This window comes from Bos indicus, chromosome 8, assembly GCF_029378745.1.
Source record: "Bos indicus isolate NIAB-ARS_2022 breed Sahiwal x Tharparkar chromosome 8, NIAB-ARS_B.indTharparkar_mat_pri_1.0, whole genome shotgun sequence".
In the NCBI taxonomy this organism is placed as follows: domain Eukaryota; kingdom Metazoa; phylum Chordata; class Mammalia; order Artiodactyla; family Bovidae; genus Bos; species Bos indicus.
This window is the reverse complement of record NC_091767.1, coordinates 86,925,203-87,069,381: the sequence shown is the minus strand read 5'-3', so window position 1 is coordinate 87,069,381 and position 144,179 is coordinate 86,925,203. Positions and strand designations below refer to the sequence as shown.

General features: G+C 42.7%; 1 protein-coding gene across 6 annotated transcripts; it reads left to right on the top strand.

Moving 5' to 3' along the window:
• Nucleotides 1-28,564: 28,564 nt before the first annotated feature.
• On the top strand, nucleotides 28,565-138,024 carry SYK (spleen associated tyrosine kinase). 6 transcript variants are annotated; one of them, XM_070795177.1, is made up of 15 exons: nucleotides 28,565-28,812; nucleotides 73,192-73,231; nucleotides 80,137-80,565; nucleotides 82,858-83,018; nucleotides 99,627-99,762; nucleotides 103,011-103,092; nucleotides 103,475-103,518; nucleotides 105,187-105,255; nucleotides 114,296-114,383; nucleotides 116,092-116,269; nucleotides 120,001-120,210; nucleotides 121,069-121,258; nucleotides 130,760-130,900; nucleotides 132,045-132,157; nucleotides 135,402-138,024. In XM_070795177.1, the coding sequence occupies exons 3-15, from the start codon at nucleotides 80,164-80,166 to the stop codon at nucleotides 135,472-135,474; spliced, it is 1,887 nt and encodes a 628-aa protein (XP_070651278.1). In that variant the 5' UTR covers nucleotides 28,565-28,812; nucleotides 73,192-73,231; nucleotides 80,137-80,163; the 3' UTR covers nucleotides 135,475-138,024. The 6 variants fall into 6 exon arrangements, with proteins under 6 accessions (XP_070651278.1, XP_019822182.1, XP_019822183.1 ...); XM_019966623.2 differs by lacking the exon at nucleotides 73,192-73,231 and having other exon boundaries at nucleotides 28,576-28,812; XM_070795179.1 differs by lacking the exons at nucleotides 28,565-28,812; nucleotides 73,192-73,231 and adding an exon at nucleotides 28,937-28,957.
• Nucleotides 138,025-144,179: the final 6,155 nt, after the last annotated feature.

Sequence of the window (144,179 nt, the reverse complement as noted above, 5' to 3'; positions counted from 1 at the left end):
AAATTGAAGCCACAATGAGATATCACCTCACACTTGTCAGAATGGCTGTTATCAAAAAGAACACAAATAACAAATGTTGTAAAGGATTTGGAGAATAAGGAACACTCATTCACTATTGGTGAGAATGTAAATTGGTGCATCCATTGTGGAAAACAGTATGCAAGTTTCTCAAAAACCCAAAGATCGAACTATCATATGATCGAGCAATTCTACTCCAGAGTATGTATCTGAAAAAAATGAAAACACTAATTAGAAAAGATATATTCACCCCTCAATGTTCCTAGCAGCATTATTTACAATTTCCAAGATATGGAAGCAACCTTAATGTTTATCAACAGACGAATGGATAAAGAAGATTTGGCATATATATATGTATATACACAATGGAATATTATTCCACCATAAAAAAGAATTAAATTTTGCCATTTTCAACAATATGGATGGATCTGGAGAGTATTAGGCTTAGTGAAATGTCAGACAGAGAAAGAAAAATACATGTTTTCACTCATATGTGGAATCTAAAAAATAAAACAAATGAATTTAAATAACAAAACAGAAAGAGGCTTTCAAATATAGATAAAATTTGTGGTTACCAGCAGGAAGAGGGATGGGGGAGTGGGGGAAGGGACAAGACACAGACAGTAGATTAAGAGGTACAAACTAGATAAATATAAGATACAAGATAGAAGGATGCAATGTACATCACAGGAATGTAGCCAACATTTTATAACTTTAAATAAACTTTAATCTATAAAAATATTGAATCGCTCTATTGTATACCTTAGAGATTCCCTGGATGAGGGTATGGCAACCCAACCCAGTATTGTTGCCTGGAGAATTCCATAGACAGAGGAATCTGGCAGGCTGCAGTCCATGGGGTTGCAGAATCAGACATGACTGAAGCAACTTAGCATGCATTGTATACCTTAAACTAACATAAAATTATAAATCAATTATGTATGTGTACATTAATTTTGAAAATAATAACAGAAGTGCCGTTATGCATATAAAATATGTTTAACAACCATTGGTTGTCAGAGTAACTAAAATCACAGTGAGATATCACTATACCCCTACAAGAATAGTTCAAGGATAGTCACGTGACATTAAGCATTGGCAAAGATGCAAAGCAACTGGAATTCTTTGCACAAATCTTTTACATAAAATGGTACAATCACTCTGGAAGTATTTGGCAGCTTCCCTTAACTAAACAAAATCCATGATTCACCAATCCCATTCTTGATTCTCTGAATTTTCTCAAGAAGAATAAAAACATAAATCCACAAAAAAAGAGACTCATACAAGAATTTTCATAACAGCTTTATGTAGAACAACCAAAAACTGGAATCAGCTCAAATATTCACTAATAGGACAATGGACAAATAAATATATACCCAATAAAAATAAATGAACAAATGATATGGATTCATCTTCAGAAAATGACAATGAGGAAATGAAGCCAGACACACAAGAATACATTAAGCATATGATTTCTTTTAAATAAAGTTCAAGAACAGGGAAAACTAAGGTGACAGAAATGAGAATTTTTGACTCTGGGGGAACAGAGACTTGCTGCAATGGGGAAACTTCTTGAGAATGGGAAGTTCACTATGTCATCCTTGTGGTGGTGGTTACTTAAGTGTGTACATTTACACACACTTGTCAAAACTAATCAAAACATGCCTATGAGATTTGTATATTTATCATATGTGAATGATGCCTTAATTTTACAAATAGATGAGGGTCAACTCAGTGAAATTAAAGTTTTGCAATGCAATAGTTTCCTATGTCCATTAATTTAAAAATAACCCAACAAAGTCCCTCTTGTCATCAAAATTTTCCTATGGCCTCTTTTGTCTTTTCACAAAATCAAAGCGATTTCTATGATTTACAAGATGGACCTGATGTGGCCTCTGTCTTGTCCACAACTCAGCTATCACGCACCCTAATGCTCACTTCGTCCCGAACACCCTGGCTTAAACAGTCCAGGTCCTCTGCACTTCCCTTGTCTTCTCTTTAGAACACTCTTGCTCTACATCTTCCCATAGAGTATTAACTCATGAACCCCTTCATTTATTCATACCCCAGATGTCTTTGCTTCAGAGATACCTTCACTAGCACAGCATTTATTCCTTCCCATTTTTTATAATTCTTCATAGCACTAATTTTACCTGGGATATAACTGCTTATGTATCAGTTAGCTTATTGGTCACTTATCTTCTCCTGGACTGTCAGCTTCTGGAGACAGAGACCTTGCCCGTCTTGTGTCTCAGGACTTAGAACTGCCTGGTGCACATTAGATGTGACGTATATACATACACACATGTCCAATAAGAAGAGTGGGCAGAGTCATGTAAGACAACTTCTCATGATTTGTACTTACAAGGTACTTATTTCCACTAGAAAGACAAGATCATATAAAGCTCAACTATCTGGCTTGGGTCATTTTTCTTGAAAAGTAAGAATATTGTTTCAATTATATCTCAAATTTAAATAGGTAAATAAAAGGGTAAAACAAACTTCAATTTTAAAAGAAAGAAAGAGGAAGAGAAGGGGCAATGGATAGATAAATAAATAAATTTGTAAGAATTAAACTAGGAAAGTTAGATAGTAAATTGTAAAGATATTGAATGTCATGCTAATTTGTCTTGCTGGCTAAATGCATGAATCCAATCAGTAGCAGTCTAATCAGCTACACATTAATAATAGCATTCCTTTGTCAGCAGTACTCAGGACCTTTCTAAGGCCAAAGTTGCTGAATTTCACACAGAAATAGCCTGCTTTCAATAATGCTCCCAAATCTTGACAAATCTAGAAAATTTATTCCCCAGGCACATCTCTGAATTAGCTATGTGAAAATGGCAGTAATGTGACATGTAAATATGACTGTCATTCTAATTTGGGAGTTTCTTTGAACCCATAAGAAGAATGATAATAACCTCTCTCCCCTCAGCTCTTCTTTTACTATCCCAACCTGCACCCTGGACCTCAGGGGCCATTTCTGGTTCCTACATCAGATGAAGGAAGATCACAATCCCTGGTGGCTGCTGTGCTCTGGACCTGTGTGTTTCTCCCAAGTTGAGTGGCAGCCTGCATGAATGATCACATGAAGGACTCAAGGAGTCACCATTGGTGACACTTGTCTTTTCTCATTTTGCTGGGATCCCCAAAACATCCTTAAAATTTGGTGGACTAATACAATGTCATTAGTCTGTGTTTTGAACTGTGAAAATGCATTACAGAGGTTTTGAAATAATTGTACCCTTACTCCAGAAAACTATTCTCTGGGTTGGAATGTATACTCTCTGGTCCCTGGAACATTAAAGATGAAATTAGGAACAGGGGTCCAGAAACAGAGAGATCTGGGTTCAAATTTTGGTTCTAAAACTTCCTGCCTATGTGACCATGGCACATTACTTCACCTCCTCTTCCTCAGCATCTCCATCTATAAAACAGAAGTAATAATAATCTCTAATTCACAGGCTATGGTAAAGAAAAATATATAGATAATATGTGTAAAGAATATATTATTAAGAAGCCTAGAGCTTTTTAAACATTTATTTAGAGATGGCCAATAAACACATGAAAAGATGCTCAATGTTGCTCATTATTAGAGAAATGCAAACCAAAACTACAATCAGGTATCATTTCATTTTATACTAGTCAGAATGGCCATCGTCAAAATGTTCATGAATAATAAATGTCAGAGAGAATTTGGAGAAAAGGGAACCCTACTGCACTATTGGTGGGAACGTAAATTGATACAGCCACTGTTGTGAACAGTATCAGTCAGTTCAGTCCAGTTGCTCAGTCATGTCCGACTATTTGCGACCCCATGGACTTCAGCCTGCCAGGCCTCCCTATCTATCACCAACTCCCAGAGTTTACTCAAACTCATGTCCATTGAGTCGGTGATGCCATTCAACCATCTCATCCTCTATTGTCCCCTTCTTCCCCGCCTTCAATCTTTCCCAGCATCGGGGTCTTTTTAAATGAGTCAGCTCTTCGCATCAAGTGGCCAAAGTATTGGAGTTTCAGCTTCAACATCAGTCCATTCAATGAATATTCAGGACTGATTTCCTTTAGGATGGACTACTTGGATATCCTTGCAGTCCAAGAGACTCTCAAGAGTCTTCTCCAACACCACAGTTCAAAAGCATCAATTCTTTGGTGCTCAGCTTTCTTTATAGTCCAACTCTCACATCCATACATGACTACTGGAAAAACCATAGCCTTAACTAGACAGACCTTTGTTGGCAAAGTAATGTCTCTGCTTTTTAATATGCTGTCTAGGTTGGTCGTAGCTTTTCTTCCAAGGAGCAAGTGTCTTTAAATTTCATAGCTGCAGTCACCATCTGCAGTGATTTTGGAGCCCCCCAAAGTAAAGTCTGTCACTGTTTCCACTGTTTCCCCATCTATTTGCCATGAAGTGATGGGACCGGATGCCATGATCTTTGTTTTCTGAATGGTTGAGCTTTAAACCAACTTTTTCACTCTCCTCTTTCACTTTCATCAAGAGGCTCATTAGTTCTTCTTCACTTTCTGCCATAGGGTGGTGTCATCTGCATACCTGAAGTTATTGATATTTCTCCTGGCAACCTTGATTTCACCTTGAGCTTCATCCAGCCTAGCGTTTCTCATGATGTACTCTGCATATAAGTTAAATAAGCAGGGTGACAATATACAGCCTTGACATACTCCTTTTCCTATTTGTAACCAGTCTGTTGTTCCATATCCAGTTCTAACTCTTACTTCTTGACCTTCATACAGATTTCTCAGGAGGCAAGTCAGGTGGTCTGGTATTCCCATCTCTTTCAGAATTTTCCACAGTTTATTGTGATCCACAATAAACTGTGGATCCCAAAGTCAAAGGCTTTGGCATAGTCAATAAAGCAGAAATAGGTGTTTTTCTGGAACTCTCTTGCTTTTTCGATGATCCAGCAGATGTTGGTAATTTGATCTCTGGTTCCTCTGCCTTTTCTAAAACCAGCTTGAAAATCTGGAAATTCACGGTTCATGTATTGTTGAAACCTGGCTTGGAGAATTTTGAGCATTACTTTGCTAGCATTGAGATGAATGCATTCTGTGGTAGTTTGAGCATTCTTTGGCATTGACTTTCTTAGGGATTTTAATGAAAACTGACCTTTTCCTGTCCTGTGGATACTGCTGAGTTTTCCAAATTTTCTGGCATATTGAGTGCAACACTTTCACAGTATCATCTTTTAGGATTTGAAATAGCTCAACTGGAATTCCATCACCTCCACTAGCTTTGTTCGTAGTGATGCTTCCTAAGGCCTACTTGACTTTCCATTGCAGGATGTCTGGTTCTAGGTGAATGATCACACCATCGTGATTATCTTGGTCATGAAGATCTTTTTTGTATAGTTCTTCTATGTATTCTTGCCACCTCTTCTTAATATTTTCTGCTTCTGTTAGGTCCATACCATTTATGTCCTTTATTGAGCCTATCTTTTCATGAAATGTTCCCTTGGTATCTCTAATTTTCTTGAAGAGATCTCTAGTCTTTCCCATTCTGTTGTTTTCCTCTATTTCTTTGCACTGATCGCTGAGGAAGGTTTTCTTATCTCTCCTTGATATTCTTTGGAACTCTGCGTTCAAATGGGTATATCTTTCCTTTTCTCCTTTGCTTTTCACTTCTCTTCTTTTCACAGCCATTTGTAAGGCCTCTTCAGACAGCCATTTTGCTTTATTATATTCCTTTTTCTTGGGGATGCTCTTGCTCCTTGTCTCCTGTACAATGTCATGAACCTCCATCCATAGTTCATCAGGCACTCTGTCTATCAGACCTAGTCCCTTAAATCTATTTGTCACTTCCACTGTATAATCATAAGGGATTTGATTTAGGTCATACCTGAATGGTCTAGTGGTTTTCCCTACTTTCTTCAATTTAAGTCTGAATTTGGCAATAAGGAGTTCATGATCTGAGCCACAGTCAGCTCCTGGTCTTGTTTTTCCAGGTTCCTATGCCATTTGCTCTTTACAGCATTGGACCTTGCTTCCATTGTGAACAGTATGGAGATTCTTTAAAAGACTAGTAATAAAACTGCCATATGACCAAATTATCCAACTACTGGGCATATACCCTGAGAAAGCCATAACTCAAAAAGACACAGGTACTCCAATGTTTGTTGCATCACTATTGCCAGGACATGGAAGCAACCTAGATGCCCAATGACAGATGAATGGATAAAGAAGTTATGGTACCTACAAATAATGAGCAAAGAGATTGAATCAGTAATTAAAAACCTCCCAGTAAAGAAAAGCCCAAGGCCAGATGCCTTCACTGGTGAATTTTACCAAACTTTCAAAAATTTAATGCTGTTCTTTCTTAAACTCTTCCAAAAACCCGAAGAGGATGAAACACTTTATAATTCATTTTATGAAGCCAGTATTACCTGTTATTAAAACTAGGAAAACATACCACAAGAAAACAAAACTATAGACCAATATCCCTGATGACTATAGATGGAAAAATCCTCAATAAAATACTAGCAGACTGAATTCAACAGCACACAAGAAGGATATACACCATGATCAAGTGGGATTTACCTCTGAGATGCAAGGATGGTTCAGTATAGGCAAATCAATAGATGTGATACATTACATTAACAAAATGAAGAATAAAAAATTCACATGATCATCTTAACAAATGAAGAAAAAGTAATTGACAAGATTAAGCATCCTCTCATGATAAAAACTCTTGGCACACTACGAACAGAAGGAAATGATCTCAACAAAGACCTTGTATGAAAAGCCCATGGCCAACATAATAATCAGCAGTAAAAAAAACCTGAATATTTTCCCCCTCATACCAGGAAGACACTCTTACCACTTCTATTCAGCACAGTACTAGAAGTCCAAGCCAGAGAAGCCCAGAGTCTATGCACTTGGCTCCACTGATGACATCTCCAAACTAGACTTTCGTGACAATAAAAGATTAAGTCTTAGTTCCTGAAGGCATCCTTATCACCAAGAGGTGTTAGGAAGAAAAAGTATTGAACAATGTGAGAAAGAACTTCATACAAATTGGGTTCTCCAAAGATGGAAGAGACTCTGGGACTGCTCTGATCCTACATGCAGGAACCAAGAACAAAATGGCGGCCTTTATGGATGTATCAAACAGGCCCCAGAGCAGAGTCAAGTTTCTAATGGGCACCACTGTAGGCACACATGCTCAGGTGCAGAGTTCCTGCCACTGGACGGAGTTCAGAGGTGATCACATAGTAAGCAGAAGCACAAATCTCCTAAGACAAGCCTGCTCCTGGTGGGCTGGGCTCTCTGAGTTCCCCCAGGGAAGGGGTGTCTCCAGCACAGCTAAGCCTGGCCCTGGGAGAATCATTTGGAGGCAGAAATGGAGCTGCCTTTCCCTGTCTTCACCTGGCACACTGGCGATTTTCCTGGAAGCAGAACCAACATCTTGATGGAATACAAGTGAATTCAACTGTCTCTCCCCAAGGTCATCAACAGAATGGTGTTTTCTGGAAACACAAGAGCATGTGGTTTCTTCAAACCAAAAAAAAATGGAAACAATCTTAAATACAAAAGCACATGTTCAGTGTGAAGCCTCAGCTGGCAGGAGGAAGCTGATATGCTCCCTGTGGTGTAACTGCCACTTTTTCTGACAGGTTTTCGGGGGGGGTTTGGCAAGGTTTTAGGTGTTTTGCTCCTGACTTTGATTTCTAGTCATCGGAAACTAAATAAACCCTGATGCAAATATTCACTCAGCCGAGACTCTTGTAAGGTAGAAATGCTGACAGCTATGACAAGAGACTCAGTGAAGCCAGGGTGGCTGGGGGCACACCAGCCTCTGGGGTCTTACCCCACACTCAGTTGGTGAAAAGAAGGGGTGTCCTGGCAAAGCCAGCAGCCCTGTCAGAGGGAGCTCTTCCGTCTCTCCTGCCACAGCAATGAAACTGTTCTGTGGTTCTTGACTTACTTTTTCTCTGATGGCCCCCAAACTTCCCACCAGGACCCTGATTCTCATGATGAGTTAAACCAAACAACCATTGATTCTACTTTTAATGATGACAATGATAAACTCTTTGTTGTTTCTGCTGAATTAGATTCCCACAGAAAGAATTTAATTTGGAATTTAGGAAGAATTTTCTATCAATAATTATGAGAGTTTTGAATTTCTAAGAAAAATTACTAAGGGTTTCTTTCTGTCAATATGGTGTCTGTCCAAAAATCTTTGTTATTTAAAAGCACTTGAAGGTAGAGGAGTTTTTTATCTCTTTCTCTCGTTGGTTCTTACATTACAGAATGAAGGAAAATCATATCTTAAAGGAATCTTCAAAAGGAGAAAGTCCAGCCTTTTCATTAAACACCTAAGTCTGAATGTGATATTGTCTTAGGGGAGTTTAAACCCAAAAGGGCACCGACCACAGCCTTGAACCTTGGTATGAATCCTGAAACAGGAAAGCTAGTAAAGTAGGATAAAATCTTCAGTTTAGCTAACAACATTGCACCAATATTGCAGCAGTGGTAATCCTTCTGTTTTGATGAATGCGTCATGGCTATATAAGATGTTAATGCTGGGGAAGTTGGGAGAAGGGTACATGGCCACTCTCTGTAGCTTTTTTGCAACTTCTCTGTAATCTAAAATTATTCCAAAATTGAAAGTCTTTTTCTTTAAAAAAAATAAATAAAGGACAGATTTCCATTTATTAGTATGTTTCTCTGAGTCAAATTTATTTTCTGAATTGAGTAATAACACATTTTTAATATTTTAATGTGTGATTAAATCAGGATCTTTATTAAAGATTCCCTGTTAAACAAATGAACACTGCTTTCTCATTGCCATCCATAAAGTAAAATGAAGATATTCAGAAAGTTAAAATCTTTATAAATTTTAAAAAGAACTTAGAGTGAGCACCACAAATAGATACAAAAACGTTTGAACCTGATACTTTTATGTAAATCAGTTTGCATCCTAATTTTTCGAACAGAATCATTCTTTTAAAAGTTTGCATAAAACTTCAATGAAAGGTAACAGAACTTTCTTTTTTCCTTTCATATTTTTATGCTTTCTTCCTTTCATTACTGGGCTTCCCTAGTGGCTCAGTGGTAAAGAATCCACCTGCAATACAGGAGGCGCGGGTTCAATCCCTGGGTCAGGAAGATCCCCAGGAGAAGGAAATGGCAACCCACTCCAGTATTCTTGCCTGGGAAATCCCATGGGCAGAGAAGCCTGGCAGGATTCTCCCATCGGGGTGAAAGAGTCGGACACAACTTAGTAACTAAACCACTATCATCACATTTCATTATTATATGTAAAAGAGCAAGAGTGGGAAAGCTTAAGATAAATATTTCATATTTATTACAAGATTTATTATAAGCTTAGACATAACCTCTGGCTTCTGGAGGGCTGTGGGGGGTGGGGTAGTGTAGGGGGTGATCAGGTCCTTGCAAAGGTCACACGGAAGAAGAAGGCAGGAGTCGGCAGACTTGTGATTAGAGGCAGCCTCGGTGTGCTCTGTGGGTGATGAGACCCTTTTTTTCTTTTTCCTGACTATGACCAGGGTAAACCAGCTCAGAACAGCTGGCTATTCAATCCCAATGACTTGAATGTGCTTTTCCCAGTAAAACCTAACTTCCGGTTAAATAGTCTCCATCTCTTAGATCTACTTAGGGCTTCCCAGGTGACTCAGTGCTAAAGAACCCACCTGCCAATGCAGAAGATGCAGTACACACAGGTTTGATTCCTACGTTGGGAAAATCTCCTGGAGGAGGAAATGGCAGCTTGATCAGGTACTCTTGCCTGAGAAATCCCATGGACAGTGGAGCCTGGCAGGCTACAGTTCACGAGGTCACAGAGTCAGATGTAATTGAATATGTGAGCACATAGTACCCAAACTTAACGTGTTCTCTCCGAAAATGCACTAAGCCGCCCATCTCTGACTTAGTGTAAGGAATCCATGCAATGTACAGAAGGACCATAATACTCTTACTTAATAAATTCCTTGAATAATTTAGATTATCTATGTCACGGGGGAGAAGGAAATGGCAACCCACTCCAGTACTCTTGCCTGGAAAATCCCATGGACAGAGGAGCCTGGGAGGCTACAGTCCATGGCATCAATAAGGGTCAGACACGACTTCACTTTCACTTTCACTTTTCACTTTCCACTTTCATGCATTGGAGAAGGAAATGGCAACCCATTCCAGTGTTCTTGCCTGGAGAATCCCGGGGACTGGGGAGCCTGGTGGGCTACCATCTATGCGGTCACACAGAGTCAGACACGACTGAAGCGACTTAGCAGCAGCAGCAGCATGTCACAGGTCCACACACTTATTACAGACAGCCAGAGAGTAAAAATGTTAGGTTTTAATGTTAGCAAAAATGCCCAGGTCACAAGGAATCTCTGAGGCATAGTCAACACTGTTTAGTTGTACTTTTTATTTTTATAAAGATAAAGTTTATTCTCATCAGGAGAAGCACACAGACTATATATAATACACTCCAACAGAAGGAAAAACAAAAGTACATTATGCATCTTTTTCTGAAAAATTAAAGTACAAAAGATACTGCCTTTTAAGTATACAATATGAAAAAAACAACAACAATATAATTTTTAAAATCATTGATATCATAACACAACACACTGGAACCCACTGGCAGCTTCTGAAAACCAAAAGGCAGCACATCTCAGGGACTCCTGACCGGAGGAGTAGTTTGTACCTGTATTTTCTTGCAAAAGAGAGGAAAACGGGATGGGCTAGGGGCAATAAAAACTCTACCAAACAGGAGAACAATTGTGTGATGGGGAGATAGGGGAGGGACTGGGCTGCAGTCCAGTGTTTAATTCTTGTATGAGTTTTTAAACACCCTTTAAACAGTCCGTTAAAATTGTAAAAATCATCCTTGGTGTGGGAGGGCATATACAAAAGAGGCCACTGGACAAATCTGGTCAGCTGTTGCAGTTTACCGATCTCCGACCGCTGTTCACAGCATCTTTAATTTTTACTTTTTATAAAGTGCCTCAAAAACAAAAAACAAATGAAAAGAGCTGTCAAAATAAAAGTAAAAAAATTTTCCCCGTGATGACAAACATTCCTAAATTTACAGCGCTGTTCCCTGAGTCAGGGTTTGTTCAGACAGCACCCTCTGCAGGTTCCAGGCAGGAGGTTGTGGATTGAGCCAATAAGCAGAAGCTCACACAACCGCTGGTTAAGGATATTCCTCCCAGGTGCAGAAGGTCCTGGAGGGCTCACCAGGGCCTGAGAGTCCAGTCCCTGGAGGATCAGCTGGCAGCCTCTGATTTCAGGTGTGTATATGAGTCTACCTGATGACTGCTCACCTGATGTCCGCTCACCAAAGTTCAGTAGCTAGCTGCCTTCCCAACTTCCTCTCCCCTGCATTTCATACCCACTTCCCTCCACAACCTGCTCAGACAGCACTCCCAGGAAGCTCTAGTCCTGCTTCTCCTCTGAGATGTCCCTGTTCTACAAGGACACTAAGACCAGGTGGACAGCAGAGGACGGTCCAGTCCTGATGGAGCCATCATTAGCTTCTCACCAATCATGAGTTTTTTTAATGCTCTGGTTGCTCAAGATGTTTTCAGTTCTCAGCGTAGCCTCTGACAAGGAGAATGCAGGACCTATTTTGGGTCACTCCAACCCACACCTTCCGTGTTACTGAAGTTGATGCCCTCCGTGGCTGAGACCTCCACATGGCTGCAATGACAGCTCCCCTGCTCCCTGAGACACTAACAGCTCCCCTGAGACACTGACAGCTCCCCTGCTCCCTGCTGTCTCTAGATGCCCATCCTCTGATTGTGACCACAGACACAATTCCTTCCAAATCCTCAATGGCCCCAGCCATGTTCTAACATTTACCTTCTTTAATACAGAAAGATAGAGTAGGGAATGTGTCTACATATCGCCTTACAAACTATAGTCCTCTTAACTATAGAAGAAATAAATAGCAGAAAATTTTAAGTTCTTAGGTTCTATGTAAGTTTGTGTGTCTGTTTTATGTAACAGAAAGGGTGTCCAATGTATACTTTCTGTTAAGGATTCTCTCCATAACATCAAACATATACTGAAAGGGGGACTGTCTAGTTATACCAGTCATAAAAGAAACTGTTGTCAACAACCATCAGCCTCTAAATTATAAATTAACATAAACATATCCTATAGCATAAATTATAGTTTAATAAATTTATATTAAATACAAATATGTCCAGCTGCATGTGTGGAAAGACAACAAAGTGTAGAGTGACCTACACTTGTTTTTTTAGCAGTTCACTCTGCTGCAAGTCACCAGATATATCAGAAAAAAACAGTGTAGACCACTGTTAGAGAAATGTGCTGTATCATTATACCAAACTTGCTTTTCCATTTAATAACCATGAATTGGAGAACAGCTTCCCTCTGTTTTCCTCCTTTGGTGCCTCAAAACTGAATCAGAGAATCTGTGATCTAAGAATGTACACGCATATGTGTTTTCTCAGCCTACTGATAATAAAAGTAAACATCCTATCATGTTGGGGGAAGGGCTATTCCTAGCAAAGAAGACATTTTCAAATCTTGAAAAAGAATCAGAATGAAGCAAAATTACAAAACATCAAAATTACACAGGTAAAGCAATTAAAGAAGTACTGTCCTAGCATATTAGACAGATAAATGAAATAGAACAGAAAGAACAGAAATAGGTCCAAGTATTTAGCAATTTAGTATTTCATAAAACTTAATTACTAATCTTTGAAAAGATGGACTGTTGAATGAACTGACTAACCGTTTGGGAAAAGAGATTGAATATCTATTTCACTCCTTATGGCTAAATAAATTTCACATGGATTATAATGGATTCTAAAGATTTAAATGCAAAAACATGTGAATATTTTTATATATTTTAAGATAACAAAGGCATTAAAGCTAGAAACAATAGGTAATTCTTCTATATAAGATACTGAAATATTATTTTGGTATAGATACATAAACAAATGAAATATAGAAAGCTGAAAGACAAAGTATAAATGGGAGGAAATATTTACAACATAACTGGTGAACATAGATAGAAGTAAGGTTTTCAGAAGGGAAAGAGACACGTGTACCCCAATGTTAATCGCAGCACTGTTTATAATAGCCAGGACATGGAAGCAACCTAGATGCCCATCAGCAGATGAATGGATAAGAAAGCTGTGGTACATATACACAATGGAGTATTACTCAGCCATTAAAAAGAATACATTTGAATCAGTTCTAATGAGGTGGATGAAACTGGAGCCTATTATACAGAGTGAAGTAAGCCAGAAGGAAAAACACCAATACAGTATACTAATGCATATATATGGAATTTAGAAAGATGGTAACAAAAAAAAAAAAAAAAAAAAAGAAGTAAGGTTTTTAACCTACAAAACTTTTTATAAATCAACACAAAAATTAGCACCTGGTGAAAATACTGTGAAATGTAATGAATAGGCACTTCCCCAAAGAAGTAAATATTAATAATCAATGAACCTATAAAATTACATTCAATCTCTTTAGTTAAAATGATATAAATTAGAAATTAAAATGAGAGAGCTTTCACCTTTCACATTACCTGGTATAAAGGTATCATTAAGCAGAGTGCATGCTAGACTTTGGCTCCACCCAATCCTATTCTGAGTACCACCTGTACAAGGTGGAAGTATAATATTATCAGAATCACATCTCAGTTCAGTTCAGTTCAGTCGCTCAGTCATGTCCAACTCTTTGGGACCCCATGAACCACAAGCAAAAAGCATCATAGACAAAACTACACCTCTTCTGACTAAGTCAGTTTGTAGGAATTTATCCCAGAAAGATCCATTAAGGATCAAAGATGTACAAACAGGGATCTTTATGGCAAGGCAGTTCATAATAGCAAATCTCTGGAAATAATTAATGGTATATCATCAGGGATTGGTTATCACTCATGGTCCATGCATTACAGAGTCAATAGGAAGATAAAAAAACATTTCCTGACATGCTATCTAATCCTACAATCAAGTAATAAAAAACATAAATAATTACACATTTATATGTATGCAAACAAATGACTAAAACCACAACAAGAAAAGTTTTAGTTACTTCTAAATTGCAGCCATGAAATTAAAAGACGCTTACTCCTTGGAAGAAAAGTTATGTCCAACCTAGATAGCATATTCAAAAGCAGAGACATTACTTTGCCAACAAAGATCCGTCTAGTCGAGGCTATGGTTTTTCCAGTGGTCTTGTATGGATGTGAGAATTGGACTGTGAAGAAAGCTGAGCGCCAAAGAACTGATGCTTTTGAACTGTGGTGTTGGAGAAGACTCTTGAGAGTCCCTTGGACTGCAAGGAGATCCAACCAGTCCATTCTGAAGGAGATGAGCCCTGAGATTTCTTTGGAAGGACTGATGCTAAAGCTGAAACTCCAGTACTTTGGCCACCTCATGCAAAAAGTTGACTCATTGGAAAAGACTCTGATGCTGGGAGGGGTTAGGGGCAGGAGGAGAAGGGGACGACAGAGGATGAGAAGGCTGGATGGCATCACTGACCCGATGGACATGAGTCTGAGTGAACTCTGGGATTTGGTGATGGACAGGGAGGCCTGGCGTGCTGCGATTCATGGGGTCACAAAGAGTCGGACACGACTGAGCAACTGAACTGAACTGAACTGAAATTGTAACTATATTTTACCCCTTTTATTAAAGCTTCTATGGCGCAGTGGGTAAAGAATCTGCCTGCAATGCAGGAGATACAGGAGATGCAGATTCAATTCCTGGGTTGAGAAGATACTCTGGAAAAGGGCGTGGCAACCATTCCAGAATTCTTGCCTGAAGAACTCCATGGATAAAGGAGCCTGGCAGGCTACTTTCAAAGGGCCACAGAGGATAGGGCAGAACTGAGCGATTACACACACACACATTAGATATATATGTGTGTGTGTGTAATCAGAGTTACACACTGAAAACTTTGGAAAATCAGAGTTCTTTCTTGAGCCATTTCTATTTATTAATTCTGTCTTCATTTAACCCCGCCTGTCTAGTGGCCCCCTGTCATTCTTAGCCATCTATTTTGTCTTTGTCTCAAATCAAAGAGCCACCATTTAGAACACAGGGAGACTTGAGGACCCACAGACTCACAAGCAAAGAATGTAGATAATTTCAATCAGTCATTCCTTTCTTCAGTTTCTATATGGCAACAAATTTTACAACAAACTGTATTAATAGTTGCAAAAGATACATTAATTTGAAAACTTTTCATTTTTAACTTTAAAAATAAAGTTTATTTAAACAACAAAAAAAGACGGAAACAGCTAATTCATTTCTCTTACCTTCCCACTTCCTACCTCAGAGACCACCACTCTGTTCTCTGCATGCCTATATATATATGTGTGTGTATAAATCTAATATATATATTAGATTCCACATTTAAGTGAGATCATATGGTATTTGTATTTCTCTGTCTGCCTTATTTCACTTAGCATTATGTTCTTGAGGTCTGCCTATGTTTTCACAAGTGGAAGGTTTTAATTCATTTATATGGCTAAATAATGTCCCACTGTGTATATATGCCACATATTCTTTATCTGTTCATTAATCAATCAACACTTAGGTTATTTCTTTATCTTGGCTATTGTAAATAATGCTGCAAAGAACATGAGGGTGCAGATATCTTTCAAGTTTATGCTTTTATTTTCTTTAGACGGATACTGAGAAGTGAAATTCCTGGATGATATGGTAGTTCTATTTTCAATGTTTGGAGAAATCTCTTTACTCTTTTCCATAGTTGTACCAATTTAGTGCCCACTAACAGCAAAGAAATGTTCCCTTTTCACTACATTTTCACCAACACTTGTTATTTCTAGCCTTTTTGATAATAACCATTCTAACAGGTGTAGGGTAGTAGTATCTCATTATGGTTGGATTTGCATTTCTCTGATGATCAGTGGTGTAGAACATCTTTTCATGTGCCTACTGGCCATCTGTATGTCTTCACGGACCTATTTGCCATTTGTATGAATGAAAAGAATCACAATTTTTCATTCTTAACTGAGTTTCAAAGTGACAGCTTCAACACCAGATCAAAACTGAAAATTCAAATCAGTCAAGATTTTCAAACATCAGTGGAAGAGTTGTATGGCCAAGAAGGAAGTGCCCATTCATGGAAGTGAAACATATTTTGGATCAGAAAAAAATAGTTTCTATTCTTTGTTTCTAAGAATGTTTTTTCTAGGTAAAATTGAAACAGATTATGATTCTCAGGGGGAATGCAGGCTAAGTCGCTCCACTTGTGTCTGACTCTTTGTGAGCCTATGGACCATAGCCCACCAGACTCCTCTGTCCATGGAGTTCTCTAAGCTAGAATACTGGAGTGATTCTCATGCCCTCCTCCAGGTGATCTTTCTGACCCAGGGATAGAACCTGCATTTCTTATGTCTCCTGCATTGGTAGGCAGGTTCTTCATCACTAGCACACTGGGAAGGGTAATAATATTTAATAGGATTTCATACCAATATGCTTAATACTTTATATTAGAATATTTTTTAAATACTATATTTTTCAAGTTATTTACTTTTATATTTAACTTAATTTCCTCCACAAATCACTCACCATCTCCCTAAGACCACATATAGACTTAAAGAAACAAAATTCACTTAAGTACTGCTTAACTAAAAGAAAAATACCAGTGATATTTTAGAAAGTGTCAATTTTATAAGTTTAATTTTCTACTGTCTGATATGTATATATATATAATCTCTAGCAGAAATGTTGAAGAGGGTTCAACAATTATTTGTCTGGGTCAGGGGTGAGTAGGTTCATAAGGACCAATGTTAGTTAATGAAAGTAGAACATAAGGAAGTTCACATCATGTTCTTCTATGAAAACCAATCAAGTGATACACTATATTAACAAATTGAAACATAAAAACCATATGATAAACTCAATAGATGCAGAAAAAGCTTTTGACAAAATTCAGCATCCATTTATAATTAAAAAAAAAAAAAACTCTTCAAAATATGGGCATAGAAGGAACCTACCTCAACATGATAAAGGCCATATACTACAAACCTACAGCAAACATTATTTTCAATGGTGAAAAACTGAAAGCATTTCCTCAAAGATCAGGGTCAAGACAAGGGTGCCCATTCTCACCACTATTACTGAACAAAGTTTTGGAAGTCCTAGCCATGGCAATCAGAGAAGAAAAAGAAATAAAAGGACTCTAGATTGGAAAAGAAGTAAAACCCTCACTGTTTGCAGATTACATGATACTATACTTAGAAAATCCTGAAGATACTATCAGAAAATTACTAGAGCTAATAAGTGAATTTAGTAAAGTCATAGGATATAAAACCAATATACAGAAATCACTTGCATTCCTATACACTAGCAATGAAAAAATTAGAAAGAGAAATTAGGAATCAATGCCATTTATCATAGCAACAAAAAGAATAAAATATCTAGGAATAAACCTACCTAAAGAGACAAAAGAGGTGTATACAGAAAATTATAAGACACTGGTGAAAGAAATGAAAGATGACATAACCAGATAGAGAGATATTCCATGTTCCTGAATTTGGAAGAATCAATATTGTGAAAATGACTATACTACCAAAGCAACCTACAGATTCAAGGCAATCCTTACCAAATTACCAGTGGCATTTTTCACAGAACTAGAACAAAAAATCTCACAATTCGCATGGAAACACAAAAGACCCCAAATAGCCAAAGCAATCTTAAGAAAGAAGAATGGAGCTGGAGGAATCAACTTCCAGATTTTAGACTATACTACAAAGCTACAGTCATCAAGGCGTATGGTACTGGCACATAACCGAAAATATAGACCAATGGAACAAGATAGAAAGGTCCAATATAAACCCATGCACTAATGGGCAACTTATCTTTGACAAAGGAGGCAATAATATACAATGGAGAAAAAAAAAATCTTTTCAATAAGCAATCCTAGGAAAACTGGACAGCTGTACATAAAAGAATGAGATTAGAACACTTCCTGACACCATACACAGAGATAAACTCAAACTGTATTAAAGAACTAAATGTAAGACCAACAAATATAAAATTCTTAGAGGAAAACAGAGGTAGAACACTCTATAACATAAATCACAGCAAGATCCTCAATGACCCACCTCCTGGAATAAAGGAAATAAAAAAACAAACAAAAAAAAAGTGGGACATAATTAAACTTAAAAGCTTTTGCACAGCAAAGGAAGCTATAAACAAGGTGAAATGACAAACCTCAGAATGAGAAAAAATAATAGCAAATGAAACAACTGACAAAGGATTAATTTCAAAAATATACAAGTAGCTCATGCAACTCAATACCAGAAAAACAAACAACCCAATGTGGGAAAAAGACATTTCTAAATAGACATTTCACCAAAGAAGACATTAGGATGGTTAATAAACACATGAAAAGATGCTCAACATTGCTCATTAGAGAAAATAAAATCAAAACTACAATGAGATATCACATCAGTCACAATAGCCATCATCAAAACATCTACAAACAATAAATGCTGGAAAGGGAGCAAAGGGAACCTTCTTGCACTGTTGGTGGGAATATGAATTGATACAATGACCATGGAGGACAGTAGGGTGATTCCTTAAAAAACTAAGAATATAACTACCATATAATCAAACAATCCCACTACTGGGCATATACCCAGAGAAAACTACAAAGGAAAAAGATACATGTATTCCAACATTCATCACAGCACTATTTACAATAGCTAGGACATGAAAGCAAAATGTTATACACAGTGAGGTAAGTCAGAAAGAATAAAACAAATAGCATATGTTAATGCATAAATATGGAATCATGCACTATATGAAGAGCAGCAGTAGAGATGCAGACATAAAGAACAGACTTGTGGGATGAATTAAGAGACTATCATTGAAACATACACGTTACTTACTATATGTAGAACAGATAGCCAGTGGAAAGTGGCTATTTAAAACAGGGGACACAACCTGGTACTCTGTGACAACCTAGAGTGGTGGGATGGGGTCAGGAGTGGGAAGGAGGTTCAGGGGGGTGGAGACATGTGGAGACATATGTATACTTATGACTGATTCACACTGTTGTATGGCAGAAACCAAAACAACATTGTAGAGCAATTTTTCTCCAAATTAAAAAAAAAAAACTTAATATTGTTAAGATGGAAATGTTCCCAAATTGATCTACAAAGTCAACAAAATTCCTTTCAAAACTCTAGCTTACGTTTTTGCATAAATTGATATTAGTCCTAAAATTCATATAATAAAAATGCAAAAGGAACTATTACAGCCAGAACAATCTTGAGTTAGAACAGAGCTGAACGCAAACTTCCCCATTTCCAAGTTTACCACAAAATGATAGTAATTAAGATTGTCTGCTGCTGTGCTGCTAAGTCGCTTCAGTCATATCCGACTCTGTGCAACCCCATAGACGGCAGCCCACCGGCTCCCCCGTCCCTGGGATTCTCCAGGCAAGAACACTGGAGTGGGTTGCCATTTCCTTCTCCAATGCATGAAAGTGAAAAGTGAAAGTGAAGTCGCTCAGTTGTATCCGACTCCTAGCAACCCCATGGACTGCAGCCTACCAGGCCCCTCCGTCCATGGGATTTTCCAGGCAAGAATATTGGAGTGGGTTGCCATCGCTTTCTCCGTAAGATTCTCTAGTGCTGGTTTAAGGACAGATACATAGATCAATGAGATGGAAGGGAGAGTCCAGAACAAACCTTTACATTGATCTTCAACAGGGTGTTGAGATGACTGTGGATGGAATAGCTGTTTCAACAACTAACGTGTAACAACTGGATATGCCCCTGCCAAAGGCTGAAGTTGGACCTCAGCCTTATTATTATATGTAAAAATTATATGCTGAAATTTATATGTAAAATAAATTTATATGCTCAAAGGTATATGTAAAAATTAACTCAAACTGGAACTGAAACATAAATGTATGACCTAAAGCTATAAAACTCCAGAAACAGAATGAAAACAAAAGAAAACAGAAGAGTAAAATTTTAAGATCTTGAGTAAGACAATGGTTTCTTAGATACAACACAAAACTATAGGCAAAAAAATAGAAAAACTGGAAAAATTGAACTTCTTCAAAATTAAAACTTATGTTTGGCATATGATATAATTAAAAAGTGACATACAGATGCTCATAGCAGGTTTATTCATAATAGTCAAAGAATATCCAATGTGTGGATAAATAAAAGTGTGTAGGTATATCCATACAAAGTGATATCACTTGGCAATAAAGAGGAATGAGATACAAATATATGCTATGAGAACATAACTTAAAAACATAATAAAGAAGTCAGTTACAATGAGCACATATTGTATAATTCTATTTGTATGAAATGCCCAGAATAGGCATAACTATAGAGACAGAAATAAAGATTGGTGCTTTCCTAGGGTGTATGTGAAGGGGTGGAATGTGTGAGGTGGGGAGAATGGAGAGGGACTACTGATGGGTATAGCATTTCTTTTCGTGGTTAAAAAAAAAGTCTTAATATTGAATTTGGTGATGGTTACACAACTTTGTGAATATACGTAAAATAATTGAATTATACATTTTAATTTGTTAAACTATGTAAATATCAATTATATAAAAAATAAGTTTAAAACTGAATTGCATTTTTATAAAATAAGAATGGAAAGATCTTCCTATGAGAAAATCCATTTGATTGAAGTGATTTTGATTAAGTCAAAAATAGTTTGAACTTCCTTTCAATTAAGTAATTATATTTTTTAATTAATTCATTTATTTTAATTGGAGGCTAATTACTTCACAATATTGTAATGGTTTTTGCCATACACTTACATGAATCATCATGGCCATACATGTGTCCCCCATCCTGAACCCTTCTCCCACCTTCCTCCCCATCCCATCCCTCAGTGTTGTCTCAGGGCACCAGCTTTGAGTGCCCTGTTTCATGCATCAAACTTGGACTGGTGATCTATTTCACATATGGTAATATACATGTTTCAATGCTATTCTCTCAAATCATTCCATCTTGCCTTCTCCCACAGAGTCCAAAAGTCTGTTCTGTACATCTGTGTCTCTTTTGCTGTCTCACATATAGGTCATTGTTATCATCTTTTTAAATTCCATATATATGCATTAATATACTGTATTGGTGTTTTTCTTTCTGACTTACTTCACTCTGTATAATAGGCTCCAGTTTCATCCTCCTCATCAGAACTGATTCAAACATGTTCTTTTTAATAGCTGAATAATATTCCATTGTGTATATGTACTACAGCTTTCTTATCCATTCATCTGCCGATGGAAATCTAGGTTGCTTCCATGTCCTAGCTATTGTAAACAGTGCTGTGATGAACATTGGGGTACATGTGTCTCTTTCAATTCTGGTTACCTCAGTGTGTATGCCCAGCAGTGGGATTGCTGGGTCATATGGCAGTTCTATTTCCAGTTTTTTAAGGAATCTCCACACTATTCTCCATAGTCGCCATATTAGTTTGCATTCCCACCAACAGTGTAAGAGGGTTCCCTTTTCTCCGTACCCTCTCTAGCATTAATTGTTTGTAGACTTTTTGATAGTAGCATTCTAACTGGCGTGAGATGGTATTTCATTATGGTTTTGATTTGCATTTCTCTGACAATGAGTGATGTTGAGCATCTTTTCATGTGTTTGTTAGCCATCTGTATGTCTTCTTTGGAGAAATGTCTATTTAGTTCTTTGGCCCATTCTTTGATCTGGTCGTTTATTTTTCTGGTATTGAGCTGCATGAGCTGCTTATATATTTTTGAGATTAATTCTTTGTCAGTTGCTTCATTTGCTATTATTTTCTTCCATTCTGAAGGTTGTTTTTTCACCTTGCTTATAGTTTCCTTCACTGTGCAAAAGCTTTTAAGTTTAATTAGGTCCCATTTGTTTATTTTTGCTTAGTAATTATATTTTTAAAGAATAGCCTTCTAAGCAAATGCATGCCTACCTGTTCAGACTTGTGAAGAGAGGACTTATTTTTGAGCATAAATTTTCCCATCCTTTTAAATCTTCAGTGCTTAGGATTATGTCTGACAATAAATGACACACAATACCTGCTTGCTGACTTAAACTTCATGGAAAACAAGCAACCAGAAATTCTCACAGAAGACTTGATTTTCTCAGAGCCACAAGAAAGGGGGAGCACTGGGATGACAGCCCAGGCTTAGCAGCCTCTGCTCAGTGTTATCACTAGCTTAGATGCTGGCATCCAAGTTCCAATGCTTTACTTGGTTCTTAAGTAATTTTTCTCTTTCTCTGTCTGTTCAAAACCTCACTAACTATAAAAAAAGAAGGAAGTCTGTAATTTGTAGGTGAAAAGTCACACTGAGATCATGGTTGAATTGGCAGGGGATCCTAGCAGCAGAAAGAGGCTCTTCCTCCTGCCATGTTCAGTGGCATTTTAGAAGAGAGATGGATGTGGCCAGGTTGGGGAAATCACTGAGATAAAGGAATTCATCTCATTACTCTGCCAGTGATTCTGGCTATTTAACCAAAATTGACTTGTCTTCATAAGATAAGAAAGGGCTGAGCTATAACATTTTTAAAAGTTTCACCTACATTTTAAAATTATTACAATGGTAAATTTTGTGTCATGTGACTTTTATCTCAACTTAAAATAATTTGTATAAAAGTACACCTGATAGTGTCCTAATTCCGGGATTTTTCTCCTTTATATGTCAGCAAAATTTTACTCTTCAATCTTCTTATTTCATTTTTAAGTATTTATTTATTTGGTTGTGCTGGGTCTTATCTGTGGCACATGGGATCTTTGGTCTTTGCTGTCACATGTGGGATCTTTAATTGAGGCATGTGGGATCTAGTTCCCTGACCAGGGATCGAACCTGGGCCCCTTGCATTGGGACCTCAGAGTCTCAGTCACTGGACCCCCATAAATTGAATTACAGTTGATCTACAATGCTGTGCTAGTTTCAGATATATAGCAATGTGATTCAGTTTATATATATATATATATATATATATATATAGTTATAAATAAATGTTCTTTTTCAGATTATTTTGCCTTATAGGTTATTACAAGATATTAAGAATAGTTCCCTGTGCTGTATAGTAGGTCCTTGTTGGCTATCTATTTTATATATAGTTAGTATGTATATGTTAATCCCGAACTCCTAATTTATCCTTCTCCTTTGGTAAGTATAAGTTTGTTTTTTATATCTATGAGTCTATTTCTGCTTTGTAAATAAGTTCATTTGTATCATTTTTTTGGATCTCACATATAAGTGATATCATATGATATTTGTATTTCTCTGTCTGGCTTATTTCATTTAGTATGATAATCTCTAGGTTCATCTATGTTGCTGCAAATGATATCATTTCCTTCTTTTTTATGGCTGAGAAATACTCCATTGTATATGTATGCCAAATCTTCTTTATCCATTCAGGATGTGGAGAAAAAGGAACCCTCCTACTCTGTTAGTATGTATTAATCTAACATCAGTGTTAGAATGTATTAATAAATTGGTACAGCCACTATGGAGAACAATATGGAGATCCCTTAAAAAAATACAAATTGAGCTAACATATAATTCAGGAATCCCATTCCTGAGCATATATCTGAAAAAAACTAGAACTCCAATCTATGCATGCACTCCAGTGTTCATAGAAGCACTATTTACAATAGCCAAGACATGGAAGCAATCAAAATGTCTGACCGCAGATGAATCAATTTTACTGTTTAAGCAGTTGTAGTTAAATATTATTTTATTTGCAAACTAAAGTGTCATGTGTAACTGTGTATTTTTTATCTGAAAGAGAAGAAAAATGAGGACCTTGCATTCTAAATTTTAAAATATATGATCTATACTCTATAAGAAAAAAAAATGTGTGGCATTAAATTTTGGATAAAAGTGGTGAGATATTCAGGGATTATCAAGCTTATACCATCTAGAAAAAAGATAAAGAACCCTTCCTTCCCTTTCAACCCTACCTCTCTTCTACCTCACCCAATAAAAAAAGGAAGGGGGAGAAATAAAAATGTAAAAGTTACCAACAGTAACCAAATGAGAAAAGGAGAAAAGGAGAAGCCCTTAATGGCATGAACTTAGAAAAGTGCTGGCTCATCCACAAAACAGAACTTTGAGAGTGTCACGATGAGGCCATGTCCCCACCTCCCAGAAACCTCATCTTGTGAGTCTACAAAATCCTACCAATTCTCGCTGAAATCTTGAGAGAAGTAAAAAGGACTGTTTGTTCTTTTTCCCAATTTTGACCAAGAAGTAGTGAAAATAGTTGCTGTGGAGATGAGGGTAAAAAGAAAAACGTCAGCAATCTGGCATGACTCTGTCATTCATGTAAAGAGTTGGGGAACTGAGCGAATGCCCCAAAGTGCTCCCCAAATAGTTAACTTTCCCTTCTTCCTCTGCCAAGGAGGATTGCACACGCTCACTCAGTCATGTCTGACTCTTTGTGACCCCAAGGACTGTAGCCCGCCAGGCTCATCTGTCCATGGCATTCTCCAGGCAATAATACTGGAGTGGGTTGCCTCCTCCAGGGGATCTTCCCTTGTCTCCTGAATTGGCAGGTGGATTCTTTACCACTAATGCCACCTAGGAAGTCCCAAGGAGGAGTGAACTCTCATATATTTATTATGTGGGATATGGGAGAGAGGAGCCCAGTTAGTACAACACGACTCCAGCTAAACATCCCCACCTTCCCTGTGCAAAGCCTATAGTAAAACAGGCATTAAGTGAATAAATATTAATATTTTATTATTCATATCAATAATAGTATTTTATTATTAATATAAAACTACCAATATTACCCAGACAGAGGAAAGAAAAAGATTCTGATACAAGATTCAAGGAGCTATCTCTCACAGGTGTGCTAAGTCACTTCAGTCAGGTCTGACTCTTTACAACCCCATGGACTGTAGCCCTCCAGGCTCCTCTGTCCATGGAATTCCCCATGCAAGAATACTGGAGTGGGTTGCCGTGTCCTCCTTCATGAGATCTTCCCGACCCAGGGACTGAACTCAGGTCTCTTACGTCTCCTGCATTGGCAGACTGGTTCTTTACCTCTAGCGTCATCTGGGAAGCCAGTCTGGCACAAAGAAGCAGAACACAATGAAGGGTTGCTAGCGTGGGCAAAACAATAAACTAGTAACAATGCCAAGAAGATAAAGAATCAGAATAAAAGTTGAAGGATGCAAGATGAAGAATCAGAATGGTTTGGAATTCTCAACAGCAACACTAGAAGCAAAAACGCAATAGAATAATAACTTTAAAATGTGAGGAGAAGTCATTTTTGAACTACTATTTTCTATACAGTCTAAACCATCAATCAAATTTGACAGTAAAAGCATTTTGGATGTGGAAGGTCTTTAAAATACCTATTTCCACTTCCTTATCTGGGATTCACATCCCCGTTGGCAGTCAGCTAGAGCTCTAACCGCTTTGGAGGCCACCACTACACGGCTTATCTTATCATTGTTAAGATACCCACCACAGGTATTGATAATTACCATGAGAGATATTAAATATAGAAATATATGACTGCCTAAAGTATTTTAGAGACATGCATCGCCCTTGAAGATGAATTGTGCTGTATTTTCTTGTTATTATGTTTCTTTTTTAAAATAAATATCTATGTAGAAGATTGTGTTCTACCAAAATGATCAAGTGAATTAAAGGAGAAAAAAACATGGAATACAAAAAATATGGACTCAAAGATAGAAGAAATGTGAAAAGAAGCACAAAGCAGAATCAGAGCAAATGAATCCTTGAGAAACTGCAGCCACAAGTTGACCATAGAAAGAAAGAAAGTGAAGTCGCTCAGTCGTGACCGACTCTTTGCAACCCCATGGACTGTAAGCTACCAGGCTCCACTGTCCATGGGATTTTCCAGGCAAGAGTACTCAAAAGTGGGTTGCCTTTTCCTTCTGCAGAGGATCTTCCCAACCCAGGGATCAAGCCCACATCTCCCTCACTGTAGCCAGATGATTTACCATCTGAGCCATCAGGGAAGTCCAAGTTGACCATAATAGTGCCCAAATTTCCAGTCCAGATTCATGTTCCCTAGTTGGTCCCTAAAGACATAAGCTGAGAATTTACCTTAAATTGTTGACATACTAGTTGCACTCCAGATTGCTGACAGAAGCAAAGGCAAACTCTCTCTGAAATAACAGACAAACAAACAAACATACTTTCACCCTGCTGCTGCTGCTGCTAAGTCACTTCAGTCGTGTCCGACTCTGTGCAACCCCATAGATGGCAGCCCACCAGGCTCCCCCGTCCCTGGGATTCTCCAGGCAAGAACACTGGAGTGGGTTGCCATTTCCTTCTCCAGTGCATGAAAGTGAAAAGTGAAAGTGAAGTCACTCAGTCGTGTCCGACTCTAGCGACCCCATGGACTGCAGCCTACCAGGCTCCTCTGTCCATGGGATTTTCCAGGCAAGAGTACTGGAGTGGGGTGCCATTGCCTTCTCCTGGGCCTCAACTAATTTCCATAAATAACTTTTCAAGGACAAGGACTGGCTCACAGTCCAGTGTAACTAAGTACAACTAAAAAAGCCAGGCACTGTAACACTCAGACAATATAAGTATATATTCAAGACTTTATAAGGTGGAATTAACACAGTAAAACCATATATATATATATATATATATATATATTTAGTTTTTGAAGAAATAAAAAATAAAGAATCTATAAGGAACAGGAGATTTTTTAAAAGTAACTGTGTCTGGAGTCTGTAGGACCCTTTGGGTACAAGGCTTTGTTAGGAAAGATTCCATAATCATAGCTAAGATTTATCTCAATGAAAGCTAAAACAGCAGAGTCAGCAAAGGGAAATGACACATTGCAATGAAGGAAGAAAGATTGGAAGAAACATGTTGACTTTTAGGAAGATTTTTTTTCCCCTAGGTATTTCCGTGATGATTTTTTTTTTTTTTTTTTCATCTATTTATTTTTGGCTGCACTGGGTCTTTGTTGCTACCTGAAAGCTTTCTCCAGTTGCTACAAGCTGAGGCTGCTCTCTAGTTGAGGTCCACTGGCTTCTCATATCAGCACTGGCTCTAGCTCACACAAGCTGGTAATTGTGGTGCATGGGTTTAGTTGTCCTTCCTCCCCCTCCCCAGGTGGAATCTTCCCAGACTAAGGATCAAACTCATGTCCCCTGCACTGGCAGATGGATTCTTAACCACTGGAAAACCAGGGATGTTCATAATTTTAACATTTTTTTTAAAAAATCATGAAAAGCAGGCTAGTTAACTTTAAGATGACTCAAAGGTGGGAAGGACTGTAGCAGTGCTAAAAGGTGGCTTAGAGATGGATGGAAAAACCTCATCTTATCTCCCATAATCATTATCTAAGGAAACATTGTAATCTTAGTAAAAAGCAAAACAGATTCTGTAGCCTCTGTTTAGACAACAGTGGCTATTTCCTTGGCTATTTGCAGTAAAATTAAGTCCTGTGGTTAACAAATAAAGTGAAAGTCGCTCAGTCCTGTCCGACTCTTTGCAACCCCATGGACTGTACAGTCCGTGGAATTCTCCAGGCCAGAGTACTGGAGTGGGGAGCCTTTCCCTTCTCCAGGGGATCTTCCCAACCCAGGGATAGAACCCAGGTCTCCCGCATAGCAGGCAGATTCTTTACCAGCTGAGTCACAAGGGAAGCCCTAACAAATAAAACCATAATAAAAATCCTTCACTTGAGTTAAAAATTTAGTGGTAAAAATAAATGGAAGAGAATGTTTCAGTGGAAAAGTCTGAGGGGTCCCACTGGAGTCTAAATGCCTCTTATTAACGTTTTTTTCTCCATGGCAACTTTAATCTAACACCCTATATATTTTATTTTATTGATTATATTTTGGTTCAGCAATGGTAGGCAGAGTTACCAGGGCAGCCAGGGTTTGGAAGCTGTTTTACGGGAAGATTCTAAAGAGGGCTAACAGGAAAAAAAAAGGGGGTGGGGGGGGGAGGAGAGAGAACCAGGTAGGAGTTTTTAAACCATTTTAAAGACTACAGAGAAAGATGAAACTTTATTTAATTAAACGTCAGAACCGCTTGTGGTTAAGAGGGAAGCAAGTTTAACTCATTGTCAAGAACCTTGTAATAATTAAAGCCATCAGACAACGGATCGGTTGGACAGGCTGGGCTCACCCAAAGGTGAGCTGTGAAATCTGATGTTCGCTTATGTCAGGAGACCACCTGGGACGACGACGTGGGCCTTCTGACCACCAGTCAGCAGGAGCGTCTTGGGCTGGTGATTAGAAATAGACCACACTGTGACGAAGATTCTCTTCTCAAAAACTGCACCGCAAATGGGCGTGACCCTGAGTGCCTGTTGGTCCTTGGAAGAATCACGCAGCAGGCAGGACAGGTGGCCAGAGGGTCCAGTTGTTGGCCATGCCCCCTTTTTGCATATGAAGCCCCCTCGTCTGGGCTTTCTGCGCCCGGGGAGTTGGGACCGAGCGCCCACCTGGCTCCCTTCCCTGCTCCCCTCCGGCCTCCTGCCTCTCAGGCCGACCCCGCGAGCCTGGTTCCGGAGAGCTCTGGCCGCCGATCCCCTGCGCTGGGCGCTGGGGGCGCACCGGGCACACGGGGCGCACGGGCGGCAGGGCGGGCCTGGGGCAGCGGGGCGCGGCAGCTGGGAGGAAGTTCAGGGCCTGCCAGGGCGCGTTAAGGAAGTTGCCCAAAATAAGGAAGCGTCGTGCACTGGGCGACTGAGGTGACTCCGGCGATTGGAGCAGCGAGGAGGAGCGGGTGGCCCGGCACTGTGCCCGAATTGCCCCCGCGATCTCGCCCGTCCGGTTCTCGGAGCCCCGCGCCCCGCCCTCGCCTCACCTGGCACAGGTAGGTGGGGCCGCGCGATCCCTCCGCTTTGGCTGCCGGGCATGGGAAGGCGGCATGGGAGGGGAGAAGGCGCCGAGAGAGGGAAAGATGCGGCCCTTCCTCCTTGGCCCGCACAAGACCTGTGCCCCCAAGCACACCCGGGCAGGTACGCTCAGGGCCTTCCTGCTTTGAAAATCGGAGGGAACGTTTGATAAAATATTTCGATTGAGAGTTAGTCGGTTGTGCCAGCTTTTCTCCTAAACCTAGTTAGTGTCTCCTGGGCTCCGGTTTCTGTACGGGAAGCCAGGGGCTGGGCCTGGGGGCCTGGGGGCCTGGGGGCTGTGCGATGGGGCCCCCAAACTCCAAGTGCTGCCGCGTGCGCAGCAAGTGCGGCAGCTGCTGGGTCCTGGAAGACTAGCTGGAATCCTCAGGCACAAGAAACTCGGTGTCGGGTCTCGGAAAGAACATATTTTCGTTTGGCCATTTACAGAAGTCACTGGAAAATTCCACTGAATTTATGGAAGTGACTCAATGTAGAGATGTTCGTACGCATGCAAAGGTTTTATTTATACTTTTACTACAGAAAGAGCAGTTGCATAAAAACATGACAGTTTCTGAACCTTTACTAAAATGTAGCATGATTGCCTTTTTTTTTCTTCCTTCACATTCTCGTGGTAAAATAACTTAATTAGCCAGTGAATGACTTGAAGAGCAGGAAAGTTTGGTGTAGTAAAATGCGTTGATTTTGAGTTAAAGATTTTTTTGCACTATGGCAGTATGGCTTTAAAGGGCTTCCCCTGTGGCTCAGCAGTAAAGAATCTGCCTGCAATGCAGGAATCTCGGATTGGATCCCTGTATCAGGAAGATCCCCTGGAGTAGCAAATGGGGTCTTCAGTATTCTTGCCTGAAGACTCCCCATGGACAGAGTCAGACACGACTGAAGCGACTTCACGCATGCATGCACGGCTTCAAAACTTTAAACCTAACCTACGTAATGATACAAAGGCGATTCATTTTTTGGTTTGTTTGGATATCAAGAACTAAAAAGACAACCACTGGAGAAGTTAGAGTTTGAATCTTTGGCCGTTTGCAATGCAGTTGCTTGGCAAATAGACTCCTTCATTGTGCAGTATATTCACAGGAACCAACCCAAGACACTCCTGTTGACTGGTGACCAGCTGGCCCTTACCATCTTGCCAGGTGGCCTTTGGAAACTGGATTGCAGATTATTTTAATGAGTTTGCCTGACTCCATCAAAGATTCCCATTGACCCAAATAAAACTGTTGGCTGGAGTTGTTCTTTTTCTTAAACCCTAGAGGTAGTTCTGCTGCTGCTAAGTCACTTCAGTCGTGTTCGACTCTGTGCCATCCCATAGACGTCAGCCCACCAGGCTCTCCCGCCCCTGGGATTCTCCAGGCAAGAACACCCAAGTGGGTTGCCATTTCCTTAGAGGTAGTTCAGTATGTAGTTAAAAGACTTGGAGATATCTCACATCTGAATCTTTGTGTTTAAAAAAAAAGGGGGGGGGGGATGATAGAGAATTCCTGAAAGAAATGGAATTGATTCTAGTATGTGTTTTCTTTGTTGTAGTAAGAACAAATTCATTGCTGTTACTCAGGCAATATTTTCATTAGATGCAACTAAATTCCTTGATGTGCACACCTCTCTCCTGTCCCCGGATAACCAAAACAATGAATTTCACCTTTTTCTCAAGAGCACACGGAACCTTCTCCAGGATAGATCACATCCTGGGCCATAAATCTAGCCTTGGTAAATTCAAAAAAATTGAAATCATTCCAAGCATCTTTTCTGACCACAATGCAGTAAGATTAGATCCCAATTACAGGAGAAAAACTATTAAAAATTCCAACATATGAAGGCTGAACAACAAATGCTGAATAACCAACAAATCACAGAAGAAATCAAAAAAGAAATCAAAATATGCATAGAAACGAATGAAAATGAAAACACAACAACCCAAAACCTGTGGGATACTGTAAAAGCAGTGCTAAGGGCCAAGATCATAGCAATACAGGCATACCTCAAGAAACAAGAAACAAGTCAAATAAATAACCTTACTCTACACCTAAAGCAACTAGAAAAGGAAGAAATGAAGAACCCCAGGGTTAGTAGAAGGAAAGAAATCTTAAAAATTAGGGCAGAAATAGATGCAAAAGAAAAGAGACCATAGCAAAAATCAACAAAGCCAAAAGCTGGTTCTTTGAAAGGATAAATAAAATTGACAAACCATTAGCCAGACTCATCAAGAAACAAAGGGAGAAAAATCAAATCAATAAAATTAGAAATGAAAATGGAGAGATCACAACAGACAACACAGAAATACAAAGGATCATAAGAGACTACTATCAGCAATTATATGTCTTTGAACTAAAAGATTTAAATACGTGTGAAGTATTAGATGTTTTAAGTGAAAAATCTTGTCTACTAAAATTATTTTATCAAATTGTTTTTTTTTATCTACACTGAACTTTTGCTTTGAGCTGTTTAGAGAAATGTTGCAGATAGAAACTTTATATTTCTTTATTTTACTTTTATATAAATAAAAAATTTATTCTTTGTATTTAGAGTGCTTCAATATGTAGGATTTTAGGAATCATCTAAATAACTATAATGTTTTTAATGTTTTAATCCAGAAATAAAAATAAGGTGTTTATTTTATTTTATTTTATTTTTACAAGATATTTTTGTTGTTTATTAGACTTGTTTGTATTTGTGTGATTTTGGTGAGTTAATCAACAATTTTCATTATCTTTTTTTAAATATAAATTTATTTATTAGCTCTTTACCTTTCCTGAGGGCTAAAATTGTCAGAAAGTTCATTTTATCGCTAGATTTGCGTTTCAGAAACCATTCACCTTAGCCTTTTTTAGGTTTGTATTTATTGTTCTAAGTGCAGGTTTGATTTCTCTGTTTTTAAATCAAAGACTTCTTAATAGAATGTAACTTATGCAGCACATAGCACATCCATAATCATTATCCAAAACCCTGTGCCAAGATGATGTTTTGGAATTCAAGATTTCTCAGAATTTAGAATTCAAATTTAGAATATGAGTTTCAGCCTTGAGAAATCCATTTCTCAGAATTTAGAAAGGTGTGCAATGCAAACTGACGCCATATACGGCACACCACTCCAACACAGCCTGGGCAGCCTCCTGTAATCCCACGTGTTAATATTTCTGCACCAATAGTGTGAAAAGTCTCACTAAGTGGAATAAAGAGAGGCTACAAATACTGTGTGCCAGTTCAGGGCAAATGTTGTCACTTATGAGGTTCCCTACAAAACTCACCCCAAACCTTGTTTTTCAGAGCTTTGTAGAATTAGGGCTAAGGAACTGAGACGGTGTTAGACTTCATGGAGCTACTGTTTGGTTTTGAAAGCAACTTGCATTTCTGTTGCCCAACAAGTCATACTTTCCAGTAATTAGACAAATAGTTCCCCCGCCTTTACAGAAAGTTTGAAATAGCAAGACTTCCCTGAATTTTCAATGATAATTAAAATACAGATCTTCTGAGTGAGAATAGGATGTTTCATCCTTTCTTAGAGACTTTTCAACAGCAAAGTTTCTGCCACTCTGATTCTAAAAAAAGAATGCAAGAGTTACTTAAAGAGGAGGTATTATCACCCTTCACAACTACAGCCTGTCTTTGGAAGAAATATTGCTTCCTGTTCACTTTGTTCTATCTGTCTCCGTTATCTGTGCCTAAGGAATGGTCCAGTATTTTGTACAATCTAAGCTACTGTTTGCTTTCTCAGCCTTCCACCATATAGATTTTTTTCTGATTCCCTAAGTCACCCCCTGCCCCGCCCCACAATTTCTTCCACTTCTGGACTAATTTAGCAGCAGCAGAGTGGAGAGAAAATTAGGAACTTAGGCCAGTGAGTGAAATTTTTAAAAAAACATATATACGCTGAACATTGCTTTTCTTTTAAAGCAACTGAAATCAAAAGACAGAGTCTTAAAGAGAGACTGGAATTAAATTGCTTGACTTAATTATGTCTCACCATCTTACCTTTTACTTTGGAACTGAACAAGTTGGGTTTGCTTTTTTTCATTCAGGAAAAAAAAGAGACTTTTTTTTCCCTTCTCTTTAAAAGTGGGTGAAAAAGAGAGGAATTGTGGGAAGATTAAAAAAAAAAAAAACTCAGCTGATTGGATTTTAAAGGGACAGTTTTATTCATTCATTGTGGCTTTGCATCAGCAGGAATATTTTCTATTAGCTTAGAATTTTTTCTGGCAAAATGTTAGCTTGTATCAATTTGATTTTTTTCTTTTAAGAATTAATTATGTAAGTTTTGCCCTATGAATCCTGAAAGGTGGTTAAATTGAAATCTTAAATATAGTCAAATTTAGCCACTGCCAAAGACACCAATAGAAGGAAGAATATTTAGTTTCTATTACAGTAGGTTTAACAAATCAAAAAGGACTCTGTCTTGATTCTTTTGTTTCTGGGAAATTATGTATCTATTTGTGGTGGCTGCTAAAGGCTGAAGATAGGAAGAGAAAGGTGAGGATGATGTAACACCTCAGTTACCAAGGGAAGTGTACTGAAAACTTATGATGGACAGTTTCTGGTAAGTAGCTTTCTCTGTCCTGAGGGTACCTGGCTCTGACACTGGAATTCTAGCTTCTGTTGCTGGAGAAGGCAGTACCTCTCAGTGCTGTGCTAGAGCCCTGGAGGGGAGCACAGATTTGAGAGGACATTGGGCTTCCAGATTGGCACACTGTGTGTGAGGTATTTGATCTGAGCAGAGGCTGGGCAGACTGCAGGATTGACAAGGAGAGTGTAGGGCTGATGTCACGTAAGTGAGGCTTAGGCCTGGATACAGTCAGTGGGGCAGTGTGAAAGGATGGAAGAGGGCTGAGCACCAAATTTTAGAAAAAGTCACAATTTAAACATTGGTTTCTTTAGTTATACTCAGTGAGGCTACAAAGAGCATTTGAATATGCAACAATTAACCTTCTCCTTTCCCACTCCGTCTTCTGTCTTAAATGCTAAATCTTCATGCTGTGCTGGTCAGTCTGACAATTTATTAAATCTATCCATTTCTGTTCAGTTGTCATGGAAATGTTTTGGTGCAACCAGAGTTAATCTTTTTATTTAATTTCAATATATAACAATACCTTCCCATCCTCTAGTACTATTCCCCAAAAGCAATCTTTTAATATTTTTAGCTATTTCTTCTAGAATTTTCCTTCTTATTTCCTGACGCTGTGTTCACTTGCTTTTTATATATATATCAGTTTAGACAATGCTGACTTCCTATTCTGAGAAGTAAGGACATGGCAGTCCTAGGATAATTATTATTATTACCCAAGATAATCTTTCTGTGTGCTTCCCCAGTCGATGGCTCAAGGGGTAAAGAATCCGCCTGCAATGCAGGAGACACAGGAGACATGGGTTCAAACCCTGGGTCGGGAAGATCCCCTGGAGGGGGAAATGGCAACCCACTTCAGTATTCTTGCCTGGAAAATTCCATAAATAAAGGAGCCTGGCAGGCTACAGTCCGAGGGGTCACCAAGACTCAGACCCTGCTGAACACATGATGAATGGATGGCTGGAACCTTAGCTGATATTTACCTTCAGATTTTGTTTACTAATAGAGCATGTTGTATAGTATAGTTCTATTTTCTTTCTTGTACCTCAAACTGTTTTTCATGGGGTAAATTCTTGTTTCATTTTTGTGTCTTCTCAGTTGGTCCTGTGCCTGCGGTGGTTCGCTCCCCAATTCTCTGACATGAAGCTAAACTGCATCCCCCCCTCCCAACTCGGACTCAATTTCCTACTGAGGCAAATATATCAAGCACTCTATGAGTTCCATTTCTTTCTTTTTCTGGAAACCCCTGCCTCTTTGCATCAGTCTGACAGTTTCTTTTCAGTCTTGCTACTCACCTATTAATAACTGAAGCATATTTGGGGGTGTTGGTTAGCTAAATATATTTCTGCAAGTTGCTGTCCTGTACACATTTTGGAGTCTTAACTCTTATCAACATTCATGTACTTTTTAAATCCATTGTCATAATTGTTGAAAACATTTCCCCCAAACTTTTGATTTCTATGGTTATTTGCTTATTTGTGTAATTTATTACTTTTTGTAGTTTTTGGAATTTTTATACTTTCTCAGCTCGGGGCATATTCTGAATCATGCTTAGTGAAAGATTATTCTTAGCTCCAATTTAGCAGTTAGCATCTATATTTTAAATCAGTCTCAGTGTCACCTCTGTATTGCTCTGACCCTGATGTTTTATTATTTGATTAATGGGAATATGTACTTTCCTGGGAATGGGGACTCCACAGATTTTAAAAATCAGATGACTGGCCTCAATTCTCTTGATTTCTGAAGTGGGTGCTATGCAGTTTTAAATGGTATTTCCTAGGAAGCTTTCCTTGCTTAACGTTTCCTTGTTTCCTTATTCTTAGACAGAATAAAGCTGAGTAAGCAGGATCATTGTCCTGGGCTTGCTCATGGCGTTTGTACAGGTGGTGTGCATGGTCAGGGCACATGTCACTAAACTCTCACACCCGTGTGATCATGGGATACACTGGTTCTTGGAGCATCTTGTATACCGGGGCTCCCCAGGTCTACTTTGGGGAAAAGCGGGTAACCTGCTGCCCCTTTACAAGATCCTCAGGCTTTGCTTAGACGGAGGCAGAATGCTAAGTTTATTTTCATCTCAAACACTAAGAGTATTGGAATCACTTGATTGCCCTAATGCTTCAGTCACTGAATATTTTTTATCAACAGTGGTTGAGAGTACGGGGCCTGAAGTCTCATCGGGTTCAAATCCCACTGTTTTCAAGCTACTCTTTCAGTCTTTGTAGATGGAAGGATTACAGGGGATTTCCTTGTGGTGCATGGTGGAGACAACATATGCAGTAATCGTACCTGGCCTGTGGTTAGAACTGGCATAACGGTCACAGTCTTTCCCAGGTGGGTAGCTCTGGGAGTCTGCCCTGTAGTCTTGGCTGGAGACTAATAATAGCAGTCCCAAATAGGTCACAGATGAGTAAGTACTGTCTCTGAAGCTTTTTTATCTGACCTCCAAGATGGGAGAACTTTCTATCATTTTCTTTTTGAAAGGTGTTGATTTGCATAACTGATGTCTGAGTACATACCCATTGGCGAAGAATTCAGATATGACAGGTGACACTGGAACCCTCATTGACCACCACCCTTCGCCCCAGCCCACCCCAACTCAGGGAGGGCAGCTTGATGTACAGTGTTCTAATCTAGCATCCTGTGCATTCATGTGTGTATATATATGTGTGTATTTTTAGAAGATATAGTGTGTGTGTGTGTGTCTTCTTAATACCAGTGTCATCCTGCAACTAACTTTTTTAATCAACAGGCTTGAGGGAGCTCTTCTTATCAGTGATCCTTGTGTCTTATTCCAGAGCAGAAAATATGATTACTTATTGACAGACATTTAGGATTTTTCTCTAATTTTTGATATTATATACAAAGCTGCAGGGGATGCACTTTTTCTTTCATTTATTCCCTCTCTTTTACCTTTTTCATTGCACTTCATGGAACTGACAAGTTGATCATTTGCTCAAGAAAGATCTTCAGCCCTGTCCATCCTGTTTTTCAGTCCAACTATTAAGTCATTTGTATTTTAGCAAATAGGCGGGCAAGCAAGGAAGGAAGGTAGTTAATTCTTTTATTTTTTAAGTGATACTTTAGGCTCTTCCAGATACTTGTTTTTGTTACTGCTTCCAGCATGGACATTCTCTTCATGCTTCGTGAGCTCTATCTCCTTTGACACCTACTCATTTGTTTGCCCATTTGGTTCCTTACCTTTGTGGGGTTAGCTTTCTTGTTGTGCTAGGATGTGTGCTGGTCTTATTTCAGAGATGCCTTTGGAGTTAGTTTTTAAGGCTGTGTATGTTGCATGGCCCTCTTTTTACCTGTCACCCATGAGGTGGGTCTGGAGAAGGGAATGGCAATCCACTCCAATATTCTTGCCTGGAGAATCCCAAAGACAGAGGAGCCTGGCGGGCTACAGTTGGTGGCAAAGCAAAGAGTCGGACACGACTGAGCGATTAACGCACACACACACATGAGATGGGAGGAGCGTGAGATGTGAACAGGACAGGATGAGCCAGTAACCACGGTGTGGGGTGCAGGCACTCTCTGTTCTTTGCAGATGTGGCCATACTCTGCCTCTCCAAATGCACGTCTTTCCTGCGGAGGGCCTTCTGCTGCTCTTAGGGGTACCAGCAGCTGAGGAGGTGTGGAGAGGGTTTGGCTGCCTGCCTGCTTCCCACTCTGCTTCTCCCACGCCTCACCCACCCCATCCCACCCAGGCTTTGTCCTCACCCACCCCATCCCACCCAGGCTTTGTCCTCACCCACCCCATTCCACCCAGGCTATGTCATTTCCAAGGCACCACGCCCTTGACTCTTTGCAGCCATCCCCAACTGCCTGCACTTAGGCTGTGGTTTCCTAAGTTTGAGCCCATCTTTCTTTGAGTCCTTCAAGGGTAGTGAGAGTTTCCATTCCACTAGCAATCTGCTTCCTTTGCTCCAGCATGGTTATGGATTTATATTCTATATTCTTGTTTTTAGTGCTGTTTCTTTTCTTTCTCTGCATTTTTAACTGCTGTTTATACTTGAAGGGGAAGTCCAACACTTCCTTTTTTTCAGCCACACCAATCAGCTGATGGTCATAGCTGTGAAGGAAGTAACAGGAAGGAGGAGGAAGGGGAGCTCCCTAGAGCAGCCGTGAAAGGCAGACTTGGGGGTTCTTTCATCTTCCCTATTGCCCTGGGAGCTGAGCTAGCCCTTCTACAGCTTAGGCAGGAACTGTTTCTAGAGAAAGGGCTGCATTGTCAAGTCTCTACTGATCATTATGCAATTGCTAGTCCTGAATCATGTTTCTTAGAAGTGTGTATAAGGATGCCTGGTATGTTAGAGGGGGGAGGGATCTTAGGGACCATCTAATTCAACCCCCTGAGAAGCAGTGAGGCCCAGAAAGATGATGTCACTTGGACTTGTCCAGCCGCTAAGCAATGCTGCTGCAAGTTGAAACCTAAGACCCAGGTGTTTCTAATCCAGAATTAGACTCTGTATCCAATTCTCTAATGAGGAGCCTAAAGGGACCTGCTGTCATGCCTGGTGCTAAGATTTAAAGTCCTATCAGTGGAGGCAGCCAGAGGACAGAAGCCCAGTTTGACATGTCGATTTCACTCTTTTACCAGCAGTTTTAGAAAACTTGTTATCTTCACAAGTTTGCGTTGAGAAATTAAGCAAATTCAGTAGGAATAGGATGCAAAATTCCTGAATCCATGAGAGGTTAACGTGGGAATGTCTGATGCTTTTGCACATGCTGCTATCCAACTGAGATTGAGCTGACTTTCAAATCTACCACCCAGAGTGAACTAAAGTAACGTGAGAAGATTTAAGTAAGGTGTAAAAGGATACTTTGAGCCTTTGTCTGCTCAGATATCAGGCTGATATCTCTGCCACTGTCCCCACACAGGATAGAATCACTGCTCTCTGCACATGTTATTGTTGAGAGGGTTGGGAGGGGGCATACATGGTGTCCTGAAGATCAGAATGAAGCAGGAGATAAAGGAAAATTTCAAGGGAAGTTCTGTTCCATGGTGGAAATATTTGTGATGCAGGTGGGATTTCAATGGTTAGAGTCAAAGGAAGGCAGGTTGAAAACTGCAGGGGAAGGATGCCTTCTAGAAAGAAGATAGAAAAGTCATGCATGTTTCCCCAAGAAGCCAATACCTGCAAAAATATGTGCAAGATATTCCTTCTAGCTTATCCATTTTCCACAGAAAACTCTGGAAACTATCCACATTCATTAATAGAGGAATGGTGTATTAGTTTTCTAGGGTCCCTGGAGCACAGTACCACAGATATTTATCACATCACAGTCCTGAAGGCTGGAAGTCTGAGATTAAGGTGTGGGCAGAGATGGTTTCTTCTGAGGCCTTTTTCTTTGGCTTATGGATGGCGTCTTCTCTCTGTATCTTTACATCTTCTTCTCTCTGTGCATGTATCTGTAATTTCCTCTTTTTATAAGGATATCAGTCATAGGGAATTAGGTCCCATGCTAATGACCTCATTTTAACTTACCTCTGTAAAGGCCTGATTTCCAACATCCCATTCTGAGGTACTGGGGGTCTGGACTTCAACATATGTATTTGCAAAGGGAAGTAGTTCCTCCTACAACAAGTAGTTAAGTGGAGCCTGCCACCTCACCCCCCACCCCGCCCCCCCCCCCCCACACCGTGGACTTGCTATGTAGCCAGAAGAGCATGAAGGAGCTCTCCATTATCACGATGGAGAGATTTCTTAAGCCAGCCAAAGTGAGCTCTGTGCACAGAAGGTTATGAAACAAGATGTACATCACACATAAAACTAAGCAAGTTAAAATGTTCACAATACACTCTTCCTTCCACCTTAGACTGGCAATTTTATTTTTTAAAAAAATGAAACCTATGAGACCCAAAGGAAAAAAAAAGAAAAGTAAGAATGATGAAGAGAGACAAATTCCACAAGATCTTAAGGGAAAACTGCAAAGGAACGTGGGGCAACAGACGCAAACTCCACATGGAATTTGGTGCAAAGCAAGGGTGGCCTTTCCCATCAGTCAGGAAAGGGAGCGTAGGTTATTAATTATTGGTCGTGAGAAAGTTGACTGATGATTTGGGAAAAATAAAGCTTTGCTCTGTGTACAAAAATAAGTTCTGGATTGAACAAAGAATAAAAATATAAAGTGCTAGAAGAAAAAAATTGAGTTATAAAATAACTGGAGTGAAGGCCTCTCTAAATATGGTAGAAAATATGAAACCATAATAGAAAAAGGTTGATGAGTATGATTTTCTAAAATTGCAAACAAGTCCTTATACAAAGGGAAAATATAAATAAGTGAGGGAAGAAAAACACAAAAGATACATTTATTTTCAAGGTCTGTGGTAAAGGATTAGTAGCTTTCATAGGCAGTGCTGTGCTGTGCTTAGTTGCTCAGTCATGTCCGACTCTTCAAGCCCGTGAACTGTAGCCTGCCAGGCTCCTCTGTCCATGGGATTCTCCAGGCAAGAATACTGAAGTGGGGTGCCATACCCTTCTCTAAGAGATCTTCCCAACCCAGGGATTGAACCCTGGTCTCCCACATTGCGGGCAGATTCTTTACCATCTGAGTTACCAGGGAAGCCCTCATATGTAGTGAGTTCTTATCAATGAGAAAAATAAACACATTCCAGTAGAAAGATCAGTCAAGGACACAAACAAGCAGCCCAAAATGCAAATGAGCCAAAAGCATGAGAATATGCTTTGCCTCTCCGTAAGCTCACGTTGCTTTAAGGGTTTACTGTATGGTGAGACGTGGGGAGGGACACTCCCACAGGTCAGCACCTGCAAGGCGGCTGGGTAATGTCTTTGGAAATATAAAACACACATGTGTTTTGACTCAACAATTTCACTTTTAGGAACTTATTACATGCATAAATTGATAAAACTGGGGAAATATATATATGCATACTGTAACTCATTGCAACATTTTATTTTGCAATAGGAAAGAAAGAAGGAAGAAAGAAATTTGTATCAGGCTTGATTAAATGAACTGTAGTCTCTCCATATACTGGAATCATATGTGGTCTTTTTCTTAAATGTGGAATCTTATAAAGTAAAATATAAAAATGTTCAAGTTAAAAGCAAGATGTAGTATGTCACTATATTTTTAAAAATGCATGCACATAGCAATGTAGGCTACATTGGAATGTTATTTGCTATAAAAAGATGCAGGTCTGCTTATACCTGTGTGTGTGTGTGTGTGTGTGTGTGTGTGTAAATATGTAGAGAGATTCTAAAGCAAAGGCACCAAACTGTGAGCAGCAGTTATCTAGTGAGGGCAGCAGGGGAATTGGTTTGGAGAAAAAAACGTGAAATGTGCATTTTTACTTTGCATACAGATGTTTTAGTGATTGTAATGAAATGATGAGGTTTGTTTATGGGGCTGGAGGATAAGTAGGAAAGGACTGGAAAAAGAATTAATTCAAAAACAAAGTATCAGTTATGGCTGTTGGGACCGTACTGTCTCCGAGGTGTTAAGTTTGGAGAGGTTGGGCAGTTTGCCCAGAGATGTACAGCCAAGGTTTGCAACATGCCTGTACACATCCATCATCTGAGCTTGTCTCACTCACTGATGCCCAGGCTGCCTCCAAGGTTTCTGACGTGGTCTGGCATGTGACCTGCCTTGGATATTTATTGTTAAGGTCTCCTCACCCCTCTGGCACCAAGTGCAGCAGCCAAGGTTGAGAACCACTGGTTTAGAATTAGTTTGTGGGATTGTATAGCACACAAGCATAGCCTGACACAGTTCCACCAAATGTGATTTTACTGGTACACTGGGTATTGTGGCAGCTATGTGTGCCTCTGATTGAAGAGACTCTGAGCATATTAGGTGGTACATCCCCACTTTGTGTGTGTGAGAGAGAGAGAAGGGGGAAAGGGAGAGAGAGATTGATTGAGAGAAGAATGATTGAGATAGAGAGAACTCACATATTTTTATGCTTCAAGCACTCTACTCTTTGGAAACTTGCACTCATAACATCTGGAGGCCTGTGGAAGTTTGGGAAGCATGAGTGAGAATGTGAATGTGCTCTCAGCACCCTGCTGTGAGACTTGTAGGAGGTGAGAGCACCTGAAATGATTGTCCAAGAAAGAATGTGTGCACTGGTCCAATTAGACAAACCACTCATCACATTTTTTACCCAAGATAATGTGAACAATTATCTTTCAGACCAGTTTTTCGTTACTCCAAGTCCACTGGCCTTATTTACTCTCAGACAGTGTTTTGTCTGCCTGTTTCATGTGAGATGGTTTTTTTCTCATGAGAAGGATGTAAATAGTCTTGCTCTGGGTGAAGAGCTGGGGCCTGGGTTTCCTGGTGGCTGTGGCTGCTGGGCTTTGAAGGCTGCAGCAGATGTTGACGGAGGGGCCACTCTCTGTGTGGACCATTTAGGGACTTCCCAGGGGCTGGCTTCCCAGGTTCTGGGCTTCCTGGTACTGACTCTGTCCATCCAGGCATACACGTGGGAGCACTGAGCAGCACCCACATGGGAAGCCCCAGGGGCTCATACGTGCACTCACATTTATATTGTGTAATGAAACTTCTAGGACCATGACTGTGACCTATAAATGTCCAGCTCTGAAAGTCTGTCTGGGAGGCAGTGTGGGTGATGGGAGCAAGCCAAGCCCATAGCTCTGATTCTGTTACCGACCAGGGTTTGTGGCCTCCTTAATCAATGGAAAGTGGTCAGAGCCCAGACAAGAAATTCAAACGAAGCTTTATTGGGGCACCCACAGCAGTGGGGAGTAAAAACAAGGAACAGTTTTCCTTGCTTGCTGCCCTAGTGAAAGTGCTTTACTTCCTTATATGAAGTGAGGGTAGGGGTGGGTCCAGGGGTCAGACTGGAGGGGTGGCTTAGGTGCGCTGCCCATTCCTTTAGTGGTGTTGAGTGCAGGGCGCATGCACAGTACCCTACTTTTGCTTTCAACCCACAGCTTTTGTTCCTGGCACTTCAAAAGTGATGGTTGAGGCTTGTAGGTCTTTTTTGTATCTCATCCATAATTTGCCCCAACTGCACATGCACACAGTTATTTTAGTCCCTTACAGCTTCTCTGTAATTTTTTGCTTAAGGAGAGGTTTGTCCAGGTACAAACACTGCAGCAAAGGGTCCCAGGACCCAACCTGGGCTAGGTGTCCTCACCTGAGCTAGATGTCCTCACCTGGGCTAGGTGTCAGAGGCGAGCAGCAGGCAGTGCCCAATTCCATCATTCCTTGAAACTGCTTCAGCCCTGGCCACCTCATCACCAAAACAAGGCTGGAAAGACCTCCCCCAGAGTGACTGTGGCTCCAGAGACACTCTGTGCAGAGCTCTCAGCAGACTGGCTTGCAGACAGGTAGGTGCTCTGCAGAGCAGTCATGGTTGGGTAAAGATAGTCAAGGAGCTATGTAGCCTCTGGTTGCCTGGGGATTGAAAAGGAGGGTCTGTCAGGGGCAAAATGATATTAAAAGACTTTATGGGAAGGTCACAGAAAGAGTCAAACCTGGGAAACGTAGTAAAAAGTGGAGACATCACTTTGCCAACAAAGGCCTGTATAGTCAAAGCTATGGTTTTCCAGTAGTCATATACGGATGTGACAGTTGAACCATAAAGAAGGCTGAACACCAAAGAATTGATCCTTTTGAACTATGGTGCTGGAGAAGACTCTTGAGAGTCCCTAGGACTGAAAGGAGATCAAACCAGTCAGTCCTAAAGGAAATCAACCCTGAATATTCATTGGAAGGACTGATGCTGAGGCTGAAGCTTCAGTCTTTTGGTCACCACCTGATGTGAAGGGCCTACTCAGTGGAAAAGACCCTGATGCTGGGAAAGATTGAGGGCAGGAGGAGAAGGGGACGACAGAGGCTGAGCTGGTTGGATGGCATCATCAGCTCAATGGACATGAGTTTGAGCAAACTCTGGGAGATAGTAAAGGAGAGAGAAGCCTGGCATGCTGTGGTTCATGGGGTTGCAAAGAGTCAGATGTGACTGAGCTACTGAACAACAACAACAACACAGAAAGAGTAGCTCTGGCCCAAGTGTCACTTGACTCTGAAGCAAGTGTGTGTCTATTCTTTGGTGGTGCCCTGGGGAACCCTGCTGGGTTTTAACAGGCAGCTCTTATGGTGTGTTCTCTCCTGTCCCCAAGTAACTGGACAAGGACAACCAGCTCAGGGGGTCCTGGCAGCACTCTAACCCTGAAGCTCTAAAACACAGTATGGCATTATTTTGGACCCCAGTCGTGTACTTTTACATTGGTTTGGAGACCATGCTGAGGACATTGTTGTGAGCTCTATGCTTCCAGCATGGGGCCCTCTGCGCATGTGTAGAGACTTTTAATGTCCCCTCCTTACATTTCAATATGTCACATATAGTTTGAATACAGTAAGCTAGGTATTTGGAATAAAGTGTGTCTCTTGTTAATTAAGAGAAAACCTAGAGCCCCAAGCTTGGCCCAAGTAGAAAAAACATCTGGAAGGGAGAGGTGTCTGGACCACACAGTGTGTTCCTTGGGGTGAATTTATGAGATTCCCATTGCTGACCTGCAGTCCTATCGCATTGGTCCGATGGAGGAACTGCCTGCTGCTCACCTCTGACATCTTGCCCAGTTGAGGACACGTGGCCTCTCTCCAGCTTCCCTGGAAAGGATCTAGAACTGTGCTGCTCAGAGCATTGCTACCAGCCACATATGGCTGTTTATACTGCAAATGCTTAAAATGAAATAAAATGTAAAAATCAGTTCTCGATCACAGTGGCCACATTTCAGGGGTCACTAGCCTCATGTGGCAGGTGGCTCTGTGTGGGGCAGAGTAGAACTAGTATCTCCACTGCAATATAGTTTGGGGACAGATTAACCACTCTGTGTTATACCTGAGCCCTATGGGGTCCTTCCTGGGGAGTGAGGAGACACAAGGTTCTATCCCCCACACACCGTTCCTCAGTCTTGATACTGCTGTGTGTCAACAGTGCATTGTTGCACTCTTTTCCATGTGTGGATCCTGGGTGCTTCCTGTTTCTTTAAAGGACTCTAGCCTCAGAGGTGATGGTGTCAGCAGGATGCCCACATCCCTGAGATGAGACCACAAGAATCAGGTCTGGCCCTTTCATTCCCAACACAGCAACCTCCATCACACAGATACACACACAGCACACATACATGTGCATGCACACACATGCACACGTGCACACACCATGACAGTCTAGTTTAGTGACAGGTCACTCACATAGGGCCTGAAATGGTTCCCAGTTGTGCTCTTGGAGCAGTCTAATGGGAACCCCGTCTTGGAGAATACTAAGTAATATATCTTGGAGTTAAGCACGCTTGGTTCGGTATAGTTTCTGAAAGAATAGGCTCGTTTTTTGTTCAAGAGGATTTAGAGTTAATGGGGAAAATTTTAGTACTGATTAACTTCTCTGCAGTAAAATAGAAAATCCAATGCCATTTCCTCAAAATACCTGGAATCCAAAGTCTGTCCATTTTAAAAGAAAGATTTCAAGAGGGAATGTATTCTTCCTCAAGGCAAAATGAGGAATACTGCAATGCTGATCACATGACCATGTTCTGTTCCTGCCAATACAAGAAAACAAAAGACTCACTTCTGGGAATGGAACGTGACCACGTGCATTTGAGAGCTCCGAGGGCAGTGGAAAGGGCAAGGCGGGCTGAGAGGCAGGTGCATCCTGTGGCAGGCAGCACCCGTGGAGCCTGTGATGGGGAGGGGATGGGCGGAGGGACCCACCCTGTGCGGGGGACCCACCCCAGCTGGGCACCTGCCCGGTCCCCAGGCTCCATCTTTGCTTCATCCTCATTCTGGGCGGCGTTAAGAGAGACGTGACATTTGCCTGTCTCTGAAATTCCTGTGCTGCTCAATTTCGGGAGAGATAAAACACCACAAGTGAAGCAGTTGGACGGGTTTGCGAATTATAGAACTTCCTTTCATGATTCAGCCCGACATCAGGAAGCGCAGCAAAACGTGTGAATTCCCAAGCTGACTTCATGCCCCACCCCGCCCCCGGCCGTCACGCACGCGCGATGGGCTAGGAGGACTTGGGGGCAAGACACTTCTACCTGAATCGCTGAGTTAGCACAATCAGTATGTCTAAAAATCAGTGTGTGCGGAGGCTGTACTGAACTAAACATGATTTCCTGAGTGCCTTTCTTATTTCTTCTTTAGAATTCTGTGTAAACCTTTGAATTTTCTACTCTTTCCATTTTTCTTCCATTCAGTAGCCCACGCTGTTGCTCACGTCATCAGCCAGCTCTGTTTGGGCCAGTTTTGAACCTTCGGTACAGAGGCAATAATTCTAGAATAGTGGTTCTCTGTCCCCGCTGCTCACGAGAATCACTTGGAAAATTAAACAGACAGTGCTATCTGGGCCCCACCTCTGGAAGTTCTGAGTTTGGGTTAAGGCACGATCACCAGTACTTAAGGTACCCGGCTGGTTGTTACCTGGGTCCACGTGAAGAATCACTGTTCCTGCCTAGAGCTTTGCTATTGAACTTACTGCTGAAAACATTCTTCTGTGATTTTATGTGCTCACCCAACACTGGGGCCAGCAGCACAGGCCCTCAGACTTTAGACTCTGTAGACTGCTGTACCGACCTCTGTCCTCCCACCCCCATCTGCACAATAAGAAGCATCTGGAGTGATTTTGAAGCAGTCTTGGAGGTGTAATGGGTCTGCTTGGCCTTTGGACTCTTGGCAGAAGCATTAGAACCTGTCTACCACCCACAGTAATTTTAGTCCCTGTCCTGAAATTGTGATGTTTGTAACCAGCCCTTAGCCCAGCTGAACCTTTTGTTTCTGGTCGAGACATGCCCGACCCCTCTGGGAACATCTGCCCTCTGTCTGCTTGCTTGGAGCGTGGCTGACAAGAAGTCTAAAGCCCAGAACTTTCCTTCCTTTCCTAAGATCCTGGATAAGAGAATCCAGGGGAAGTTGAAATTTAATTGAAACTCTAAACATCTTTCCCACCCCTTTATTTAAATTCTCTACTTCAGGAATGTCAATCTTACACACTTTGGTTCTCCTCTGTCCTTCTAGTCTTCTTCTGTTGTATTCTTCCACTCTTTGTTCATTTCATTCTTTTCAAGCTACTCCATCCTGTCCATGGCCTTATTCACAGTGTTAGTATCTGTTCTCTTTTTTTCTGTTGGAAATAACAGACATCATTTCTTTCCTGTGTTTCCCCCTGATTGCTGGCTTATTTCTCATGACTTTTCTTGCCTCCCCACCTCATCCTCTGCCTTTTGTGTCTCCATTTAGAGCTACTGTTTCTAACAGTGGCTGTTCTGTTAAGTCCTTTGGCTCCATGGTGGTATGTGTGGCTGTGATTTCATCTGCCCCTTGGGACGATTTTCCAGCCAGTGTTCTTTGTGTGCTGTTTGTTTCTCTTGTTGCTTCTCTCCTTTTTTTCCTCTTAGTGTCACTGTACAGACACAAGGTAAGTTCCTCATCTCGGAAATGAATCATGTCAGGGAGAGGCCTAGGATGTGTTCTAGCCTAACAGAATCTTTTCCTCATTTTCAGTAATGCTGTGTGTGTTTCTGTGTGTGTGTATGTGTGTGAGAGGGAGGAGAGAAAAGGAAGGAAAATGGAAGGAAGGAAGAAGGAAAGAAAGGAAGGAAGGAAGGGAGAGAATTGGCTAAACCTTTACTTCTTTCAGGGTGGCTGCCAGCCATTCAGAATCTCCTCTCTACCCCCAGGGGATGGCTGGCTGCCCTCCACCTGCTCAGTAGAAGCCCCATCTCTGCAGGCTTTGGGGTCTGCAGAAGCACCTCTGCTTCCTTGACCATCTTCCTTAAAGGAATTCATGCTCCCAGGACAAAACTTTGCTGCATTTTCCTGCTCCCCTCAGATTGTTGTTCAGGGTGAGTGGGGTCTATTAGTTTCATGGCATTTCTCTTGTTTTGTCTAGAGGGTGATTTTAGAATGAAGGGAATTGTGACATCTTTACTCTATCAACATCCAAGCTATCTGATATTTTGATATTTATCATATATGACAACCTAGCATGTTTGGCATTTTTATGGAGCAACTACATTTCTACAGGAACAGTTAAGAACAAACACACAGAAAACAACTTCAGAATGACCAAAAAACTTCATGTGGCACTCTTTGCTTCTGCCAGCCTCTCCAATCTACCTGTCCAACCGAGGCTGTTTTGTTGGCTGGTTTCTTGATCTGTTCATTATATTGATTCACTGAATACCTCTCACCAGCCAGGAACGGTGCTAGGTGCTGGGGCTATTGCAGTAGCCAAGATCCCTCTCTGCACTTAAGCTGTTTCCAGTCAAGTTGAAAGAAGGAGCAGGCCCAGCACCAGGACTTGATCAGATATGATCTCATTTATTCTTCACTGCAACCATTTAAAAACTTCAGAAAAGTGCAACATCACTCATAATTAACAAACACTGCTGATTTACCATTTTTTCCCTTTCTTTCCTCTAAAAGAAGAGCATCCCAAATAAAGTAGAAGTTGTACCCTTTTTGAGGAGAGTAACTTCCTAAGGCTGGAGAGCTGGTGAGCAGCAGGGCCCTCTGAGTGCAAAGTCTGTTTATTCCCTTACTTATTTGCTGCATTGCCTTGTGTATATGGCATTGATTATGACATGTGAGCTGTACAGCTCATCTACAGCAAACATCAACACCTACGATAGTAAACCAGACAGACTTTTTTTTTACACAGTAGACTGATTTTTAGTAAATGTAATTACTGCTTACATTTTTTGAGAGTCCCAAGACACATCTTATTCGAGAGCCAGCAAAAAAAGGAAAATGTGGTTATCAGGAGGGAGCTGAGATGAATTGAGATATAAATTTCCAAATATTAGTATCTCTTAACCCTTGTATTGATGTTTTACAGTAGCCTGTACTTTCCCATCTACTTTGTGACCACTGAGCCCCCTTGTGAATAAAAAATGAATCTAAGACTTATATTTAGCTTTCCACAGGTTCCATATTTGTAAATTTGCCTGCTCACCAAATTTTTTCTGTGACCCCTGAATCAATACCCATGATGTTTCTGTGGCCCTTTGTGGACACATGCAGAGCAGCAGAACACTTGAGTCATCTGATGTGCTTGTCCCTAGCTTAGGCTGAAAAAGGTGAAGTTCTGCCTTCTAGTCTCAGCTCACCCTAAGAATGGTGCTCTTTTTGACATCAGTTGAGTAGTGTATTTTTTGTGCTTTTTGTTGATGATTTTACAGTTTAAATTGATCCCCAAACACAGTGCTGAAGTGCTGTCTAATGTGCTGTGCACAGGAAGGCTGTGATGTACCTTAAAAGGGAAAACACGTGTGTAGGGTAAGTTTCCTTTTGGCATGGGTCATAGGGCTTTTTTGTGAGTTCAATATTAATGAATCAACTATATATATATATATATATAATACAAGATTTCTTTAAACAGGAACATCCAGAAAACAAGGTTATGTATTATTTGGTTAATGAAAAGATAACATGAGACTCTTAGGAACTTAGCCATGTATTGCCCCTTGTAGCAATGGGTTCAATATTTGCTAATTCAGTGTTAGTGGCAACTTTATAAAACATAATTACCACAAATAACTAGGAATGACTGTTTTATTTCATTTTTGTACAAATCAGGGAAATAATTTTTAAAACCCAGTTAAATGTGATTGTTTTATGAGACATGGTTTTGAAACAAATGGACTATTTTATAATCCAGTGAACATCTCCTTAGCCTTGCATTTTGTATAGTTATTAAATTAGCAGGTTTTTTCTTGAACTCCTACCATGCGCCTGTCACTACTCTGGTACCAGGAGGACATTGGTGAACAGGTTCAGAGGTCAAATGAATCCTTTTAATTCATCAGAATTTAAAGTCCTAACACTAGGACTTCCCTGGCAGTCCAGTGGTTAAGTCTTAGCCTTCGAGTGTAGGGGTGCAGGTTCGATCCTTGGTGGGGGAGCTAAGATCCCACATGCTGTGCAGCCAAAAAGCCAAAGCATTATTGTAACAAATTCTTTAAAGATTTTAAAAATGGTCCACATCAAAAAAATCTTAAAAACAGAAAACATCCTCACGTTTCGCCAAGGTCATTTCTGTTTAAATTTGATAGCAAACCTAGTGATTTCTCAAAATAAGAATCAGATTCTTACATTAGTGTTTTTCTTATGAGAGATTAATTTTTCATAGCCAGTATTTTTAAGTAAATATCTTTATCATAACCAGGGACTGATTTTATGCCAAGTTCCCTCCCAGCTAGGTGCACAGTGGGAAGCTGGTAATAATATACAGTAATATGAACCCACCAGAAGGTCCTTGTGTCTCACTGTATTCAGACCCTCAGTCATCACAGCTCATATTTGGCCTAGGCTGACTCAGAGGCTGTCAGACAGAAACCCCTCTGCACAGCAGGGTGCCAACAAGCGTTTTCCTCCAGTGAGGTCTTTACTGCATCATACAGCTTAGGTGCAAAAAGACAGGTCCACACCTGGAACATGCCTGGGGAGCCAGCACTCTCCTTGTACAATACTCAAGACAGCTTCAGGGTCCCACTGGAAACAGGCCAAAGATTTGGTTTTTGTCAGAAATTTATAGTTCCCCCAGTCCAGATGCAATTTATAAAATAAAATGCTAATTAGCATGAGTATAAGCAGTGCTGCCTAAATAGGTGGGCACCACCCAGCCAATAGGAGAAGGGCATCTTCTAGGGGGAGCAGAGCTTATTTTTTAGGTGGGAAATGTTGAACCCAAACAATTCTTGTGATAAAGGTCATCTGTTCCTTGGAGGGTAAAATGGTAGTCATTTTAGCAGTTGGAGGTTTCTGTGAACAAAATATTTTAGGTAACATCATAATAGAGAATATTTTGTTTCAGGCTCTGTGTTTTCAAAGTTTCTTGTACCTTATTCTTTGATATGCTCCATCACTTTATGTCTTGGAGAGGGGGTGTTTGGGTCTAGCAGGCTGTGGTCATCCCCACTTTTTCCAGTAAGACCCATGTGCTGTGCTTAGTCACTCAATGTCCAATTCTTTGAAACCCCATAGACTGTAGCCCAACAGACTCCTCTGTGCATGGGGTTCTCCAGACAAGAATACTGGAATGGGTTGCTATGCCCTCCTCCAGGGGATCTTCCTGACCCACGGATGGAACCAAAGTCTCCCACATTGCAGGCGGATTCTCTACCATCTGAGCCACCTGGTTAGCCCTAGTAAGACCCATAAATCCACACTTTTTCCAGTAAGATCCATAAAGCCCAGAGATGTCCTTGTGGATAATCATGGACCCTCATGCCGTCAAAGTGGTGGTTGATAGGGACAGGCTTAAAATTTGTCTTTAAAGCCCATATTATGCAAGATGGGTTTTATGCTCTTTTTTAAAAAAATTTTTGCATGAAAAAACTTACATTTTTATCTTGAATATTTTCTAATATGCTCACCCGTGTATTATGCATATACTCAAAGCTTAGTTGTGGTACTATTTTGCCATATTTTTTTCTGAAGTGCACTCCAAGTAAACTACAGATGTTATGAAATTTCACCCCTAAACACCTCAATGTTCCTTTCATAAAAAAAAGCATGATAATAATAGAGTTATCCCCCTCCCACCACAGTTAGCATTAGGGGAACACGTGTAATTACGGTGTCATCTGAGCCTGCTGACAGCCACAGAACCATGGAGACAGGTGAACATGCCATCCTAGAAGTGAAAGGATGAGAAAATCTACCCAAGGAAGTCATTTCCACCAAGAGTGAAGGTGCACGCTGTTGTTACCCTGACTGCCACTAGGCCACCCTCATTATCAACCTGGGGCGTGTCCCAAGTGCCAGGCCGTGCACTGTGAGCACTTCATACACACTGACAATGGAATCTCCACACCGCTATTGGAAGTGGGTTCCAACATGATCCTTATTTTGCTAATGAAGAAAGCTGAGGCTCAGCTGCCTGGTTTAAAAGCAGTGGAGTCAGTGTTTGGACCCAGGGACTCTGTCTTGAGCTGGGTCCCGTGACCATGTCACAGACCACCTCTCCACCCCAAGAATGCAAGGCTTTCTGTGACTCTACAAGAAGGTTCTGCCTAAAATAAGGCATGGAAAATGCAGCTTGATCTTACTATTCAGGTAAAAGGGAAATGTCAACATTGCTTTCAAAGCACAAGGCCCTTAATTTTGCAGAGTTATTGTAATTTTCTTGGTTTAGGCCTCAAATGTTTTTAATGGTTAAGCAGAAGGAAAAGAAGGGAATTAAGACAATAAGGTCCACAATGTCCCTGTAATTTGCCACAAGATTATGATTTATTAATTAACCAGCGCTTCCCAGGTAGTGCTAGTGGTTAAGAATCCACCTGCCAATGCAGGAGACTTAAGAGACGTGAGTTCAATCCCTGGGTTGGGAAGATCCACTGGAGGAGGAAATGGCAACCCACTCCAGTATTCTTGCCTGGAAAATCCCATTGACAGAGGAGCCTGGTGAGCTACAGTCCACAGGGTTGCAAAAAGTCAGACATGACTGAAGTGACTTAGCACACATGCATGCAAGTAACACGGGACAGTATCTAAATGGGACATACGAAGGTTTTCTAACTATCATATTTGGGGAAGAGTAATTTTTTTTTTCCTTCTGCATTCCAGATCTGCATGAAAAAACAAGACAGTCAGTTGAGGAAGAAGTAGTTTAGGACTGGTCTCAGAGTTCCTGGGGAGAAAGTAGAGAAGGGGTATGCACTGTATGTCAGAGGATGTTGGGTTCTCTAGTTATTTAGAGTGAAATTGGGTGGACCAGACTTAGGACCCTGAAGTACCTGTGGGTTGCCTTAGATTTGAGATGGGTCACCTGTCTGGAAAAAACTGCAATCACACATCTCACTCACTCACTCATTCATTATTCATTCGACAAATGTTTATGGATCAGATAATCACATCTGAATCATTTATTCATTCATTTATAAATTCATAGGTATGATGTAGTTATAGACCATCTACTATAGAAAAATCATATCTGATCATTCATTCTTTCATTTGACAAATGCACATGGATCATCTGTTAAGGAGTAATCATATCTTATTACTTATTCATTTATTTATTTATCTGACAAATATTTTTGGGCCATCTCTAATAAGACAGACACCAGGTAAGGGTGAAAGAAAAGAGACACCATCTTCCAGTTTCAGCTCCAACAAGTAGAACTTGTTGGAGTGTTGTCAACTTTTATTCTTAGACTATTACAAAGCTGGACTAATTGAGAATCAGTGATACTTTTTTAGATTTGGGAAACAGAGGTCTTAGGACATATTGGCACCTAGAAATTGTAGATTTGAGATGAACTATTAGGGCACCCATCTGGATAAAACTGCAGTTACATCTCACTCATTCATTCATTATTCATTTGAGAAATGTTTATGGACCAAATGTTATTTTTGGTGCTTCCAGAAACACCAAATCCTGCTTACCTAGAGCAGAAGCTATTGGAGCCCTAAAGAGACAGAACTCTTAAATGATCATTTTGGTGAGGCCAATTGTGGACTAGGTTGAAAGACAGAAATTTCAGTGAGTCACAGTCTTAGGAAGGTCTCCACTTTCTCTGGCTTTATCTCTAGAAACCTTATTTTAAGGGTACCTGGGGCATGGTAAGACACACAGACACAGAAATAACTGTCATGAAGATAGAAGTTTTTATATCCATCAGATCAGATCAGATCAGTCGTTCAGTCGTGTCCAACTCTTTGCGACCCCATGAATCGCAGCACACCAGGCCTCCCTGTCCATCACCAACTCCCGGAGTCCACTCAGACTCAAGTCCATTCAGTCAGTGATGCCATCCAGCCACCTCATCCACTGTTGTCCCCTTCTCCTCCTGCCCCCAATCCCTCCCAGCATCAGAGTCTTTTCCAATGAGTCAACTCTTCACATGAGGTGGCCAAAGTACTGGAGTTTCAGCATCAGCATCATTCCTTCCAAAGAAATCTCAGGGCTGATCTCCTTCAGAATGGACTGGTTGGATCTCCTTGCAGTCCAAGGGACTCTCAAGAGTCTTCTCCAACACCACAGTTCAAAAGCATCAATTCTTTGGCACTCAGCCTTCTTCACAGTCCAACTCTCACATCCATACATGACCACAGGAAGAACCATAGCCTTGACTAGACAGACCTTTGTTGGCAAAGTAATGTCTCTGCTTTTGAATATGCTATCTAGGTTGGTCATAACTTTCCTTCCAAGGAGTAAGCATCTGTTAATTTCATGGCTGCAGTCACCATCTGTAGTGATTTTAGAGCCCAGAAAAATAGTCTGACACTGTTTCCACTGTTTCCCCATCTATTTGCATGAAGTGATGGGACCAGATGCCATGATCTTCGTTTTCTGAATGTTGAGCTTTAAGCCAACTTTTTCACTCTCCGCTTTCACTTTCATCAAGAGGCTTTTGAGTTCCTCTTCACTTTCTGCCATAAGGGTGGTGTCATCTGCATATATGAGGTTATTGATATTTCTCCCGGCAATCTTGACTCCAGCTTGTGCTTCCTCCAGCCCAGCATTCTCATGATGTACTCTGCATATAAGTTAAATAAACAGGGTGACAATACACAGCTTTGACGAACTCCTTTTCCTATTTGGAACCAGTCTGTTGTTCCATGTCCAGTTCTAACTGTTGCTTCCTGACCTGCATACAAATTTCTCAAGAGGCAGATCAGGTGGTCTGGTATTCCCATCTCTTTCAGAATTTTCCACAGTTTATTGTGATCCACACAGTCAAAGGCTTTGGTATAGTCAATAAAGCAGAAATAGATGTTTTTCTGGAACTCTCTTGCTTTTTCCATGATCCAGCAGATGCTGGCAATTTGATCTCTGTTTCCTCTGCCTTTTCTAAAACCAGCTTGAACATCAGGAAGTTCACGGTTCACATATTGCTGAAGCCTGGCTTGGAGAATTTTGAACATTACTTTACTAGCGTGTGAGATGAGTGCAATTGTGCGGTAGTTTGAGCATTCTTGGCATTGCCTTTCTTTGGGATTGGAATGAAAACTGACCTTTATACCCATAGATCCCTAGAAATAGGAGCTATAGCATACCATGCAGGGCTACATTAGGAAGTGCCAGGGTTTGCCAGGATGCAGAGGGAGAGAAGAAAATGCTGCCCCAGCTGATCCAGGGTACTCGAAGGAGAGACGGCGTCGGCGAGGGTCAGGATACGATAGTTTCAATTAGATATTAATTAGAGATATAAAGAGTAATAGAATAAGGATAGCTCAGTAGGAAAATTCAGTGGAGAAAAGAGGCTGAGTAGCTTGGTTTACGCGGGGGACCAATAAAACTTCAAGACAAGAAGCTTGCACCACTTACGTAGGCCGCAGGCGTCCTTCCGTTCTCCCGAAGGAGAGGAGACACTGAGGCCTCCCCGGTCGGATCTTAGAAGCCCAGGCAAAATTAGTAAGCTTGGTGGGTTCCGCGCTCCAGATGGAGACTCAGCCAGAGGGAGAGAGAGACATGGGGAGACCAGTATTTTGAGAAACTGATCCCAATTCTTTATTTTCCAGAGTCTGTTTTTATACACTAAGATGTTATACAAAAGTCACGTGGGGACAGCAGTCCTGACTTTTATTAAAGTCAGGTGCTTCACACAAATGTATACAGAGGTCTTAGGGGTGTTACATCATCTTCTGGCCAGGGGGGCCTGCTGACAATTTACGACCCTCTCCTTGTGACAGCGGTCAGTCAATCAGGACACTTATTTCTCCAGGGCTGATTATTCTCAAAACAGACGCCACCCAAGTAAAGTTACACTCCTACAGGGTGAGGGTGTAGTGGGTTTTAGTTAAGGAAAGAATTTACTTAGCCTAAGGTCTAACGTGATTAATATCAAAGGTCAATTCTATATATTCATTAATGTGTGTAAGGGCAGGGGATATGGAGACTTAGCAACAAACATTGGCTCAGCAAATGAAAAACCCTTCACCAACACAATTTCTAATTAGCCCATTATACTTATACTAATAGTTTTCTAACTTTTCTAAGGAACCTGTTTTTAGAAGGTTTAAAGCATCTCGTGCCTCTCATGGTTGGGAGGCTGTGAGCTATCACATGTGGCCGGACGAGCCTGTCAGGCAGGCCAGAGAACCTTCAGAGGAGTTTGTAGGTTAAAACACTCTTGCCACACCCAAGAGTTTTTATTGACTGGAGCTCTAGGTTAACTCCTTCTCCGAAAGAGGTGGTGGGGGACAGCCCCCCGAAAAGTCAGAGGTGTAGGTAAGAGCACAAAGTAGTAAAGTAGGCAGGCTCTGGTTATGGGGTAGACGCTCGAGGATTTCCAGGGGGACTCCTGAGGCTCGATCCCGCCTTTGCGTATGTCGAGCCTCCTTCCTCATGACCTTTGCCATGGGCGGAGTACCTCACTCTGGCCCCCAACATTGGTTGTGGTTTCTGTGGGAAAGAACAAATGAGATAGAGTAGGTAAGCTTGGAATTGGCTAGTTTGAATAATCTCAGTGGACTCTAGTGCATACAGGCTGTTCCTAGTTGCCTGGCACCTGACCCTGGGATGACTGGGGAACACTGGCTTGGCATGTAAATGAGGAGGGTGAGGGACTGCTTGTTTCAAATATAAAGGATACACTTGTAGGAGAGTCCAGTTGAAAAAACAAAACTGAAACTCTTACCTACAGAGGAATAAGGATAATAATCAGAGCATACGTCTCATCAAAAACAATGCAAATGAGAAATGGTGTGGTGAAAGATATGAAGTGTTGAAAGGAAAGAGAAAAAAAAGCAACAACCTAGAATATTATATCCATCAAATTTACCCTTCAAAAGAAGGATAAATAAGGACTTTTCAAAAACAGAATATTCGGGGACTTCCCTGGTAGTCCAATGGTTAAGATTTCACCTTCCAATGAAGAGGATGCAGGTTCAATTTCTGGTAGGAGAGCTAAGATCCCACATGCCTCATGGCCAAAAGAACAAAACATAAAACTGAAATACTATTGTAACAAACTCAATAAAGACTTTAAAAAAAAATCACCATTAGCTGACTGCCCCTACAGCAAATATTAAAAGAAGTTCTTACTATTTAATAGTAGAAGGAAAATGATATAGGTACAAAGCTTGGATCTATGTGAAAAAGGAAAAAAATAAGTTATTTTGCTTTTCATAATCATAATTGGTCAGAAGGTAACTGTTTAAAGCAATAGAAGTAACAGCATATTGGATTATTATAACATATGGATACACAAAATGAAAGACAGCATTGTCTTGAAGACAGGATGGAGGAATTGAGAATACCCTGTTATGAGGTCCTTGTATGTGTAAAGCAGTATAGTGTTATTTAAAGATGGAATTTAAGTTTTAAAATGTATAGTGTAAGCTACAGGACAATCACTAAAATTTTTAAAGGACATGCTGAGAAGATATAAAATGCTTGATTAAAACCACAGAAAGCTGAAACAGGAGGAAAAAAAAGAAACAACAAACAGCAGTGAGTTAAAAAAAAAAAAAAAAGATACAAGCGTTGTAGATATTAATCCAATTAAGTCAATAATCAATTTAAATGCAGATGTTATAGTGAAGTCGCTCAATCATGTCCCACTATTTGCAACCCCATGGACTGTAGCCTACCAGGCTTCTCCGTCCATGGGATTTTCCAGGCAAGAGTACTGGAGTGGGGTGCCATTTCTTTCTCCAGGGGATCTTCCCGACCCAGGGATTGAACCCAGGTCTCCCGCACTCTAGGCAGACGCTTTACCCTCTGAGCCACCACAGATGGTATAAGCCTACAAATTAAAGCACAGAGATTGTCAGAATGGTTTAAAAAACAAGACACATCTACTATCTACAAAAAACCCACTCTAAATGTAAAAACACATATAAAGTAAAAGTAAAGTGATGGAGAAAGATATTCCATGCTAACACTAATCAAAAGAATATCAGAGTAGCTATATTAATTTTAGACAAAGCAGATTTCAGAAAATGGAAGAGTATCAGAGATAAAGAAAGAGGCATGTTACATAATAATAAATGGATCAACCATCTAAGGAGACACAACAGGCTTAAACATGTGTGCACATGTTTAAGCATCAGAATACATAAGCCAAACACAGAACTGAAAGGAGATTAGACAAGTCCACTATTACAACTGAAAATTTCCATCACCTCTGCCAGTAATTGATATATGAAGTAGATAGAAAATCAGAAGTATATATATGACCTGAGCAGCACTGTTTCATCGACTTGATACTTATAAGATATCCAATTCAACAATGGAAAAAATCAAGCAGACCTTATTTTGTTGCACTTCGCTTTATTGGGCAAAAGCCATAGCTCAGATAGTAAAGCGTCTGTCTACAATGTGGGAGACCCGGGTTCAATCCCTAGGTTGGGAAGATCCCCTGGAGAAGGAAATGGCAATCCACTCCAGTACTATTGCCTGGAAAATCCCATGGACAGAGGAGCCTGGTAGGCTACAGTCCATGGGGTCGCAAAGAGTCGGACACAACTGAGCTACTTCACTATTGCCTTTCCTCCCTTGAAATCTTTGATGTTAGTACCTGGATCTGAAGTTCTGTGTCTCTGTAGGAGGTTTTCTGAGAGACTGTATGCTTGCATTTAAGGGCTTCCCTGGTGGTGCAGAGGTTAAAGCGTCTGCCTGCAATGTGGGAGACCTAGGTTCGATCCCTGGGTCGGGAAGATCCCCTGGAGAAGAAAATGGCAACCCACTCCAGTATTCTTGCCTGGAGAATCCCATGGATGGAGGAGTTTGGTGGGCTACAGTCCACGGGTTGCAAAGAGTCGGACACGACTGAGCGACTTCACTTCCATTTTCACTTTATTGTGCTTCATGGGTATTGATGCTTTTTACAAATTGAAGGTTTGTTGCAGCTCTATGTCAAGCGATTCTATCAGTGCAGTGTTTGCAACAGCATTTGCTCACTTCATGTTTCTGCGTCACATTTTGGTAATTCTCAAAATATGTCAAACTTTTTCATTATTATATTTGATATGGTGATCTATGATCAGTGTATCTTTGGTGTTACTATTGCAAAAACTTTATGACTCATTGATGGTTGATGGTTAATATTTTTTAGTAATAGAGTATTTTAAATTAAGATATTTATATTATTTTTAAAACAATGCTACTGCTCACCAGTATAGTACATACATAATATTTATTAATATATGCATGTACTTCTTGAGAAACAAAAAAATTCATGTGATTAGTTTTATTGATATTTGCTTGTGTGCCAGTACCCGTTCTTCTCAAACTCACATGGAACATTCACCAAGACAGAACAAATTCTTGAAAAACACGTAAACAAATTTAAATGAAAAAAATATGCAAATTATGTTCTCCAAACATAATGGAATTAAACCAGAAATTAGTAACAGAAAGTTATAAAATCCCCAAATGTTTAGAAATTGAACAACTAACTTTGAAATACATTGTGGGTTCAGAAAAAAGTCTGAAGATAGATTTTAAAATACTTTGAACTGAATAAAAATGAAAATACAACTTAACCAAAATTCACAGGATGCATCAAAAGCAGTGCATACATTAGAGCATTAAGTGCATATGTTAGATAAAAATAAAATATAAAATCAGCAAACTGTTTTTCAACCTGACAAAACTACAGAAAAAAAGAGCACATTTCTCTAAAGCAAGAAGAAGAAAATAATTAAAATTGGAATAGAAATAACTGACATTGAAAACAGGAAGACAATAGAGAAAGTTGATAAAACTCAAAATGCGTTCTTTGAAAAAGATCAATAAACTTAATAAACTTTTAGTTAAGGTAAACAGGAAAAAAGAGAGAAGACACAAATTAGCAATATCAGAAATAAAAAAGAGGTCACTGATTCAGTGGATAAGTGGACAATAATGAAATAGGCCTGGCATGCTGCGATTCATGGGGTTGCGAAGAGTCGGACACGACTGAGCAACTGATCTGATCTGATCTGATCTGATAACACAATTCGGTTCTCACTAATGTGGTAAATTAAGTGAAACAGACTGTCTTGAAAGACACAAACCGTTGAAACTCATAGAAAGAAAACTAGCTTGAATATCCATGTCTTTTCAATTTAAATCAATAATTTGTAACCTCCTTTCCAAAAAAGCACCCAGAAAAGACGGTTTCATTGGTGAATTACTTAAGGAAGAGATTATATTAATTTTCAAAAATTTTCTCTTCCAGAAAACAGAGGGATGGAGAGACATCAGTAGAAACTCTCATGTGGATTCATACAGATACAGAGGGATATATACAGAAATATTTTAGACATGTATTACATATACAGGTTAAGTATACACATGTATTTCTTTGCTCTGTCATGTAACAAGGTCTAGAACAGTGACATCCTGGTAGCAGCAAGCATGCCTAGTGCCCAGATCTTGAGTGCCCAGATCCTCAATAAAAAGGAATACAAACCACAGATTTTGTGATAGGAACAAAAAACAAACAAGATAAGCTTGGAGTAGCTTGTCATGCCAAAGGTAAAGAAAACAAAACAAAAAAAGTCCCCCAAAAGCCCCACAGTGATGCAGGTGTGTCAGAGGAACACGGGAGCCAGTTATAAGTGTTCCCATAACCAGGCTGGAGTAATTTAAGCCACAAAATAAAGTAGCATTAGATTACAACTTAATGGATAAAAAAATAAATATCCACGAATCCATACTTACCTAATAAATGGAGAGAATAGACAAATCTACTCTGCAGGAGAATTTCAAACAATTGATATAGATACTCTCCCCTCAAGGAGGTATCTCAGCTGTCCTTAAGTGCAAGTCATGCAGAAATTCTTCCTTCCAAGAAGGGTAATATGGAAAGGGGATGGGGTGGGAGAGCAATGTTGCGGTGGAGAAACCTGACAACCACCACCTCTGCCAAGGATCAAAGATTAACATCAGTGGTTACAAGTCGTGTTGATAGTACGCAACTTACGTCTGTGTTCTTCCTCCCCAAAACACATAACCCCCAGAGTAACCATGAGAAAAACATCAGATAAACCTCAGCTGAAGCACATTCTGCAAACCACTTGACCAGTATTTCTCAAAACTGTCAAGATTATAAAAAACAAGGAAAGTCTGAGAGCATGTTGTAGCCAAACAATTGCCTAAGGAGGTATAACAACTAAGTATAATATGATATGTTGGCTGGGTTCCTGGAACAGTTAAAAAAGTTACAGTAGGTAAAGACTAAGGAAACCCAAAGAAAATAATGAAGTATAATATAATAATTTGTCACTGTTGGTTCACTAATGGTGAAAAATGTACCATACTCATGTAAGATGTTAATAATAAGGGAAGCTGGATGTAGGGGTATAGGAAAGCTCCCTGTACAATCTTTGCAACTTTTCTGTAAATTTAAATATATCATAAAATTAAAAGTTCATTTAAAAAGTGAAAAAGAGAGAGAGGGATGAATAGATATCTCAGCCCGCATTTTTCAAGATAGGAATTCATCAAATAATCACACACATTTAAGTAAAGGTAAATTAAAATTAAGTCAGAACTGTGGTCAGTATTACAACAGAAAGGCACATGGTATCTTGAGGGGAGGTGGATGGTCTGAGCACATCCAGGATGCTGTACAGAGAAAGCCAAGGGTAGTAAGATCTGAGGGTAACTGATGTGGATGCTAAGAAATTGGTGTTCATCCTGAGATCAGAGAGCAGACAGTGATGAATCTTTAGCAGAAAAGTGGTGTGATTAGGTTTTGATTGAAAAGTGGATGTGTTTGGAAGGTTAGAAGATAAGGTGCATGAGATTGGTGATACATTATTTTCAGGAATGAGGAGGGGAGAGAACTGTCTGAAAGGGCTTAGTTTTTTTGTCTGCAGCAGTTACATGGATGGAGTTCTTAAGCCAAAATTCTTGCAAATTGCTGGTGATGCTCGTGTTGCAAAGCCCTGAGCTTGCATTTGGATGTGTTGATAGAAGCGTCTTTTCACATTCAGCTGAGGACCGGAAGGCAGTAGCTAAGAGAAGGGCTGGCTTCCCACACTGGCTCTCCCACTAATACCTGTGCGTGTTTTGAGAAGCAACTGACTTTTCAGAGCCCAATACCCAGATGTGTGAGTTGGGGATTACAGCAGCCACTATCTTTAGGGATATTGTGCAGGTCAGCCGACACCCTGCAAGGGAGCTGCTTCTGCTTGCCATCCTTGTCATCATCCATCTCACAGTCATCAGATGTCAGCACTAAGCTTGTTTGTGCCTTGGGTTTATCACTCGTAAAATGGTAATGCTTTTTTGCATTGAGCTGTCATTTTTGCTAGCTTTAGGTACAGATTGGCTACTGTTACTTTTCTGAACACATCCTTGTGAGTGTCCTGGCCTCACCCAAGTAAACCACCCGCCGAACTCCTTCCAACTTCAAGTGTCTGGAGAGGGTGTTTCTCCATCTTGCCTTTCCAAGGATATTTCCTCACCTGTTTCTGGGTGAAGCCTGGCTAGGCTCCTCCACCTGTTTTTCCAGGTGAAGGGAATGGCACAGCCTGGAGTGAGACATTCAAATTTGTGCTTCCTGCAGAGTGTGTGGGTGTTTGGTAGATCCTTGGAAAGCACCGCCTGTCTCAACTTGAAGGACCTCACAAAAGGCCCTTTGTGAAGTTGTGTCTCCTGCTGGTACTACAGGTGGCTGTCTGCCAGGAGGTCTGAGAGCAGAGTCAGAGATGGCTGGCATGGGTACTCTGACGCTGAACTCTGGCCTTCCTGCCATAAAGACCATATCTGCTCACCTCTCCATTCTCCAGACAGAAATTAGCATCCTGAGATTGCTGATAAGTCCTTTCCTAGGATTTCTCTCTTATTTGATCCAGAGTTCAGGTGGAATTTGATATTTATAATGTCCTAGGGCTGTTTATGGCACCCCACTCCAGTACTCTTGCCTGGCAAATCCCCTGGACAGAGGAGCCTGGTAGGCTGCAGTCCACGGGGTCGCTAAGAGTCAGGCACGACTGAGCGACTTCACTTTCACTTTTCACTTTCATCCATTGGAGAAGGAAATGACAACCCACTTCAGTGTTCTTGCCTGGAGAACCCCAGGAAGGGGGGAGCCTGGTGGGCTGCCGTCTATGGGGTCACACAGAGTCGGACACGACTGAAGTGACTTAGCAGCAGCAGCAGGGCTGTTTAAGGGATTTCCCGGGTGGCACTACTGGTAAAGAACCTGCCTGCCAATGCAAGAGACCTAAGAATTGCAGGTTCGATTCCTGGGTTGGTAAGATCTCCTGCAGGAGAACATGGCAACCCACTCCAGCATTCTTGCCTGGAGAATCACATGGACAGAGGAGCCTGGTGGGCTACAGTCCATTGGGTCTCAAGGAGTCAGACATGACTGAAGTGACTTATCACATACGCATGCATGCAGGGGCTGTTTAAAGTATAAAACAACCAAGATGACTTTGGTATACCCCAGCTAGCACTTCGGGGCTTCCCTGGTGGCTCAGATGGTGAAGAATCTTCACCATCCTGCAATGCAGGAGGCCCAGGTTTAATCCCTGAGTCAGGAAGATCCCCTGGATAAGGGACTGGCTATCCACCCTAGTGGGCTTCCCTGGTGGCTCAGCATAAAGAATCTGCCTGTAATGCAGCAGACCCTGCTTCAATTCCTGGGTCTGGAAGATCCCCTGGAGGAGGGCATGGCAACCCACTCTGGTACCCTTGCCTGGAGAATCCTGTGGACAGAAGAGCCTGGCAGGCTGCCTCCATAGGGTCACACAGAGTTGGACACGACTGACGTGACTAATCAGCAGCAGCAGCAGTATCTACTCCAGTATTCTTGCCTGGAGAATCCCCATGCACAGATGAGCCTGGTGGGCTACAGCCCTTGGGGTCACAAAGAGTCAGACACAACTGAGTGACTAACACTAACACACACCTAGCACTTCAGGACATAGTTCCTTCAGTAAGAACCCTTGGGAGAGTGAATTTCCTGACTGGCTCAACACAAGCAGGCTAAGCCATTGGCGCGCTCTGTTCTGGTGGGTTCCATGTCCCTGGGGGGTCCATTTGTGCAAGTGAACGAGGCCAGTTGCGTGGGGATCTGCACTTCTGCTTTCTGGCTGGTTCGCTGAAATGGGAGGAGAAGGCCCACTTCCCTAATTGCAGACACAGCGCAGACAGGAAGGACTCCAGTTGGTAAGGCTTGTCTTCTGCTTTCTCTCCATATCTGCTGTTTCCCCTTTAAATACGTCTCTCCGTCTTGGGCTTTTTCACTTTCCACACTCCGTGCTGTCCTGGGCTTCTAACTGCAGACCTGCACTTGAATCCAGAAAAGGAAGGTAGGTCAGATGTGTGGGAATCAAGTAAATCCAGAATGGTGACCTTGGAGCTCTCCCCTCTGTGACTGCCCACAGGAACGGTGGTGCACTCATATTTCAGGGAGTTCGTGTCTGTGCTCGTGCGCTGTGTGTTCTCTGCCCTGTGCAGGCAGTCTTCTCCCACTGAACCCACACCCAGAAGAGCAGGACTCTGGTCTTTGCCATCCTACTTCTTGCCTATAGTTACTGTGTAGTCAGACCATCTCTCTCTTTCATAGAACCCTTTGCCAGCTATGTAAGCACTGGATATATTTATGTCACAGGTTTATGACATCTAAGGATACCGTCATATGTTTCTATAGTATTTTGCCATCATGAATCACCCATAATTATTCTTTCACTTACCAGAAAAAAAGGGATGGCAATTTTTCATGTATGCCTAGGAAAACTTTTAGTAGTTGTGATCCTTTCATTTGTGTGTCTATGTGTGTGTGCTCAGTCATGTCTGCATCTTTGCAACCCCATGGACTGTAGCCTTCCAGGCTCTTCTGTCCATGAGATTTTCCAAGCAAAAATACTGGAGTGGGTTGCCATTTCCTCCTCCAGGGGATCTTCCTGACCCAGGGATTGAACCCTTGTCTCTTGATTCTCCTGCTTTGGCAAGTGAATTCTTTACCACTGTGCCCCTTGATTTAAATGTGGTCTGGTTTCTGCAGCAGCTGCAGGTCCCTGTGAATATCGTGTGGATGAGGTGGGGGTACAGGAAAGTAAAATAGTGCTCAGAAGCTAAAAACCTTCTCCAGGTACCGCCAGAGGGGACAGGACAGGCCAAGTCACTGTGAGGTAACCATGGCTTTGCCAACAGGTCCAGACGTTCTCTGAGTGGGAAGGGGTCTTGGAGGGTCATCTGGATCAGGATCAGGGAGAACTCAGTAATTTTACTACCTGTTCAAATTTCCTGTGGGATATGCCCAAAGGAAGAGAAGGGCAGTGAGGGGTATCAGCCACCAACAATGTGAATTCTCTCATCTATGACTTTATCTGTTGTTTTTAAATTTCCCAAGAGCAGAGTGGGTGACCAGGTGGTTTTCAGGACACAATGGTTGAGTGAGGTCCATGGTGGGGGTTGGAGGTGGGGAGATGTCCTAGGAACCACTCTGGGTTGACCCAGGCTTCAGCCCACAGTCAACAACCCCAAGAGAGCATGAGAGGGCATCACTAGTGACCACTTGGATGTGTTCCTGTGCTCACTGATTCTTCACTAAGTCTAGCTCACTTTTAACAACTGAATCCTTGTGCATAAATCCAGCTTCATGACGAGCATGCCTCTGACCCAGTGCCCTGGCAGAGGAGTGTCTGGATAGCCTTCCCTCCCTAAGGGAGTTGGAGCTGGATTTTCATGCCTTGAGGTCAGCAGGCACAGTGTGGGGGACTTTAAACTTCTTCCCTGGTTCCCTTCCCAGCTGTGGCAGCAGGCAGCCCAGTTTCACCCCATCTCCAGACTCCCTTCTTCCCTACATCCTGGAGGGAGACAGCTCAATTCCCTTTTCTCTCTACCAGCTCTACTTGGGGAATGAAATATTGGATTATGGCAGAGGTTCTCAAATAAGAAAGTGCTTGAAAATTGCCAGGAAGTTATTTAAAATCCAGACTTGCCTTCTGTACGCTGTGTCTCTGGGCCCAAGCTGGGTCGGGGACCCCATTTCCAGGGCTGAGCCTCAAATGCACAGTATAGTGAATTTCCACCAAGAAGTTACATCTGTAATGACTCTGGCCAGTCACACTGGGAAGCGAGGAGAAGTGTAGACAGTAGAGAATCAGGGTCTTCACAGTCCTGGGGATGGAAGCAGGGCCCCTGGAGAAGATTCCACCACCCATGAGCCACTTCTGCTTTCTCATTGTCTGGAGGCAGGGAAGTCCCCTTCCTATTCCATGGGGTCCTCAACAAAATGAACTGCACATAGAAGATGCCCAACAAACATCCTAAATGAATAAATGATTCATATTTTGAAATTAAATTCACAATGGTGGGCTGGTTGCTTATTTGTAACCGAATATATTGAGAGTTAGAGAAGGCAATGGCACCCCATTCCAGTACTCTTGCCTGGAAAATCCTATGGATGGAGGAGCCTGGTAGGCTGCGGTCCATGGGGTCACGAAGAGTCGGACATGACTGAGCGACTTCACTTTCACTTTTTACTTTCCTGCACTGGAGAAGGAAATGGCAACCCACTCCAGTGTTCTTTCCTAGAGAATCCCAGGGACGGGGGAGCCTGGTGGGCTGCCGTCTATGGGGTCGCACAGAGTTGGACACGACTCAAGCGACTTAGCAGCAGCAGCAGCATATTGAGAGTTAATGTTTATGTTAAGTGTTAACGTTTCTATAGGCATTGATTGTATCTGTGATTTGTGTTAATCATGTTCAGGCAGTACTGGGTGGATATAATAAAGAAGTTCTGGAACATCTTTGTGGAGCCTGAAAATCCAGATGTTGGCTGAGATACATCAGTACTTCCTTGATGCATTTTCAGCACCTTCGGGGTTTTGAAGGCAAGGCAAAAGAACTTGGTTTTGAAAGTTTGGATAACATTTTCAAGTATTGGAACATCTCATCTCTTCTAAATATGAGTGTAACATCGTGTTCTCTCCAGCCTCAGACTTACTTTCTGTGTCTTAAATGTGTGTCTCTGTATCTAAGAATCTCTGTGCTTTACCACAAATGCAGAACAGGGACCACTCGGCAGAAGTTGTGAAGTATGCCTCTGCCTTGGGAGACCCGGTCTGAGGCAGTGTGACCAGCCCAGCAGGCCTCAGAGGGCCTGGGGACAGCCCTGCAGGGTGGTCTCCCAGAAGGCCAGCTGGTATCACTCAGGAAACTGGACGGATATGGGGCCAACTCAGGCTGGGGACTTGGGTTCTGTTTCTCCGTGTTGCAGCCACAGGTCTGTTCACCTGTTTTTTTGTTTTTTTGTTTTTATTGCAGCCAAATCCTATTGCAGAAGGTAGTGCCCAGAGCCCTTTGCAGACTGATGGAGTGCAGTCATCTGCTGGTGTTGTTTGGGATGGTCCCCCTGCGTCTCCCTTTGCCTGGTCATTTCTCATAACTCATCAGCCAGAGCCTGACTGGCCCAGGAAGAACTCTTCTTCCCCCCGGGCCAAGCTCTGTCCTCTTACTTATGAAAATTAATCAAACCTACAGATGCGGTTTTGCCTTTTACCCAAGTCCAAGTACTTAATTTTCTCAGTTTGAAGCTGCAGAGGGAATTCCCAGGCCAATTTTATCAGGGTTGCTTTGCATTGAGGTGCCTGTGTGGCGTTGAGCAAGATATCTTTTTCCATCTTCCTGATTTTGTTCCCCTCCGTGGTAGGGCTATGACAGAAATTGTCCCTAGATGGTGTCCCCCGGAGCACCATTAACTGTTGGCACTGTCACCTCCGTCCATATTATAAGGGGAAACTGACCCTATGATGAGAAATCAGCCTACCTTTAATGTGCTAAGGTTCTCCACAGGAAGTAGAAAGGGCTGAAAGCTTAGTCAGGGGCAGCACCTGCAGTAGCCATGGTTTGATGGGTCTTAAAAAAAGCCGTGAAGTGCAGGTCAGGGCTGATGATAACCAGGGTAGATGGGGTTTTTTAAAAAGAACTTGAAAAAGAATAGACACATGCATATGTATAACTGAATTACTTTGCTGCACACTTGAAACTAATATAATATTGTTCATCAACAATACTAAAATATACAATAAAAATTTAAAATATGAGGGGGAAAAAGAAAAAAAAATACAAATAAGCAAATGATCAATTTGTAACTGAAATTTTTAGCACTAAAATACTGGGATTTTTTTATGGAATCTATGATTAAGATAGACATTATGATCAATAAAAATATTCCACACTCTAAAAGATAAAATTAAAATTTTTTAAATTACAAAGATGTAGGCTACCTCTTCTAGTTCTACATCAAGTTTAAAAGCACTGAAATGAACACAGATTTAGAAAACAAGAATAATACATTTAAGTACACAATCTTATGTTGCTACTGTTTATGCACTAAGTCATATCTCACTCTTGTGATCCCAAGGACTGCAACCCACCAGGCTCCTCTGTCCATGTGATTTCCTAGGCAAGAATATTGGAATGAGTTGCCATTTCCTACACCAGAGGATCTTCCTGACCCAGGGATCAAACCTGAGTCTGCCGCATTACATGCAGATTCTTTACCACTGAGCTACCAGCAAATCCCTTATACCAAGGCATCATTGTGTTTCTACCCATGAAGTGGAGGCTCTTCGGGGCAAGTGGGAGAGAGTGGAGGAGAGTCACACATAGCCGATCCTCATTATTCATGGATTCCATTTTTACAAATTCACCTTCTTGCTAAAATAGATTTGCAACCCCTACATCAATACTCACTTTGATTTTGTGGTCATTGGTCTACATGCACAGGACAGGGAAAAATGTGAGTCACTCAAGTCGTTCCCAGCTGAGGTTGAATGAAGGGTCACTCTGTCCTCTTGTCTCAGCTCATCCTGCAAACAGGTATCCTTTCCATAGTCTCTTTAGTGCCATGTTTTTTGTATATTTTTGTGTGTTTTTGTTGTTGTTGTTTAAAAGGGCCCCAAGCATAGTGCTGAAGTGCTGTCTGGTATTTCTAAGGGCAAGAAGGCTATTAAGTGACTTATGGAGAAAACACACACTAGATAAGCTTCCCTCAGGCATAAATTATAGGGTTGTTGGCCATGAGTGAGCTGTTGATGTCAATCATATATACGAAATGAGTTTCTTTAAACAGGAACACACATAAAATGAAATTATGTATTGATCTGTTGACAAAAATATCATGGATCAGAGGCTCAAAAGAACCCAACCCAATCTTTCTGTATGAGCAATAGTTCAGCATTTGAAAATTCATTGTTCACAACACCTATATAGAACATATATATGCACGCTAAGTTGCTTCAGTCGTGTCTGACTCTTTGCGACTCTGTAGACTGTAGCCTGCCAGTCTCCTCTGTCCATGGGATTCTGCAGGCAAAAATACTGGAGTAGGTTGCCATTCCCTTCTCCAGAGGATCTTCCCAACCCAGGGATCAAACTTGTGTCTCATACATTTCCTGCATTGGCAGGTGGGTTCTTTACCACTAGCACCACCATAGAACATAACTAGTCACAAATAATGACAGTCAACTATGGTTTGTTTCATGCATTGGATGAAAAGAGAATAGAGCCAAGGGTAGCAATATTGACATGATAGAGAGAGGAGGAAGAAGGGAAGGAAAGGATGCTATGAAAGTGAGTGAGTTACAATGTTGTCAGAGACAGTAACTTACTCTCAACTTTAGCGTCTGCCTCTGATCCCAGTTTCCAGGCTTGGATACCAAGGCCTTTGCAGGGCTTGGGGTCAGTGCCTCTGATGGTCTTCAGTGTGTAGAAGTGGGGATAGAGGAAGACAGACTGGGGTGGCAGTTCCTAGGGGCACTCACTAGGTACGTGTATCTCAGTTCCCTCCCTCCTGACCTTAGGGGTTCATCTCTTCCGTCCTCAATACCTGGAAGTTTTATTCTGACTCTGCCAGAATCTAGCCTCTAGGTACTTCCCTTACTCAGTCCAAGACCTGGGGCCTTGTTCGTCAACAAGTCATTCAAATATTTATGAAGCAGCTTTGTTCCTCTCATCTGACCCTATTCCACGTGCTGTATTAGTGATCTGTTGTTCTACAACAGATTTCCCTCAGCTTAGCAGCTTAAAACAGCAATAATCATGTAGTAACCCTCACAGTGTCTGTGGGTCTGGTTTTGAGGTGGCCTGGCCTGGCTCACGGTCTCCTGTGAGGCTGCAGTCACAAGTGCTGCATTGTCTGAAAGCCCATCGGGGCCTGGAGGACCCTCTTCTGAGGTGGCTTTCCCTCCTGGCAAGTCCATGCTGGCTGTTGGCTGGAGGTCTCAGTTCCCCAAAGAGCTCCTTGAGCATCCTCATGACTCGGTATCTGGCTTTCCCCAGATTGGGACTTCCCTGGTGGCTCAGATGGTAAAGAATCTGTGTGGGTTCAATCCCTGGGTCAGGAAGATCCCCTGGAGAGGGGATTGGTGACCCACTCAAATATTTTTGCCTGGAGAATTCCATGGACAGAGGAGCTTGGCAGGCTCTAGTCCGTGGGGTTCCAAAGAGTCAGACACAACTGAGTGACTAACACTGTCACTTCTTTTTCCCCAGGGTGAGTGATCCAGAAACGGGAAAATTGTAAAGGCCTTTATAGACTAGCCTCAGGCATCACACATTATCACTGTGCAGTCAGCCGTCAGTCAGGGTAGGAGGGCTGGAAAGGATCTGTGGAGCCATCATGTAGACTGGCTGCCACGTATACATTCTAATTTTCCACCAAGCTTTGCAAGGTGGAAGCCCATTTTTAGGGGTGTCTCTGTTCTAGACAGGGCTTCCCTGGTGCCTCAGATGGTAAAGAATCTGCCTGCAATGTGGAAGACTCAGGTTTGATCCCTGGGTTGGAAGGATCCCTGGAAAGATCCCTCTAGTGGCAAGCAAAACCCACTCTAGTATTCTTGTATGGAGAATTCCATGGACCAAGGATCCTGGTGGGCTACAGTCCATGGGGTCACAAAGAGTCAGACACAACTGAGTGACTAACACTTTCTGTTCTAGGCAACAGGAAACAATACAGAAACACACTGACACTTATGAAATATCTATTCTAATGGCTTTCAAGATGCAGACAAGGAAAAAATAGGTTTTAAAAGCTGAGGTGGATGAGCGTGCAGATCCCAGCCCTCCTTTCTCATGCTGAATTCACTCCGAGTGTTCTCTGCTAGGGAAAAAATTTCCTTCCACCTGAATTGTAGGTTCTAAACAGCTTTTGTAGCTGCTATCCTGGGTGTGAGCGGCTGTACCTAACCTTGCACGCAGGCTGCTCCTAGAAGGGTGACTTTTTCTTTTAACTTTGCTAAACTTATCTGAGACATTGTGTTCATGATGACAAGCATGGGCTATTCCTCTTAATCTATGAAACTGCTGTATGATAAGCTAGAACTACACAAGTGATATTTTCCAAGCTAATTGCATTGTAAAGGGCAAAGGTTGTGCAGGCAGCCTTGGCGCTGGAACTGGGGAAAATGGACTTTGAGAGGTTAGTTGGAAGGGAAGATTGTAACATGTCAGAAGTGCAGAGCACAGTGCTGCTTAAATGGAACGAGACAGTCAGGAGGATGCTCGTCGGATTCCAGGGGTTCATCATCTATCCCAGGAATCCGTTTCTGTTGGCTCAAGGCGGGGCTGCTGATGGGGCTCCTTAGGTGAGGTAGCCAGAATCAAAGCCCAGTGATGAAATAGTCTCTATTCTAGAGATAACTCCTCCGAGGGCGTTGAATGCAGGATGAAGCCTTAGCTGATTAGGCAGGATTTAAAGTAAGGAATCATTGTCTGTGGTTCAATTTGAGCTTCGCTCATCCTTGTGTGAGAATGTCTGTTGGGGGTGGTGTGCGCACATGCACATACACAAAGATACACACTCACATCACACACTCCTTTCAAGTGCGGGCTGCCCATACCTCCCCCTTCACCATCCTGCCACGAACCATTCCTTTTGTTTTTTATTCAGAGCCTCCGTTCATGGAGTCCCAGTTGCCATGGGCAGCCCCCGCACCATCCTTTGTGACTGTAGTGAGTTACGGTGACTTTGGTGCTACTGCCACCACTGTCATAGGTACAGAACTATGGCTCTAATGGGCCTGGGAATCAGGAACTGGGATGGGATGCCAGCCTGTATGGCGCTCAGGCTCTGCTCTGCACCCCTGACTCTGCCACCTTCAGAGTCAAGGCACACTTACCTCCACAGGGCTCTGTTCCTTTCCACCCCTCCCTGTCCTGTGCTCAGAGTGATCATGGTAATAAATGAGAGAGTGGGATATTCATTTATCTAATTTATTGGTGAAGATGCTGTAGCAATGGAAAGAACACGCAGATTTGTGGGCAGACCTAATGATTAACACAATGACTTCCAGTCAGGGGACATTTGGGGACTGTGTCCAGGGAACTTTTGGCAGTGTCTGGAGATGGTTTTCGTGATTGGGGGATGGGAGAAAGCTGTTGGCATTACTGGCAAAGGCCAGGATTCCTGCTACCCGGCCTATAGTTGATAAGAAGCCCCAGAGCAGAGAATGATCTGGCCCAAATGTCAAGTGTATGAGATTGAGAAGCATGGTGCTGATGCATTGAGAGGTGACAGATGGAAATGGGTGATACCAATCAAAAGAGTATGAGTTGGGCACATGCAGCCTTCTTAGTATGTAAATAGAGAGTGAAGGACGTGCTTTGATCACATGCGATAGGGCAGCTTTTCACTTGCCAGTAGCCCAGTATGGCTACCAGGAGCTGAGGCCAGCCAGGGCCACGTCTATGGGCCGCTGACAGCAGCTCCAGAGGGACCTGTGCATTTGTGTGTTTAGATCTCGGCCGTGGTGTCACAAAGCCAGCTACACCCTTAAGAGGGTCTTGGGCAAAATGGAATTGTGTGGATCTTGAAAGAGGTTGGACGTGTGTTCTCCAAGGTTCTCTCACTCTGGCACCATGCTCTCCACCTGGGCAGAGCAGCAGCTGCACAGTGAGAGTTTATATACTAAAGTAATATGTATTCACTGTGGAAACTCTAAAAAGGAGTGAACAACGCATTTCCCTTTATTAGGTATTTTGTGAGCACCTGGGAAGCCCCTAAGTGTTCAGGATGCGGGTCAACTGTTGGGGTTGCAGGTCAGTTTGTAGACCTTGGAGCTTACATTATACATGGGCCTGCTTGTGGTTAATGGATTCAGGAAATAAACCTTTTCAGGAGATGAAGATAAAGGGGGTCATGAAGCCACCTTAGACTCGGCCATCAGCATCACCCCTCTGAGGAGGTGACATGAGCTGAGACCACAGGCTTGAGAAGGAGGAAACCAGCCAGTGGTGGGAGGGGGTGGGCGGGTGCAGGGGGAAAGCGCCATGGCCAGGACAGGAAGAAGGGTGGCGTGGCTGGATGTGGTGAGCACGGGTGAGATGGGCAAATGGGCAAGAGAAGGAAGAGGCTTGGGCCAAATCAAGTAGACTTTGAAGGTCAGGGGAGGAGGATGTGTCTGAGAGAGGGTGATGCTTCTGCCTGCTGGCGGGGGGCGTCACGGTGGACCAGAAGAAGGGTCGGACGGAAGGGGGAACTGACGAGGTAAGATTTGCATTCGCATGAGCGAGAGCTGATGAACATTCCACCCAGGGAATGTCAAGGGAAACAAAGAGAAGCCATGACTTTGGGATACCTTTTAGAGGAAAACTGATGAGAGCTTCCTGGAGATCAACTGGTCCAACTTCCTTCAAGAGTCCTTGATGGAGACCCCAGTCCTTGATGGAGCCCCTTTGGTCTTTGAATGAAGCTCACTGTTTCCCAAGGGGACACATTACTGGGTGGGCTGGACCCATCTGAAAGAAAAGATGTTCTTTTTCTTAATTAATTTTTAGTGAAGTATAGTTGATTTATAATGTTGTGTTAGTTTCTAACATATAGCAGAATGAATCAACTATGTGTATACATGTATCTCTTCTTTTTTGGATTTCCTCCCTGTTTAGGTGACCACAGAATCCTGAGTAGAGTTCCCTGAGCTATACAGTAGGTTTTCATTACTTATCTGTTTTATATATTGTGGCATATATATGTTAATCTCAATCTCCCAGTTCATCTTGCCTTCTCTTTTCTCCTTTGTATCCATATGTTTGTTATCTGTATCTGTGTCTCTATTTCTGCTTTGCAAATAAGATCATCTAGTTAGCAGATTGGGCTTCCCAGGTGGCTCAGTGGTAAAGAATCTGCCAAAGCAGGAGACGCAGGTTCCATCCCTAGGTTGGGAAGATCCCTGGATGAGGGCACGGCAATCCACTCCAGTATTCTTACGTAGACAATCCCGTGGACAGAGAAGCCTGCCAGGGTACAGTCTATGGAGTTTCAGAAGAGCTAGACATGATTTAGCAACTAAACAGAAGCAACAAGTGAGTGGATTAAACATGCATGATGAGTGAAAGGGAGGGATCCTGAGTCTTTAGGGTCTTGTCCTGAGCAACTGGTTAGAGTTAATGTCATTTTCTTAATTAAGAGAGGCTCAGGGATACCATACATGAGCAATTGAAAGCCCATTTTGGGCATCTGAAGGTTGAGTTGCCTTTTAGATTTTCAGTGGAAGCATCAGATAAGCAGTGTTTAGTTCAGAAGCTCAGCCAGGAGAGGTGGATGTGGGATCCATGGGCACAGGGGGGCCATATGCAGGGAGAAGACGCAGATGAAGACCCCACACGGGGCTGCAGAGTAAGCTAAGGAAGGAGCCATGGTTGGGGGAGGAGTTGGCCAAGCAGAGGGACTGACCCACTAAAGTGTGGGTTCTGGGCAGCACCCACTGCTAACAGGAGATCAGGAAGGACAGGGCCCTCGGAATGACCTTGAGTTTGGCCATGTAAAGATTGATGACACTGGTGAGAGTAGATTCATGGAGCATGGAGTAAAGGCCAGGCAGAGGATGGTAGGCAGAAGAGGAGGGGGCAGAGTGGACGCTTTGACAGAAAATACAGAAGAGGCCAGTAAACCCAGCCACAGCCCTTCCTCCATCCCCACCGTCCCCTCAGACCTTCTCTCTCCTTTCCCACTCTCCAGCTGTATATTATTATGTACTTTCATACATACAACCTTTTAAAAGCAAAACTGGATTACTCTGGACACATTATTTTGAAAGCTGCTTTCACTTAATCATACGGTTACCAAGCCCGAGATCGCCACACCGCAGGCCAATAAGTTGAGCACGAGGTGTAGGGACAAGGAATAGCAGCTTTATTCAGACCGAGAAGATGGTGGAGTACTGTCCCCATCTTGCTGGGGTTTGGATGCTAGTTTCTCTTCTAGAGCAAAGCGGGGCGGTGAGAAGATAAAAAGAAGTTGGCGCTAAGTTGTTGCAAATATTTCTTGGTTCCGGTCAGACTGCAGGGGATGTGCTAATTTCTTCTTTCCTGTAGTCATTCACAGGTTGACCAGGTCAGGATATTTCCTGTGAGCTAACCAAAGATATTTTAGCTTAATGTTCAGGCATGGGAGGTAGGGTTCCCAGAGGTGGGTTATTATGTGTACATTAAGCTATTGGGCTTCCCTTGTAGCTCAGCTGGTAAAGAATCTGCCTGCAATGAGGAAGACCTGGGTTCAATCCCTGGGTTGGGAAATCCCCTGGAGAAGAGAATGGTTACCCAGCCAAGTATTCTAGCCTGGAGAATTCCATGGACTGTATAGTCCATGGGGTCAAAAAGAGTCAGACACAACTTTTACTTAAGCTATAGGCAGCATCCTTTTAGAGACTGCTCAAAGCCAAAGCAACAGAATACAAAGGTTAAAGAGAAATAGATCCAATATGGAGTCAGACTTGTTCTTCCCATTATAATACCTGGGGCTTCCCTGGTGGCACAGCAGTAAAGAATCCACCTGTCAATGCAGGAGACACAGGTTTGATCCCTGGGTTGGGAAGATCCCTTGGGAAAGGAAATGGCAACTCACTCCAGTATTTTTGCTTGGGAAATCCCATAGACAGAGGAGCCTGGTGTGCTACAATCCATGGGGTCACAAATAGTCGAACATGACTTAGCAACTAAACAGCAACAACATCACAATGCCTGCTGCTGCTGCTAAGTCACGTCAGTCGTGTTCGACTCTGTGCGACCTCATAGACAGCAGCTTACCAGGCTCTGCTGTCCCTGGGATTCTCCAGGCAAGAACACTAGAGTGGGTTGCCATTTCCTTCTCCAGTGCATGAAAGTGAAAAGTGAAAGTGAAGTCGCTCAGTCATGTCCGACTCAGCGACCCCATGGACTGAAGCCTACCAGGCTCCTCCATCCATGGGATTTTCCAGGCAAGAGTACTGGAGTGGGGTGCCATTGCCTTCTCCACTTGAGTCTCCACTTAAGTCACAATGCCTATTAGTCAACAAATAGTTTGACCACCTGCCATATACCAGGAGCTGTTCCAGGCATCAGGACAGGGCAGTGAACAAAATCTTTCTCTTCTCACCTCCCAGAGCTGGCACTCTGGTGGGAGGACCAAGACAAGAATCTGTCTTCAATAGCAGATTACCACATATTAAAAGGTTGTCACCCATGGAGATGTGCTCTGGAGAGCAACTTAAGCTGGGAAGAGGAATGGGCTACCCCAGGAATCACAAAACATTATTTCATGTTATAAAACATTTTCTTGGTGTGAAATTCACCTTGAATGTGTCTCATAAAAAAGCCCCAAAGAGCCAATGATGCTGCAGTGTTTTGAGGTTTTGCTTTAAGTTGAAGTGTAGCTGATTTACAATGTCGTATTAACCTCAGGTATACAGCAAAGTGATTCAGCTATACTTATATACACACTCTTTTTCATCTTCTTTTTTTATTATAGTTTACTACAGGACATTGAATATGGTTCCCTGTTCTATACAATAGGGCCTTGTTGTTTATCCATTCTACATAGAATAGTTTGCATCCGCTAGTCCCAAACTCCCAATCCAACTCTCCCCAGAGCTGCAATGTTTCGAGGCTCTCATCTGGTAATAGCATGAAGCCTCACCTTACTCAAGAGCTACCTATGCAGGTATGCACCAGCTGAGGTGATGGGGGTGTTTGGGAGGAGTTGAAGGGCCTGGTGGAGAAGGAAATGACAACCCACTCCAGTGTTCTTGCCTGGAGAACCCCAGGGACAGTGGAGCCTGATGGGCTGCCATCTATGGGATCGCACAGAGTTGGACACGACAAGCGACTTAGCAGCAGCAGCAGCAGCAGCAGCAGAAGGGCCTGGTCCATGGAGACCAATGGCCTTTTTCGTTTCCCAATTTTTGAACTTTAGAATAAAGTGGTTTCACACATGGCAAAAAATAACTGGGAAAGTTGAAATAGACAAAAAACAGGTAGCAAGTTCTAGGCACTGTCGAGGAGAATATTACCCTTGTTGTTATTTAGTCACTCAGTCGTATTTGACTCTTTGTGGCCCCATGGGCTGTAGCCCACCAGGCTCCTCTGTCCATGGAATTTCCCAGGCAAGAAGACTGGAATTGGTTGCCATTTTCTCCTTCAAGTGGATCTTCCTCACCCTGGGGTAGAACCCGCATCTCTTGCACCTTCTGCATGGATTCTTTACCACTGCACCACTGGGAAGACCCAGGGATATTATCCTATTACCCTGGAAGGCATATTATTCTAGTGGGTGTTAAACAGAGTTTGAGCTACAGATTTCCCCTGGGGTCCAGGGCAATAGATTCAAGCAGTTCCTGTGAGAGAGTGCAGGCGGAGAGGGGAGCATCGAAGCAGGGAAGGAGCTGTCTGTACCGCTTTAGCAAAGTGAACGAGAGCTACTGTCTGAGGAGCAGGGCTGAGAACAGCAGGGTGGGGATGCAGCTTCTGGGCACAGTGGCTACAGCTGAGGTGACCATCGCCCGTCACCACAACCTGTGCTATGGAGAAGGTGTCAGGTGGGTGCTGGTGGGACCTGTCTGAAGAAGGCATAAGAAGAGCATCCCAGATGTTGTTCACCCTCCAAATTAAATAGCCCAAGAATCTTCCTTAAGCTGTCCTTGCAATAAACCATCTCTACTGTCAAAACCACCACCAAGAGCAATGGTCCAGTGCATCTTCGTCAGGCCCTCACCCAGTGTCACCTCCAGCACAGGAAATCACACCATCAGAAAAGGGCTACTCGGCCAGACACTGCTCACACTGAGGGCAGCCAGGCTTTGCTCTCCCAGGGAAGCCAGAGAAGTGCCACCTGCTGAGGCTGAGCCTGCCATGCTCCATCGGAGCCATTCAGGAGCCTCCCACTTGGGGCCTGGAGGATGGGCCTGGCAGGCTGCCTTACTGCCTGTCTCCTGTCTTGTCGCATTCAGTCACTTCAATGTGGGATTCACAGCAGAAGGCCAGCACTGATGTAAATGTTAGTGGCAAACTGATGAATTTTAAAAATGATAGTGGTTAAAGGTTTATATAAATTAAAAATACTTATTAACACTTACAATATTGTTTTTGAAGACTTAACGGTTTTCGTTGAGCCTAATGCTGGGTGGCAGCTCTGTAAAAAGTCCCTAGAAGTAGGAACAGCCGAGAGTAAGGGTGCATCTGAGGCAGGTATGCAAGATGGTGTGTGACCCAAGCAGAGGGAGTATGTGAGCCAGGAAACAGGAGGGGGCAGCCATGGCCTGTGGACTGAGCCTGCTAGGAATGAAGCTGACAGGAAGAGAGGGGTAGGGTGAGCTGTAGGGAACTGTGTGGATATGGGGCAGATGAAGCAGGAATAAGAGGGGAGAGCCTCGAGGGGAAGGGGAGGGCAGCGATGCTTACAGCTGTGCAGTTGGGGAGATGTGTTAAAGAGCCAGTGGGAAGAGATACAGGGGGCTTCCCAGGTGGCGCTAGTGGTAAATAACATGCTTGCCAATGCTGGAAACATGAGATGTAGGTTCAATCCCTGGGTCAAGAAGATCCCCTGGAGGAGGGCATGGCAACCCACTCCAGTATTCTTGCCTGGAGAATCCCATGGACAGAGGAGCCTGGAGGGCTACAATCCAGAGGGTGTCAAAGAATTGGACACGACGGAAGCAATTTTACATACATGTATAAGGGATACAGAGAAACAGAACACTTGCCAAAGCCACTTGAAACACAAGCCCAAGAGAAAAACAAGTATTCTCAAAGGCTGTGGGTTCCTGGCTGGGGTAACGCCTGGGCTTTGAAAGGTAGGCAAGAGGTACATGGAAATCGCAGCCTCAGATGCAGTCAGAGCCAGCTTCGACATCACCCAGATTGCTGGCACTGCAGCGAGGCTGGTCCCTGCTCTTAACGGAGTTCAGGTGATGTGCAGGCACATGGAAGCTGGAAAACTGATGGGCTGCAGGGGACAGGAGTTGGAAAGGCAGGGGGGCCCACAACACATGGCAGGTGAGGACCTGAAAGCCCCATTGCAAGAACAGAGCAGAGCATGAGAAAGGAGTGCGAGGGCCATCACCGTGGAGAGGGGGCTGAAGTTGTAACACAGACGGCACAGACGTCTGTGAAGGAGACTTAGCCTGAGAAGGAGAAAGAAGCAGAAGAGAAATATTGTTCTGGAAAGACATGTCTACTCACTGTCTTTCCAGAGAGTGCTTTTGGTTAATAGCAGATGTCTTTGCCTTAAGAGAAAATATGAGCTGTACTTTTAAGAGAAAACAAAACCTTGCTGAACAATGAATGTTTAGAAACTTCCACAAAGAAAAAATAATGATAGTCAAATATTAAGAGAAGTAAGCAAGAAAATTATTTTTACAACCAAATTATAATAAAACCTATCTCTTTTTCGGGGAGAGGGGGAGGTGCTCACTGAGAAATATTGATTTGGCAATATTACCTGGAGAAAATTTTTACCTCTACCAGGCAGGTATTATGTTCTATGGTCCTTTTAAGGTAATTCCTATTGAGAAGAAACTGTTTCATGTAATCATGTGTGCGTACAGGTGTTTGTGTATCTGCGTCTCTGAAAGTGTCGGGTGTGTGCGTGTGTAACATGAAGGGGTGTGTGCTTTGCTCTCTCAGTGTACAGATGTAGTCATCTAGATACTTTTCCATTGACGACAAGCCGCTTTTGGATTACCCTTTTGTATACTTTTTAGACTGGTAATTTAGATTCTTCTCATCTACAACCACAACTGATCAAACAATCTTCCTGTCAAATCATCTTCACATTTCTCTTCTGAAGTGTGTGTCTGTTTAGTGCAAGAGGTAGCTTTTTTGTGACAGATGTCTTTATCAAATGTGGAACCTACACGATGTGTTCAATATCAGCCATGTGTTTGGTACAAGGTGGGTGCCAGGAAGTGGTATGGAGGAGAGCAGGGAGGGGTCTGCATGTTAGTGAGGCCTGGGGTTTCAGGAGGATGACACTTTTCATGCCTCAGGGCAACTGCTTGCCTGTCCTACCTCCCACCCAAAGGTTTGATGTGATATATAAACATGGCCAGTGCTCAGCTCTCTGGGGTCCAACTACAGTATATGACACAGTAGTCCCTCAGTGTTTATGTAAAAGGAGTCCAGTAACATCTTCACTGCAGGTAACTGACCAACATGAGTGGTCTTGACAGTCATCTCCATCTCCAGAGAGCAATGGACTCCTCTGGGTCCTGTCCCTATGTCCCCGTGACCGGAGTGAGAGCTCCTGAGTCTTATTTTGCAGGATAACTTCTCTTTTTAGTTTGTCTCTTATAATTCTTTGTTTACAACAACAACAAGAAAAAAGAGAGACAGAGAGCTTGATTTGGCTACATTGGTCCAATGCTGTTTTTTGGTTCAATATTGAGAGGATGTGTTTGAAAATCTAATGGTTATGTGGGCAGAAAGGAAGAGGGCAGATTAGCTCGGGCTCTAGACCCAAGTCCCAGAAGGAAGAGCATCCCGCTGACTGGAGGACTTTCCTCCAGGGCTGGAGGGTGGGTCCTCTAACAATGCCTTGCCATTCGGGTCTTGACCACTGCCTGATCTCTGTTTTGCCAGGTGGACACCTGAAGGAAAGGCGCAGGCATGGGTGACGGCGCCAACAACCTGCCCTTCTTCTTCGGCAACATCACTCGGGAGGAGGCGGAAGACTACCTGGTCCAGGGGGGCATGAGCGATGGGCTCTACCTGCTGCGCCAGAGCCGCAACTACCTGGGTGGCTTTGCCCTGTCAGTGGCACACGACAGAAAGGCACATCACTACACCATCGAGAGGGAGCTGAATGGCACCTATGCCATCACGGGTGGCCGGGCCCATGGCAGTCCAGCCGAGCTCTGCCACTACCACACCCAGGAGCTGGATGGCCTCGTCTGCCTCCTCAAGAAGCCCTTCAACCGGCCGCCGGGGGTGCAGCCCAAGACTGGACCCTTTGAGGACTTGAAGGAGAACCTCATCCGAGAATACGTGAAACAGACATGGAACCTACAGGTGGGTGGCGGGCAGTCCTCTGGCAGGTGTGATGAAGGGTCTTATTGCTCACAGGGGCCCTGGAATTCCACACGGGCACCCAGTTGCATAAGAGCTATGCAGTGGTGCTTCAGATAAGCAACCTTCTCCTTAGTCATCAACATGGGCCCCCAAATGTCTCACTCCAAGAAGGCAGCCTTTCCTCTTTTGTGGTCACGCTTGAGAGGGTGGGCCCCTTTGTGCCAGCAATGTGGGTTTCTCCACCACAGGAAACCACTGTCACCCAATTCATGCTGGGCCCTTTCAAAGCAGGATCACTGGGCAAATACTTGTTTTTATTTACCTAAGAGGGTCATACTGAACACACTGATTGGCACTTGATTGTACCCCTTCCTAACATCTCTTCCAGAATTTTCCATGTCAACAAGCACACAGCTAAATCAGCCCCTTACTGGCCATCTGATAGTCCCTCCTGTGGACTATAATTCATTTTACTAGCACATATTGGTAGACACCTTCATTGTTTATAAACAGTGCCCCCCCTAACATTCTCCTAACCTTTTATCAATATCAGCAGGGTAACCCCAAACTGGTTGGATTGAACACAGTGAGGGATTTGGATGTGATGACAGGTTGTCATCCAAAAAGGTCCCGGAGGTTGTGACAACTTACATTCCCACCACACTCTCCATAGCACTTGGTACCAGGAGGCTCCAGGCTGGTTGACAGTCTTCTGATCGGACTCACGTGTTGAACCATTTCCTTGCACTTTTTGAATGTATGCTTTTTATATATACAGGTGGATAACAATAAAGGCTTTTTGAAGATTCTATCCACTCACTCCTTTACTCCTATAATATGCTCTGCACTGAATTCAGTCTTGCAGACCAATACGATGGATTCTATATTTTTCACTAGTATTTATTGGATATGATTTATACCAGGGGTCCTCCAGGATCCAGTGCTTGATGATCTGAGGTGGAGCTGTTGTGGTAATACCAGAAATAAAGCTCACCATAACTGTAATGTGACTGAATCATCCAGAAACCATCCCCCATGAGGTCAGTGGACAAATTATGTTCCACGAAACTGGTCCCTGGCACCAAGACTTAGACCATCCTTTTACTCTTTTAATCAGTGAGGTATAATTTACACACTATGAAAATTCATCCCTTTTGAGTGTACAGTTCTATGATTTTTTTTTTAACAAACAGGTGACATCACGTAGCCCCATCCCCAGCCCCAATCAAGATACACAACAGGTCCATCACCCATCAAGCACCCTCAGGACCACCCCCCACTCCAGCCCCTGGCAACCCCTTACCTGATTTCTGTCCCTATAGTTTTGCCTTGTCCAGAATGTCATGCAAATGGACTCACACAGCATGTAGCCTTTTCAGACTGGTTGCTCACACCCAGTATAACACATTTGTGAGCCAGTTATGTGTCAGTGGTCCCTTCTTTATTGTGGCTGAGTAGTATTCCACACTCTGTTGCTTTTGCCCTTTGCTAACTTTGAACCGGTTACCTCCTTTGTATGTAGCTATTACTGCTTTTGTTTTTCCTCCCATCATGAAGCATGACAAAATGTTCAGATTCACCTTCTCTTCTACCTCCCCTCCTCTTTTCCCTCACCTCAGGGGTTGGTTATGTTTTTATTTTCACTTCTTCTGGTTCTTTTTATAACTTTGAATCATCGACTTGTGTTCTTCATTTACTACTGTAATAGGTATCTATTTCTCTGCCACTAAGTATGATTAGGAAGTTAATTCACCCAGCTGTCAGCCTCCTTCTCATTCTTGTTTTCCATGTTGTCATTTCTGCATTGTCAAGATTTATCTCTTTTTTCTGTGACCACATCTGCAGTTACAGGCAGCAGTATGTGTAAACACTTAGCGTGAAGCCTTTTAGGGGAAGACAGAAAAAAAGCATGTCTCTTTGCTTGCACACATCTTAAGTCTTCCAGATTATCATTAAATGATCAGGGTCTAATATAAAACAGTTCTAGGAGGTGATTGATTGAGAGAGGGCAGGAGGCCCATTCTCTAGACTTCATGGATTATTCCTGATGGTTTTTAAAGCCCGATGTGTCTTTGCAAAGGCCAGCCTCTGTATTCTAAAATCTATTTTGTTAGTTATACACTTGAAGATACTTTAACATGCAAGGTCTATTAACTTTCTTTATTGAATGAACAAACAAACAGATGTGATTTCATTTTACCGTTTTCAGGACTTAGGCCAGATTGGACCTGCTTCATGTGTCTTTCTTGTCACTTTCACTTATTATGGCTCCATCTCCTCTCCTTGTGACAGGGTCAAGCTCTTGAGCAGGCCATCATCAGCCAGAAACCTCAGCTGGAGAAACTGATAGCCACCACAGCTCATGAAAAAATGCCCTGGTTCCATGGAAAAATCTCTCGGGATGAATCTGAGCAGATTGTCCTGATAGGATCAAAGACGAATGGAAAGTTCTTGTAAGTATTGTGTCTTTTCCCTTCAGTCACTGGCACCAGGCCTGCCTGGACAGTTAGGAGTCACTCAGCCCTCCCACCCCTGAACTCCTGGTGACCTCTGAGAGGGATCATGTGCTATCAACTGAGACACGCATGTTGGTTGTCATATGAAATTGACAAATTTCATATGACATCTCAAATTGAAGCCATCTCATGTAATTCAGCATTTGTTTTGCTCAGTCTGGCCCCAAAGTGAACCCTCTTCTTGGGCACTGAGGGACATTAGTTAAGAGAATCTTTTCAGCCACATATTCTGCTTTTAATGACAAACATGGGATGTGTAATAGTATGCATCCACCCATGTTAAAAAACAGTGCAATATGTTTGCTCACATTTGCCCCAAGATCTCAGACTTTGCTTCTCTTTTTACTTGGAGAGATATGCCAATGGGGCAGATAGAAAAGAAAATTTTCTGATAGTCACTCATATGAAAGGTTAGCTCAGGAACTTGATCACAAGCAGGTGTGTGAACTCTGGCCTCATAATCTCAGAAATGAGGTGTGCATCCCAAGCCCTGCTCACTATTATTCTCAATGGTCAGTGCACCTCAATCCTGGAGCTGCTGGAGATGCAGGTCACCTCAGGGCAGGGTTGGTGGTCCAGAGAAGGCCAGGAGCTGTCTCAAACAGGTGTTGATCTCATTGCCCTGAGATGCTGTGACCAAGGGGATGGAGGTATGCTCACCTGTGCTTGTTGCTACTCAGTGATCACAGCCGACTGGGTGTGTGCCGACTAGGTGCCCCATCCTGGCCTTGGACAGTTACATAGCAGTGTTAGCCCTGTAACCAAGAATGTGGAGACACACCCAGCTGGTGTTTTAAATTTTTCCTATAAATAAAAGTGTTTTCTCTGAGTATCCATCTATTTAAAGAATCAAAGTAAATTTAGTTGCTCGGTTGTGTCCAACTCTTTGCAACCCTTTGGACTACAGCCCACCAGGCTCCTCCATCCATGAAATTCTCCAGGCAAGAATACTGGAGTGGGTAGCCATTCCCTTCTCCAGGGAATCTTCCCCATCCAGGAATCAAACCCCAATCTCCTGCACTGCAGGCAGATTCTTTACCATCTGAGCCACCAGGGAAACCCGACTTTACCATAATCCCTTTTATTTAAGAGGTGAGGTGATCTTAAACACAATACTTTTTTTAAAAAGTGATCCTAAAAGCAAGCATAGAGCAGCCCGAGTGGGCATACAAGGTAACTGGGATGATACTTAGTGGATGCAATAACAGCCACTGGTAGAGATCCTGGAGCAGGAAGACATTTTCCCCTCAGTGTGGCACCTCTTGGCTCATTTCCCATGAGGTTTGGACTTTTACCACCTTCTTAAGAGTAATTTCCAACACACGTGTCATGGGACTGGGCCTATGGCCGCCTGTGGTTTAAGTCAGCCCTAAGTTGTATTATCCAGACAGCAAGGCCTCCTGCCTTCTTGCCAGTTCAGAAGCTTGCTCTCAGGCTCACTGGGGAACAGCTGCACTCAAGGAGGCTGCCTTCTTCCGACCTAGACAAGGGGGTGCTGCAGGGGACACCCACCGTGGAACAGCCCCACAGCTATGGAGTCCTTCCTACTGAATCTTCTCGGGCCTCATTCAGGTTTCCCTAAAGAATGTGTCTCCTCCACACTTTCCCATCATTTAAATGAACTTGTCCATCTGTGGACCAGCATTTACCAGTGTCCACAGCTGTGTGTGTTCTTGGGCTTCCCTCATGGTTCAGATGGTAAAGAATCTGCCTGAAATGCAGGAGACCTGGGTTCGATCCCTGGATCAAGATGATCCACTGGAGGAGGGAATGGCTACCCACTCCAGTATTCTTGCCTGGAGAACCCCATGGACAGAGGAGCCTGGTGGGTTACAGTCCATGGGGTCACAAAGAGTAGGACATGCCTGAGTGACTACACTTTCAGAGTTGTGTGAGGATCTAGATGTTGACTCCATCTTGGACTTTGGAGATGGAGATCTCTGCCTTGTGAAGTCCACATCTCACTGGCAGAAGTAGACACTGAACAATTGAACAAGGGCTGCCCAGGGCATTGGCGCATTTAAGGAAGGGACTAGAACTTGCTGTGATTGGCGGTCTGGGATTCTGTTTTATGCTGGGTAATCAGGAGGGGCCTTGCTATGAAGGAGACATTTGAGCAGAGACCTGAGGGCAGCCAGGAGCCATCCTGATTGAGGGAAAAGCCTGTGTGGGTTCCCAGAGGCAGGAGTGTGCTCGGAGAGTGAGGCCACCATGAGGCCACTGTGGATGGTACAGAGTGTGGGGGGTACAGATGGAGGATAGGGGCCAGGCCACTGCAGGCTCTCCAGTATTAAGAAGACTTTTCTTTGGGCAAATCAGTACATCTACTTTTGGGGAGATGTTAGGGCAGATACAATTGAAGTTCATGGGGACCCATCTGGCTGGGTGTAGAAAGAGCCAGTGCAGAGGAACAAAAATGAGCAGGCTCACCAGGCCCACTTGTGTGCGATTATATACATTTAAACCGAAGTATGATGTCCATTTTTCTGCAGAGATTTCAAGGCCTTCACCTTCTCATGTCTGAGCACAAGAACTGCCTTTAATGAATGTTGGAAGGGGGAGTGACATGGGTGTGGTGGCTGCACCAGCGTGGCTGGGCTCTGTGTCTCTCCTGTGCATTCGGGTCCTTATTATTGGGAGCAGCAGTTCATTTGCTTCCTCTCTTGTCCCCAGTGACCCTGGGGAAGAGGCCAATTTCAGCACCAACCTTCTCTTACCCTAATGTTTACAATTCCTTGTCCAATCTCATCTTGCTGCTTGATTTTATCACTCAGGGCTGATGATCCAGCTCATCATTACTTGCAGTTCTTATGCAGGTCCATTCCCAGCCCTCTGGACATGGTTTGACTCCAGTTGGCCGCCCATGACCACCATGTGCTTCTTATACCACCACCAACCTCTTCATACCAGCTCAGAGGTGCTTGTTTCCTGTGCCACCCTGTCTAAGACTTGCCAAGACTGGCAGATCTTACCTGGAACACGCCCACAGCACATGGAAGATGTTGAGAATGTAGGAGGTTTTCAGATTCAGAAACAGAACCCATCCTCTGTGATTCCTAATAATGGGCTTCGTTGTGGCTCAGACAGTAAAGAATCTGCCTGCAATGCAGGGACACGGGTTCAATCCCTGGGTCAGGAAGACCCCCTGGGGAAAGGAATGGCTATCCACTCCAGTGTTCTTACCTGGAGAATCCCAGGGACAAAGGAGCCTTGTGGGCTACAGTCCATGGGGTCAAAAAGAGTCAGACATGACTGAGCAACTCATACATACATGGATAGCGCATGAATAGGTCACACGTAATGTTAAGTACTTCATAGAAGGTTAATACATATAAGTGGATGTTGAGTCATTAATGAACATAGGATAAAAGGCCAAGGGACACCCATGGCTAATGTTGAAAGTTTCCATTTAGGAATATCTTGGAGAATCAAGTATGAAAATATTAGATTCACTCTGGAAGCTCTGGTCTGCATTGTGGTTCAATGAAGCAGATCCCCAGCCTTCATCGTAGAAAAACAGTTTTCTTGCCACCCACAGAAACCATATCTTAAAATGTCTGAGACCTAAATGAGGTTATAAATCCTCTCTAATTCAGTTTAAAATGCAGAAGGTATGGTCCAAAGACTCTTAACTGTTGAGATGATTGTGTCTGGGGAATCTGGCCAATTCAGATTGTAGTTTTTCCTCTTCTTGAATTATGGTATGAAGTACATTTGTGGTGGCAGAACTTCTGAGCCAAGAGGGACCTCACTGCTAATGGTCTAAATCCTTTCATTTTCAATCAAGGACTTAGGTGGAGAAGGCAATGGCAACCCCACTCCAGTACTCTTGCCTGGAAAATCCCATGGATGGAGGAGCCTGGTAGGCTGCGGTCCATGGGGTCGCTAAGAGTCAGACACAATGAGCGACTTCACTTTCACTTTTCACTTTCATGCACTGGAGAAGGAAATGGCAACCCACTCCAATGTTCTTGCCTGGAGAATCCCAGGGATGGGGGAGCCTGGTGGGCTGCTGTCTATGGGGTCACACAGAGTTGGACACAACTGAAGTGACTTAGCAGCAGCAGCAAGGACTTAGGCACAAGGGAACTTGCCCAGGACTGTCAGGCAAAGAGGAGATGAGGGCTGGAATTTAGGGTCTCTGATGTGTTTGGACGGAGATATTGCTATCGTTCAGTTGCTCAGTCATGTCTGACTCTCTGCAACCCCATGGACTGTAGCACTCCAGGCTTCCCTGTCCTCACTATCTCCCAGAGTTTGCTCAAACTCATGTCCATTGAGTCAATGATGCCATCCAACCATCTTATTCTCTGTCACCCCCTTCTCCTGCCTTCAGTCTTTCCCAGAATCAGGATCTTTTCCAGTGAGTTGGCTCTTTGCATCAGGTGACTAAAGTATTGGAGCTTTATTATCAGTCCTTCCCATGAATATTCAGGGTTGATTTCCTTTAGGATGGACTGGTTTGATCTCCTTGCTGTCCAAAGGGCTCTTAAGAGTCTTCTCTTTTGAACCATAGTTCAAAAGCATCAGTTCTTTGGCACTCAGCCTTCTTTATGGTCCAACTCTTATATCCATACATGACTACTGGAAAAACCATAGCCTGAGAAGAAGCAGCAGCAAAATCCATTTCCAGGGCCTCTCCCAGGCCCCAAGCCCCACTGCTCTCCCCATGTAAGGCATGGTGCCAGGGTGTGTCACTCAGAATGCCCACTCTCTGCCTTGTCTCCTATCCACACAGCGCTGCTGGGGCTGCTCAGGAGTGGCTTTATGGAGTGGCCAAGATAGACATTATACTGTCCTTGGATAATAATGGATGTAAGCATAAAGGCTCTCTACAGAGGGAATAGACAATGTGGTCTACAGAACCCCCCACCCCCACAGTCACCTGCGGCATTTCTAGAGGTAGCTTTTCATCACCTGCTATAATGGGCTGAATGCTGTGTCCCCACAGATTCATATGTCGAAGCCCAAGCCCCCAGTGTAAGAAATTTGGAGGTGGGGGCTTTGGGAGATGATTAGGTTTAGACAAAGCCACAAAGATGGGTCCCCATGATGGGATTGCATACGAAAAGGAGGAGACAGGACTTTCTCTGCCTGCGCACACTGAGGCAAGGTCATGTATGTGAGTGTACAGCCAGATGATGATGGTCTACAAGCCAGGAAACAGGCTGTCACGAGACATGGGCTCAATCAGCATCTTTTTAAGAAACGTTTTATTTTGTATTGAAGTCTAGTCAATTAGCAATGTTGTGACAGTTTCAGGTGGACAGCAAAGGGACTCAGCCGTACATATACATGTATCCGTTCTCCCCCAGACACCGCCCCCGCCCCCAGGCTGCCTCATAACATGGAACACAGTTCCTGTGTTATGCAGTTAGGACCATCATCTTGATCTGAGAATTCTACTCCAGCACTATGAGAAAGAAATGTCAGTTGTTTAAGCTCTCCAGGTGTGGTGTTCTAAGGTACTTGTCCATGTCTGGGGTCTAGATGGCCAAGGACCATCTAGGGACCCCCAGCCAGGTCCTGTGAATGGCGGCCAGAGCTCTGCCTCTTTCATGACACCGGGGACAGAGGCAGAGTGGACAGGCTATGTTGAGAATGTATCCCCTCGGCTCTCTGAGGCCTCATTTGACAGCATGGTTTGCGATTTTGAGAGATTAGTCACAGCTCAGGTGTGACTACAAAATGAGTTTGTTAGGAAAGGGAAACAAAGCTTACTTTACAAAAAATGTGTATCCTCTCCCCAAAAGGAAAGATCCAGAATTGGTGGGGTTCAAAGCCTGTATAATTTGTAGATCTTCTTTAAAAAGAACACAAAATTAGGTACAAAATACAGTATTTTAGAGTCAGAGAAAAATCACAATGAATTGCAAGCTTCTAAAAAACTGGTAAATACTTCAGACATACAAAATTTTGAAAAGTAATATAATTTTTTTAGTTAAGTGCCTGACATGTGTCTATAGCACTTTTTATTTTCTGCGTCTTTTGACTGCATAGTGCTTGGTTGCCTCTTCATTTAACAATAATTTGGCAATATTTCCTGCATATTGAAAAAAGAAAACTTGGTCCTTCCTCTTGGGTCACAACTCATTCTAAGTAATGCATGTCCATTTTTAGGATTACTCTCAACTCTGGGAAAGGAAGTTGGAGTGGAAGAGAGAGCGGTCTTCTCTGGCTATGATGAAATAACTTTTACAAATTATATAAAACTCTAAGGCCATGTGGTCACACTGCTGGACCTTGCTTGGGCCAGATGAGCCTATGGGGATGGGCTGTGGTCAACAGGCCTCTGACCATCTCGTGTATAAATATCTCACCACGTGGTTCATGCAGGGCAGCTCAGAGCTCTCACACAGGCTGCCCCCAAGAGCACATCATGTCTGTTGAAATGTAAGGTGCTGGCCCCTTCATGTCATCATGGAAGCTATCTCAGAACAAAAATGCTCCACCCATGCCATGTTCTGCAAATATAAAACAATGGAATTGTCACTTTCTTTGTATTTAGTCTCCAGGTAAACATTTTATTGTTTTTGGCTAAAGATCCTTGCAAGTCTTAAAGAGTCGGGAGGGAGTTCAGTGACCTTTAAAACACACAGATGGTGGCTTCTCCAAATGGCTGAATTAACCTTGCACAGAGAAGGTAGTAGTTTAGATCTATCAAAGGAATCATCACACCAGTAAGTCGCCAATGCCATTTTCACTATGGTTCTTATTGTCTGACTTTAAACAGAAGTATGCTGTTTAAAAAATAGCCTTTCATTCCACAGAATAATGAATTGCACCAGATATATACCAGGCATTGTGACAGCACCGTGACAAACGAGATAGACTTTGATCCCTGCCCATACCGTGCTTGCCTAACTGCATATTGTTGCTTCAGTCATGTCCAGTTCTTTGCAGCCCCATGGACTGTGGTCCCCCTGCCTCCTCTGGTCATGGGATTCTCCAGGCAAGAATACTGGAGCGGATTGCCATTTTCTCCTCCAGGGGATCTTCCTGACCCAGGAACTGAACCAGAGTCTCCAGCATCTCCTGCATTGCAGGTGGATTCTCAACTGCTGAGCCATCAGGCAGGCCCTTACAGCCTAGGGGAAGATGTCAAATTTAGAAAGACATGCTGCAAAATGTGTCATGTGCCCCACCCATCATCACAGGCTTCCTATTTAATGATACCAGGGACACTGACTCTCAAGCATTATCTTTATTATATTTCTTTTCACGTGTCTATTGTCTATCAATCCACTTATTATGAATGCCTAAGGCAGGGCCTGGCATCTTCTCAGCTGGAGCCCCAAAGCTCAGAACAGGGGCTCAGTGGTAAGACTCTTTCTGGGGAAAAGGACGTTTAAGCTGTGCTCTGAGCAATGAGAAGAAAATTAGTGGAGAAAGAAAAGACAAGAAACTGGGGACTTCCTTGGTGGCCCAGTGGTTAAGAATCTGCCCTCCAATGCAGGGGCTATTGGTTCAATCCCTGGCTGAGGTACTAAAATCTCATATGCTGCAGGACGACTGCCTGCACACCACCACTAGGGAGAAGTCTGCTTGCCTCAGCTAAGACCCAACACAGCCAAATGTTAATTTAAACAGCATATTGTGTTTTGAAAAATAAAAGAAAGTGGTCCTGGGCAGGAGAAAGTGTCAGTGCAATGTCTTAGGGGTCAACATTGTGACCTGAGTGTGACTTGGCCAGGAACAAAGCAAGAGTGACAGGGAGCTCATCAGACAGGGAGGTCATCAGGCCAGACTGGAAGTCCCTCCAGATCCTAAGGGGTGGGCCAGGGAATGGACTGTCCACTCAAGGACACTTTGAGAGTAAGAAGGGGCCAATGACAAGATGGAAAGGGGTATAGCAGAAGATAACAGGACTGTCTCAGGCCAGATGGTCATCCTTTTTGCACTAAGTGTAGGATTTGCCAAATGATCCTTAAACTGGCTGATTAGATTTAGCTGAGGCTTCTCAGGGGGCACCAGTGGTAAAGAACCCACCTGCGAGTGCAGGAGACATAAGAGATGCAAGTTTGATCCCAGAGTTGGTAAGATTCCCTGGAGGAGGGTATGGCAACCCACACCAGTATTCTTGCCTGGAGAATCCCATGGACAGAGGAGCCTGGTGGCTATAATCCACAGGGTCGAAAAGTGTCGGACATGACTGAAGCGACTTAGCATGCACACACGCACGAGATGGTGAAAAGGCAGGCCTGACCTCCTCCATCAGGAGGGAGGAAAAGGCACAGTGGGACAAGTGCTGGGCAACTGTACCCAGAGCTGCTGGGCGAGAACGGTGGAAGGAAAGGGATGGGTTGCAGGTGCTGACTGCAGGTCTTATTTTTGGAAATGCCTGGTGAATGCCAGGCCAGCATTGCCATGGGGCTGGGAGGTAGAGGGGATTGAAATAGAGATCCCAGGAGAGTGGTGGGTTTGAGCACTGCCAGGTCAAGTCTTCAGGGTCAAACCAGTTGGGCTGTCAGGTCTGGAAGACTTGTGAGGTCCTGAGGGAGACCCTGACCTCTGGGCTTGCCCCCTCCCCAAGTGTAAAGAGAGAGGGGGATGAGGCTTCTGTGGGGAGAGAGATGGCAGAGAGTCAGGTCTTGGACCAGGCACAGTAGTTTGCAGAAGTCAAGAGCGAGTGTGGCCTATGTGGTAGCTGGGTTGGGCGGGCAGGGGCAGGAAGGTGAAGACTGAGGCCAAGAGGAAGCCCCGGGGAGCTGGAGTCCAAGGGTCTGAGAGGCACCTGTGCTGGGGAGCGTGTGAGGAGGGCGAGACTTGTGGCCTGTGGGCTTCCCCCGTCCTGAGGTTATAGAGCGGTACAGCTCCGGCACTTGGGGTAGGCCCCAGCACCCTGCGCCGGCCTGTGGTTGTTGCATGTGATGGGTGGGACCCCTCCGCCTGCTCCTTTCCCATGTCAGCTTTTTAATATGTCAGAAATCATCTCGGGTACCCCGGGGCCCTGTATGCCGAGGAAGAAGAGAGTGCAGAGGCCTCTGAGCAGGTGCCAAGTAGTGGTGCCATTTGCCCTTCTCAGGCCCTCCACCATCATCTTCCCACCCAGCCCGCTGGAACAACTGAGTCCTCCTATGTGCTCTGCATCTGAAATCCAGGTGCCCCAGACCTTCCTTCTTCATACCGTTCGAAAAGTAAGCCCTTTGACCTTTGCGTCATCCCTTCCTCATTAGCCATTTTCCAGGAGTGTCGCCCGCTCATCATTTCCTCCCTTCCTCCCTTCCACTGCCCACTGAATTGATTTTCATTATAGCCCCATGCCCCTCACACCCTCACCTCCCTTACACACATGGGTGCACAAATTATGCACACACATACACATTCATTTATTCATGCCTCTTACATTTCGGGGCCCTGTGGGAAGCCCTCCAGGAGAACTTACAGGTAAAGAAATGAGCAGCGTGTATAGATGGTCTGATGAGGGTGTCCCCCATTCTGTACACAGCTGGATCCTGGAAGATTTGGTGACAATGCCTTTCTAAGGGAAAAGGTTGTGACCACCCAGAATCAGAGGTCTACAAAACCGCATGGTCCTTGTCCAGGATGGACCTGGCTTGGGGACACCAGATAACATATTACCTGCCACCCCTGAATCTTAGAACAATGCCCTCCCCCCTCCCCTGCCCCTGTCCCACCAGGTGGACTGGGAGGCAGGTGGATGTCTCTCTTTGGAAAGAGCTATGAGATATCTTTTTCAGCGTAAGTACAATTCAGTATAAGGTAGCCAGGAAAAAAAAAAAAAAGTGTATTCAGAATGTGACACATTTTTCAGAGACAGTGAGAAAGCTTGTAAGAATACACACTTGTACTCCCTATGAGCAAGGAACAAATGTAAGTTAGGAGAAAGGATGAAGAATGAGGTTCCACAGGATGGATACGAAGTCCAGAGCAGATGATGTAAGCAGTGGTTCTCAACATTCTGTTTGTGTGCAGATCACCTGCAGGCTGGTTAAAGCACAGATTGCTGGGTCAAACCACAACCCCCTCACCCAGTTTTTAACTCACCAAGTTTGGGTTATGACTCAGAAATTTGGATTTCTGACAAGTTCCCAAGCGATGCTGGTCTGGGGACCACATTTGAGCCTGTTCAAGATGCCCAGTGCCTACCTAAGCAAAACTAAGAACAGTGATAATTTGAGATGTTCCAAGTTCATTGGAGGATCTGTAAGTATATGTGCAGTAAGGAATTTTTCTGTTTTATTTGATTGATTGAGACACTGTTAACCTTGAAACTGCTTCTGTTTGTAGAAACTTAAGTTCAGACAAGTACAACCATTTAATAGCTCTGTGACTGACAGCCTAATTAATCTCTCTGACCTCAGTTTACTGAATGATAAAAAGGGAAAACTAATGTGCTATCTGGCTTGTTAATCGAGATGAACAAGGTAATGTGTTTAAAGCTCAACCTGTGGCTGTCCTGTACTTGTGCTTCCTGCAACTATGAATCTTTTTCTTTCATCAATCCTGGAAAATACTCTAATTTTTTTTCAAATATTACTATCCTTCTTTCTTATCATTTCTTCCTTCATAGCTTGCTATTAAACATATTTTAGCCCTTACTCCATCCTCAATTCTTTCTTATTTTCTGTTGCCTTTTCTCTATGTGCTGCACTATTTAATGTCCTTAGATTGTCTTTTGGTTCATTAATTTTCACTTCATCTGTATCTAATCTACTTTAAACTCATCCACTGTTTTTTTCCATCAGTTATACATTTTAAAAATTTCTAGCAGTCCTGTTTGTTCTGGTTGTTTCCCAAATAGTCCTGTACATTTTTTAGAGCATCTTATTGCTTGCTAGTTTTTGTGAGTCCCTCATTTGTTTTTTGAACATTTCATGCATAATTAGCTTATATTCTAAATCTAATGATTTCAATACAGAAAGTCCTTAGTGTATAAATCTATGTCTCTCCTGCTCTCTTTCTTTTCCTGCCCTCTTTCTCATAACTCCTGTTTCCTTTGGTTTGGGGTGATCTTTTGAGCTTGTATTTGATTGATATTCATCTGTGGGACTCCTGAGTGTTCTGTGCCAGGGACACTGTCCTCCGGGGTTGAAGAGGTTTTCTTCTTCATGGTCCTTGCTTCATTGTGGGAATCCTAGGTTCAGATGCTCACCTTGCTGCTGACCCCAAGAATGGGATGTTCTCCCTGTGTCCACACCAGTACTGATATTGGTATTTGTCATTAGATGAAACACACTTTTTTTTCTTATTTGTCACTCACTTTTCCCTGCTCAAGTTATAGCTCACTTTTTTCTTATATACCTGCATTTCAAAAGCAATCTGTGGGTTTAGGGGAAAAAAAACAAAAACCTTACTTTTGTTCACTGATGAATGAGACTGCATGACCCTCATATGCCCACAGTAAAAGCTGAGTTTTTTGAGTGCTCTCGTGTGCTGCCATCAGGGATCAAAGTGTGCCATTTCATTCGACACATGTGGCTCTGCAGCTATAGGTCAGCAAAAAGAGTCACGGCCTGTCTGAAGTGAAAAGTTTAAAGAGGGTTATGGACTGATGTGAGTATCTCTTCATTGGTCTGATCAAAGTCCCCATGAAGCTGGAGGAGAAGCAGTGTGACCTGTTTCACCTCATGAGTTAGAGCAGAGGGAGAGAGAGGGGAGTTTGTGATAAAACTTTTAAAAAGGCAGATGTGTGAAAGAAGAGCTTGGCGTGGCCCTGTATTTGGACCTGTGTTCCATACTGATTTTGCTTTCACTGCATGAGTGGAAGTCTCACGTGCCTCAATTTTGCTCAAGTGCAAGACAGAAGCACCCAGAAGTTGCATTTTCTTTTCTCTTCTGTGGATCATTAGGGCTGGTACCTCTCCTGAGTCCAAGGATGCTCTCGGCATGATGCGGGCAAGCACACTACTGAGCAGGGTTCCCAGGTGGTGCAGTAGTAAAGAATCCATCTGCCCAATGCAGGAAATACAGGAGACATGGGTTCAGTCCCTGGGTCAAGAAGATCCCCTGGAGTAGGAAATGACAACCCACTCCAGTATTCTTATCTGGAAAATTCCGTGGACAGAGGAGCCTGGCTGGCTACAGTCCATGGGGGCACAAAAAGTTGGATGCAGCTGAGCACACATACTACTGAGCATGCCACTCCCACATCTTCTCCCCCACTCCCAGCTCCTCTCTTAACAAGCCACCGTCAGGCCCCATGCTGCAGTATCTGACCACCTGATACAGCATCAGCTCTGGAAGGGAACCTCCCCACCATGTCTCTCTGAACTTCCCATCCAGGCCATAGATATACAGCTCATCCCCAGAGCCCTCCTTTCCCCCGAGCCAGCCATGCTCTGCTCTGCCATGGGGAAAAAAAAATACGCAGACAGTGAGAATGCCTGGTGGGCCAGGCTGTGCCCCGGCTGTTCTGTTCTGTCTGCAGCAGACACAATGCCATGATCCCAGACCCTGGTGGGTGAGGGTCACCTTGAAGGTCCTACCACCGCTTGGGTCCTTACTTCCCTGTGAATGTCTGGGCATCATTACTACGTGTTTTCTCTGATCCAGGAAGTCATAGGAAGCCCTCCAGGCTGTGTCTGGCAGAATGAACACTCTCCAGACCTCAGTTTTGCTTGTGCCTCATGTCTGTGATGTGCAAAACCTGCTCATGGCAGAGCCTGAGACGGTCTACCCTTGGAGAAAGGTGGATCTCCTGCTGTCTCAGCAGGGACCTCAAGTCAATCTTAAGGCCAATTAGGACAGCGTCACAGTTTGAAAGCACTGAAGTCCCACACCTTGTAATAGCAAAACACAAATCTGTCGTGAGCCAAGATTTGTCTTGGCTTCTTCTATCTGCTTCTTCCAAGAGACTCCCTGGAAAAAAATTCTTCTGGGGCTTCTGGGAATGTGCTGAAGATAGCTAAACTGGAAGGTGGTCAACCTCAAGAGAGGCTGCAAGACTAGCCTTTTCTCTTTCCGCTTTGGGCATCCATGTCACAAACCCGGTGGGTGTCCCAGGACACTGGGGGTCTTTCTGAGGAACAGGACGGGGCCAGGAGGAGGAGGAGCTACTTCAGCTTCCAAACCAGTATTTTCCGTATGTTAGATTAAAAATAGCCCAGCCCAGGATCTGCCTGCAGCCAGCCAGCAGACACCTCACAGTTGCTGGCCGTTAGTGTCACCAAGCCTCTGGTCTTTGCCACCTACAGATGCTGGGCCTGTGGGTTTCCCTTCTTTGCCTCGTTTCCTGCCAGCTGCCTTGGGGGCCGCTGAGGCTGCATGTCCATGGTCTGTCCCTGTGCCTGCTGGTCCTTAGACTGTGCTCACCAGGCAGCTGTTGCCACTGGTGTCAGGAGCTCTGCAAGAGACAGACTCCTCCAGGGCCTGTTCATGGGAGGATCCTCAAGGAAGTACGTGCCTTTACAGAAATTGCTGATCTATTTCTGTCTCACACCAGCTCTCTTTTAATGCCATTTTTCTTATGAAATATTCAATACACACAAGACTGCCTCACTCTATACGTGTATCTTAGTGGATAATTATAAAGCAAATGCCACCAAAGTCAAGAACTAAAATAGGAGAAGCATCACAGAAGGCCCCTCACTCACACCCATCCCAGAGAGGACATCACTTTCTGTATCCTTGTGTCCAGCATGCTCTGGCTCTTTTCTTTCACTTGTTACCACCTAGGTATACATTTTTCAATGAAATCGTTCAAATTTACCTATCTGGGAACTTCATACAGGTAGAATCACAGTGTCCATTTATACTTATGAGAGTCACTTGTGCTTTGTATCATTTGATACAAACATTTGAACATTTGTATCATTTGAACAAACACTGTCCTTTGTTCATTTTATTCATGACATTCTGTGGTATGAATACCCCAAGACTGACTGACTCTGTATTCAGCAGATACTTAGCTTGTTTACAATTTTTGATAATGACAAATAAAGCTGATATAAACATCCCCACACACATTACAGGTGCAGAATGCATGTATTTTGTATATCTTGGAGTGGATCACTGACTCAGGGAATACATAGGTTCAGTTTCAGTAGAGAATTCCAAATTGTTTTCCAAAATGATTGAACCAATTCATGCGCCTGCTGGCAGTAAATGAAGGTGCCTAATGCCCTCATTCTCAGCAATTTATTATGTCCAGTCTTTTTAACTTTTGCCAGTCTGGAAGGGGCATAATGTTATTTCCATTGTGGGCTTCATTTCCATTTACCCATTTCTAATGAGGTGATTGCACCATTTCCCTGTCATTCTGCCATCCTCTGTCTGTTTAACAATAAAAGATCAATCAAGACCTAAGGCAAGATAGAGTGGTGGGCACTGGACGTGGATTCAGAAAGTCAGAGTTCAGATCCAGTTAATTGTCTCCAGGACCCAAAGGTCCAAGATACAAAGGTAAAAGTAAATTTAGTTGCTCACTCGTGTCTGACTCTTTGTGACCCCTTGGACTGGAGCCCACCAGGCTCCTCCATCTGTGGGATTTTCCAGCCAAGAATACCAGAGTGGGTTGCCATTTCCCAATCCAGGGACTGAACCCAGGTCTCCAGCATTGCAGGCAGACTCTAAGCCAGCAGGGAAGCCCAAGACACCAAAGACTTGAAATCAAAGAGAATGGTATTTTGGAATGGCCTATGGACATCGTTATCTGGAGTTAACCTTTTATATGTATTTGCATAAAGTCTTAATGCTTCGTATTTAGAATTTGTATAATTCTTTGAATCTTCAAACTATCCTATTTGTTTGCCACTGATGCTTATAAACTAAGCAAAGCAGGGGTGAATAATCCTGCCTTATAAAATAGCTTCCCTAAGAGATAAACTCAGTTCTTCCTCATATAAAACTGTTTTTCCTTTTCTGTGTGGTTGTTTTTCGATTTGACAGCAGCCAACTGGCCTTAATGGGCCATGTGACCATGAAAGGGAGCTTACACTTTGGGGTGCAGGCGACCTGCTTGGGTTTGGGGGAAGGGCTGTTTTCACAGTGCAGAAGGTTTCAGAAGCAGTCCTGCAGAGGTCGAGGGGAGTCTGGGTGTGTCCCGCCACCCACACCAGCTGCCCTGAGCACTGAGGCATGGAAGGAACCTGTTCGCCGCGCACAGCCAAGCACAACTTAAAAGAAACTTATTTTTAAAACAAAGTTCCAACCCCATGTGATGCAGCTTAGTTCTCATGTCCTGGGTTCACTTTTTGAGATGAATCTACAAGGCCAAAAGTGACTGTGTCAGCTTCCAAAGCTGGCCCTGTGGATGTGGTCTCTTACAGCCAAGGGGAGGCATCAGAAATTTCCCCACAACAGGGAAATCCCACAACAGTTTTGGCACATTTGGGCATCTTCCCAAAGTACAGTTGACTGGACACATTGCTTAACATTTGCGGGCCTCAGTTCCCTCATTTTAGAAAATGACAAGGCCAGCAAGGCTTTCTGGGACCTTCTGAGATCTCGGTGACTTACCCTCTCACATCTTGTGATCCCAAAGGTTTGAGTTGCTGAGAGGGGAAGATGGGCTGAGGATGGTGATGACTAAGGAGTTCAGTTGGGGGAGGGGATTCACCTCCATTCTGTGCCTTTGCAGCCCTCACCTAGACTGCACCCTCCCACAGTCCCACAGGTCTTCCTGGGCAGGGCAGAAGACCTCCCCCTACAGTGCAATGGGTGTCTCTGTTTGGCATCAGGCTCACAAGTCTCATCCCTGGATAAGGGAAGGGAGTGGCATCAAGGAGGGGACCAGGAGGCAGAGCTTGGGCAGCCAGCACAGCCCGGGTCCTGCTCATTGGTCCCCAGCCCCCAGTGAAGGACATTTTCTTCTCCTGGTGACATCATCTGACGCTATCGCATGGTGGTTTAGTCACTAAGTCGTGTCCGACCCCATGGACTGTAGCCCCGCAGGCTCCTCTGTCCATGGCATTCTCCAGGCAAGAATACTGGAGTGTGTTGTTATTTCCTTCTCCAGGGGATCTTCCTGACCCAGGAAACGAACCCAAGTCTCCTGCATTGTAGGCAGATTCTTTACCATGGGACATTTTAAATCCCAGTCCTGCTTTCTCCTCCCTCTAAAAGGGAGGGTGAGCTTGACGGAATGAAGAGGGTCTTAGGAAGTGGGAGCCTTTCCTGGCCTCCATCTGGGGTCAAGAATATTCCTAGTTAAAATGCCCACCAAACACCCCCTCCAGTGACACACCCTGGGCTGGGCAGGGGATCTGCACTGTCTGGAATCTAACCCAAAAGCAGACCTCATGGAAGAGAGGAGCCGAGTGCAGAGGGCTGCACAGACTCCACTGTTCCGGGGTGCTATGGGATTCATGTGCCCATGCTCTGAGCCAAGTGGTGCTCCAGGTGAATGGAGGACTCACCCCCAGAGCCTGGGCCTCTCCTGACATCCCCTCAGTGCTCCCAAGCCCGCTGGGTGTTCCTTGTCTGGGACTCGAGGTGTCATCGAGCTGTGAGCTGGGCCTCCCTGGGTACGAAGCCCTTGACCCAGAGGTCAAGACGCTGCTGCAGGCGGCCTGCCCAGGGCGCTCCTCCCCACCCCCGGCAGGCAGTAGGAGTGATGGTGCCGCACTGTCTTCTCTCTTTCAGGATCAGGGCCAAGGACAACGGGTCCTACGCCCTGTGCCTGCTGCACGAGGGCAAGGTGCTGCACTACCGCATCGACAAGGACAAAACGGGGAAGCTCTCCATCCCTGGCGGGAAGAATTTCGACACACTCTGGCAGGTACATGTCCTCCTGGACCTTTGTAGAAGACCTGGGTCCTTACTGAGACCTGCCCAATCAGAGTCTATGGTGCACCCTCCAGGTTCCTGGATGCTTTGGTCTAGGGTTACCATGTTAGGTGACTGAGGCTCCCATAGCTTGTTCAGGGCCCCTCAGCTCTTGGCACCAGGCAGTGGTACCTAACCAGGACTACATGTGGTTTAACAGGAGATCCTGCCTTAAGGCACTAGATTCTGCCTTAAGGCACTCTACCTGGAGCCCAGAGTAGCCTTTCAGACAAATACACAGTAAAGAAAGGCATAGATGGCTGGGAAGGGAGTCTTAGAGGTGGCTAATCAGACTATTCTTTGAATTGTGAAAGGCCAAATTTAATATGAAATGTCAAGTGCCATTCTCGCTGCAAAATGAATCACTGCAACATTAAGGCAACCTAGTGGTCATCATTTCCTGCGTGTCAGGCCGCCACTTGTATAGGATTATACACGCCTGGCCTAAAAAGGGGTTCTTCTTAACCTGCTACTGCTGCTAAGTCACTTTAGTCGTGTCCGACTCTGTGTGACCCCATGGACGGCAGCCTACCAGGCTCCTCCATCCATGAGATTTTCCAGGCAAGAGTACTGGAGTGAGGTGCCATTGCCTTCTCCGCTTCTTAACCTACCTGATAGTAAAGCCCGAAGCAATGTGTAATATGAGAGTTACTTAGGCGCTAGTGAGCTCTAATCCGGTGTTCACCCCTGCTTTCCACCAGGTACGAACGACTTGGCTTCATTCTAAATCACAGCTCCATGAGAAAATGGCAGAACATCCTATAAACTGTAGTGGGCCCAGAGGCAGAGAAAACCAAAGGACTCTGCCACCCCAAGAACGACAGCTACGTTGAGTTTTTGTAGGTGCAGGATGTCACTGGGGAAGGGGTCAAATGTCCACACCAGGCCCCACCAGGAACTTCATGGGTGGCACCAGCAGGAAAGTACCAGGCTCAAAAAATCTTGTCTTTTTAAAACTTGAGATCAGGGATCCCCGTTACCTTTAAAGCACTCAGAGTTACCACCACATGATGTATTTTGGCTCTTAACTGTAGCTGGAAGAAAATCTTTTTCTTTGAATGCTGGGTATTTTAATATTCATGCATATTAGTCATAACGCTGACATTATCTTTTGGTTTGTAGCTCATTGACGTGTAGCTCATTATTGACCACAGGCTTTGCTTTATTTTAATGGTATCGTTTTGAAAGGGTGTTTGCCCAGTGCAAATCAGAGAGATGAGTAGGGAATATTGCCTTCTGGATTAATTTCCCATCAGAAACTCTCACCTCCTACAAGAATCGCTGAATGTGTGCATTGAAAGGCACTGGCCTCCATCCGTCAGTCTGATGCTTGAAGGTCCTGGGCTCCATCACTGCTACACAGCCATTGGATTTCTCCTGAATGACCATTTTCCCTGAGTGAGTCCACTCACAGTCTCCAAGTCTGCATGCTGACTTTAATGTTAAACATCTTTAATTGTTGGAAAATTCCTTCCCAGGACTTTTTCCCGTATTTACTGATTCCGCTACCATATCGTAGTAGTCAGCCTTAATTAAATCTTTTCCTTGTATGTTTGTTTAAGAAAGAGCCTCGAAAGTGCCAGCAGTACCTTCCATTTTCATGAGTGTGATTTCAGTGTTCTTTCTTGACAACAGTAAGGTTCCACGGTACCCTTCCCCTACCCAGGAATTTGGTGCTGTTTTTCTGAGAGTTGGTAATTACTTCACTACTCTAGTTTTCCTTTCTGTAGAGAAAGAATCAACACACTTATGGATCACGTCTGGCCCTGAGCTGCTTTTGTGTAGTCCTTGAAGAAAAATGGTTTCTATATTTTAAAAATATATATATATTTTTTTAAATAAAGAACTATGTGACAGAGATGATATGTGGAATGAAAAGACCTAAAATACCAGTATCTGGCCCTTTACAGAAAATGTTTGCATACCCTTGCCCAAGAGGGAAATCTTTATGTATATGCCCACCTCCCACCCATCCTTTTGGAGTAGATTGTCTGAAACCATAAGCATGTAAGGAGATATTTGAATGATAATGGAGAGATGCATGGGATATTTCAGCTGTTGTAGGGATCTCAATACTATGTCTGAGAACACACTGTTGCATTTAACAGAACAGAGAGAGCTTTGCTGTCCATTTCAGTAGTGCGTTAGGGCTGGTCATACTGGAATATTTACAAAGAGGGTGTATCTCATGTTGTGTTCTTTCCACAACAAAATAAAATTTAAAAGAAGAATGCTCCCTGGAAGGATAAAATATATTCACTCAATGAACATTTACCCAAATAGGTAAGTTTTGAGATAAAAAAAGGTTTAGGAGCCAAGAGTCCATAAATGGAAAAGGAATCAATAAATAGATATGAAAGAAATATCAGATGGAAGGATTTTAGTTTGTCTGAAGAGGAAATATCTGTTTGAGAAGAGAAAATGTGAAAACTAAGGCTGTCTTCGTATTGCATAATTTTGATTAGATATAAATAAATCTACTTACCATTCATTTCCTTTTTAATGTAGGAATCAGACATCATGATTCATAGTTTCCTGGGCACCATTAGCCAAGGGTGTCCATGTTCTGTGAACATAAGGCCATTCTCCAAAGGGTCAGCTTTCTCCATGGCCTAGATCTTGTGTCACTTGTGTGGTGATGTCTTCTCTCCAAAACTTTTGGGCTGAGTTATTTGGTCCCTCCAAAGCCTTTACCCGAAGCACGAATACAGAATCAATTACTCTACCTTATAATTCATTTATAGCCTTCTCCACCAAGGAAGTAAGCACCTCAACAGTAGGAAATGTGTCTCATTCACCATAGTCTACCTTTTGTCCTCTCTCAGGGCCTACCAAACAACAGAATGTTTGTTGAAAGACTGAATAAATGAATTCATTGTTATAGTATCACATGGATATAGAAGAATATAAACAAAGACATGCAACTTATCACCAAAGAAAGAAGGAAGGAAGGAGGGAAGGGAGCAAAGAGTAGAATAAGGTTAAAAAGGGAAGGTGGCATGTGGACTTCTGCCGGAAGTCTGAGGGTGGCAGAAAAGAGGTGTGGGGAGGAATCAGGAAGATCACCAAGGAAGCAATTTTTGTTGTTTAGGGCTGTCCTTGAATCACTTTTAAAATCCAAAAGGGGAGTCAGCTGCTCCAGGTAAGGAGCATTTCCTGCCCCCATTATTTATGATACTTTCTTACTTTTTTCTTTTTCAGCTGGTCGAGCATTATTCTTATAAATCAGATGGTTTGTTAAGAGTTCTTACAGTTCCATGTCAAAAAATTGGCGGGCAATCGGGTGAGTAGCCAAGACATTGGAGTCTCACTCCTTCAGATGCTGATAATAATCAGCCTCTGATTTTAGATTTTAGATTTGATCTGTTGCAAAGTCAAACCAGATGGGATGAGACTTTGGTTTTACTGATTGATTAAAATGATTACTCCAACTGTATATTTATCATTCATCAAAAACTAGTCAGTAACTTTAAAAATGGATTTGTTTTTATTGCTTGTATGAGAAAATTGAGGGAAAGAGGATAACAAGAAATGTATGCAGAAAATATATCTGCTTCTCAAGCAGTAATATTTTACAGTCATGTTGATTGATCTGCAGTGGAGGAGGGGATAAATAGATGGTTTTCACTGACACAGCAGTAATTGTGCATTTTTTTTCTAACCAGGAAATATTAACTTCCGTCCACAACTTCCAAGTTCTCATCCTGGGGTAAGTGTTACTTAGCCAGGCCATTAAAGATGAAGCAGTTGTATATTAGCACAATGAAAAGTATTTTTAGACAAAGGAGTAATGGTCATTGCTTTTATCACACTTGATAAACTGGGATTGCTGGTGCAGCTAGAATCAGCCTATTTTCAGTTCTGAGCTAGCTAAGTTAGCTTCTTTGGTAGGTTAAAATCCCTCCATTTTCTAAAAGTATATGAAATATCCATGTAACCCAATGTTAAATCAGAAATATACCTCCTGGTAGATTTTGGAAATGGTAACATATTGTTCAGGCTCAGCCCTGACCCATCCATGAGGAGTCACGTGTATGATCCTTGTGACCACATGCATGATGGGTAGTAAGCTGGGTATATAAATTGTCTCAGTGAGGTTGACTGCCAAACTCTTTTGGTTAAATCAACCAAGACATTGTTATCAGAAAACTCACCCTTTCCAGGGGAGCTGCTTTGGCCATAGCTTGGTGGAGGAAGGCTTGGAATGGGGGTGCTTGCTGCTATCACTTGAGAGAAGAAGCCTCTAGAAAAGGATGGAGTTGAAGGCTTGGCAAGAACCCACCACCCACTCCACATCAGTGGGTGGTGAGAATGTGATCTCTCCACACTTCTACATGTGGGTTTGGCCAACACATGCCTGATGCTCCTGAAGAGAGAGAATTCCAGCTCTCTCTTCCCTCCAGACTATTAGGAGCTGACACACAGATTTATACTCCAAGCAGGAATGATGTCCTGCTACTTTGAAGGGGACCTTACTGTGGACCTTTGATGCCCTTTAATGCCATTTGTGAGGTCTAAAAATTCCCCCAATATGAGCTATGTGCTCTATACCTCACTTTCTGCCCGTTAACCCTTAAAATCTGCAGAAGATGAAATGAACCCTCCACCCATGGTAGGGGCTATTGACTTGTTCAGAAGCTGCACCTATGCTGAACCAAGCAGTCTGCCTGAGGCAGCTTTTGTCCCCAAATCAAGAGAACTGAAATGCCAGTGAACTTTGGGATCAACTTCTAAAGTAAAGCACCATTATGGAGTCATCATTTCGTTTTACCCTTTACACGACTCATGGGCCTGGCAAGTCAACTTTAAGATTTTATCCACCATGGGACAGCTCCATTTTGCTCTAAGAGGCAGGTGGGCTTAGAGGTGAGAACTTTAAAAGAATATCATGGTTTCTCTTTAGTTGTGCATCACGTAATGGCTTCAAGGAGTTGGACATTTTGGAAAAACTTTTTACTGACTATATAAAAATATGCATGTTCCCTAAGGGTCCAACTCAGTGAATTTCCACAAATATCATAGAACCAGCACCCAGAAGTAACAAAATTGGGCTCTCAGAATTAGTTTCTTTAGGATGATTTGTCTTCAGTTTGACAGTAATTATATATGAAAAGTGGGCTATTTAATATGAAAACTTGAATCTTATAGCCTTTCATGGAAAATATTGCCAAAATATTTTTCCAGATCCTTCTACTCAAATAGTAGGTTTTTCTTGAAGCCTTTCTAATGATCACATGTTGCCTCTAGTGCATTTCATCAACAGAATCTGGAGGGGGTTACTGTAATTATGGAACAGCTGAAATAACATGTCATGTAAGGCAGCCTGTATTTGTTTTCTGAAACATTTACTATTCCTCTTTGCCATTATGGTTTCTAGACTTGGTCAGCGGGTGGAATAATCTCAAGAATCAAATCATACTCCTTCCCAAAGCGTGACCACAGAAAGGTGCTAAAGAGTCCCCTGCTTGCTGTCCCTGACTGAGTGGTAGGACAGACCCGCACTCAGCACCCACGCTCTGCCCTGTGGCTGCCCCTCCGTGTGCACTGCTGCCGACCCTCCTGCTGCTCTGGTCTCATGTCCCTGCCATGTGTAGCCCTCATGGGCAGCCCGTGCCCAGTACTCATTGTGCTTTCCATGTGGGTCCAAGTCCCTTTGCTGCAAAGTCCATCACCGTGAGCACGCTCTCTCTGCTACAATGCGCACTTGGAAGTCGTCTCTGCCAGTGTAATAAGTGGGAGGGAATTCTCATATGGGAAAGTCTTTTCAAAGGAAACTAGAATCACATGCTGCAGTGTTATGGTAATTGACTAGATAAATTACACATTGGTGGAAGGAATAGCCAAAGTAGAGTGGATCCTGCCCAATGACTACACAAGGTCATTGATTTTATAAATATCAAGTGCCATAGTAACTTCATTGTAGCTGTAGAGTTCCAACACAGAACCTGAAGTATATCATATATAAAGACAAGGTGGAATTTGAGGATTAAAGCATCCTTTTTACTTATGAGACAGTAAAGCTGACAACATATGGGCTCTCCTGGTGGCTCAGTGGCAAAGAACCCACATGCCAATAGAGGATACACGGGTTTGATCTCTGGCTCGGGAAAATCCCCTGGAGAAGGAAATGGCAACCTACTCCAGTATTCTTGCCTGAGAAATCCCATGGACAGTGGAGCCTGGTGGGCTACAGTCCACAGGGTTGCAAAAGACACGACTTAGTGACTAAACAACAGCAACAAAAGCTGAAGTATAATGCATATTCATATTTTGCTGTATGATTGAATTATGAGGTAAATAAAAAGTTTTTTTAATGACTCAGTTTTAATGAATCACCTCCCTCAAGAAATATTTATAACATGTATATGGATTTCTTATTTTTTTAGTTTTATCATTGTGGTATAAAATTATTTTATTAATAATTCTTTCCACTTTCATATCCAGTTAGTACTTTTCCAGACATATGTGCTTAGTTGCTCAGTCGTGTTCCACTCTTTGTGGCCCCATGGACTGTGGCCCACCAGGCTCCTCTGTCCATGGGGATTCTCCAGGCTAAAATACTAGAGTGGGTTGCCATGCCTTCCCCCAGGGGATCTCCCCAACCCAGGGATCGAACCCAGGTCTCCCACATTGCAAGTGGATTCTTTACCATCTGAACCATCAGGGAAGCCCAAGAATAATGGAGTGGATAGCCTGTCCCTTCTTCAGGGGAACTTCCCAACCCAGCAATTGTATTGCAGACAGATTTTTTATCAGCTGAGCTGCCCAGGAAGCCCCTTTTCTAGACATGTCAGCATATAATCAAGCATCAGTTCATGAAGCAGATTGCCTGAAGTACTTAGCAGAAACAACATAAATGAAAAGCTTAAAAGCCCTGAGATTTTCTTTCCTAGTGGGCTGTTATATTCTAGATATTTTCAATCTTGTTGACTACGAAAAAGAGAAGTGAGTTTAATGTAGTGTTTGAGGGGGAAAGTTAGGTGATAAATCTGAATGGAGGAACTATCTGTTTTGAGGCCACATTCTCAGTCAGGGTGGATCAGCTCATGGGAAACATCAATTATGTTGGGCTATTGCTCTTAGAGGACTGACCCTGAGAGCGTGTCCATGCCATGTTAGGAGCTGGAAGGCTGGGAGGTTGTCAAAGGAATGCATACTCTATGCCAGTACCCCTTTTGCCCCATGACTTGGTGTTTGTTTCAAGCCACCAGGGCCAATAGGTGATTGAGGCTTTGGCCTTGAAGAGGTCAGTATTCCCCGTGGTCCAAGGTGAAACTATCCACGGCTGCCACCTTCTGGCCCTCCTGGCCCTCAACCCCTGTCGGCACACACCCCTTCTCCTTGGGGAGGGTGCACCTAGTTGTCAAGATGGCATCTCATAGGACCATTTTCTGGGGAAAATAGGCCAGATGGTGCCCCATCAACTGAGGTGATTCAAAATATGCTCTGGTTCAGGGTGCTTTTCAACCATGAGTCATCTCTTTGAGTCCTTAATCAAACACTGCAGTGACAAAACTTCATATTATAGTACAACCTGGGGAAGGACACTGAGTTGCGCGTTCATGGAGCCCCATCGGCAGGCTTAGAACCTTTCACGCACCTGGCTTCCTTGGCCCCTTCGTGCATGGACTCTGTGTGGCAGCCATGGAGGAGTCCCTGTGGACTTGGACCACACTCTTGACTCCCACCACTTGGTTATCCATCATTCTCTTTCTGACGGCCCAAGGCCCGTGTGCTGATGCACAGTCCTCCATCCATGTGCAATCCCAGACATAAGCAATTTCACTGCAGAGAAGACACAGCTTTCCACATTTACCTTAATTCTGTAGTGTCCAAGGGCATCATTCAGGGAGGAGAATGTGATCAGTCAGAGATGTATGCATGAAACACCCACATTGCACTCACACACATACACACACATAGGTAATTTTTAACACACTTAAGTACATATTTATATACACATCTGTATACATGTACACACACACATATATATATTGACTTATCACTAGGGCTTGCCTTCCACAACTGTTGGGGCAAGTTCAATGTCCATAGGGCAAGTCATCAGGAAGGGAGGATAAGCAAGGTGGAACTGTCATTAACAGCCAAGGGTCAGTCACTCCCCCGCCCCACCCCTCTTAGAAAAGTCTCAACCTCTTCTAAGAACTCTTGACTTATTAAGTCAAGCCAACCCAGGATAATCTCCCTAAATAAAATCAACTAATTAAGAATTTTAATTACCTCTCCAAAATCCCTCCACAGCAGTACCATGATCATAGCTTGAGTCAATAACACAGCACTATCATTCAGGCCAGTCAGGGTGACACGTCAAGACGCTATCACCCCAGGAAACAGTAACCCAGCGCTGTGAAGAAATAAGCCCCTCTCCCACCCCTGTCCTTATTCCGAGCAGCCCGAACCCACTCACCCACAGTGATACAGAAATATGCAGAAGATAAGATCTAGTAGGCCTTTAGATTAAAGAAGAATGTCTAAAGAAATTGAAGAAAATATCAGTAAGACTACCAAAAAATAAAATACATGTGTGGATAAGAATCAAAACATCTTCCAAAGAAACATAATAAACTTGGAATAAATATTAGTAGTGATCATATATGTATATATACACATATACATATATAAGGTCAATATCTTTACTATATAAAGAAATTATATAAAGCAATAAAAGTTTTAACTATCTACTAGATTAGTGGGCATAGGATAGTTTATAGGAAAGAAAATATAAACACTTCTTAAGCATAGGAAAAGCTGTTGCATTTCATAAGAGAAATGCGAGTTAAAACTATGGTGCTCTCTTATGTCCATCTGTAAAACTAGCCCAAATAAATAAGCTTGGTGACACCACACAACAAGTGTGTGGTGAGTAAGCTGTACTTTATTGGAGAAGTGTGAAATGGTGCATGTCTAACATTGCATCATTGACAAAGTCTGGAAATAATTTAAAAATCAATGAGAAATAAATGAAATCAGTTATAAAATTCATACCACGATGGGTAGCTGAGATATAGAGTCATTTCCAAAATGCAATGTTAATTGAAGATGACAAAGTCGGGCACAAATATATGTGCAGATACAGTGTAGAATGTTCTAGAAGAATATAGCAAATACTGATAGCACTCGTTGCCTTGGGAGTAGGAAATGGCGTGTCAAGGAGACCCATTTTTTCATTGAAATCCTGTTGTGCCTTTTAAAATTTGCCCCTCTTAAATTACTTAATCACTTTTAAAAGACAATTAAATGTTAGAAGCTAATTAATCTGATTAATACTGTGGAAATACTTTTCTGGCTAAAAGAGGGCTATTGACTATTTAAATTTATAACAGCTTTGAAGTATGCATTGAGCTTTCATAAAAGCCAAAAATATCAGTAGTTCATTAACAAAGAGAAGCATTGTATGATTTAAGCAATGAATTAAAAATATTTTAATTGCTCACCAGAAATATTTTAGGAGAACTAATACTTAGGTCTTAAAAAATAAAAGAGGAATTTTCCATTATTTAACCAGTCATGAAAAAGACTTGTGGGAATTATGTCAAATATCCCATCTGTTAAGGTATAAATGACTTTCTTGAATTTGTTTATTTGTTCAATATGAATAGTTGTTTTTTAAATAATTCAGGCACAAAATGGATGTGATAGAGCCTGAATTAACTCTAGCATGCAGATAGTTAATGACAAATGTGTTATGATTTGCAGAATATTATTAATCAGATAATTTGAAATGTTATGACAAAAACTTAAGGGCAGGAGTATTTTTCTTTAGATATTAGTAACATTTTAACACTTGAAAACATGAATGAATTTAACTGAAAATAATACAAGCATAATCTACCCTCTCCTTGCTTCCTGCCATCACTTACTCTAAGGACTGGTAATCCTTACATGAATAAAATCCCTCCTATTGTTAGCATTGGAATATTTTTCTTTGCTGCCTTAAGTATGTAAACCAATCCTTCTATTGAGGATGACTGTCAGTTTGAACAACAGCAGCCTTAAAGACTGTGCTTCTGTTTCAGAGTTCAAAGGCACGTTCTCTAAGATGAAACATAGCGTTCACATTTGTCTTCGTTGTGGAAAAATGTTCTAGAATTTCACATTCAAATCCATTTTTCAGGTTTTATTCCAGCACCTACATTGCTGACTGGAATACTTTTAGACATTTTAACACGATTCATGAAGAATCAGCTAGGAGAAAGAAAGAAGGAGTTCTTAAATCATGCCCATGTACTTGGTAATGTGGAAGCAGTGGGCCACACCCTTGAGAAAATGTTTCCACATCATTATAAAGGACCAGCTCTTAGAGCTTTGCTTCTAAGGTGAAGGAAGATTAATTAGGACAGCCAAGTGCTTATTTTTATGGATCTGAAGCAAACGGAAGGTTATTTCATGCCCTGACCAAGGAGAGTCTGCCTTTAACTCTGGGCCCTTGGACTGGGACCAACGTCATTCCACTGAAGACCAGAGCTGTGTCTGGTTTGGGCAGCTACAATTTCTGAAGCCTACTGGCTATTTTTGTCATCGCAGTGGTTGAATATATTGTCATCATTATTACTGCTGTTACATGACTTGAAAATGTGTCTTAAGTCTAAAAATTAAGGTCTAGAAATGAAAATCAGAATACCTGGCAAAAAATGTTCCCGAGTCAGGAAACTCTGAATTAGCTCCATAAAAGCAATGTATTTTTCTTTTTTGTTCACTTCTGAATCTGTACTTCTTAAAAATAGGCACTCAAAGGATATTTGTCAAATATATTTTCTACTTGCAGCTAAGTAGCCAACAAGAGATCAGGGATCATAATTTATAACCTGTGCTTAGTCACTCAGTTGTGCCTGACACTTTTCAAGCCCATGGACTGTAGGGCGCCAGGCTCCTCTGTCCATGGGGATTCTCCAGGCAAGAATACTGGAGTAGGTTGCCATGCCCTCCTCCAGGGGATCTTCCCAACCTAAACAAATCCTATTTTTATTATTGTGGAGTGATCTGTTTTTACAATTTTTTGAAAATTGTAAAAATACAAGTTTTGAATTTACAAAACTTAAAACTCACAAATTGCGCTTTGGAAGGTGGAAAGCTAAGGTAGCTAGTACCCTCTAGTGGTGTCCTGTGGTTTGACTTCGGTTTCAAATATCAGCAAAAGTAGAGGGAAAGCAACAGTCAACATTTCATTTATACCTTGTTCTCTATGCAGAAAAGGGGATGTTATTGATTAGGGCAGAATAAATGATAAAATACAGAGCAGAAATAATAACTACAGATGATATAATGGATCAGCAATATATTTTTCATTAAATTAAAAGGCATTTCAATTCTAAGCATTAACAATACTTTGCTAATTTATCATTTTGCCTTAGAGTTCATTGTTTACAAAGTCCTCAAATCTTATTTTCAATCAAGCATTTGATTCCATAGGGTTTTGTTGTTGTTCTACTGAATGGTAGAATCACCAAGTGCTTTGGGAAAGATGAAACTTGCATTTGTAGCTTCATCTTCAAATAAAGTCAATACGGCCTTTTTAGCAGACACAGTAGAAAAACCTCCCATTTCTTCCAAAGAGCATTCTCTTTGGAGTGTATTTCCATTCTCTGTCCCAGTCAGGGTAGGGAGGGCCGAGGGGTCCAGGCAGGGAGCTGATGTGGTTATTGAGGGAAACTCTGGGTTTAGGCTACAAAGTCTGGTAACCACATAGGGGTCTAAGTGGGCAGTGTTGAAATGAAGCCCTTGAACCACCTTGGCTTAAAAGATGGGGCTCAACCTTCTCGAGAGGAGACCCACAACCCATTTTCTTATCCATAGACAAGACAGACAAGGGATGGACACCACACAGCCAATGAAAGTATGCATCACTCTGTCCAGGGCTGTAGGCAAACTGTGGCCATCACTACTGATTCCTATTCCTCATGCCTAGTGTCTTTTTCAGTACTTTTTACATCCCCACCTCTGTTTTTAAATTCTCCCTGGCAGGATTCATATCACAGATCATTGCATTCTGGCTTCAAATGTAACAGCCTTTATGAAGTCTTTCTGCTCCAGAGAACATCCCATCAGGGTGGAGGGGCTGCAGTCCTGGGATACATCCCTAAGTGGGCAAAGAGTGGGAGGCCTTCCAGTGCAGAGAAGGGGTATCGGTGCCTTCTCCTTGTCCATAATGGCTGGTCCTGGGGTCATGGTTTTGCTTTTGAGTTCAGAACCTTCCTACCTCGAGGGAAAAAATTAGAGAAGTTGAAATGATAGTCAATGCAAACCTAAAAGAGAATTTATTTTTTAATTTGAAAACTATTTCAATCTTGTAGTTTGATTACCGGAGGGGACTAAGCAGAGCAGGAGTATGGCAAGCTTTGGGAATTACCTAGTTTCTCCTAGGACAGTTCCGTTGAGACAGGGTAATTATAAATAAAAAGTGAACTAACTGTATATCCAAGAGTCTTATAATCATATGTTAATTTTTTAAAGTGGTATATTGTTATTTGGAATTATCCACACCTATTAATAGAACTTGAGAGAGAATTCATTTTTAAATCACATTAAAAGTGTTTACATTTCACACCTCCCAGTTTGAAGTTTATCTCCATTCACTGGTTCATTCATGTTATGTTTGTTGAACACATTTTTATTTAGCAGTGGTTGAATGAACAATTTAGCAACCAAGCTCTGGTGCAGTGAATAAATGATTATATCCCCTGTGACTTATATTCTATTTTCATTCTTGATACATCACAGCTGTTTCTATTAAACAGTTTGATAAGAATGCTGAGATAGTCATCAGAAAATGGATACAGTGGCATTCCATTGACACATAAGAGTGGATGTCCTTTAGCTTGTCAGAAGGGCCTTTGCAATGGTGAGCCAGGGCTCTATAGAGCTCGGTAAGCAGCAAGAAGACAGTTTCAGGCACAAGTGACCATGTCGCAGAAGTGATGCACTGTGACTTCATTACTGTATTTTTGGATCCCGAGCTGGGGATGTCAGGAAGGCAGGTGAACATTCTGTGTGTGCCAGTAGATAAGCGACTGTGTAAAATTCAGCTTACTGTCTGTTTCTCTAAATTTCTCCAAAATATGGCAGTATCTCATTTCTTCATGGCCAGTGTTTGGGCACTGCTAAAAAAAAAAAAAAGTGGGTATATAAAATTTCTTTCTACTCAACTCATGCCAAAAAGATAATTTGAACCATGGTTTTTCTGTGAACCAAATTTAGTAGCAATATTCTTGTTTGGGGGCTTCCCAGTTAGCTCAGCTGGTAAAGAATCCGGTTACAGTGCAGGATGACCCTGGTTCGATTCCTGAGTCAGGAAGATCCCAGGAGAAGGGATAGGCTACCCACTCCAGTATTCTTGGGCTCCCCTGGTGGCTCAGACAGTAAATAATCCACCTGCAATGTGGGAGACCTAGGTTCAGTCTCTGGGTTGGGAAAATCCCCTGGAAGAGGGCATGGCAACCCATTCCAGTATTCTTCCTGGAGAATCCCCATGAACCGAGGAACCTGGTGGACTACAGTCCATGGGATAACAAAGAGTCAGACATGAGTGAGTGACTAAGCACACACCTTTGTTTTTAGTTGAGGAGAAAGGTGGATCTCCACTGAGATGGAGACTTTTGGAAGGGAAAAGATATAGAAATATAACAGTGGATTTCCCTCCATTATTTCCTGCTGCAAATTGATGCAAATCAAATAAATAATAAGGAAAGGTTGCCATTAATAATGGCCAGCAAGGCTTTTTTATCTGCGTCAGTTACCTGCTCTGAGTACAAGGAAGAAATACCTGCCTTCAGGTTAGCAAAATCAGGCTTCCCTGTCTCAAAGGGTTGGTAGATGAGGATGATGACAGTAGTGACAATTAACAGGGGAGCACTAGACCCTGGGATGCTAGCAGCCGCTTCATCTTGGTACCTCTAGCTTACTGACCAGACCCACACTACCCTCTGGCATCTACCCAAATGTTGCTAGATCTCCACAGATTGTAAAGATACATGTGGATACTGGGAATTCATGGATGCTTTAAAGTTGGGAAGTGGGCTGAAGCAGCTGGTGGATACTTAATGTTTGTTTTTCAATAACTTCTCTGTAATATTAGAAAGAATTAATGGAGGAGAATGAATCCAAGGGGATAATGAAAATCCTCAGCATCTTTTAGCAAGTGGAAGTAGGATTTGAAAGGGCAAGTAAGTAGGTGGGAATTCCACCGAAACAGTTCTGGTTAATTCTCTCACACACCCTCTGGGATCCCTGCAGGCCCCTTCTGTTATAGAAGCATGAGCTTTATTTAGCCTTCACAGCATCCCATCAGTTGCCCGGGGAATGAGATAAGCCATGCTGTTGTTGTTGTTTTCCTGTCTCTTTTCCTGGTTCCTTCCTTTGTCTTCCCTGCTTAAGTTAAGATGTGATTATTTGAAAATAAAAATTAGTATGCAGGCCAACTCAACAGTGTTATTCATGAAGAAAAATGAGCTGTTATCATTTGTGTGCCTCAGACCCGCACATCCTCAGGGAACCAGGTGGATAGTTCTACAACATTCAACCCTTATGAGCCAGAACGAGGACCGTGGGCCAACGAGAGAGGTAAGAGCTGCCCCTTTGGTCCTGGGCATTCACAGCGCAAGGATGCCTCCCACAGTCCCTTGCGAATGGCAGGGCAGGCTCACCCTGCTGTCAGCAGCTGTTACAGGCCCTGCTTAGCAGTGAGTGATCCTGTCATCTGGGGGCAGGTGGAATATGCCATGTGTCTACGAGTAGTGGTGTCTGTTGGATGAAATGGTCTGTACAGCCTCCCTCACAATAAATCAGCCATGTTGAAAATATCCTTCCAACCCCCTGCTTCAGAATATTTCACCTTTTCCAGTAATAACTGACGCTACTTAAAGTTTCCATTTCTAAGATCTGTTCTTGGAAAGATGTCTGTGTCCAGGAGTAAATTCAGATGGAGGTCCAGCAATGGGTAGCTGGTAAAAACTGAAGAAACGTCTAAGTTTTGGGATTCTAGACATGTTCAGGGAACTGCAGTGATTCTGTGAGGGCAGGAGAGGAAGCACCCCTTCAAACTCACGAGGCCTCTACAAGACTGGTCAGAAATGGGGCCTCTGGACCAGCTTCTTAGGTTTTCTAGGTTGCCAAAGGTTTTTGTTTTAGTTGGTAAACCTGATCTATTTAATGCTACAAAAAGTCAACCCCAAAATTAGTAGCTTAAATCAGCAACAGTTATTTAATTATCTCATGCAGATCAGGAATCTGGGCAAGGCTGAACGGGGCCATGGCAGCATGGGGCCTCTTACAGGCAGGTAGGGGGTGGAGCTGGGCTAGCAGGAGTGGAGACCATGGTGGGACTAGAACCAAGGCACTGGAGGCCAGCCAGCATCTTTCATCTCCAGGATATGGAGCCTCAGAGACTCTTCATCTGGTCTCTCCACCTGGACGGGCTGGGGCATTCTCACAGCATAGAAGGAGCCAGGGCAGTTAAACAACTGCATGAAGTCTGAAGCTTCAAGAGTCCCAGCAACCCAGACAGAAGGTGCATGGCCTTTAGGACCTGGCCTGAGTATATCACAAGCATCACTACTGATGTACTCTATCGGTGGACATGATTACAGAAGCCATGGAGGGGAGGTGACGTAGAACCCGCCTCTCAGTGAAGGAGGGCCAGGATTTTCAGACGGAGTTTAAAGGCACCACAGTCCATTAGGAGTGCTAATGGTAAAGAATCCACCTGCCAGTGCAGGCGAGGCAAGAGATACAGGCTCAGCCCCTGGGTTGGGAGGATCCTCTGAAGTAGGGGGTGGCAACCCACTCCAGTATGCTTGCCTGGAAAATTCCAGAGGAGCCTGGCAGACTACAGTCCATGGGACCCCAAAGATTTGGACGTGGCTGAGCACATCTGTCTCTGCTGCTGACAGGAAAACTCTTTCTTGATGTACTTTAGTGCAAGAACAGGGGTCAAGAACAACAAAGATGAGGGTCTTTTTCCTACCCTGCCATCGCTGGGAAAGGCTGTGCTCACAGGCGCTATAAATGCCCAAGATAACCAAGGTCATGAAAGGCAAGGCATGACCCCAGGAGGCAAGAGCAGGGGACAAGGTCATGAAAGGCAAGGCATGATCTCAGGAGGCAAGAGCAGGGGACAAGGTCATGAAAGGCAAGGCATGACCCCAGGAGGCAAGAGCAGGGGACAAGGTCATGAAAGACAAGGCATGACCCCAGGAGGCAAGAGCAGGGGACACGGCAATTTCACGTGGGATCAAGTTCACAGGCTGCCAGCTTCCTAACTCCTTTTCAGAAGCTCAGAGAGAAGCCTTGCCCATGGACACTGAGGTCTACGAAAGCCCCTATGCAGACCCCGAGGAGATCCGGCCCAAGGAGGTCTACCTGGACCGGAAGCTGCTGACCCTGGAGGACAAGGAACTGGGCTCTGGGAACTTTGGGACTGTGAAGAAGGGCTATTACCAGATGAAAAAGTAAGTCAAAAGTTTGCACCATTTCCCTGCACTTATTTTCACGTGAGCTTACATTCTAGAAACTACCATATATACATGTATCGTGTTCTTTTAATCCCAGACACAAAATGTAATGTGGCATGGCTAAATCCTTTGTGGTTGACTGTATAATTTTTGTTCATTTCTGGTACAATTACAATGAAAGCGTCCATTATATATATTAACTGTGTATGTAATAGTTTAGATGTATTGTGTGTCCTTTATTGCAAATTAAGAAATAGAGTCAATGAAAACATAAGAAAATAAAAACATCATATTTTACCACTCAAACACTGCAACCGTTAACAAACCTGAGTGTCTATAATTTTCAGGTCTCTATATGCACATGCATGCACATATGTATTATTTAAGATGCAATCATTCATTGATAACAGTGTTTTCACTTACTTTCTTTGATTTTTAAAAATTGTGTCTCATTTCTCTTAGCCAGAAAATTCTTGATGACAAGTATCATTAGTATAATTATTTATCTGCTCTAGTCTATAATTTCAAAGAACAGTATGTATTATGTGTGTGCATGTGTGTATTAAGGTGCTCCAGTCGGGTCCGACTCTTTGCAACCCTATGGACTGTAGCCTGCCAGACTTCCCTGTTCATTGGATTCTTCAGGCAAGAATCCTGGAGTGGGTTGCCATTTCCTTCTCCTGAGGCTCTTCCCAACCTAAGGATTGAACCCATGCCTCTTATGTCTCCTGCATTGGTAGGAGGGTTCTTTACCACTAACACCACCTTGGAAACCCTAGTATGTAGTATATAACAATTAAAATTGCTAGATTACTAAAAATCTCTTTGTACTTTATTTGGTGCTTAGAAGGCATCTGTCATGGAATTTTCAGTAAAATTGGTTTCTAAAGTCCTTTGAAACAAATCCTCTGAAAATCTATGTCCAAGCTAGGAAGTTACTGATATGAATATAATTGGGTTTGGTTGTTTGATGCTATTTTAAATTTAAGGAATTTGTATACAGTTTTTTCCTTGAGCAGATAAAAGGGTCAAAAATACAAGCAAGAGTAGGCACAGAAACATGCTTTTAATCATACGCCTTTCACCATATGTGTTTATATATGTGTATATATATGTTATTGTTCAGTCACTAAGTTATGTCCAAGTGTGTGTGTGTGTGTGTATATATATATATATATGACATATGACAGATATATAAAGTCATATATATATAGATATATGACTGCTATGTTTACTTTTAAATAAATTAATATATGTCCATTATTTTATAAAATGAATACAAATTATCCTGTATTAAGGTATAAATTTTCTCAACTTGTTTGTGATACTCAATTCCTTGCTTAATTAAATATACAAATTGACATGGACATGACCATAGATACATAATTTCAACTAGAGATGTGGGGAGAGGAAAGGCCACATAGGTTAACTGGGGGCAAAATGATGTTTTTACAGTATTGAGTCTTCATATCAATAAGCATGACTCATCTTTCCATCTACTTGGGTCTTTAATTTCTCTGAGCAAAATTATTTAGTTTTTTGTGTAAAGGTCTTGCACAGCTTAGTTGCTGGATTCATTCATAGGTATTTAGTATCTTTGGTTTTATATGTGGTATAATTTTAAAATTTTTACTTGCTATTCCTTGGGCTTGCTTGAATGCAAGAATATGATTTTGTCTGTTTCCCTGATGTCCAACAACTTTTCTTAAAGTCTTCTATTATTTTTCACTCATTATTTCCAGTAGTTTATTTGTGTATTGTTTGACCCAGAAATATATCATCTATAAATAACAAGAGTTTGATTTCATCCCGTCCAATTCTCATACTTCTACACTTCTTCCTTGCCTTATTGTATTAACTAGAAACTGTGGTTCAATGTTAAATAAAAGTGCCAGTGGTCACATTCCTCATTCCTGATTTCAGGCGGAAAACTTTCAATATTTCACCGGTAGGTTCGTAGCTGCTCTTTATCAGATTATGGAAGTTTCCTTTTATTTCTACTTTTCTGAGAGATTTGTTTTTAATTGTAAATGTGTGTTACATTTTTGGTTTACTTTTTCTCCTCTGCTGATAGTCTTTTTCTCCTTTGTTGTGTTTATGGATGAATTACACTGATTGATTTTCAGATGTTTCACCCAACTTGCATTCCTGGATCAGATCAAATCAGATTAGATCAGTCGCTGAGTCATGTCCGACTCTTTGCGACCCCATGAATCACAGCACGCCAGGCCTCCCTGTCCATCACCAACTCCCGGACTTCACTCAGACTCACGTCCATCGAGTCAGTGATGCCATCCAGCCATCTCATCCTCTGTCGTCCCCTTCTCCTCCTGCTCCCAATCCCTCCCAGCATCAGAGTCTTTTCCAATGAGTCAACACTTCGCATGAGGTGGCCAAAGTACTGGAGTTTCAGCTTTAGCATCATTCCTTCCAAAGAAATCCCAGGGTTGATCTTATGAATTATATATTCATTATATCCTTCTCATAAAGCACTAAATTAAATTTTCTAATATTTCCCTTTGCATTTTTGCATCTACATTCATGGGAGATATCAGTAAATTATTTTCCTGTAATTTTTTTGTCGGTTTTGGCATCAGGCTAATGATAACCTCATAAAATGAGTTGGGGAGTTCCCTTCCTCTTTTTGTTTCTGGAAAAGTTTGTGAATGTTCTTTCTTCCTTAAACATTGGAAGAATCAAGAGGTTTATGCTTGTTAATTTTGACCCTTACCTCACACCATACGTGAAACTAATTCCAGATGGATGGTAGACTGAAATGTGAAAGGTAAAACAATAAGCTATCTAGAGATGGCATAAGATTATATTTCCTTGATCTCAGGAGGAAGATGCAGAGGCTTCTTGGGTACTGGATAAGTTCTATACTTCCATCTGTGTAGGAACTGCATCTTGTGTGTAATGTGTAAATACTCTTGAGTTCTACACTGCAGCTATATGTTCTTTTCCAAATGTATGTCAGACTTACTCTGTTATTATATTTTTTAACCTATTTTATTTGATACTTCTGTTTTTATTTTCTACTTTTGAAGTTCAACAAAAGAGTTATACTTCCTGCATTTGTGGAAACTTTATCATGAAAAGATGCAGTTTTTCAAACTGTACATAGTTAAGTGCTATTTATTTATTTAAGCCCCACTATGTCAGGATATTTTCAAGACTTTAAACACGACTTAGATGATGCTTTTATTCAAAAATGGAAAACAATTAGTTTTTTTCAAACATTTTGAAGCATGCTTGAAATGAACAAAACTCAGTTTTTAGAAGTGTTTTGTAAATTATAAGCTTCAACAGTGCATGCTTTTTAATTCTGCATCTGGAAATTCATTGTAACACATATTAAAGGCATGTTGCAATTACATACATTATACATAATAATGTGATAAATCTCAAGATGTTACTGGAATCCATGCATGTCATAGTTTTTAAAGTTTATTTAAAAGTTATTTAAATATTCTACAGTGTGTCAGCTTTCTGGTTGGTTGGGATATTCTTCGGCACTCTCCCATTATTTTCAGCTAATTAGGTATTACTCCCTGTCTACAAAATGAGAGAACATGATTGAAGAATTAGCCATGTACAACAGACACATTTCCACTCTGTGGCAGGTATTTCCATATCATCATTTCCAGCACAGGAATTATGCTTCATGGAAGATAATTATACGTGAGCCACTTTGAAAAGTGTCTTATGTGTTCTGATTTCTTTTGCAGAGTTGTGAAAACAGTGGCTGTGAAAATCCTGAAAAATGAGGCCAATGACCCTGCTCTTAAGGATGAGTTATTAGCAGAAGCGAATGTCATGCAGCAGCTTGACAACCCTTACATTGTGCGCATGATAGGGATATGTGAAGCTGAGTCCTGGATGCTGGTCATGGAGATGGCAGAACTTGGTCCACTCAACAAATATTTACAACAGAACAGGTATCCTTAGGTGCCTCAGCAGCTTATATGTGAGGGGCAGGGCCTGTCTACCCAATGAACATCATAGCCTGATTTCTTCCAGAACCCTTGTCTCCTCTAGTGCCTTCCCAGAGTTGGCCCACAATCAGGGACCTTGAGTGGGGAGGTTTGAGAGCTGTAGTCTTTGGATTAAGTGTTCTTTAGCTCTTAATTTATAAAGAAAAACTCTAATTCAACAATGTGGTCTCCTTTGCTCATGTCATACTGGCCTGGTGATAGAGTCAGCCCTAGACTATCTTGGCAAGCATTCTCCCCTTACCAGGCAGAAAGAATGTGCTCTTTTAAAAGAAACAATTAAATAAACATTTTATATGGGAAATCAGTGATATTTTACATATCTGGCTCACTACTGCATTCCCATAAGTAATTATTTTTGAAAATACCCATTGCTGTTAATTCATTGCAACCATCAATGGAGTAATCATGCTATGCTCATCTCCAGCCATGGTTGAGATAGAGAGTCATGAGGAATAAGTCGTAACAATAGCCACTGATTACTTTATCCCATTTGCACCTGTTTGTACTTCACTGGGACTCAAGGTTGCTGTTCTTACCTTTTCAATATTGGAAAGAGGGTTCTAACTGAACCCTGGCTCTCCATGAGACAGGTCTGACCACCCTGTTATACTGCTTTTCATGTAATTCAAAGCACATGTTGAAAATTCTAGCAGCTGAATACCAGTCACCACCACTTATGACTCTTGCTTTAGAAGAATAGGAAATAAGTTGGTTCATATTCTCTCTGTATAAGAAGCATGGTTGGTTGTTCTGAAATGGACTCCTGTTCACTATCATTAATGACATATGTGTGACTTTCAGGCATGTCAAGGATAAAAACATCATAGAGCTGGTTCATCAGGTGTCTATGGGAATGAAATATTTGGAAGAATGCAATTTTGTGCACAGAGATCTGGCTGCAAGGAATGTCTTGCTGGTTACTCAACATTATGCCAAGATCAGTGATTTTGGACTTTCCAAAGCACTTCGTGCTGATGAAAACTACTACAAGGTATGAACAACTTACCCACCACTGAGAGCAGCTGGTAGTAAAAATCTGAAATGCAAATATATGGTTCTTTATTTTATTTTGGTAAGATTTCAAGAAGCAATTTCCCCATAGAAAAATAACTGTGTAAGAAATGTTCTTCTTAAGCTTTGATTCTATTGTTAAAAAGATGGAAATAGTCTAATATGTCACAACTTGAGATTTACTCAGAATAGTATGTTCCAAACTATGTTCCTTAGAATAATGGGGAATCAAGGTATTAATGATGATTCAGCTGGAAAAAACAAGAATAGAATTCATTTGTTAAATTACTTTGGAAAACATGTATTGGACAGGTTGACTCTAGTAGGATTTTTCAAAGCTCTTCTATGAATCCTCAAATGAACTAATAGCAAGTAAAAGAAGGGAAAAAAGTAAAAAAAGCCCCATCCTCATATGAACTCAGTCACAGAGTGTATGTAGAGTCTACCCTGGCCAATTGGAAAATGTAACAGAGACCAGATAGTAGAAAAGGGTGTCAAGAACACATTCTCAACTCTTCATGACCCTGGGAATGTCCAGAAGTCTCAGGAATAGATGACATACCCTGATGATCTAACTAGTGAATGGCAGGATGAGAGTTGTGGAGTTTCCCTGAGTGCCACACCACAAAGTGGCTGGAGAAGACACCTAAGTGACCACATACACCCACCCATGCTTTCTCTGAGAGACAGCAGTAGGTATGGCAGCTGGTGATGGATAGCAGATCTTAGTCAGTGAAGGGTCAGCACAAAGGCTGAGAAGCAGAAGCAGAGCTCCCATCACAGCTCCTCACTCCATTCTTCATAGACAAGCTGGCCCCAGAGAAGCCACTTCAGAAATGAGACAGAATGTGTAAAGCATCAAATGATCCCTTTGATGGGACTGCTAGGAGATGGAGCAAAGGAAACAATAACCTTCAAATAATAACCACACATACACACCAGAAAAAAATAGATTTTAAAGTTAGAGACACTTTGGAACATGCACTTCATGATATAAGTAGGAAGAAGAAAATACAGACTATCTAAAGCAAGGGCTTAAAGAGGAGACAGAGAAGTTTAGATAACAAATAGTCCCAAAACTTGTTGCATTAAAACAACACCAAGCATTTATTTACTCACAGTTCTGCAGTGTGGGCTGGGCTTGGTGGAAATGGTGCATCTCTGCTCCATACAGTGTCATGAGGGTGGTTCCAAGAGGTCAGGAGGATTTATTTCCACTCTGCTCATTCACACCATTAATGACTGATTTGGCATGGGCCATGATCTGGGACTTTCACTGGTCTGTATCCATTTAACAATAACTTATCTACATGTGACTTCTCCATGTACCCCTGGGCTTCCTCACAGCATGGCAACTGGGTCCTGAGACCAAGTTACTCAAGAGGCAGGAAGTAGAGATTGTCACACTCTTAACTTCAGGGCCTAGGAACTGTCTAGGAGTCTTGTCCACTTATTCTATTGGTCAGAGCAACCCCAGATCACCCATATTCAAGGCAGAAGGGAGGAATGTCCAAGAACATGAGGGTCAATTTTTTCAACTGCCACAGATATTAAACAGCATATTTTGAAAAGGGAACAAGCAGATCTCTGAAAGTCTGTAAAGAAGGGAAAGAAAAGGTAGAAGATAGTGTAGTAATAAAAGGCAAAGCATCAGGAACAAGACAGTGGGGTAGGAGATCCAGATTCTGTCCTCCAGAAATGATCAATGGTCAAATAGCTATCCATGAATGAAACAGCTTTGAGAGCTTGTTGTTCAGTCACTCAGTCATGTCTGCCTCTTTGCAACCCCATGGACTACAGCACGCCAGGCTTTCCTGTCCTTCACCATCTCACAGAGCTCCAGAGAGAACTCTGGAGTCCACTTAAAAAGCTTTAGCAACACAGCAGAATGAAAAACATGAGAATAACTGCACTAAAAGGAAAGAACAATAACTTCATTTTGCCTGCATCATCCCATCCTTCAGGTCATTACTTCTCAGTGCCAGGCGAGAACCCAGCTAGAAAGAGTTCTCTTCACCAGGAAAGGGAAAGCCTCAAGAATTCCAGACCCCTGTCTCTGCTTCAAGAGCCCCTGACCCCTTCCTCCTCTCCTCAGGGACCCCACACTTCTTATCAACCTGCCAAGGAATTGATTCTCTCAGAATTTCCCCAGTGGTCCAGTGGTTAAGAATCCACCTTCCAATACCAGTAACATGGGTTCAATCCCTGGTCAGAGACATACTTCAGGGTAGCTAAGCCTATGCACCACAGCTTGATAGCCCATGCACTGCAATTGGAGAAAGCTTGCACACCACAACAAAGGCTCAACACAACCAAAAAACTGTCTTAAAGAAAGGAATGAGGAAAGCCTATGGGACTTATGGGGCACCATAAAGCGAAATGAGTTATGTATTATTGAAGTCCAAGAAGAGAGAATGAAAGGGGCAGAAAGCTTGTTTTTAGAAATAATGACTGAGACTTCCCAAATCTGAGATTTGGGCATCCAAGTTCATGAAGCTCATAGGTCCCAGATAAATTCAGTTGAAATAGATCTTCTCCAAGACACACAATAATAAAACTGTCAAAAAATCAGAAAAAGAATTGTAAAAGCAGCAAGAGATAAAAAAATCTTGTCACTTACAAGGGAGCTCCCCCTAAGGCTACCGACAGAATTCTCAGCACACATCTATAAGCCATAAGAGAGTAGAATGATACAGTCAATGTACTGAAAGAAAAAAAAAAAAATGCCAACCAAGAATACTATATATCCCAAAGAACACTTTATGTCCTTCAGAAATGAAGAGATAAAGACTTTCCCAGCCAAAAAAAAAAGCTGAGGGAGTATATTACCACTAGACCTATATTATAAGAAATTCTGAATTCTTCAAGCTAAAATAAAAGGATGCTAATTAGTAACATGAAAAATATGAAAATATAAAGCATACTGATAAAGGTAAATATCTAATCAAATTTAGCATCCCCCATTACTGTAATATGGTGTTATGTTAATCACTTAATGCTGGCATAAGGGCTAAAGGACAAAAATATTAAAAATAGCTATGGGTACAATAATTTATTAATGGATATATGATATAAAAAACTTTAATTGTGATATCAAAAACATAGCATGTATGGGGAAGAGTGAAAGGGTTAGAGTATTTGGATACAATTAAAGTTAAGTTGTTATCACCTTAAAATAGATTTATATTTGTAAGATATTTTATGTAAGCCTTAGGGTAACCACAAGGAAAAAACCTGCAGTAGATGCATAAAGGATAGAGCAAAAGAAACTAAGTATACCACTATGGAAAATCATCAAATCAGAAAGGAAGACAACAAGAGAGGAAGAAGTGAACATAGGAAATCTAAAATATCCAGAAAACAATAACATGATATTAGTAAATCTTTACCCGTGAATAATTACTGTAATTGTAAATGGATTAAATTTGTCAATCAAAAACCATAGAGTGACTGAAAGGACCAAAAAAAAAAAAAAAGACCCAGCTAATATACTGCCTACAAGAGACTCATTTCAACTTTAAGGATACACAAAATCTCCAAGTGAAGAGATGGAAAAATATATCCCTTACAAATGGAAACCAAAAAGTAGCAAATGTACCTAGGTTTGTATCATACAAAATAGACTTCAATCTAAAAACCTTAGCCAGAGACAAAGGAGGTCAGTCATCCTATAATGGCAAAGGGGTCAATTCATAAAGAAGGCATAATAATAGTAAATATACACGCCCCAACATTGGAGAACCTAAATATATTAAGCAAATACTAACATATATGAAGGGAGAAATAGATAACAATACAATAATTGTGGGGGCTTTCAATACCCCACTTTTAACAATAGATAGGTCATACAAACAGAAAATCACTAAGGAAACATTGGACTTGACCTATACTTTAGACCAAATGGACCTAACAGAATTCATAAGAGAATTCTATCAAACATATCAAGAAGAATTAATGCCCAAAATGGAAGAGGAGAAAATATTCTCAAATTCATTTTACAAGGCCAATGTTATCCTGATACCAAAGCCAGATACAAGGAAAGAAAACTATAGACCAATATCCCTGATGAACTTAGATGCAAAAATTCTCAACAAAATACTAGCAAACTAAATTTAGCAACACGTTACAAAGATCACACATCATGGTCCAGTGGGATTTATTTTTGAATGCAAGGATAGTTCAATATATGCAAATCAGTAAATGTGATACCTCATATTAATAGAAAGAAAGATAAAAATCATATGGTCATCTCATTAGATGCATAAAAGGCATTTGACAGAATTCACATCATTTCATGATAAACAGTCTCATAAAGTTTGGTGTAAAAGGAACATACCTCAACACAATAAAGGGCATGTATGCAAGCCCACAACTGATGTTAAACTCAGTGGAAAATGGTTGAAAGCTTTTTATCTAAGATCAGGAATAAGATGAGTGCTTATTAAACAGTACTGGAAGTCCTAGCAAGAGCAATTAGGGGGAGAAAAGCCTTATGTATCAAAGTTACCTCAAGTTAAAAAAAAGAAATAAAAGGCATCCATACCTGAAAGGTAGAATAAAGTTGTCTTTATTGACAGATGACATAATCTTATACAGTTGACCCTTGAACAACACAGATTTGGATTGTGCAGATCCACTTACACACGGATTTCTTTCACTAAGTATGTACTATAGCACTACATATTTCATTATTGGTTGAATCCATAGATGCAGAACCATGAAGATGGAGAGCCAACTGTAAGGTTATACATGGATTTTTGAGTATATAAAGTGTTGGCACCCTGAACCTCCACATTGTTTAACCCCCACATTGTATATAGAAAACCCAAAGACTGCATCAAAAAGCTGTGAAAACAAATAAACAAATTCAGTAAAATAGCAAAACACAAAATCAACATACAAAAATCAATTGCACGTCTATACACTAACAGTGAACTATCTGAAAAAGACATGAAGGAAAAACTTTCATTTGCAATTGCATCATAACAATAGATATTTAGGAATAAATTTAGCCAAGAAAGTTAAAAGATCTACTGACTGAAAAAAGATATTGATGAAAAATTGAAGAATACACAAATAAATGGAAAGATATCCTGTGTTCATGGATAAAAAGAGTTAATATTGTTAAAATTACCATACTACACAAAGCCATCTACAGATTCAATACAAATCCCTACAAGAATTCCATTTTTCACAAAAATAGAAGAAATAATCCTAAAATTCATATGGAACCCCAAAGACCCTCAATAGACAAAGCAATCCTCTGAAATAATGAAGCTGGATGCATTATGCTTCCTGACTTTAGACTATACTACCAAACTATAGTAAACAAAACAGTGTGGTACTGACATAAAAACAAACATGAAATCCGATGGAACAGAAGCAAGAGCCCATAAGCCTACGCATACATAGTCAAGTAATATTTGATATGGAGAGTCAAGGATATCCAATGGGGAAAAATACTCTTCAAAAATTGGATATTCACATTCAAAATAATGAAAGTGGACCCCTGGACTATAACACTCACAAAAATTAACTCAAAGTGTATTAATGAATTTAAATGTAAGACTTGAAACTATAAAACTCCTAGAAGAAAACATATGGAAAAAGCTCCTCAGCACTGGTCTTGGCAATGATTTTTTAGATATGAAACCCAAAGTACAAGCCACAAAAGCAGAAATCAACAAGCAGGACTATATCAAACAAAAAAGTTTTCTGTATAGCAAAAGAAACAATCAACAGAATTAAAGGTCAACCTAGAGAATGGGAGAAAATATTTGAAAACCATCTATCTGATAATTGGTAATTACCAGAAATATATAAGGAACTCATACAACTCAATACAGCTAAGTAGCAAAAAAACCCATATAATCCAGTTTTTAAATGGCAAAGGACCAGAATGGAAAGATTCTATTTTTCCTATATTTCTATAACAAAAGAAGATATACAAATAGCCAACAAGTACGTGTAAGGGTATTCAACATCCCTAAGCAACAGGGAAATGCAAATCAGAACCACCGTATGTCTCCTCATACCTGTTAAAATGGCTGTCACCAAAAAGATAAGAGATAGAAAATGTTATTGAGGATGTGGAGAAAGAGGAACCCTTGTGCACTATTGGTGGGAATATAAATTTGTACAGTCACTATGGAAAGCAATGCAGAGTTTCCTCAAAAAATAAGAATAGAACTATTGTTATCATTCAGCAATCCCACTTCCAAGTATATATTCAAAGACAATGAAATCACTATCTGGTAAAGATATCTTAACTCTCATGTTCATTACGGCATTATTCACAATGGACAAGACATGGGAACAATCTAATATCCATCAATAGATGATGGATAAAGAAAATGTGATGTGTGTGTGAGTGTGTGCATGTGTGTGTATGTGTGAGTAGGCTTAAAACTGTAGACAATACATGGGAAATATCCAGCCATAAAATAGGAGGAAATCCTGCCATTTGAAACAACATCAATGTACCTTGGGGGCTTTCCTGGTAGCTCAGCTGGTAAAGAATCCACCTGCAATGCAGGAGACTCTGGTTCAATTCCTGGGTTGGGAAGATCCCCTGGAGAAGGGATAGGCTACCCAGTCCAGTATTCTTGGACTTCCCTGGTGGCTCAGATGGTAAAGAATCTACCTGCAATGAACCCAGGGAGACCTGGGTTCGATCCCTGGGTTGGGAAGATCACCTGGAGGAGGGCATGGCAACCCACTCCAGTATTCTTGCCTGGAGAATCCCATGGACAGAAGAGCCTAACCAGCTAAAGTCCATGGAGTCGCAAAGAGTTGGACACAACCGAGCGACCAAGCACAGCACAGCACACAGACATACCTTGAGGACATTATGCTAAGTGGAAAAAGTCAGCGAAAGACAAATACTATAAGACCTCACTTGTATGGTAGAATCTAAAAAATGCCAAAGTCATAGAAACAGAGAGTAGATTGTGGTTGCCAGGAGCTGGGAGGTGGGGGAAATGAGAAGATATTGGTCAAAGGGTACAAACTTCTAGTTATAAAATAAATTCTGGAGCTCTAACCTACAAGCCTAGAGTTAAGAGCACTACATTGTATGTGCTCATACTCAGTTGTGTCCAACTCTTTGTGACCCCATGGACTGTAGCCCACCAGGCTCCTCTGTCCATGGGGTTCTCTAGCCAAGCACACTGGAATGGGTTGCCATTTCCTTCAGAGGATCTTCCTGACCCAGGAATAGAACCCACATCACCTGGGTCTCCTGCATTGGCAGCTGGATTCTTTACCACTAAGCCACCTGGGAAGTCCACTACATTGTAAACTTCGAAGTTACTAATAAAGTGGATCTTAAATGTTCTCACCATTTCAACAACAACAACAAAAAAATGGTAATCTTGTCAGGTGAAGGATGTGTTAACTAATTTTATTGTTGTAAATATTTTGCAGTATATACATGTCTCAGTCATCACACTGTATCCAAAAAAAGCCATGTGAGAAGCAGCCTAAAGAAACTGAACACATGTGAAAAAATGAGAACATGAAGAATTTCTTTAAGAAAACAAAGTGAAATGAAAAACTTTAAAAAGTTAAGAAAGATTAAGGAGAGATGATAGTGGCAGAAGCGAATTAGCTGGGCTCCTGGAGAACTGTGCATGGCAGCATGGACTTGTGCAGCACCAGGACCATAAATACAGATGCCCTTTGATCCAGCAGCTCCTTACAAGTACTCCATACACAGGGCAAATACACACTGTCAGTAATGTTCACTCCAGCGTGATGTGTAAGAGCGAAAATCAGGAAAAAACTTAATGACCTCTCAGCAGGAGGCTGGCTAGATGAATCATAGCAGATTTATGGAAAGCATGCAATTAACTCTTCTAAAAGTGACTTCCTTTGCAAGTGCTGACAGAAATATATCTATGACACATGGCTAAGTAGAAAAATTAAAAAGTAAAGTATAAGAAGTATATGCCTGTAGCTTGATTACCTCTCAAAAAAAGCATGTATTACTTATTTATACTTGTATATAGATTTTTCTGGAAGGACTCAAGAAAAATAATCAAATGTGCTGTCTCTGTTGATGAGACTTGGAGTCTGTGGTGGAAAGAGACTCATTTTCCCTCATGTTTAGGATTTGTCAAAGGTTTATCTTGTAATCAAAATTCAGAATAAACTTCAAATAACATACATGACTAGATTGTTCAGAAAAATCTGAAATCAAAATCTAAAAATAATGCATAAAATGAATGAGGCAGAAGTATAAGCAATGTGCCGTTTAGAGAAGATCTCAGATTAAAATCCCTGAGTTGTCCCCCTCTGGCCACCATAGCGCAGCTGGCCTCCCTCTGTCCACCCCAAGAGATGCCACCAGGGTTATAGTGACTTCCAGGGGAGGTAGTAAGACTTGTCCATGTCACACTGAACCTCATGTCCCTCAGAAAGGGTTTTTCTGGGCAAAATTTTGATCTTTTTACCACCACTTGCTTTTTTAAATTAGAAAGTTTGCAACTTTGTTTTAAATGATACTAGGAAATCTTCTCCCCCAAAATAATCAGGGCTGACTTAAAACTGTGGACAAATGTACAATAATAGTTAAATATATTGTAAACAGCCCAAAAACCATTAAGTAACACTCAGGCCTGACTCCTGCATTGTCATGCCAAACTCCAAGAAGCTGTGAGCAACCAAAGAGGTGAGAGAAAGAGACTTCGAGGATACAAAAACTTCAGTCCGAATCTTAAAAATACATATTTAAACCTTAAAACTTTAAGATTTAATCATATTTTAAGATTCAGACAGAATATATATATAAACACAGGCATTTGTGAGTCGTGATTGTATTGATTTTTAAAATTGCAGTAAAATATACATAACGTCTGGAGGAAGAAATGGCAACCCACTTCAGTATTCTTGCCTGGAGAATCCCATGGACAGAGAAGCCTGGCAGGTTACAGTCCGAGGGGTGCAAAGACTCGGACACAACTGAAGCAGCTTAGCACGAGCATACGTAACATAAATTTTACCATCTTAACCATTTCAAGAGTACAGTTCAGTAATGTCCATTCACGTTGCTCACAACTCCTCTCCAGAATTCTTTTCATCTTCCCAAACTGAAACTCTACCCATTGTAACAGCTGCTCTCCATCTCTCCCCCTCCTCTGGCCCCAGGCAACAGTTATTCTACTTTCTGTCTCTGTGACTCCAGAGGTCTCAGTTGTGCGGAATCATGTATTAGTCCTTTAGTGACTTGGCCAGCTTATTTCACTGAGCATAACACAAGGTAACTGCATGGTTCATCTATGTTATGGCATCTGTCAGAACCCCCTTCCTTCTTAGATGTGCATCCGCTATATCAATATACCCCGTGTTGTGTACCCGTTTACTTGTCAACGGACACTCGGGGAGCTCACGCCTTTGGCGGTTGTGAATAGTGCTGCCGTGAACAGACACGGTGTCCATCACTTTATTCTTGATGGAACATCTCCATTTGCCTGGTTTTCAGGCCCAGACCCATGGAAAGTGGCCTGTGAAGTGGTACGCTCCGGAATGCATCAACTACTACAAGTTCTCCAGCAAGAGTGATGTTTGGAGCTTCGGAGTGTTAATGTGGGAAGCGTTTTCCTACGGGCAGAAGCCATATCGGGTGAGTTACTTGTGCCTCGTGTCCTAATTATAAGGCTGTCAGAACAGATAAGCACCAGATTATCTTTACAGGACCCTGAAAAACATCAAATTTGGTCACCCTTCCTGAGTCTGTATCTTTTGAGAGTGCAGAGCTAATGTGATCTCAGTTTATTATAAACTGAAAGAAATATTTGAAACTATCTGGACAATGTGTGTTTTTTTTTCATTGTCTATTATACACATAAATATGCACTCGTACGTCAACAAAAATTCAGTTAACTATCAAGTTCAGAAGGAAAAAAGGGAATTTTATCTGAGCCAAACTGAGGCTCATAACCCAGGAAGCAAATTGTTAGAAGGCATTGAGAGTTATTCCACCTGTTAAAAGTCAAAGGCACAGTCTTAGAGACAAGATCTTTTGAGACAAAAGATTATACATCAAAATGACATACTCATTCACTAGGGATATACACAGTCCAGGTGAGCATGTACAGAGGGAGCAGCAAGTCACCACGACCCCCTCAGAGCTAAGAAAGAGCACTATTTTTTAAAGAAGTGACATTGCCAGTGTCAGAAGAGAGAAAGAAAATAGATCTCTGTGGTCAAGCAGGTCCTCCTGTCTTTGAGGAGCTCTGGTTAATGTGTACTGCAGATACACACTGCCCACTAGGGAGGGAGAGAGGAGGTCAAAACACACAGAGAGGATTTTATATTTAATTTTTTTCATCCTGCCTTAAAATACGAATTTTACTTAAACATGTACCCAAATCAACATTCATTAGAGTTGAAATAAAAATAATGGCTGCTCTCATTTGCAAATGTGCAATTCAGTAATCTTTTCTAAGATTTTTTTTTCACATAAAAATATATATACAGAAAAGTGCACAAATCCTAGGCTACAGCTTGATGGAATTTCATAACTGGGACATGCCCATAAAGCCAGCCCCTCAAAGCAGAAACCAAAGCTCCCTTTTCCCCCTACATGCACAAGACTTACCCCAAGGGTCACCCCACCTGATTCCTGGCATCATAGGTTAGGTGCTTCTGTTTCTTGTACTTTATATAATTGAAGTCACACAGCATCTACTCTTTCGTTTGTTTTCAAGGATGGGTTCTATTTGTTTTGTTTTGCTGAATGCTGTGCTTGGTTTTGCCTGGTTTAGGGAATGAAAGGCAGTGAAGTTTCTGCTATGCTGGAGAAAGGAGAGAGGATGGGGTGCCCACCAGGGTGTCCGAGAGAGATGTACGAGCTGATGACCCTGTGCTGGACCTATGAGTGAGTACCTAGCCCTTCCTGCCATTTAGCCCAATCCTCCGGAGGCTGATGGAATTGCCAGGCACTAATAAGGACCATAAATGCTACCTTTTCATGAATCAGGGGTCGGCTCCCTTCAAACAAACAATCGGGGACAGGTCTTGCTTCCTGGACCATACACTTCTGTTCTTTAGTCCAAAGAGTATACAATTACTCTAATTCCAGGTATAAAAATTTAAACGTAGATGATATCAGGGTTAAGGGGTGTTCAAAATAAAAAACAAATGTTCTTAAGTGTCTGGTCTGGGGATACATGCCATGTTTGGTAAGAGAAGATGATGGAAGTATTTAGCAGGGAGATGTCATACTGTCCTAATTCCTGATCACCTTTCAGCCTGAGGCATGATCACGGATGGATTGGCTCAGGTTGCACTCCCCCAAAGTGACTCAGAACTTGAAACAGTGGCCCTAGAGTCTGCCCCAGTGGCCTTCCAGGCAGAGCACATGTGACATTGTAGGCACGTGATGTGCAGGGGAGCTCAGCTGGCCAGGGAAACGCATTGCCCCTGAGAATCAGGGACATGGCCTTTGACCTTGCCTGGGTTTGGCTGCCTGGATGTGCATTGTGGAGAAACCCAGGGCCAGGGTCTCCATCCCTCTGGCACTAAAGTGTGCTGCAGAGCCCTTGTAGCTTGGAAAAGATGCAGGTCTGTAATCAGGAGGAATTCATATATCTGCCAATAGATTTAATATTTTGAGGATCAGGTTTCTTCTCAGGTATGACATCTGATGCTGCAGAAGCATCTCCAAGATGATGGATATTCTAAGTGCTTTCAGATGTAACCTGGAATTCTGCAACATCCCAGGAAGCATCTTTCATGACTGTAGCTGGGAATGGAAGTTAAGAATCTCTTTATTATCTAAAAATGACCCGGGGTCAGCCAAGGGAAAGATCAACTTTCCTCATGGAAGTCAACAATTCTGGGCTGGGCGAACAGGAAACAAATTAACCAAGCACTTAAACACATGATTACATATTGTGATGGTGCTACAGAGCAAACCACAGGGAGCTTTGAGTGAGAGTAGAGAATTTCCACCCCTGGGTGGGGAAGATCCCCTGGAGGAGGAAATAGCAACCCACTCCAATATTCTTGCCTGGAGAATTCCATTGACAGAGGAGCCTGGAGGGTTACAGGCACATAGAGTTGGACACTACTTCGACTGGTAGTAGTCGAACCCTACTACCATACAGTAGCAAAGAGTCAGACACGACTAAGCAACCGAGTACAGTACGGCACACACACAGAGAATTTGCCAGGGGTGGGGATTATACTTCCATTGACAAGTCCATATTGGCCTCTTTTAGGAAGGGGTGTTCCAATTGAGAACTGCAGGCTGAGGAACTTGAGTGCAGGAAATGAGAAGAGAAGGAGGCTGCTGGGCACCAGGGTCAGAGCAACAAAAGCACCCCAGACCGGGTACACAGAAGTGGGCGGGACACCGGCAAGCACACAGGACCCTTGGCCACACTCCTCTGCAGAAGCTCAGAGTTTCCCTGGCCTCCTGGCAGCAGCCTGGCCCGTAATGTAAAGGAGAGATTCTATGGGAAACCTGACCAGGCATCTTTGCTGAGGGTCATTCTTTATTCCTATTTCCCCACACTAGTTCGCTTGGCGTGTCAGGGGATCCCTGGAGAAAGGATAGGCTACCCACTCCAGTATTCATGGGCTTCCCTGGTGGATCAGACGGTAAAGAATCCGCCTGCAATGCAGGAGACGTGGGTTTGATCCCTGAGTCGGGAAGATCCCCTGGAGGAGGAAATAGCAATCCAGTCCAGTATTCTTGACTGGAGAATCCCATGGACAGAGGAGCCTGGCGGCCTATGGTCCATGGGGCTGCAGAGTCGGACACGACTGAGCAACTAAGCACGGCACCCAGTACAGGCTATTAGGTGGATGAAACCCTCACAGTAAGACTCTTAGGGACTTTTTGTGCATTCGGTCAGAGGAGAGCACCCTGTTTGGCAAAGATGATGAGGTTGTGCTCTTTAGTTGTAGAAACTTAGCAGCAGGAGGGACGGTTTCCCTCTGTGTGGACACATTTCCACTTGTGGTTCTGCATCCCAGGCTTGGCCATCACTTCCACTCCTGCACACACCTTGGTGGCTGGAGACACATCTTCCCACAGTGAGACAGAGGAAGCTTTTGTCTCTAACCATGACCACAGATGACATACTTCAAGCAGCTTTATTGCTTGCTCTTGAAAACCATAAGTGCAAATGAAAACCATGAGTGCAACCATTTATTTTGATGCCATTTGCTAGAACAGCCCATTTTGGTTCTGTAGAAACCACTGCTCTTACAACAGTGAGTGAGTGATTTTTGGTCCCCATGTGGGGTGCCTGGCTATTCTCTCATATCTAGACTGAACCAAGTGAAGTTGCAGCTGTTGTTGGTCAAAAAGGTTGAATGTGGACAGTGTATGCAGTTTAACCTCAAGTTCTGTGTCACTTACTAGGCAATTTTACCCACTTGCAATATTGCCAAAAATCTTGCAAAATAAAATAACTTCCAAGCAAGGACATATTCTCAGAGTTTTAAGAAATACTTGCTTTCAGCTGATCCTGTTCAGTATGCCCATGTTAGAGGAAACAGAGATGCCTATAAATGTTTGTTTAGAGGCTGCAGATTGTTAAAAACGTTTACCCATGGTTTGCATACACCATCGCCTCACCTGCTAACAGTGACAAAAGTAAGACCTTGCCACATTACGGTGTGTAATAGCAGCATGTTTTCAGAAAATCTAGAGCCATCTACTGGGGCACAACCTTAAATTGTGCCCACATTTTTGTCTTAAAAAGATTAGGAGCTAAGTGTTAAATGTATATCTACAGCACACTGATCAACTAAGTATTTTCAGATGCATTCTGTTTTGCTAGATCATAAAGAGACCATCTCTGAAAGTGGGGTTTAAAGATCCTGACTCTGAGTACAAAATTTTCCCACCTTACGTGGACAGGAGTCACCTGGGTACTCTGTTGTATGCAGGTTAGTTCTGTGGGTCTAGGGTGGGCCTGACACTGCTCCCCAGAGACTTCTGGTCACCTGAGCCCAGAGAAGGGGTGTGCTGTGACTGCGGGTTCCTGAGGAAGCCAGCAGAGGGCGCTTCCACTCCACTCGCACTTGGCCTGCAAAGGCCCCAGCTGTGATCAGCGCTTTTTCACAAGCATTGATAACAAACAGTAATACCTCTCTTCCCTTTGCAGCGTGGAGAACAGGCCTGGATTCGTAGCTGTGGAACTGCGGCTGCGCAATTACTACTACGACGTGGTTAACTAAAGGCTCCCACGCCTTCTTTCAGAAGATGAGCGGCTGCGGGAAGACTTTTCTAGTGCGTTGATTTTGAGCCTTCATCTCCCTCTGCCCACTGGGAGAGACGGCTCAGGTGGACTGTGTCCGTGACTGTTGTTCCCCCAAAGCCTGTCCTGGAACACACCCTCCACAAAGTAAACCCGTCCCAGAGAAGCGGTGGGAAGACAGACAGACAGGCAGCAGGACTAAGGAACCTATGGATCCGTGTGCGTTTCTTGTCCATGTGGCACGTTGTTTGCAGGATTTGTTTGCAAATTCCTTTCTCATTTTCCAGTTCTCAGGCTCCTGGGTTGCATTTGAACACCAAGCATCACCACGGCGTGCTGAGCCTTCTTGCCCACCTTGGCTGCAATTTCTGGAGGACGCCTTTGGCTTGTGACACCTGCCAGGGAGGGAAAGGAGAGGAGAAGGGGTTTGACTGCCTCTAAAACATGGCTCTGACAGGTCCTGAGACTGAGTCCTGCCACTGAAAAACTTTCCCCAATAAAAGTGCTTTGAGGCTTAAAAACAAACAAAAATCAGGCTGCATCAGTGCTATTTCTAAGCCTGTAGCCCAGTTCAGGGAAAATCTGCTTTTGCTCTGTGTGTTCTGAGGCAGAAAGTTTGGGTCTACGTGGAAAACAGGGCCTGTTAGAATGAATTGGCTTGGCCTACTCTCCCCGCAAAAGCCTCTCTCCTTCAGACTCTCAGAAGGCTGTACTTGACTGAAGACTAATAAAGAAGGTTTTTTGTAAAGATCCAGTAGAGGAGAAGGTGCCCATCATCTCAGGTCTGACCAAGGACAAACAGCAGGGTGCTGCGGGCTGCTGTCTGCTTAGCCAAGCTTCCTCTTCCGCAGCTGGAATTCCCTGACTTTCTCTGTATTCATGGTAAGGGACAACCTGTTGGCCAAGGCCATCTAAAGATAAGTTTCTGAAGCAAGTATTAATTCAAAATAAAGCCAAAGACCCTGCCCTGCCCACAAGTAAGCCTCATTGAGTATGATTTTCAGTGGAAGCTACAAGACCCAGGAAATCTTTTCTAGTCCCCTACTTCTTGTTAATCCTGACTATTGTTTGATCATATGTAGGGCATCAGCTCATTGATATCAGGTTTGCTGTAGCCCTTGAAGGTAGGTGTTAATTGGCCATCCTTCTTAGGTCTGTCAAGACACATAAACTCAGACCATCTCATCATCAGTTGCATCTACATCCAGCTGATGGCCAGAGGAGGAGGCCCCACTTCCTAACAGGGAAGCTGGGAACAGAGAAAGGCAGCAGTCAGCACCCCAGCTTAGCCAGGCAAAGACATGACTCCCCTGGTGGAACTTGTGTTAAGAAACTTTCAGAACCTGCCCATGCTTTTTGGAATCGTGCCACCTCGTGGTTTATTCACTGTGTTAAAGAGAGGATCCCTGCGTGCTGAGCAGATACTCAATGCACAGCACACTGAAATTATAAAGATGGTCAGGCTGTGTAGAGTTATCAGAGGAAGATGTGGATAAAGCAAGGATGGCATCTAAGAAAGAGGCCATCCATACACACTGCTGGACTCCCAGGGTCCTTCTTCGGCCCTAAAGTGTGTCTGAGCTGAGGCCACATGAATACAGGAATAAGGGATGTGCATGTAATAAGTGTGCGGAGCTCTTTCCTTCTTTCTGGTGGGATTGTCCACTGCCTAGCATCTCCTCACCCCTCCCCGGAGTCTGGGGAGGAAGACCATCTAGAATGCTAGTGGGCAAGAGAAACCCAGCCTGGGAGGCAGCCAGTGCTTCCCCCTCCCGCTCTGTCCTCTGCTTCGCCCCCAGTGGAGAGAGACCTGAGTGTAGAATTCCCCCTGTGGCCAATGTCCATGTCTTATCTGGTGAAAACTGTGTCCTGTGTTATGGATAACTCTCCTTTCCCCTGGGGTCACAGAGGAGGGGACACAGGGAGAGGCAACCTTGTAGAAGAGGGATTTGTGATGTAAATGAGCAAAATTTGGAAGGTTAGAGCCTCCTCTGGGGCATCTGGCCTGGGCTGGGCTTTCACATGCACACTGCCCTTCTGATGGTTCTGAGCATCTTTACCCTGATATGGGCTCACTCCACGTGCCTTCACCTTTCAGTCCACGTTTAACAGGAACAAAAGGACAGCATGATGGACACATTGCCCTGGCCGGCATCAATTGTCTGCTGATGCCACAAACACCTTGTTCCTCAGTGGGACCAAAAGTTTTTGTAAAAGAAACATAATTCATTCTGTGGTTAAAATAATAAATGCTTTTTGTCTGAACCTGTTCTTTCCCTGCAATTGCTGGTATCAGCCTTGCCTTTGCCACTGGATGGTGACTTCACATCTACTCCCAACCGATGACTACAGAACCCCACCTGGGTTTTCACATGTGGGGCAGACTGCTGGATTGTCAGGCATCCAGCCTCCCAAGGAGCACAGCTGACCAGTTAATCTGGGCGTCGTATTCTCCATTCATTTCAGAAGAGCAATCTTTTGTCACTGGACTTTTTTTCAACTGTAATTTTTAATAAAACATTTAAATGAGCTTTGTGATGAGTTGCATGGATGTAATTAAAATGTGATAGGTGTGCTCGGTCACTCAGTCATGTCCGACTCTTTGTGACCCTAGGGACTATAGCCCACCAGGCTTCTCTCTCAGTGGGATTTCCCAGGCAAGAATACTGGAGTGGGTTGCCATTTCCTCCTCTAGGGGATCTTCCCAATCCTGGGGTCAAACCTGTGTCTCTTACACCTCCTGCACTGAAAGGTGGGTTCTTTAGCATCAGCACCACCTGGGAAGCCCCAAATAGGACAGGTATACTGTCAAATACACTGTCGAACAGCATGTCCAACGTGCGGCATGCTTAAAAACAATGTTAATTCCCCAGCCATGGTCTAAAATGGTGGATGTTTGCAGGCTGGTGGGAGTGGATCTGGAAGTTTCTGCCATGCACAGAAGGGAAAGGCCTATTGATGAGGGCCCTAAGCCACTGAGCTCCTCTGTTCACGGGCAGGGGTCTGCCCAGCAAGAGCCTTGCAGCTCACAATGTACCCTAATGGGATGTGGGCCGACAAGACAGAAATCCCAAAAGGGGCCAGAGCAGGGCTGTGGGTGTGAACTTTCCATTTCTCTGTACACATAGCTTAGGGAGCCCTGGGGGTGACAAGGAAAGAAACCCATTCCCTGTTTTTAAAGGAGGTTACACACACATGCATGGCCATCACATAGACACATACCTTGCATGTAACATACCTCATAAACACACAGGCCACACATGTACACTGAACCTTATTGCAAACGACCACTTCATTGGAATTCAGTGCAAGTGTAAGGCAGACATCCTGCCGTGGGAGATATAATGGTGGCTCGTCATCTCTCTTCTACCTGCTCTATGCCAGGGTCAAGTACCAGAGTCTCTCCTGGCTGCCAGCCTCCCTCCAGGCCCACTAGAATTTCTCCGGCTCCTGGCAGGCAGAGGTTTGAAGGAGACCTGGGTTGACTGGCCTCACTCTCCCTTGGTGAGCCCTGAGGTCAAGACGGCCCCAGGACAGGAACAACACAGACCGCCAAACAGCCCCTTGGCGGGTTGCCCCCGAAGCAGAGCATGACAGGTGGTCTCCAGCACTAACCTTGGGGGAGTCATACAAACTCAGCCTCCTGATGTGCAAAACTGCAGCTGAGGGTTACCCACTGACTGCCCTGGCACACTTAAGTGCTAGGCGCAGAGGCGGGATCGGGGGCGGGGCTGCATATTCTAAAAATGCCCGAGTCACCGCAGCACCTGGCCTGTGGGAATTCTGCCGGCCAGCAGGTGGCGCTGAGTGATGGCGCAGGAAATGACTTCTTCAAGCTCAGGGAGAGAGTAGAAAACTAGCAATCCCGTTTGTGATCACTGTGAGGAAGCAGAACCCAAGCAATCACATGTTTGTGACCACTGGAAACGGTGACGTGAAGTGGCTTTATCACCAAACTGAGCTTGGGCTGAAAGAGATTTTAAGACCTGTGGCTTGACCTTCCAAAGGCAGGAAGAGACTTCAAAACCAGTTAATAAACACTTTCTCACTTCAGAAAAAGCGCCTGTTAGACTTTGTCCCGAGCTGCAGTTAGGATGAGAGTTGCTGGGGCCCAAGGGAAAGGGGTTGGCAGAGAACAGCCGCCTTCCTGTAAGCTGGGGTGACTTCTTGTCCACTCACGAGTTCCACTGAAATTGTCGACTTGAGAAAGAGAAGGCATTTTCCCCATCGCCCCCACACAGGCCAAACTGAGGAGCCTGAGAAGTAACCCCCTTTATGGAAAGTCCTGTGATTACTATAAAGAAACATACCCAGTGACCACCTGATAGAAGGAAATGACAGCTCCTCATGTGATCCTGAACTGCCCACCAACTGAACTGAAGGCCAGGAGTGGCGATGGCTCCCAGCTTCTGAAACATACAGCTGATTTTCAGAAAAATAAAAATACCTGAGAGAGCCAGAATGAGATCTTAATTCAGGACAAACGATGCCGGCATTTCCCACTTTAGGCAGTAATTGCTTCCTTCTGGACATTGGCTTGTAGCCTCAGGATGGAATTTATCCGAACCTTCAGGGAAAACCAGTCCTCTTCAATCATGGCCTTTTTCAGGCACTGGGAGCCCAGCAAAGGCAAAGTGCACTCAAGCACTCAAGCCCTACCCCTTCTCCTTCTCCCTGCCATCACCCAAAGAGAAGCCCAATAAACAGCTCACAAATGTCTTCCCTACAAATATGAGTCTGGAGACAAAGCTGTGCTGTGCACGCAGCAGTTCCCTGGTCAAATAGCATGGCTAGGAGCATTTCCACATAAGAATCCCAGTGTCCCCTTAGCCCAAGGTTCAAGGAATAGCGCAGCAAAGAACTTTTCACACATTTTTTTCTAGCTCATCATTTTCCTGACTTCTTTAACCATAGAGCCATCATTGTGCTCAAGGACTACTAGCAAGACGGAGCTGGTGCTCCTCACAGACTGGGAAACACCACACTTAACACTCAAGAGGGAGGGATCTCTACAGCAGATGCAGTGTGTTTGTGGGAAGGTGATTCTGTCCCTGAAATCAGCCAGGGAAGCTGTTGTTGTCTAATTGTTAAGTCATGTCTGACTCTTGTGTGACCCTATGAACTGTAGCCCCCTCGGTGCCTCTGTCCATGGGATTCTCCAGGCAAGAATACTGGAGTGGGTTGCCATGACTTTCTCCAGGGGGTCTTCCTGACCCAAGGACTGAACCCGTGTCTACTGTGTTGGCAGATGGATTCTTTACCACTGACCACTTTACCAGGGAAGCTCAAGGAAGCAGTTACCATGTATTTATTGCTGAAAAACTAGCCCCATCCTGTTCTCAAATTTGGGTTATTTATACACCATATTCTCTCTCTCTCTCATTCACACACACACAATGCCAGGACACATATAATCACTCTTTCCTTTGAAGAAAAAGAAATCAAACGATGACATTTTCATACAGAAGGAGGGCGCAGGGCATATAACTTGATGTTTCATCACATAGAACTCTTTTTAAGACCACTTATTGTTTTGTAGTTTTACAATATTAACCTACATTAAGAAAGAACATGGACTTTCCTAGCAGTCCAATGATTAAGACTCTGCACTTGCACTGCAGGGGACACAGGTTCAATCCCTGGTCAGGGAACTAAGATTCCACATGCCACACAGTGTGGCCAAAAAATGTAAGAAAGAAAGAACACATTCCCAGAGCCACTACCCCAAGTGCAGCAAGCATCCACCTGGATAGCCAGCACATCCTGAGCTGTGATTTGGCCCATCTGTGCCTGTTTGAACTCGTGATCTCACCAGACTGGCACTGCCAGTTATTGCCCTCCTATGGGGTATTCGCTGACCAAGCGATGCTCTCAGCCCACATGCCACTCAACTGAGGCCATTTCCAGGAGCTATTTTTTCAGCTAGGCGTTATTTTACCAAAGCCATGAGTCATGAGACTTGATGCCTTTGCAGTCTTTGAGGTCTTTGAATGACTCAGTTTTCCATGACTACCATTCAGCTGTGGAACAGTGAGTGGAAAATGAATATTGTTCACAAACAACTCTTTCTCATTCATAAAAGTAAAGAGCCAGTGTCTAGCTGCTGTTTATTCTCCACAGCACATATGAAGTAATGACATCATGAATTTTCTATAAACCACCAAGGTTGTCAAAGCTGTTTGGAAGATGATGCTGTAAATACTCATGGCCTGTGAACAGCTGCTCAAGTCCCTTCTTCCCTGACATGGGGGCAGGGTAGAGGCGTCAGCATCATAGGCAGTGAGCAGGTGAGGAAAGGAAGGAAAGATTATTGATCAAGAAAACCATTTTGGTAAGTTCAAGCCCTTCTCAGGGGCCTTGGGCCAGAAAGAAAATGATTTTCACCAGAGTAGGCGAGTTACCTGCATTCTCTGCGCAGGAAGCAGTTTTTGATTGCGTGATGTACCTGGTGATGCTTGGAGAACATCAGGAGTGGCATCTCTCATCCTGAAGTCACCCTGGAGAGCATGACCTCTGGGTACTGGATGTGTTCCCAGGGAGGCCAGGGAGCTTTCTGCCTGCCCAGGTGCCCAGTGGGCAACCTTACATAGCAGTGTGCTGCCCCCCAGCACCCACCAGAACAAAGGCACATGAGCTGCCCAGTAAGCCCCCATTTCGCCACCTTCCCCCTCCTCCTCTTGCTTCTGTCAACATTCAACCCTGAAGAAAATAAACAGGATGCTTGATGAAGCCAAACCCACTTATCTCTCCCTTTACCTCAAGCGATTATGTACAAGGCAGGAAAACCAGACAGAAAGAAGGTGACCTAAATACACAATCTGTTTCAGGACATCAGGACCTGAGCAGACTCCACTCGGCTCAGAGATGAAGCCAACCTTCCGAGACAGACAGAATTGAGCGGAGGTGATTGCTCCCAAGAAAAGGGCTGCCCAGCTAAAGCACAGCACAGCAGAGAGCCATGGCAAATGATTTGCTCTGCAATCAGAACATTTAGACATTTGTTCCATCTGGGACATTCAAGTCAGTACGATGTCTGCTCCTGAATGTCCTGCAATGAGATTTTTCTGTATCTTTCCTATGCTTCGTTCTTGGGCACTAAGTCATCATGTCCCCCAGTCTGCTTTCTCATTTAAGGTGAGGGTTCGCCTTAAAGTGCCGGTGAGTTCCTTCTACTCCAAAACCCTACTTCTGTATGTCATAATTTTAAAACACAGAGTCCAAAATTGGCTCATGGGGCCTGTATTCTGTTGTAATGTTCCCCAGGGATTCTGTGTGAGTGTGTGTGTGAAGCTGTGTCAAACAGGTGTTCAGCTTTTTTCCTTTTTTTCAGATCTGCTTGTACTTAAAAAAAGAAAGAAAAAAAAAAACTTTTCACTTTTTATTGGAATATAGCTGAATAACAATGTTGTGATTGTTTCAGTGGACAGCAAAGGGACTCAGCCATACACATACATGTATTCATTCTCTCCCAAACACCCCTCTCATCCAGGCTGCTGCATAACATTGAGCAGAGTTCCCTGTGGTATATAGTAGGTCCTTGCTGTTTATCCATTTTAGTATAGCAATGTGTACACATGGATCCCAGACTCCCTAACTATCCCTTCCCCACATCCTTCCCCCTGGCAATTGTAAGTTTGTTCTCTAAGTCTATGAGTCTGTTTTTGCTTTGTAAATAAATTTGTTTGTATCATTTCTTTTTAGATTCCACACACAAGGGATGACACATGCTATTTCTCCTTCTCTGACTTTCTTCACTCAGTATGACAGTCTCTAGGTCCATCCATGTTGCTGAAAATGGCATTATTTCATTCTTTTTAATGGCTGAGTAGTATTCCATTGAATGTATGTACCACATCTACTTTATCCATTCCTCTGTTGATGGACATTTAGGTTGCTTCCATGTTTGGGCTATTATAAATAGTGTTGAAATGAACACTGAGGTGTATGTATCCTTTCAGATCATGTTTTTCTCTGGATATGTGTCCAGGAGTGGGATTGCAGGGTCATATGCAGACTTTCTTGTACTTTTAATACTCTTCTCAACAAAAATAACTGTTCATTGTTAACAACCTGATCATTGCTTTCCCCACTTCAGTTCTCAGTGTGCAGAACTGGTTTCCCCCACTTAGCAGCATGGACCAAGGGCATGTTATTGATATTTTTATAAGAGCCTAATGTCTCAGTGCACAAGAAAAGCTGCTTTGCCTGCACTGCACAGAGACTCGCCTGCTGCTCTGCAGTGAGAGGGTGGCGTGGGTGCTGGGGAGCCCCATTCAGCAGAGAGGCAGGGCTACTGAGAGCACATGGCACCCTTTCCACACCTGCAGGTGCATCCTCAGTGGAACTTAGGCTTTTGCTGTGACTCCTTGTCCCCCTGCCCCTGAGGAACCAGCCCACTGGTAGAGTGGGCTTGCACAGCGCTTGGAAGCTAGCCAAGTCCCAGGTTGTCTCAAAGACAATTCCCTGCATGGCTAACAGGGGCAAGGACCCTTCCTCAGCCTCGGTTGAAGCCTCAAGCCACTGTTGATTCTTAGAGACTTCACCGGGAGAGAAAACAAAGTTAGCCCACTCATCCATGCCACTTGAAAGTGACATACAGCTTTTGGATCATGCCAGGTGAACAAACGTGGGTCAGAGGAAGGAACTCCCACTTGATGCCTTCTGGCAACCCATGGCCTGCACCTT

Coding starts and splice junctions, on each gene's coding strand:
- SYK (XM_070795177.1), top strand. CDS start 80,164: ATGGGTGACGGCGCCAACAACCTGCCCTTCTTCTTCGGCAACATCACT. Junction 80,566..82,857: donor AACAGACATGGAACCTACAG/GTGGGTGGCGGG, acceptor TCCTTGTGACAG/GGTCAAGCTCTTGAGCAGGC. Junction 130,901..132,044: donor ACGGGCAGAAGCCATATCGG/GTGAGTTACTTG, acceptor TGCCTGGTTTAG/GGAATGAAAGGCAGTGAAGT.